Source organism: Lytechinus pictus, chromosome 13, assembly GCF_037042905.1.
Source record: "Lytechinus pictus isolate F3 Inbred chromosome 13, Lp3.0, whole genome shotgun sequence".
In the NCBI taxonomy this organism is placed as follows: Eukaryota; Metazoa; Echinodermata; class Echinoidea; order Temnopleuroida; family Toxopneustidae; genus Lytechinus; species Lytechinus pictus.
The window spans coordinates 27,620,406-27,748,959 of NC_087257.1; the positions used below are offsets into that span (position 1 = coordinate 27,620,406).

The following is a 128,554-nucleotide window of genomic DNA, read 5'->3' on the forward strand; positions in this document are numbered from 1 at the left end:
GCGTAAATTTTATGACGGTTCATAAAAACAAACGCAAACAGCAAGCAAGGTGAAAAGTGTTAATGCAAACGTTTCAGACCTTGTCCTCGCACTCGCTGATCAGTTTCATTCAACTCTGAATATTCATTTCTTCCATTTTCCTACAAAATAATCAAAACAAATAAAGAAGTAATGTGTGATGCAACATAAAAGATCAGACCAGAATGAACAGAATTTAAATTAAAGAAGACCAATTTGATTACTAGGCCTGTTACAATTAAAAACTAAGGTTTACTAGGTTGCGGAGCATTCTACGTCAATACGAATAATGACCCAATTCTCATTGTGCCTCGTTCTAGCTTTATTCAAAACAAACAATTACCGCAGTCAATATGAATGGGGTAAATTTTCACATTTAGCCAAACGGTAATGGAAAAGATGACTAATAGATTAGGTAGTATTTAGACCTACCGCCTATGTATGGACGTATGGATATAGATCATATTGGTCATTTCTTGAATCGTTGATAGACGATAGACCAAACAATGTTAAACGATGTAGGCAACATACTTGGGGCAGTGGACCAATCGGAAAATCAATCCAAAGGAGGTACACAGCAAAAACTGTGGTGTTAACCGGTGTACATAGAGGACCACACCAGTTATTTTACTCCGGTGTTAAATTGATGGTGTTAGTTTAACACCTATAGGTGTTATTACAACACCTTTGGTTGTTACATTTACACTATTTGGTGTTATGTTCAATCTCTAGGGTGTAATTTTAACACCTCGGGGTGTGGTCTTCTATTAACACCAACTGGTGTCAGTTTTAACACCACAGTTTTTACAGTGTAGCCTGTGTGATATTTGTAAGCATCTCTATATTGTTACACTGCAAAAACTCCGGTGTTGATTTAACACTAGCCCGGAATCTATATATGTCCACACCAGGGGACCGTTTCATCAACATTTTTGTCTGACAAGTTGTCAGATCTGACATCTTTCCTTGATTCTGATTGGCTGAGAGGCACTGTTACTATAGTAACTGTCGGATCAAATGGGACTTGTCAGATAAAATGCCAGACAAGTCCTTTCATGAAACGCTCCCCTGAAAAGTATTGAAACAACGCCAGTTTGGAATCAAACCCATGCTGTTTTAATACTAATTGGTGTTGTATAAACACCCATCTGGTGTTAGACCGAAACCAAACTGGTGTAGTTTAACACCTCTCTGGTGTTGACTTATATAGATTACGGGCTGGTGCTAATCAACACCGGTGTTTTTGCAGTGTACCATGGTTCCGATGATAAACTGTAAATATGAGTTAACGAGTTGCGAGGAGACTAAGATAGGAAGCAAACGAGCATTCACTACACTTTTGGGAAGTGTTTCATCAATATTTTTGTCCGACAAGTTGTCAGACCTGAAATCTCTCCTTGATTTTGATTGGCTAAGAAGCACTGTTACTATGGAAACTGTCGGATAAAGTGGGACAGTCAGATAAAACGTCTGACAACTTCTTACATGAACCGCTCCACAGATTTGCAAAATTCATTATTTTGTGGTTGGTGTTATGTCTGCAAGGAATGCAATGTTGTACGAGTGTCTGGAGGTTGCTTGTTACAATACTACTGGATACGCGGAGTTCCACAACGCTCTGTGCTATAGGGCCAACATTGTTCTTACCGATCGCATTGCAATGCTAGAGTCTGAGAAACAGTGAAAACTTATACGTTTTTTCTGCATCATATTTATTCCAAGGATATCATGGATATTGAGCTACTCATGTAATAATAGCGTCTTCAAAACAGATTGAAAATAGATGCATAGACGCATGAAATCTCACGGCATCATCGGAGATGTTGGGGATAGTTTTGCCGAAAAAGTGAGAATAATTATTTTAATTTTCAAGTTGTAATAAAAGTACATTAGAAGAATTTAAATGGAACTTTATACCCAGTGACTATCCTTCACCTCTCCACAGTGATGAGTTTTAATAAAATATTATGTATTTTATTCAGATGGGATATCATCTAGCGAATTAGAGAAAGAGGGAAACCATGGCAACGATCATTGTAAGGCAGTCCTTCGGGATGGGAAAGAAATCCCCCGAAAGACGACGTATCGTGTTGATGAGAAACGTTCTTACGGAAAACCCGGGAATAAGGCTATTTCTGTTAAGCAGAGAACTTGCGAAATCGGTCAGTTCGTAAAATGTTATCAACTCTTCATATTGCAACTATATGGAGTTTGTGAGATTAGTTAATCAAACACATGACTTTATTTCATTTAACTTTGACATGAAATTCAAAAATGAATTGAAGGATAATTCTAAACAAAACAATAAGTTAACTGTTTATCAATCTGAAATAGATGCCGAACTGATTTTTCTTTTGTATAAGCATCTGATCACAGCAGGGTATATTGTTGAGCAGTGAATTTGTAATTGTATCATCCTTATAAATGAGGTTAAATGTGCGTGTAGATTATAATGCGAATTACACTATGGCAGAAATTAATGAAGAGAACAATGATAGGCGTAGCTTTTATATATATATATATATATATATATATATATATATATATATATATATATATATATATATATATATATATATATATATATATACATACGCCCTAGACCTATAGTGGCTTGCAGCTGTCATTTGACATTATGATTCCTTTTATGTAATACATGAAGAAGTTCACTCTTTTGCGTACATCGAGAGTTCTAAATAGGTATATCAGTATGTATAAAGTTTAACAGATCAATTCAATTTGAAACCCTTTTTAAATATATAAATTCAGTTGCTTCAATTTTGACGGTGTATAACACCAACATCAAGTTTTAGGGTCAAATAGAAGGGTAATTTAATTACTTTAATTGCAGATGAAAGTTTATCACCTACCGCGGATCCTGGCCAACCAGTAGACTGTGCCGACATCCAGGTTCGTGGGTCGAACGTCAGTGGTGTCTACGCCATATACCCTGGGAAGCATACCAATGTTTATTGTGATATGGTGACCGATGGGGGCGGCTGGACCGTAAGTACTTCGAGCTTTTTCTTTTTTCATTCATTCATTCATTCATTTATTCATTCGATCGTTCGTTCGTTTGTTCATTCATTCATCCATTCATGCATGCATGCATGCATTCATTCATTCATTCATTCACTCATTCATTCACTCATTCATTCATTTATTCATTCAAATACGAGGACGCCAAAATAGACAAATTCGAGGGCATAATGGCGCTGCTTATATTTATTCTCGTGACAAGCCTCCCAATTAATATTGTATTCATATTTTTGGACTTCAGGAGTTAGTACAAGTGCATCATATTCTAATGAATATTACGAATACCTTGCACATTTAGCCACAGCAAAATAGGCTAATCTGTCATGTATTCGCATATGAGGACTTTTTTGCTTGCAAACATATTCCTGTACAAAAATGCCCCCCCCCCCTGGAAAATCCTGGATTCGCCCCTGCACAGTTTATGGCAAGGGAGGGTAAATAGCGCGTAGTTCGTGTATGAAAATGTAACAACCTGGTTTAGCGTATGTACGAATAATCAAAGATATCCCTGTTTAAGGTGTGAAATCTGGGACATCTGCACAAAATAGTGTTTAGGATGTCCTACCAGCCTGTCCCTGGATCGTCGTTGAGGGTGCCCCTTTTTTCTGACAATTCTCGCGGATACTGCCCACTCTTCAAATTGGTTGTAAAGAACCATGATATAAATGGTATAACCTACCTCGTCCCCACACAACAACATTCACTCAAGGGTGATACCTGGGTGCCCTGTACATATCTTTAGAAAAAAATCCTCTTATGTCACTGCCAGTGCCTCCATTTCTGCGACTAGATCACTGCTCACAGGGAAGTTCTGCATACACCGAAACCATGGGTGTGGCTTTTGTTCATCATCATCATCATATCAGCCATGTTCAGCCCACTGCAAGGCGAAGGCCTCCTCAAGTTGGTGCCAAAGGTGCTTGTCTTGTGCTGAAGCAATCCAATTTATGCCAATGAATTTTGTGAGCTCGTCACTCCATCTCAATTTTTGTCTACCCCGATTTCGTGATCCTAGCAATGGTCTCCATTCTGTGATGCGTTTGGTCCACCTATTATCATGTGATCTTGCAAGGTGGCCAGCCGATCTCCATTTCGTTGATTTAATTGCTTTGATTATGTCTATTACTCTAGTCTGGCTCCTAATCCATTGTATGGTTTTCCTGTCACGTTTTGATATCCGTAGCATTATACGTTCCATACTGTGTTGAGTGGTTTTTAATTTCTGTTCCATTTTCTTTGTTACAGACCAGGTTTCAGAACCATAGGTCATTGCCGGTATAACGCATTGATTGAATACTTTTCTCTTAAGGCAAATTGGCATATTGCTCTTCACAATGTCATTGAAATTCCCAAAAGCGATCCATCCAGCTCTTGTCCTCCTTTTAACTTCATCAAGTTGTTCATGATCCATTCTGACGTGTTGCCCAAGGTAGATATAATGATCTACTTTCTCGATTTCAGAATTATCCATTATGATTCTTTCCTCCTTAGCAAATTTGTTGAACATTTGTCTTTTTTCATGTTGATCTTCAGACCTACTTTGTTACTTTCAGTGTTGAGATCGTTGAGCATATTTTCTAGCTTGTGGCCATCATCAGTGATTAGAATGATATCATCGGCAAATATCAGGTGGTGGAGACACTCACCTTCAATGTTTAGCCCCGTACTTTCCCAGTCTAATTTACGTATTATTTCCTCCAGTGCAGCGTTGAACAGTTTGGGTGAAATGGTATCTCCCTGTCGCACTCCTCTGTTAATGGGGAATTCATCACTGTCTTTGTGCAGGTGAATGGTTGCAGTTGCTTGGCTATACATTTCCTGAATGAGTTTGATGTAATTATGGTGCACACCTTGTACCTGTAAGGCTGTCATTACTGCCTGAAATTATACACTGTCAAAAGCTTGTGCGAAGTCTACAAATGCCACGCACAGTGGTTGTCTATATTCGCAAGTCTTCTCTAATAGTTGGTTAAGTGTGTGAAGATGGTCTGTAGTAGAGAAACCACTTCTGAATCCGGCTTGTTCCCTCGGTTGGTTAAAATCTAGGGTTCCAGTGATTCTGTTTGTTAGGACTTTTGTAAATAATTTGTAGGTATTTGAAAGTAAGCTAATTGGCCTATAGTTTTTAATATCCTTTATGTCTCCTTTCTTGTGGATGAGGATTATGATTGCATTGTCCCAGCTGTCTGGTGTTTGTGTTTTTACTAAACAGAGTGTAAACAGCTTGGCCAGCTGTTCCAGGATGACATCACCTCCATCTTTAAGGACATCCACCAGCACCTCATCACTACCTGGTGCTTTACCACGCTTCATTGCTTGCATGTCTTTAGCAACCTCGTCTACTCCTACCGGTGGTATGTCCTTATCTGTATCTTGAGCAATGATTGGTGTGTCAAAATGGACCTTGCTGGAGTACAGGTGTTGATAGAAATCCTTCACATGATTAATTATCTGGTCTCTGTCATGAATAACACTTCCATCCTCCCCTTTAATAGCTATCAGTTGTGATTTCCCACTGGAGAGTTTACGTTTGGTGGCTTTGTAGCTGCTATTATTTGTTATGGTCTCTTGGACTTTTTTTATGTTGAAGCTGCGAATTTCACTTTTCATGCGTTTTGTAATGGTTTTGCACAATTCCGTATATTCTATGCTATCCTTCTGTGTTGATACTTTCATCTGTCTCCCTTTTCTCATCAGTTCAAGTGTCTCCTTTGTGATCTTGTCATTTGTTTGATTTTCCCTTTTCCCTGCCATCTCAAGAGCACAATTTTGGACAGTGTGAGAGAATTTATCATAGATATCATTTACATCTTCCTGGTTTACTTCATCTTGAAGCACTTGGAATATGTTCCTTAGCTGGGATTTTTGCTCTCACAAGCCTGTGGTCACTTCCAGTATTGAAGCGGTTTAGCACGGAAACGTCTTTTACGATGTCCGGTCTGTTTGTTAGAATGAAATCGATTTCGTTCCTAGTGGTGCCATTTGGGCTTTGCCATGTCCATTTTCGATGTTCCCTTTTCTTGAAGAAAGAGTTCATTACCTTAAGACCTCTGCTTAAAGCAAATTCCAGTAGACGATCTCCCCTATCATTCCTAGTGCCTATTCCAAATTTTCCTAGCATCATCTCGCTATTATCTTCCATTTTACCAACTTTAGCATTGCAATCTCCCATAACTATAGTAAAGTTTGCTTTGTCCTCATCAAGTAGTTTAACAATTTCCTCATAGACCATATCAACCTCTTCATCAGTATGGCTAGATGTTGGAAGGTATACTTGAAGGATTTTCATGGTTTGTTTCTTGGAGATTTTTAGGATGATCTGGGATACTCTGTCTGAAGTGCTCTTGTAGCTAATGACATTGGATGCTATCGCCTTGTGAATAAGGAAACCTACCCCTCCTATGCTACTTTCCTCCTTTCCCCTTGTGTACAGCAGATGTCCACTTTTTAGATGTTGTAGATGTTCCCCGCGGCGTCTAACCTCACACAATCCGACTATGTCCCATGTGATGTTGCCTAGTTCTTTTTCCAGCTCACATAGCATATCCTCTCCTAAAAGGGAACGTACATTATATGTACAGATGGTCACATCCTTTAAGGAGCCTGTCCTAGCCCAGAGATTATTAGCACCCTCTCCTCCTTCCTTGCCACAACCGCTCCCGTAGCTGGGCAATCCAGAGCTGCTGGGGACTGAGGGCCGTTTCTTTCTTTGTGCTGCCATAGTCTTGAGGGGGGTGTGGCCTTGACTCACCATGCTGGCCACAGTTGCATGTTGGTGAGTTGTGGATGTCGTTGATCAATTATGATTCCTCCGCCTTTAGATGGCATTTCCTCCATCAGGGTCCCACTACCCTTCTCAGGTTACCCGAGTTGGCTTTTTTTAATGTGCAATAAAGGTTGATTATTGTCTTAGATTCGGGATGAAAGAGAGGTTTATAATTTCTATCGGAGATTATACAAAAAATACATGATTTAGAAGGAACCTAACATGCCTAAGGAGAAATTATGGGCAGACCACTCCAAAATAGGCTTGTGAACCCAATCTGTTCTCCAATACACACAATTATAAACAAGTTGAGAAAATTCAAAGACTGAAGTACCTTTCTCCGGGAGTTTTTCTATTTCATTTTAAATGTGGGGGCGTCGTGGTCTAGTGGTAAAGACTCTCGTCTTTCAATCTGAAGGACATGGGTCGATTCCAAGCCTTGGCGTGCTTTCCTTCAGCAAGAAATTTACCCACATTGTGCTGCACTCAACCCAGGTGAGGTAAATGGCTACCGGCAGAAAGTAATTCCTCAAAAAGCTGTGCGCACCGGAATCGGTAGACTAGCTTAGCCGCGGTAAGTATAGGAGCGTCTTGAGCACCTAGCAAGGTGGATACGTGCGCTATACAAATCCTATATTATATTTACATTTATGTTTTAATAAACTTGATTCCATGGTTGTTGGTGCTGGAATCTAGTTTAAGTACTATTCGAAGAATTTGGGCGCCTTAAGCTTCATATAGCGTTCAATATTCACATCAAATATATTTTGTTATTGTCTTCGTAATGATATCAGTATATGAAGAAGGTTGGCCCTAGAACAGGACTTCGTAATATCTAATGTTTTTGGTTGCAAATTATTGAATATCTATGCTGTATTATTATTGTCTTCTAATATACTGCTGAATCATCATAATGTAACAAAAATATTATAATAAAATTGGGATTTATGAAATCATTTATTCTTACTTCTAACTTGGAATAAAAAGGTTTTCCAACGCAGGTGTGATGGGTCTGAGAATTTCAACCGAAACTGGTTTGACTACAAGATTGGTTTTGGAAGTATCTCTTCCGAGCACTGGCTAGGTAACGATATGATTCATCAACTATCGAATCAGAGGAACTACGAACTACGGGTTGATCTGGAAGACTTCGAAGGAATTACTGGATATGCAAATTATGGCCTCTTTCGAATTGAAGATGAGACACTGGATTACAAGCTGACAATTAGAAGCCATTCTGGCAATGCAAGTAAGCTTTTATGAATTCCTAGTTTTAGTACTGCCCCATCTCAATTGAAGCTCATTTTACGACAAGAAATAAACAAAAAAGGTGACACTTGAACTTAGTGTGCTGATTTCTTGAATTTAATTATGAAAAACCGCTCAAACACGGGATGAAATAACAGAATACAAGAAAATAAAAAGAAAAACAGGATATCATCCGATTACTATCGCCACTCAAATGCCTTCTTCGAAATTTGTTCGTTGTGTTACACGGTAGCTCCTCCCACACATCCAAATTCTCACTCTTACAATTAACCATTGATATTTAAAAAAAAATAGAGTTCGTCCGTTGTATGCTGCCACACACACCACCTTGAAGCTACAGGAAATGTACGCCTTGACACAACCGTACTTAAAGGACAAGTCCACCCCCAACAAAAAGTTGATTTGAATAAAGAGAGAAAAATCCAACAAGCATAACACTAAAAATTTCATCAAAATTGGATGTAAATTAGAAAGTTATGACATTTTAAAGTTTTGCTTAATTTCACAAAACAGTTATATGCACATCCTGGTGGGTATGCAAATGAGGAGACTGATGACGTCATCCACTCACTATTTCTTTTATATTTTATAATATGAAATATTACAATTTTCTCCTCAGTGTCCTGTGAAACAAAGTTTTATTTCTCCCAGAACATATGGAATTACCATTTTTTTACATTTTATGGTTCAGTCAATTTGGTCCTTATTGTCAAATCTGTAAAAATTAAAATACTGTATTAATATTATTTTTTTTGTCAATGCCCATATTGTATAAGTTGAGATATTTAGTTCATGTGTATGTGAAGCGCATAGAGACCTTGTGTATTATTGGCTATAGAAATGTAATTTTATTATTATTATTATTATTAAAACAATTAAAAAAAACAAAGAAATAGTGAGTGGGGTACATCATCGATTCTCTCATTTGCATGTGACTTAATTGTGCATTTAACTATTTTTTGAAAAATAAGCAAAACTTTAAAATGTCATAACTTTCTTTCTTATTCTTATTTTAAATCCGATTTTGATGATATTTTCAGCATAATGCTTGCCTGATTTTTTGCTATTGAGTCATATCAACATTTTTCTGAGGTGGACTTTACCTTTAAAAAATGTGTGGAACTTTGCATGCTTTAAGACCGTATGATCAGATGTACTTTTAAGTGTTTCCGGTGACCTCGAAATACCACCTTGTTGCTCTATCTATTTTTCTTTTATATCGATGCTTTTAAGTACTCCACACATCCCTTTCCATATTTGGCCCTATACTTGATGATATTCTATCTTTTTATCGTAGGTGATAGTCTTAGTTATCACAACGGGATGAAGTTCAGTACCTATGACCGTGACTACTTGAAGTGCGCCGGTTATTTTAGATCAGGATGGTGGTTTCGAAGTTGCCTTTTAAGTAACCTCAATGGCGTCTATTTCCATGATGAGGCCAATGGCAGAAATGGCATTAAATGGAAAATGTGGAAGCCTTACTCTTTAAAAATGAGTGAGATGAAGATTCGACCAGTAGGGCCCTAGGAAACCGACTCAGGGCGGGAATTAAGAATTCAAATGGAGAGTAGGCAAAGATAGGGAACGCAGAGCTCACTTATGGGGCATCAAAGGCAATTAAAAAGGACACCATTAGTAAAATGTACTTTTTAATGGAACACAGGGCACCAAGGCATCAGGCAAAAAGGGCGCTCATTTTTGGCCTTTGTGTCTTCAAATATTAGGAAAGGCATCAAGGCCAATCTGAGTGCTAGGCCATTGCTTTGTGTTAATCTGAGCCCTGATGTCTGATTCATGTCCATGTTGCGATGGAGAATTATCGGTTGGTCTATTACTACTTGGTCTAATTCTCAGTTCGTCCAACCTCACATCGTCTAAACATATTTCATCTACAACCAGTAAGACTATATCCATTTCGTCTAATTCCCACTTTGTCTAATATGCATACGTCTAGTGAACAGTTGGATTAAAACTATTTAGTCCAATTCCCAGTTTGTCTAACACTGGGTCTAATTTCGACTTCGTCTAATTTCCAGACAGTCTAACGTTCACTTCTTCTACATGCCACTTGGTCTAATATAAATTTGGGCTACACCCAATTTTTCTAATATCATATGGTCTACCTATACACTTAGTCTAATTGCCATTTTGGTCTAATAACCAGTTATGCTACTGACCATTTAGTCTAATTTTTATACGGTCTAATAATCTCTCTGTGTCGGCCTGCCGATAGCAAAATACATAATTAAGATTGAGAAGCCTTGGGGTATGATTGTTCTATAAAATGTTTTATGTAATGATTTTAATAATAATTAAACATTATATTTATCATTGTTATTAAAGGACAAGTCCACCGCAATAAAACGTTGATTTCAATAGAAATAGAAAAATCCAACAAGCATAACACTAAACATTTTATCAAAATCGGATGTAAAATAAGAAAGTTATGACATATTCAAGTTTCGCTTAATTCACAAAACAGACATATCCACATCCTGGTCGGTATGCAAATGAGGGGACCGATGACATCACTAACTCACTATTTCTATTGCATTTCATGATATAAAATATGCTGATTTTCTTCCCGGTTTCCATTGTACTAACATATTTTTATGGTTCAATCAAGTTGGTCCTTATTGACAAATCTGCAAAAATTGAAACATTGTATAATTCAAACAATAAAACACAAAAGCAATAGTGAGTGGCATCCTCGACTCTTTCATTTGCATGTCACTGAGTTGTGCATATATCTGTTTTGTGAAAAATAAGCGAAATTTTAAATTGTTGTAACTTTTTTATTTTGCATCCCATTTTAATGAAATTTTCAGCCTTATGCTTGTTTGAATTTTCTCTATAGATTAAAAATCAACATTTTTTCTGGGTGAACTTTAAATTAATGAAACAAAAATATTGTTATTTGGACAATTGCCATGGCTATCATCGCCATCATCTATTTTACACATCAATCTTTTGCGGTAAATTCTTATATATATATATATATAATATATATATATATATATATATATATATATATATATATATATATATATATATTTATATATATATATATAGTTATATATATATATATATATATATAACTATATATATATAGTTATATATATATAGTTTTTATACTTATATATAGTTTTTATACTTATATATAGTTATACTTATATATACTTATACTTATACTTATACTTATACTTATACTTATATATACTTAGTTATACTTATATAGTTATACTTATATACTTTTATACTTATATATAGTTTTTATACTTATATATAGTTTTTATATATATATAGTTTTTATACTTTTCTTTGTTTGAACCTATATATATATATATATATATATATGTGTGTGTGTGTGTGTGTGTGTAAAGTTATACATGTACAACAGCTTTGGCAACTCTTTTATTTAAATATTGTAAAGAAATGGATGAAGAGAACAATGGTAGGCGTAGCTTAAATCAAGGTTCCACAGAGCTATCTACCCTTTGGAAAAATTGGTGATGCCGAAAAAATGTCTCTGCAGGGAATCGAACCCGGGCCCCCAGCTTTGAACGCCGGGGGCCATATATACACCCACACATCGCCTAAGCAATGGTCGAGTATTTACTCTAAAATCTATGGTAAGAAATCTGCAATTTATTATATATTAAGCATTTAATCATAGCAAGACTACACATAGAGGTGGTGTGACTCAGTGGATATGTCTCCGGACTCTGAATCATAAGGTCCAGGGTTGGAATCCCACCGCAGCACTCGCGTCCGTTGGTAGGCGTTTATCTACATTTGCCACTCTCCACCCAGGTGTAGTAAATGGATACCCTGTAGGAAGGAATTCCTTGAATGCTCGAGCGTCCGATCAGGATAGCCGTGCTAAATCCGGGGTAATACATTGTATTATATGTATAAATATGTAAATATAAATGTTGCATGTTATTATTATTATTGTTATTTTCATTATTGTTATAACTTTCCGACATACTATAAGCTCTATGAAGTGTATCTAGGATTGATAATTTGTGTGTGTGTGTGTATGCATGAATGGGTGCATGAATGTGAGCGTGTGTGTGTGAGTGTGTGTGAGATCGCGAAAGTGTTTACGTGTATATAAAGTGTGCGTGCTTATATGTGAATCCTATTACATAACACAACCAATATCTTTACTAATTAACCTATTTTTTGTGTTGTATAGTATAACATACATATTTCATAAGAATTCGTCCGCATGATGTTTGTATATTTTCATAGGACGTCTTTTCATACCTTTTCATAAAACGCCTGCTAAAACGTAATTAACTTTGATTTAGTCGTAATCAAGAATCACAAAATAATGTAGTAGCCTATTTTTTGTATGTATATATTTTTGTAATATCATTACATGATGATTTTGTTATACGTTATAGCCATTTTTGCTCTTATATTATATTATATTATATTATATTATATTATATTATATTATATTATATTATATTATATTATATTATATTATATTATATTATATTATATTATATTATATTATATCTTCAGATACCTCAAGAAGGTATCATGGTCGAAAGCATGTAATAAAATCTGATGAAACCCAGGCCAGAACACGACTCCAGCTTTCTTGCTTTATTAGCATGCTCTTATGACATGTACAGGGTGTTTCTAAAAAAAGCTAACCGAAGTTCAAAGGTAAGCTATATCCGGAATACATAATGTATTCTTGTGATTTCTATTTGACATAACTGAGTAACTAATAGGAGAATGAAACCTTTGGAACAAGATAGCTTGTGTGAAAACTGAAAAATCAAAGAAACAGATCAACGAAAATTTGAGAAAAATCGGACAAATAATGAAAAAGTTATGAGCATTTGAATATTGCGATCACTAATGCTATGGATATCCTCGAATTGGCAATGTGACAAAGATGTGTGATGTCACTTGTGAACAACTCTCCCCATTACTTTAGTATAATTATATTTCACTTAAATTTCCTCTTTTATCACATCTATCAGTAGATCATGTGCTCTTTCTATAGGAGGGAATATAATACAGATTTTCAAAGAATACATCATGAATAAAGAGTTTGTATCACCATAAGAAAAAGCAAAAATAGACATTTTGAGGGTATTTTAAAGTCCATCAAAGGGAAAGTTGTTCACATGTGACATCACACATCATTGTCGCATTGCCAATGGGAGGATCTCCATAGCATTAGTGATTGCAATATTCAAATGCTCATAACTTTCTCATTATTTGTCCGACTTTTTCTCAAACTTTATTTGTTCTTATTCTTTGATTTTTCTGTTTCGACACAAGCCTACTTCTTCCAAAGGTTTCATTCCCCTTTAATTTAACACCTTGTCGACGTCACAATTGTCACAGAGTTATTGTCTTTCAGAGGCGAAGGGTACAAAACCTTTTTTTTTTCTTCAAAGTTTTGGGTTTTAATGAACATGTACGAAACTAACTTTTTTTTTGTAAAGTTTTCGTTTCATCAGAGTTTTTTCCCTTCAAGTTTCCATGAAATGCTATCCCCTCTTTTAACTCTTTTGAGTGACTAGCATTTGCATATCAACTGCCTAGCTTCACTTTATGTTAAACACGTTATTCGTCCCTTCCTTTTGAACCAACACATTCAAATCTTTCACAGTACCTCCAGTATCTCCCCTGACGCTGTCATGTCTTGCATCGCTCTACTAACCATTGTGGGATTGTGACGAAGAACGTATATCTCGTGCAAAATGTGCCTGCAAGTCAACAAGGATGTGCTCAACCAAAATTGCAGCTAGAAACCAGTTATGCTTCGTTCACTCGCAAACAAATTGGCAGAAGAGATAGCATTATACTGAAATTTGCAGAGAAAAACTCTTGATGAAACCAAAACCTTACAACAAAGTGGGTATCTTGCATGTAGTTAAAACCAAAAACTTGGGGGAAAAGTAGGTTTTGTACCCTTCGCCTTCGAAGCTCTGTGACCCGTAATAACTGTGACGCAAGCAAAGTGTCAAATTAAAGTTGATGAGTTACTTGGTACGGCAGAATAGAAATCACAAGAATAAATGATGTATTCTTTATATAGCAGACCTTTGAACTTAGGCTACTTTTTGTAGAAACACGCTGCATATATGTAGATTATTTTTTGAAATTGAATAAACATGATCAAAATATTATATTGTACCCTTATAACAAATTTCAATCACTGTTTAATTGAATATATCGGTAAATGTGCAATACTTTCTCAATGGTTTTCTATGAGGGCTCGCATGGCTTTGGGCAACAGTACTGAATTTTACCTTTGCGAGCGCTAACCAATGGAAAAACCATGTTTTTTACTCTCTTCTCCTTTTCTTTCAATTTACTTATTTATTGAATTTTTGCATTTACATTGTACGATTTGTATGTTTCTATGGCAAAATGAATAAATGAATATTAATAAAAATAAGCGAAAATTTAAAATTTTATATCCGATTTTGATGAAACTTTGAGCGTTAATGCCTGGTCCCCAGTGGCGTAGCTACGGGGGGGGGGGGGCACGTGCCCCCTGAGATTTGGTGTGCCCCCCAGGTGCCCCCCTGAAAAAAATTGGCAGAGCAAAAAAAAAAGGGAGAAAGAAGAAAAGAAAAAAGGAAAAGAAGGAGAAAGACAAGAAAAAAAGAAGAAGAGGAAAATAAGAGGAGGAAGACGAGTGAATGAAATGTGAGGGGAAGACTTGCAAAAAGAAAAACAACAACAAATCTTTCATGTTACTATATAAAATTTTTGCTTGCGCTTCGCGCCAGAATTGCCTGTTTGATGAGATTCATATCTTGCTCAATAGGCTGATATGGAGCAAGTTTTTATTATTTTTTTTCATTTACAAATTTAAGTGCTCTGTAAAATGTCTGTTTTATGGTCTACATATCAGCATTTTAAGCTCACGCTGCATGGTCACATTGTTTGATTTGCCAAGTTCCTATTGTCTTCGTGTATTCCATAAAGTTCCATTAAACAAATGTATTCAGAATGCCCAGATTCTAGGTCTTAATCTTAAACATGCGCGATAGCCTGCATGTTCTTTATTTAAAATGTACTTGAATTATCCAGTTTCACATCAGAATATCAATAATTGTCTGCTCACGCTTCACGATCGCATTATTAATGATACCCAATTAACTATATCCTATTTATGATTTACAAAATATGAATAGAGTGTCCCGCTTTTAGGTCTAAAATCAATTTTTTTCTTCCTATAGCGCTTAGTGCTCGCATCAATTGTTCAGTTACATACCTATCCCATTTATTAATACAAAAAGTGCTTAGAATGACCATATTTTAGGTCGGAATGTTAAAAAAAAAATAGCTCGCGCTCCCATTATTGAAATATATACCGTCTTCGTGGGTAACTGTAAGCAGTCCTTACCCTTTTCGATAATGCTAGAACAGTTAATATAAATTTCTGCTCGCGCTTGGCGTTCGCAGTATAGACGGGTCAATATATGGTTTGACCCGGAACAAATTGCAACAAATGATTTTTCAACGGTATTTTGTACTATTTGACTTTAGGAATAACATACTAAAAATCTATCAAAATCCGCATCCGGGAAAGTAGTTATTTTTCAAGATGGCGTCCAAGATGGCCGCCATTCACTAAAAATGGATATAACTCACTCATTATCCACCCTAGAATCCTATTTGGGTTCATATTCCATGGTCCAATGGGTAAAAGAATTTATTTATACAAATTAGAGTGAATATTAGCACTCCAGGGTACCAGGAAAATCCAAGATGGCGCCCAAAATGGCTGCCGTAGTCTAAAAAATCCACAATTCATCTATTACTTACTTAAGTGGCTTTAATTTGGTGTCCATCCGATTGTTTTAATGATGAAGTAGTACGTCGGGACAAGTTACAAGGACAGCCAGTGGTCTGGTGTGTCCAAAAATTCAAGATGGCTTCCAAAAATTGAGTTTAAAATGGCTGTTAATCCTTAAAATGGACATAGCTCCTATCACATCCACCTGAAAGATATGATTTTGGTGTCTAGACCATGGTTTCAATGGTCAAATAATACATTGGGACAAGTTACAAGGACAGTCAGTGGTCCGGTATGTTAAAAAATCCAAGATGGCTTCCAAAAATGGAGTAAAATATGCTGTTGTCACTTAAAAAAACCCAACATAGTTTGTTCAATATCCGGGAATATGATTTTTTGTGCCTATACCATGGTTAAATGGGTCAAATAATAAATTGGGATAAGTTACAAGGACGATTGGAGGTTAAGTATGTCCAAAAGTCTACGGTGGCCTAAAAAATAGTATCATTTAGCTGCGATGGTAGTTAAAAATGGACATAGTTCATGTTTTATTCGTCAAGGGCATATGATTTTGTTGCCTATATCATGGTTTCAAAAGGCAGAAAATTAGTTACAAGGACAGTCTGTGGTCCAGTATGTCGAAAATCTAAGAAAGCTTCCAAAAATTGGAGTCTAAAATGACTGCTGTTACTTTAAAAATGGACATAGTTCATTTAAAATCCACCTAGGAGATATGATTTCGGTGTCCATACTATGGTTTCATGGTTAAAATAATACGTTTGGACTATTTACATTGATATGCAGTTGTCCAGTTCGCCTAAAACACAAGAGGGTTTTTAAAAAAGGAATCTGAAACGACTTATATCATTCAATAGTGGTCAGAGTTCTACAATATTCATCTGCAAGAAATAATGTTGGTGTCCAAATTGTGGTATGAAGGGTCAAATAATACACTCAAACAAGTAACAAGGGTGGTTAGTACTCCATTTTGTCAAATAATCCATGATGGATTCTAAAATTTCATCAAAATGGGTGCTGTTACCAACTCATGAAGCAAATGATGCATTTAAGTGTAGGCACCAAGATTATTTCTAACAGGTAGATATTTTATGTAACAGTAGTCACTTTAGAACCCATTTTTAAGCCAACTTGGATTTTAAGGCAAAATGGATAGCTGCATATCATGGTAACCAGTCCCAAAGTATTGTTTGGCCCTTGAAACCCTAGTGTAGACACCAAAATAATATCCCCAAGGTGTATTCATAATGTTCTACATCCACTTTTAAGTAACAGCAGTCATTTAAGACCCCCATTTTTAAAGCCATCTTTGATTTTTGGACATACCTGACACCTGAATGTCCTTTCAATTTAACCGAATGTATCGCTTGACCCTGTAAACTCTAGTATAGACAGCAAAATCATACCGCCAAGGGGTATTTATAATAAACTATGCATACTTTTAAGTAGCAACAGTCAATTTACACCCCATTTTTTGAAGTAATCTTGGATTTTTTAACATACAGAAACTGACTGGTCTTGTAACTTACCCTAGTGTATTACTTGACCCTTTTAAACCATGCTTTTAACACCAAACTCATATTCCCCAGACAGATATTAAACAAATTATGTCCTTTTATAAGTAACATCAGACATATTTTTACTCCATTTTGGAAGCCATCTTGTAATTTTGGACATACTAGACCACTGACTGCCATTGTCTTGTCCTAATATATAATTTGACCCTTGAAACCATAGTTTAGACACCGAAATCATAACTCACAGCGGATTTAAAATGAGCTATGCCACTTTTAAGTATCAACAGCCATTTTAGAATCAAGTTTTGGAAGCCATATTGGATTTTTGGTCATACCAGACCACTGACTGGCCTTAAAACCTGTCCTAATGTATTATTTTGGCCCTTAAACCAGTGGTTTAGACACCAAAATCGCATCTCCCATACCGATATGAAATAAGCTATGTCCGCTTTAAGTAGCAGCAGTCAATTTAGAATCAATTTTTGGAAGCCAACTTAGATTTTTTGACCGACCAGGCCACTGACTGTCCTTGTAACTTGCCCTAATGTATTAATTGATCCTTGAAACTAGTGGTTTAGACACCAAAATCACATTTCCAGGCCGATATGAAAGGAGCTTTGTCCGCTTTAAGTATCAGCAGCATATTTTTAAAACCAATTTTTGGACGCCATCTTCGATTTTTGGACATACCAGACCATTGACTGTCCTTGTTACTTATCCTAATATATTATTTGACCCTTGAAACCAGTGGTTTAGACATCAAAATCACATATCCCAGGCCAAAATGAAATGAGCTTTGTCCGCTTTAAGTATTAGCAGCCATTTCAGAATCAATTTTTTCAATCCATCGAGGATTTTTGCACATACCAGACCACTGACTTTCCTTGTAACTTGTCCCAATGTATCATTTGACCCATTTAACCATGGTATAGACACACAAAAAAAAAAATCATATTTCTGGACATTGAGCAAACTGTGTCGGGTTTTTTAAGTAGCAACAGCAATTTTCGACTCCATTTTTGGAAGCCATCTTGGACTTTTGAACATACTGAACCACTGACTGTCCTTGTAACTTATCCCAATGTCTTATTTGACCATTGAAATCATGGTCTAGACACCAACATCATTATGTCCCAGGCGGATATGAAATGAACTATGTCAATTTTAATTATCAACAGCCATTTTAAACTCCATTTTTGGAAGCCATCTTGGATTTTTGGACACACCAGACCAGTGGCTATCCTTGTAAATTGTTTCAATGTATTATTTCACCCTTAAAACCATTGAATAAAAAACAAATTTAGATAAATTGTGGATTTTCAGCCTACGGCAGCCATTTTGGGCGCCATCTTGGATTTGCCTGGTACACTGGAGTGCTTATAAGGCATTCTAGCCTAAATCAATTTGTGTACCCCCAGACCATGGAATATGAACCGAAATAGTATTCTTGGGTGGATAATGTGTCAGTTGTATCCATTTTCAGTGAGTGGCGGCCATCTTGGACGCCATTTTGAAAATAACCACTTTCCCGGATGCGGATTTTGGTAGATTTTTAGTATGTTATTCCTAAGGTCAAATAGTACAAAATACCGTTGAAAAATCATTTGTTGCAATTTGTTCCGGGTAAGGCTATTTTTGGTCGTATATTGACCCGTCTATTCGGTATAGTCGTGATTGTGGACTCTTATTCGAATCAGGTTGGTGGTTTAAGAATTGCGCCATATCTAACCTCAACGGGATATATCGACATTATCGGGATCGACATACTCACGGTGTCAAATGGGGCACTTGGAAAAAATTGCCTTACTCTTACAAGATGAGCGAAATGAAGATTCGACCCAAATTTGAAGAGCAAGATCACTAAAACATCGATGAATTGCCACTTATCACTCTTATAGTAATAGTATTCACTTGTTCTCATTAATGTTGTCTAACGAAAATGTTCCCAACATAGACAACTTTCTCTATAGTATCTCCATGGATTTGGGCAAATCAATAATTTACCCAATTTGTAGTTGTGATTAATCAATGTCGTCTAATACCTTCTTGCCTTGTCCACTATTATTCAGATCGACAACCATGTTCAATGTCTAAAATTGGTTGGTTTTGTGTAGAAAATTACTGTTGAAATTTTATAAAATCTTTTTAAAGTTTTAATCGGTGTAGGATGAGAATGAAGCCGCTGGAAATATTAGTTTACTTGTAAGAAGACAGAAAAAATAAAGAAGAGGATCAATGAAAGTGTGGGATAGGACAAAGAACAAGAAAGTTACAGGACCATTGAATGTCGGGATACCTGAATATATCTGTGCTCTATTATAATAAAAAGTCTCTATCCGTGGTATATTTTCATGAAACCTCTACTATACATGCAATATTGTCCTCCCAAGAAAAGCATAATTTAAGGATATACTTGATAAAAGTGACAGTTTAAGTAAAAATCTACGAATAAGTCGGGGACCGGGGGTGTACAAGGGTGACAACATACATCTTGGTAAATCATATATTCAAATGATCATAACTTTCTGATCACTTATTCGATTTTTCTCATTCTTTGTTGATTTGTTTGTGTTATACCTGCAAACTGGCATGAAGGGTTTCATTTTCCATCAAAATCCGTAAATTTGTAAAGTAAAACCGCGGCATATCAAATATATTATTTCTCAAATTTTATTTTTCTGTGTATTATCAGACTGGGGTACCACTTTTTTCAAAATAACTACTTTGCATATACAGTGCATATCAAGAAAAAATCCACACTTTGATAAAGTCCAGGGAATTGAAAAAGATACAGGATGGAAGTATTTTTTCCACATCGTAAATAAATCTTCAAAAAGAGACAATAATACAATTAAACGAAGACCTTAAAGTGCTATCGAAAACAAGAGCAAACTGAAATTTTCAAAATCTTTGTTCAGTGGAGGGAAGTGAAATTACATGTAGATCAATTCCAGTAATTTATAATGGTACAATTGCCAGTATTTCACTATTTCTTTATCCTGTTAATCTCATACATATTTAACAATAATATTGAATTCGATCGTGAAATGAATAATTCATATTCCGATTGCTTCAAAAAGATTTCTTATGATCTTCATGATCTTCATTATCTAGACATAGGAGGGGGGGGGGGTGAACCCACACAAAATACCAGGTATCTTAGTGCAGTGGGTGGAAATAAAATAAGGTCAATCGCACTAATTGATGATGTGTGTTTTATATTGTTTGTCTATTCTATAAATCTCATACATTATTTTGAAACAGAGTAAGAGTAATTTAGTCTTAAATTAAATGTTTTTTTTTTTCAATCCAAGTGTTCCCCCCAAATTAAGACGCGACTCGAAGAATATCATCCAGAGCCCTTGAGAGACAGAATAACCGTGGTAAAAGGTCAAGTCCACCCCAGAAAAATGTTTATTTGAATCAATAGAGAAAAATCAAACAAGCATAACGCCCAAAATTTCATCAAATCGGATTAAAAATGAGAAAGTTATGACATTTTAAAGTTATGCTTATTTTTTTACACAGCAGTTACATGCACAACTCGGTAACATGCAAATGAGAGAGTCAGTGATGTCCTTCACTCACTATTTCTTTTGTTTTTTATTGTTGGAATTATACAATTTTTTAATTTTCACAAATTTGACAACACCCTTAAAAAGGTTTACCCAATATGGGGTAAAAATGGGAACATGCATGTTGGTTACGCAATTTTGCGTTGAAATTTACCCTTAAAACTTGCATATAGCCCAATATGGGGTAAAAAGAACCTAGCAAACATGCATGTTCCCTTTCTACCCAATATTGGGTAAATTTTACTCAGTGTTTTTAGAGTGAATACGGACCAACTTGACTGAAACATAAAATGTTAAAACAATGGTAAATCAACATATTCTGGAGGGAATATAACTTTTTTTTACATGACAATAAGGGGAATATTGAATATTTCCTATTTCATATTAAAAAAAACCCATAGAAAATAGTGAGTGGGTGACGTCAACCGTCCCCTCATTTGCATACAGACCAGGATGTGAACATTTGTTAAATGCTCGGTAATTATTTATTTATTTATTTATTCATAATTATATGCGTATTTATTAATGCATTTATTTATCTTTAATTGATAATATTGATTAACTTATATAACGAAATTTTAAACACAAGTAATAACGAAACTTAGATTTCAATTTTTTAATTTTTTTAAAGTTTGTTTTTCTTTTTTTTAATGTTTATTTTTAAGTGATTATGTAATCCGTTCTTTAATAAATGCAAACGTCACAAAATATATGAATTTCCTTTAAAAAGCACAGTCATGTTATCATAGGCTATGAAGAGTTTCCTTGTCATGAAATACAACAAACTAATTGTCGAGAATTGGATATCGTTCGTTTTCTCCTCTCTCATAATGTAGAATGGCTTGATTTTCATATGACTAAGTTAAATGTAAATGTAATATTTATTTATCACTTTCTTCTTTCTTTGTTTAAAGGTATTACATTAAATAATTAGGCCTCTATCATGATTAACATTTTCTGTGCAATATTTTACATTTATACAAGTAATAATTATATTCACTCATTTGATACGATTGTTCTGAAATATGAAAAATGTGTCACTTTCGATTGTGTTCATTGGTATGGAGGCTGAACCAGCCATACTCAATAAATGTGATCAGGACTTTGGTGTTGATTTCATTGCAAAAGGGTACAGGCATAGCCCAATGAGTTGTCTGTACAAACTTGTCATAAGTATACAAAAAAAACCCACGTTGTTGAAGCCTGTCACTCTAACAACAAGTTTTTTTAATACCTTTTTTGTAATTGTTTAAACTTTTTAAAGAACTTGTTAAAAAAATTTAAACAGGTGTCTAAAAAGTTTAAATATCAGATGTTAGAGTGACGGGCTAACACAACATGCTTAAAATTTTAAACGGCGTTTTACAGTTTACATGCATATTCATCGTATAGTTGGTCAGGTGAGGGTCTATTTCACAAAACTGTTTATAACGTGAACCTTGAATTTACGATCGATTGAGAAAGTTTCATGAAGGGCACAAATTTGTGTCCGATTATGGAAACAATAGGTCTTTAACGGTCTATGACATCTTGTGACCCTATATAAACTATAATAATATCATTTGCCTTTAAAATGTGATCATTTGTGGTCGATAATATTAATCAACATCCTTTCTTTTTATGAGGATGTTTTCGAAGGATAAATGGTCATGATTAGCTTGCCATGACAGCCAATCGAGTGTAACTTTTTTAAGAACAACTTTGTGGAACGCCCCTAACTGTAAACGAATGACATGCCCAGCTTCTAGACTGTCAGGCGGGGGAGGATCCAGGATTTACCAAAGGGGGGGGGGGGCATTGAAAAATTGAAATGTAACAAGTCTCTCGCTAAAATGTCTTCACTCCCAATTTATGGTGATTTACGTCAGGAAAATTTTGACAAGAAAAACAAAAGCACGACATATTCACCTAACAAATATTTGTTATAACTCTCAAGGGGGTGGGGGCACGGACCCCCTACCTTGATCAGCCATTGTGGTCGGGAGTATTGATCTAATATCGACAAACAAGAAAGACACTGAGAGAGGTGGGAAGGAAGCTCTTTGAACATAATTACCGGCTGTATTGATAACAAAGATACAAAACATGGCTATAATCACGACAATGATATTGAAAGTATCAAGACCTCGTATCGTGATCATTCCCGTATGATGGCACGCTACGGAGAATAAGAGAGTGTGTAATTAAGAGAGGGAAAGGGAGAGAAAGAGATAGGGAGAGGGAGATAGAGGGGGGGGTGGAGGGGGAGCTAGAGTTGGAGAAAAAAAAGCACAAGAAAAATGTAGCCCCCACAAAATATCACACGATCAACTTCATAACACTGTTTTGAAATGAAAGTAAAACAAACATCAGTTTAGCAAAAGAGACATGAGGGGGGGGGGGAGCCCGGGGGCCACTTGCATTGGCGAGTGGATACCATGCGCGACCAAAAAAAAACCACGTAAAAGGATGTCTTTTTCAAGATAGGGCACGTTACGTACGTAATGTAATAATGGTGTCAAAAACACTAAAATAATGAAAAAAGGGTATCTATTTCGCTCGGAAAGCGACGTGTTAAGGATCAAATTTGCGATGGTATACAAGACAAAAATGGTTAAAGGATGTACTTTTTGTCCCAAAAGTCAACGCTACGTGTTTAGAGTTCGATTTGCGCGAGGTGTTGGAGGTGCATGGGGCCGTACTAAACCCAGTGATGTAGGTAAAGGTAAAACCGACGTCCGTGACATAACACCATATCGCTGTACTTGTTTAGGGGTTCAATTCAGGGAATACTTGCCAAGGGTATTATGTTTTGTTTCCAATACTTGTTATAGTCCGGTCTGTTAGCGTCAAAAATGCCCTACTTGTGGACACGGTGGACAAAAGCATGATTTTTTCTCCAGACCTTTGTTTATGTATAAGAATTAAAAATGGGGTATGCTCCAAAAAATCTGGCTGCAGGAACATAGAAAAAATGGGTGAAAATGTCAGAATTTATGAGTTTAGATTGGTCTGATATATAGACTAGCGGTAGTGCAAAACTCAATAGCAGTGCATTATTTTGCATTGGATTAGTTCTTAAATTCAGACCTTTTTTGAACAGATCTTCTGTTTGTCCTCGCATCTCAATGCACCAAATATCTGAATGCAGATGCTAACCAAGCCCAAGGGTGGCGGTGGAGGGGGTTGAATGTTGGTGTGTATGTACATATTTTGGTCTTGGGGTAAAGATGTGCAATACATATTTTGTGCATGTGTTGGAAATTGTGTTACCATGGTAACAGTGTATTATGGCAAAAATAAGGTAAAAATCTTGCAGTTAGAACTACTTCTTCTGTTTTCATCCGATTCTCATGAAATTTGGCGCACACATTGGTCTTGAGGTGAAGATGTCTAAGACACATATTTGTGTGTCTTTCAGAAATCTTGTTGCCATGGTAACAACATATCATTTGGTGAAAATTGGGAAAAAATTTTACAAATCAAACTGCTTCATCAGTTTTCTATCAATTCTCATGAAATTTGGCACACACATTGGTATTGAAGTAAAGATGTACAAGGCACTTTTTGTGTGTGTTTCAGAAATTGTGTTGCCATGGGAACAACATATCATATGGCAAAATTTAGGTAAAAACCTTGCATTTGAACTACTTTATCAATTTTGTTTTTGTTTTGGACCAATTCTCATGAAATAATTATGGCTCACACATTGGCCTTGAGGTAAAGATGTGCAAGAACCTTTTTTTTTTTTTTGCATTTGTCAGAGAGTGCATTGCCTTGGTAACCACATATAGCCAGAAATATGGGGAAAACTCATTATGGATCAATTTACTTCTCAGTTTTCAGCCTGTGCTCATAAAAGTTGACACAAATATTCATTTTGTGTAAAGATTCATATTCAGTGGTAAAAGGGAATCCAGCCTTGGTCATAATGTTGTGTGCATGGAAAAGGAGAAAAATAAGAATGGTTAAAGTTTGAAAGAAATCGGACAAGCAAAATAAAGTTATGGCTGCTTTAAAATTAAGATTCCTAAGGCTACTAGTATGTAGAATTCAAATTGGTAACTGGGTAAGTAAATTATGTCAAGGGGTGAGGCCGCAAGGACAACTTTTCCAATGTTTACAACTTTTATATATTCACAACTTTCTTATGGTTTGTCCAATATTGTTCAAACTTTTACCTATAAACTTGTCTGATTTTTCATTTTCCTCTAAAACAAGTGTTTATTTGGGTTGGATTCCCCTTTATAACGTCATATAATAGCGCAGGGTATTAATTACCTTCAATAATATTTATAGGTTCTTTTGGGGGGGGCGGAGAAGGTCCTTAAAAACTGACAACATAAAAATATAGAATGTTAAAGGCCATGACCATTAGGAACTTAAACACTCTTAAAAAAACACCCCTTCCATTTTTTTTTTTTTTTTTTTTTTTTTTTTTTTGGGGGGGGGGGGGCTTTAGAAAATTGCCGCATAAAGAGTAAACGGAAATTATTACGACTAGGAACTTAACCCCCCCCCCAAAAAAAAGGGGGGGAATCCTTTACACTTGAGCGTATTAATTTAAAGCCTAAAACATTCTGCTTTTAAAAAAAATGTTTCTGGTGTCCAATTAATCAATGTTTTATTTATCTTTTTCTACTCAGTCTTTGTTCATTTCAGTTCCTACTCTGACTGTCTTTCATCACTCTTTGCACTTTTGAGCTTTACCATACCTTCTTGTTTTGTTTCCTCTCTTCCCCCCCTCTTTGTCTCCATTTCTAAGTACATTTTTCTTTGCTATTTTAATTCATTATTATCTAGCAACAATTATTCCATTTTGAATGCTTACACCTACACCGAAATAATGACATTTATTTTTTTTTCTTCATAATCTTTTAAACTCCATTTTGGCTACACTCTGTCGATACTATTAGCAATATTTAATTTCTAGTTTAAAGAATTGAAGAGATGACTGTCATGATATTATATTTTGGTAAAGGTACATCAAATTCATATTAACAAGGTTGCAGCATTCAGAATGGAATAACTGTTGCTTGACAAAAATGGATGTAGGGGAGACCGGGGTTAGTTGGAACATTTTTGACAAAAATGGCTGTAAAATCCAAATAGATTTTATTCGAGAAACAATCAATACATCAGCTTGAAGCATATATCTCAGGGCTTCAAATGTACCCAATAAAATTTTTAACTCTATTATGGTTACTGAAAAAATCCACCTTGAACAAGACCATCGCAAACGTTCCAACATACCCCCATATCGGGGTAAGTTGGAACATGGTATGGGGTAAGTTGGAACACTGCATGGTCAATTAAGAATTATACTAAAACTACTTAGAACTGTAATATTACATGGTTTTAGCCTATTTGCTTTATCTTATTCAAGTTCAAAATATTAAAGTGTGGATTCGTTGAACTTTATGTTTTCTATTATACAGCCACTCACGCAAGCAGACTGTGTAGTAGAATTCTGCATATTTGGGTGCGTTTGAGTTTACATGCAATTAAGTGTACTGTCAGCAATTTCATGTACTTCTGCATCAAATTTTTAAGACAAAAATTGATTGTTTATATTTTTTTATAATTAATTATGCAAATAAGCATATAAAATTATCCTGATTTTTTTTGGGTATGTTTTTGCCTTTAACTCTATTTATTAAGCTAGTAGAATGCTAATTTTTGGTGAGAGTATCAATTTTCACATTTATAACAAATATCCACCAAAAAATATAATTTCTTATGTATTTTTTGTTTTTTATTTGTATTTTTGTTTTTTCGAACTTTGTTTTTTCCGATGGACTTTGTCAGGAGTCTTTTGCGATCATAAATAGCATAAAATGAATCTAATTGAACCAGCAAAAGTAAAAAAAAATAATCATACATTTATGACTTTTGGTTGAAAAACACAATTTGCATTGACCTTGTACATGGAATCACGTTTTTGAACAATTTTGGGTCCGAACATGCACATACAATTTGTTGCGTAATTTTGAAACCGCGCACACAGGCATCGCAAATTTGGTCTCAAATGATGCGCAAGACTTGAAAGTTAAAAGTCAGCTAGCAGTGTAGTCAAAAAATTTCGTGCGACGGCGTAGTGACGAAATTTCTTGAGGGGGGCTCAAATTGACCCCCCCCCCCCATTTTGATAAGGGTTAACATTTGCATTAGGTGCCTACAATAGGCCTTAAATGCACACTCAGACCTACATGTAACTGATAAACAAAACAAGCATGGTATACAATGTTCAGAAAAGTGTGAAATACTTTTTTTTTTTTTTCTCATATCCAATGTTTTCATTCATAATTGTGTTTGGGGTAAGTTGGAACATGTTCCAACTAGCCCCTTCAATTTTGTTCCACCTAACCCCGGAGGCCCATTTGACGTTTATAAGCACAAAAAAGGGACTTCACCATGGCATAATAATAACCTCATTTTGTAGCTTGGTATAAGTGTCTATTATACCCCCAAACTGGCCAACTTGATCTATAAACTTCTCTGAGATAATCAAACATTTCTGAACGAGAAAAAATTTACTCAGAAGGTCAAAAAACAAAAATTTGTTTCTAACTTCACCAGGCTTGTTGCACATGTGTTGTCTGTAATATGGTGGATGGCTGTTGATAATGACAATAACTTGAGGGCAGTATTGCAGAAATTTATTTAAAGACGTTAAAGAAAATTACAATGTTTCAACTTACCCCATGTTCCAACTAACCCCGGTCTCCCCTACTTATTTTCCGAAAATCCTCTGTGAAAATGTTAGTTTTATATTATATCACTGAGTTTTCCTATTCCTGCAGTTACCACCATCTGAAAGGGATATGACTAGAATATAATTATATGTGGAGAAATAAAAGTTTCTCTACATAATTATATAATTATAATTATATAATATATATTCTATGATAATAATTATATTCTAGTCATATCCCTTATAAGTTTGTCTTTACTCCAATGGAAAATTATTTGCATTTGTTTTTATGACAGTCAGAGTTTGCATCCAACAATTTTGCTACTGAAACATAATATTCATTTTTTGACAATGGGAGATGTAGGATGTATAAAGCAGGGGCTATCACAGAAACATACTGAAAAATTTAAATGAAAGAACATATAAGGATAAAATATATTGTGCACATAAGTATATTTTTGATATGGTATGTTATTGAGTCATGGATTTGCAAGTGAATTTCTAAAACAAGTGCAGAGATTTTTGTATATATTTATATTTCTATAATTAGTTGCACGATTAAAGGTACACTTTAAAATATGTCAGAAAAAATATACTTGGAGAGAGAGAGGAAACAGAAGGAGATGGTATGGTGAAGCTCAAAATCAAGAGTGATGTGAAAGTTAAAAAGAAAGAGTAGAAATGGAATATGAATATGAATAAAAAACTGAGTAGGAGAATATAAATAAACAATGGTTAATTGGGTACCGTAAACATTTTTTTATCAAATGAGAATGCATTAAACTTCAAATGAATGGTCTGAAGTGCAAAGGACTCTTCTTACCTTTTAAGGGGGGGGGGCATTTTCTGCTCAAAAAATATATCAGCCCCCTATTTTTTCGGGGGGGGGGGGTGAAAAGTTCCTAGTCATAATCCTTTAACTTTAACTTTTAACTTTAATGAGGTCATTTTCTAAAGAGCCCCCCCCAAAAAAAAAAAAAAAAAAAGAGCAATGTCTAGCTTTAAAAATGCAAAGACACCTGAGGGGCAAAGGTGTAGGTAGACTGGTTTGAGCTTGGGGAGGTAGAACTAAAAGTGGTATGGGGAAGGGTGCACATCTTGGGGAGGTGGAACTAAGGTTTGGAAAATCAGCTGTTGAAAGTAGAAGGGGTACACATTTTGTTTTGCTTGCCAGTGTTGGAACTCCTCTGCCTCAGCGGAAGGTTTCACATTCACCCAGTGTACCTCCAGCCTATGCCCTTGAGGGGATGCATATTTTAAGAGTGTTTATCATGTGTATGTTTCTAATGGCCACCGCCTTTAACCTTCTTTATTTCGATGTCAGATTTTAAGGACCAATCCCGCCCCTCCCCCTAAAACCTAGAAATATTAATGAAGGTGATTAGTACCCCCACACTCTGGCGTGAACATTTTAATGCAGAGAAGACATTTAGAATTTAATATGAATCTTTACCCCAAGATGAATATTTCTTCCAACTTTTAGTTTTATGAGCACTGACTAAAAACAGGGGAAGTAGTTTGATCCACAATGAGTTTTCCTGCATTTCTGGCAATCATATATGCCTACCCTGGCAATGCACTCTCTGACAAATGCAAAAAAAAAAAAAACAGGTTCTTGCACATCTTTACCCCAAGGCCAATGTGTGAGCCAAATTTCACGAGAATTGGTTCAAAACTGATGAAGTAGTTCAAATTGCAAGTTTTTAACCTAAATTTTGCCATATGATATGTTGTTACCATGGCAACACAATTTCTGAAACACACACAAAAAGTGCCTTGTACATCTTTACTTCAATACCAATGTGTATGCCAAATTTCATGAGAATTGATTGAAAACTGATGAAGCAGTTTGAATTGTAAATTTTTTTTCCCAATTTTCACCGTATAATGTGTTGTTACCATGGCAACAAGATTTCAGAAAGACACACAAAAATGTGTCTTAGACATCTTCACCTCAAGACCAATGTGTGTGCCAAATTTCATGAGAATCGGTTAAAAACAGAGGAAGTAGTTCTAACTGCAAGATTTTTACCTTATTTTTGCCATAATACACTGTTACCATGGCAACACCATTTCCAACACATGCAAAAAATGTGTCTTGCACATCTTTACCCCAAGACCAAAATATGTACATACACACCAACATTCAACCCCCTCCACCGCCACCCTTGGGCTTGGTTAGCATCTGCATTCAGATATTTGGTGCATTGAGATGCGAGGACAAACAGAAGATCTGTTCAAAAAGGGTCTGAATTTAAGAACTAATCCAATGCAAAATAATGCACTGCTATTGAGTTTTGCACTAGCGCTAGTCTATATATCAGACCAATCTAAACTCATAAATTCTGACATTTTCACCCATTTTTTCTCTGTTCCTGCAGCCAGATTTTTTGGAGCATACCCCATTATCAATTCTTATACATAAACAAAGGTCTGGAGAAAAAATCACGCTTTTGTCCACCGTGTCCACATAATTTCGCTAACAGACCAGACTATTAAGGGTGGGGTTTCACACGCCAATACTTGTCAAGGGGTGCATTTTCAGAATATGGAAAATACGTGTTTAGGGTGCTTTTCGAGACCGGTCGGGCATGGTATCCACTCGTCAATAGAAGTGGCCCCCGGGGGCGAAATTATTTTTCCCACCGAGTTCTGGACCGACATATAAATATTCATGACTTGCGTCTTCGGGTAGAGAGTACGCATGCGCGTGGACTTGGTCTCGACCAGTGCCGATCGTAAGCAGTCACGTTAAGCCCCTTTCACAATTGACGTACGACAATTTGCGACCTTTTGGTCGTGCGATAGGCTGCAACAGGCATCAATCGCTAGTCATCTCATAAGATCGCACAGAGGCTTTCACAGTTGCAACAGCCGTCGTACAACAAAAACAACCAGTAAACCCCGTTGCACGAGTAAGTCGCATATGCTCTTATTGTGCTCGTGCGATCACATGCGAGTGTTGCACGAGGGATTGCGAGTGGAACGGTCGCATACATGCGAATGAAACGGTAGTGCAATGTTGTAAGCCGTTGCGATCGGTCTTGCAACAGTCTTATGGCCCATATTATTATCGCAACCAGTCGCAAGACAGGTCTATGTACATGTAGGTCGCTTGCACATGTGCAAGTGTTGTACGACCTCCAGTCAAGTAAATGATACTACTTAGTTGTGCCACCTCTCGCACCAAGTCGTACAACGTTGAACAACACTCGCACGATGATCGCCCGAGCGATGGTACGACCCCGGGTACGGCCTGATGCGAGTGAATCGATCGTATTTGATCGCGTTCGGATTTTGAACATGTTCAAAGTTCAGATGTGACCAGTCACGACCACCTCGAGTTCGTGCGACCGTCTACAACGACTGCGAGTGCTCGCAAGACACCAAGAGATCGATCGTGCAACAACAAGAAAAAACTGTTGCAGGCGGTCGTAAACTGGTCGGACGTCAATTGTGAAAGGGGCTGAACAGTCGCATACAAGCGAATGCAACGGTAGTGGAATGTTGTAAGCCATAATTTCGATCGATCTTGCAACAGTCTTATATTATCGCACCCAGTCGCAAGACTGGTCTCTGTAGGTCTCCAGCACATGTGCAAGTGTTGTACGACCTCCAGTCGACTAAATGCGACTATACTTAGTTGTGCCACCTCTCGCACCAAGTCGTACAACGTTGAACAACACTAACACGATGGTCGCCCGACCGATGGTACGACTTGTTGCGAGTGAATCAATCGTATTTGATCGCGTTTGGATTTTGAACATGTTCAAAGTTCAGATGCGACCACTCACGATCACCTCCGACCACCTCGAGTTTGTGCGATCGTCTACAACGACTGCGAGTGCTCGCAAGACACCAAGGGATCGATCGCGCAACAACAAGAAAAAACTGTTGCAGGTGGTCGTAAACAGGTCGTACGTCAATTGTGAAAGGGGCTTTACTCAGAATGAATTAGCATCGTCAAATTACCGGTACCCTTACATAGTTACATAGGCCTTATAGGCTTAGATCTATATATATATATATATATACATCCAATTCTTAAACACTTATCAAACTAGCTGCCATTAATGGCAAGACATGTGCTAGGGTAGGGCTAGCTTAGGCTAGCGCATTAACTTTACCTTAAATCTTGACCTGTCTAATGCCTAATACTATTAGGAATAGCCGAGTTAATGCCATGGTTAACTTCGAACTTGTTAATTCCGAACTTTACGTTTGATTAGGTTTGGACCAATATTAGCTTATTTACCATGGTTTAATATGTCTAGTCCGTATACAGAACCAGTCCTAGATCTAAAATAAATATCTTAGTTCTAGTCTAGTCTCTAGATCTAGACTCTGATCTACGCGCTATCAGCATGGAACCACTAGTGTACCAAAGGGGGGGGGGGGCAGACTGCCCCCCTGACGAGTCACAACTGATCCAGGGGACGTGCCCCCCCTTGAGAAGCCAAATTAATAATTTGTAATGTCAAAATGCAACGAAAAAAGACTATGTCCCCTTTTTTGAACGTGAAAATCCTTTTTTTTTCTTGTCAAATTTTTTTTCAGCTACGAAATCCTTAATTTTGGGTGAAGACGGGGATCAAGATCACTGACGTTAATTTGTGCCTGACGTTAGAATACGTTCCATGCACGCACTGGTGACTGGTGTACCTAGGATTTTCCAAAAGGGGGGCACATTTTTTAGAGGATATTTCGTCCGCGAAAAAATGTGGCAAGCCCCTCCCCCCCCAAAAAAAAGGGTCTTCACCCCAAATTATGGATTTCTTAGCTGAAAAAAAAATTGACAAGCAAAAAAAAAAGAAAAAAAGATCTTCACGTTCAAAAAAGGGGACATACGTCTATTTCATTGCATTTTTACATTACAAATTATTAATTTGGCTTCTCAAAGGGGGCACGTCCCCTGAATCAGTTGTGACTCGTCAGAGGGACAGTCCCCCCCCCCCCCTTGGTACACTAGTGGTTCCATGCTGATACAGCGTAGATCAGAGTCTAGATATAGAGACTAGACTAGAACTAAGATAATTTTTTTTAGATCTAGGTCTGGTTTTGTATACGGACTAGACATATTAAACCATGGCAAATAAGCTAATATTTGTATAAACCTAATTAAACGTGAAGTTCGGAATTAACCAGTTCGAAGTTAACCATGGCATTAGTCGGCTATTCAGTGTTGTAGTCAAGGCTCAAACCTCCAAGGCCAAGGCTTTAATACCCAAGGCCAAGGCTTCAATACCAAAGGCCAAGGCCAAGGCATGGAAACCCAAGGCCAAGGCCTGAAAACCTCAAGGCCAAGGCATTTCAAACTTACGATATACAGAACAATGAACTAACAATACTTAGGCGGCAGACATCACACATGGTAAAATGTATGTGAGCGAGGGGACGGAGCGAGAAAAAAAATTAACCTTTGTACATTTAAAACAAAAATAATTTCATGATAGAGACATATTAAAATAATGATATAGTTACCTGTGTACACATAATCCATAATTTTTCTATAAGCGATTTACATTGCAATAATTATTATTACCACGGTCATCTGATCCTGGCATTCTCAACGTATGTTTTTTTTTCCACTCCCTGGGACAGGGGCAGCAGAAAATTATTATGGGGGGGGGGTCAACGCCAAAAAGGCACCCATTTATCAAAATGAGTTTTTTTTGTGCAAACAGATACATGTATTTTCAAAATGAGATTATAATAATAATGGTCTTTATTGGTACTCAAGAAACATTCATTGCAGCCAAAGGCTGAATTACAAATGCTAGTACAAGGTAAAAAAAATATGACATATAAATTGACAAAAAACGCAAATATACAAACAAGGTATATATCATATATAGATAAAAATAAAGAAAACAGCCAGTCAATACAGAATACATAGTGACCTCCATTCGACCTTGCAAAAGTAGCAGGAAACATAAATGAGTGGCGATATGGAATTAGGTTGGTAAAAAAAATCAATAAATATTTAACACGTGTGAAACGGAAAAAGTAAGAACAGAGAAAAAGAAATGCGTAACAATTGGCAAAATCATTATGAATATTAATACACATGATTATTAATACTTATTGATAATATTAATAATTATTGATTATTAATTTTTTTTTGTTAATTATTATTTCTTGAAACCATATTGACACAAAAACAAATACGTTGTTTATTTCCTTGAAACTGTAGAGAAATGAGATTCAATGTTGAACGATATATGATTAAAAAGAAGTAAACATTTTTCCCCTTTGTTTTGTCATTCTGACCCAAAACAAATATAAAATTTAGAAGAGAGATAGAGAGAAGAAGAAGTCCCACCACCAAGAATAAACTTAGACAAGGGGGGAAAGGAAAAGGAAAAGATGGAGTAAATGTGATATTATTTTTTAAACAATCTATTGCAAAATTAGCTTTTCTTATAGAAAGAGGGGGACAAATTTTGTTCACTCGCTCGCTTCAATCGCTTTCTTCTTTTTTTTGACAGAAATTTTGCTCTATATATGCCATGCTTGGCCCCTCAAAGTTTCTGGCTCATCATGCCATTGACATAACCCATTTGGATATGACAAAATTGGAGACTGTGTTCAAGTTTACCAAATCTTTTCAGAATATCATTAAGACTTAAAACATTCTTGTTGGCCAAAGAAAATAATACAAGGAAAATCCTAATGGAATAGAAATCAACCTTGTTATCGTTCTTTAGAGTTAGCTATGTTTAAAGTATGAAAATTGTTGTCAAAATTGCAGTCAGATGTAAAAATTATTCTTGTCATCAAAGCACTATTATCTTGATCATGACCATTATTATTTACTGTCATTATCATCATATGATTACAACACATTACCAATACATAATGCTATTTTTCACAACTGATGTATTCTTTGTTTGAATTTCATGATAATGATGACAATTACAATTGATGACACTGCTAGTACACTTACTACTGCTGCTGCTACTGTTACTGGTGATTGGTAGTATTGACCATTAGTGTTATTAAATATATATAAAAAATAAAAAAAACAATTGAAACATAATTACTTATTTAAAACAAATGAAAGCACAAAATACAAAATGCCTTGAAAAAGCCTTGAAAATGCCTTAAAATTTCAAGGCTCAAAATCCTCACGGCCAAGGCCCTCTCAAGGCCAATGCTTTGAAAAAGTAGCTAGGCATTAAGGCACCTTAAGGCCAAGGCCGAGCATCAAGGCACTATACAACACTGATTAGTACTAGGCATTAATTAGACAGGTCCAGATTTGGGGTAAAGTTAATGCGCTAGCCTAAGCTAGCGCTACCCTAGCACATGTCTTGCCATTAATGGCAGCTAGTTTATTAAGTGTTTAAGAATTGGATATATATATATATATATAGATCTAAGCCTATAAGGCCTATGTAACTATGTAAGGGTACCGGTAATTTGACGATGCTAATTCATTCTGAGCAACGTGACTGCTTACGATCGGCACTGGTCGAGATTAAGTCCACGCGCATGCGTACTCTCTACCCGAAGACGCAAGTCATGAATATTTATATGTCGGTCCAGAACTCGGTGGGAAAAATAATTTCGCGCCCGGCCCCCGTCTTAGACTACGATATAACAGCATGGACCTATGATAATAGCAAACGCGAAAACTGTAATGAAGCAAAATGAATTGAATGGAAATTATAACTTGCAATGCAAAAGACCAAGTAACATTTATTATTCATATTTTCACATAATATTTATAGCAGCAGAACTTTGGAAACAACTTAAACTAATAATTATTCACAAAAGCGCCATTCATGTGATAATAAAATAATAAGCTCTCGAACCTAAATGACGTATAACCTTAATCATGTGAACTGAAATTTGTGCAAAATGATCCATGATACTTTAATACCCTTATATTCAAGTTTAATCATGAACTGGATCAATAAAATTCAAAAGTTATGATGACATTAAGAAAAAATACCCCCATATGGCCAAAGTTCAGTGACTCTAAATGACTTTTGACCCTTGTGCAAGACGATCAGTAATACCTGAATAATGTTATTAATTTTTTTCTATACGTTCAAAGTTATATCGAAATTTCGAAAACGTAACCTTGGTTAAGATTTCAAGGTTGATATGACGCTGTTATATCAAAACTACCGTCGCCTCCGCCGGAAAAGTGGCTCCTTTAGTCCTGCTCTGCTATGCATGCAGGCGAGACAAAAAATATAGGTATTGCCGTGGTAACGGCCATATTTTTTTAGACTTTGATAATCCAATAATTGAAGTAAAATGTAGATTGACAGAGTAGTTTAAAAATGCTAATTCGATCGTTTTATTCATACATGTATATTTTCTATGCACTAGCGTACCTACGGGGGAGCAGAGGGGGCAGTCTGCCCCCCCTGACGAGTCCCAACCCATGCAAAAGACATATCCATGCCCCCCCCCTCCCCGACGAGCTTGAAGACCTTTTTTGCCCCCCCCCGCCCCTGACGAGCTTGAAGACCTTTTTTTTTTGCTTGTCAAAATTTTTGGCCGACGGTTTTGCCCCCCCCCTGTGGAAAATCCTAGGTACGCTACTGTTTCTATGATTTTGGATATAGATATTCCTACAAAATTAATGTTACCATGGTAACGGCAAATTAAATATCAGACCTATTAATGAATATCGCCATAGGTAGATTTACGTTCAGCACCAATTAATTCGCGGAAATAGCAAGAAGATCGAACTCTACAAAAGTAAACATAATCCTATATAAGATCATGACGAGTATCGCACTGATTAATATTAGTATGTGCAATATAGATGTAATATTGTGCGCTGTTTGTATTTTATCAGAAATGCGCATCCGATAAATGTACATTGTTATCTTTCGCATATATAACATAAAATGATATATCTTGCATCTTATTTCAACATTTGTTTTCACTATATGTGCCATGACAACAATTATTATGTATTTATTCGGTTAGCGCTAAAATTGACGAAATTGAGATGCGGAACACAAACATTATACTATTGATAGTTTTCACAAACTATTATTTTTAGTAAATCACGATTTTATATTTCATATTGCCATATATGTGTGTGTAATATTCCAAATTGAAATGCATATTTACTAGACTTATAATTTAAAACTCTGAATAAAAATAATCCATATCAAAGATAACCAAAAATATGATGATAATCCGTCACAATATCAAAATGCGTGATTTTCAATAGTCTTTCAAATTTTACGCAAAAAATGATACTTTCACGCAAAAGTGCACTTGGTATACGCCCGTACGTTATTCCTCAGGATTTCCGCAAGACTTTTAGCTGGGATGCAAAGAATTGACAAATTGTGCTATCCAATTAAAAACTCGCTTTAGAATGCACTTATACATGTAATTAAAAACTCGCTTTAGTATGTACTTATACATGTAATTATGTACATAATGTACGGTATTTTCAATTTTTCTTTCAAAATGCGCACCTGGTAAAATGCACATTGTCTCCTTTCGGATAACATAAAATGAGATATCTTCCATCTTACTTGAAAATTCTTTTAATATTTGTGACATTAGGACATTTACTATACATTTGATGGATAAACGCAGTTAAATCGAAGAATTTAAGCTGCGTAAAAAAAACTTCAAACTATTGATAGTTTTCACAAACTTTTATTTTGAGGAAATCGCGGTTTTATGTTTCCCTGTGCCATATGTGTGTGTGTGTAATATTCAAATTTGAAATGCATATTTATGAGACTTATAATTTGAAACTCTGAATAAAAATAATTTCATATCAAAGATAATCAAAAATATGATGATAATCCGTCAAAATATCAAAATGCGTGATTGTCGACATTCTTTCAGTTTTTACGCTAAAAATGACACTTTCACGCAAAATTGCGCTTGGCATCCGGCCGTACGCTATTCCTGGGTATTTTTGCAAGACTTTTAGCTGGGATGCCAAGCATTAACAAATTTTGCCGTCGAATCCTTATCTAGAGCACTTTTTGACCTTTGGCCGGTCTACTATTACATTTTAGAGGAAGAAACTGGATCCCCTCCCCTTCTCCTTTAAATTGCGACCACTCATTTTATGACCAAACTTAATTTCATTTTCAACAAAGTTCATTTCTTCATTTAGTGCAGGAAGATTCTGAGGAGAAATATTGCACAAAAAGGTTACACTGTTTTGAGTAAGGGGAATTTTAGGGGGATGGCCGAGGGCATGTGATGACACTGCAGTCGTTGCGATGGAGAAAACACAGATGATAAATGTAGTACAATCCTTATTTTGTAAATCTGATATAAAAATTATTGATAACGAACCTCCTAGATATCATACTGCGAATTTGCTTTAATATGTCAAACTTTCGCATTTGGACTGCATTGATTTACTGGCTTGTATCGTAAATATTCGGGAGATGTATTTTAGCCTTATTTCTTTTGTTTGTTTAATATTGTTTATCTGTATGATTATTTCGTTACCGTTAGCCCGGGAACCCTCGTTGGCTAGATCCACATATCGAGCGAAGAGAGGTTTGTTCGGTAATCCTACCTCATCCCTGAAACCTTTCCATGCCCAGAGTCTCTCATCCCAATCTGTCGAGTCAGCCATGATATCTTTAAGACCTGAATGGAATATTCAAATTCAAATTTATTTATTTCACTTCCATCAAACAAAAACAAATTGTATACCATATATAAACAAAAATATTTGTATCCGTTGCAAAAAAAAATTAATAATACATATGTTGTGAAAAAAAAACACTTAGACAATTTGGGCAACACATTGTAGGTTTTAAATATGTATACTATTTTTCAATAGAAATTAAATTAAGATGGAAATGGAGGGACCCACTAAAAAGCAATGCTTGTACAATGTGGGCCCCTCTAAAAATAGATAACGCAACAAATAACAAAGTACAAATACAGATATATGTAATCAAATGAGAAAAAATAATAAATGAGAGAGAAATAATACTCACAAAATAAATACGAAGTTATCAAAACATATAGTTTGATATAGGACAAAATAACCCGTCCTAAAACATATTTGAAGACAAATTTATTATAAAGGTCGAATCCACATTAACGAAAATTTGATTTAAAACGTAGAAAAGATGAAACAAGCTTAATGCTCAGTTTTAGCGGTACATATATGTTCTTTCAAAATTCATGAAGGCAAACTTCACTTAGATTTTAGATTTAGATTTAGATTTATTCATTTTTCGTTCTCAAAGCACAACAAAATCAAACAATACATAGTCAAATTTAAAGTATAACATCAATCGAAATAAGGTATAAACAATGAGAACTAATGCGAACTAAAGTAACTTTGACTATAATGACTATAAAAATGACTATATACTTAAAATGACTATATACTTACAATATAGACCTATTTTTTTTCGTTTGGAATTCGTTTAGAAATGTTTTTAAGCAAATGTTTACGCTTGTCCGATTTTTTTTCCAAACTTTCCCCAGTGTGCTTCACCCCACCATTTGAAATGATATCGCCATGACAAGGGCGAAGGGAAAGGCTGTTGAACTGTAAGAGTGTCTATAAATTCCTTGAAGGAATTCCTTGAATGCTTGTTGCGCCCGATCAGGGTAGCCGTGCTTAAGCCGGGGTAATAGTATGCAGCGCTTAGAAACATTTGTATTAAGCGCTATATAAATGTTGCATATTATTATTATTATTATTAATAAGCAATCAGGGTGACCTGACAACACGAAAGGAAATAATGTCTACTCGGTAAAGGAAAAAATAATTTAGAAAAAGGCTCACAGCATTTTATCTGTATCCAAAGTTCGCTCAAGCGATCGGTGGTGTCAGATTTCATGTGATATGGTTTTGGCCCAAACATCATTTAACAATGATCTTGGAATGTAATCGCGTGGTTAATGTAGGGAACATTCCCAGATGTCGTGGGGGGGGGGGGGCTCAGAGACGGCGATCTTGACATGAATTTGGCGCCCCAAGACAAACCTCATATTGGCGCCCCTCATGGACCTATCCACAGAGGATTATTCTATTGTTACTGGGGGTGCTGAGCATTGTCACAGCACCCCCAGTAACAATAGATAATCCTCCGTGGATAGGTCCATGGCGCCCCTATGTCAAAAATAAATTCGGCGCCCCTATGTCGAATTTCAATTCAGCATCCCGCTATTTCGAACATCAATACGGCGCCCCTAGGTCGGACAGCAATTCGGCGCCCCTATGACGAACATCAATTCGGCGCCCTTGGGTCGAATATGAATTTGCGCCCTCCTCCCTAGGTTGAACATGAATTTGGCGCCCCAGGACAAACATCAAATTGGCACCCCTGTGTCGAACATAAATTCGGCGCCCCCAAGGTCGAACATAGATTCGGCACCCCCTCTATCGAACTTCAATTAGGCGCCCCTACATGCCCTAGGTCGAACATCAATTCGGCGCCCCCCTCAGTTGAGCACTAATTCGGCGCCTCCCTATGTCGAACCTCAATACGGCGCCCCTAGGTCGGACATCAATTCGGCGCCCCCCTCACCTATGTTAAACATCAATTCGGTCCCCTAGGTCCAACATCATTTTGGCGCCCCCTATTATGTCGAGCATCAATTCGGCGCCCCTAGGTCGGACATCAATTCGGCCCCCCCCCCTATGTCGAACATCAATTCGGCGCCCCTTCCTTTTTTTTCCTTCTCTCTTTCTCCCCTTTTTTTCTCTCACCCTTTTCTTTTCTTCCTCTTTTTGGCGCCCCTCTTTCTGCCTACCCAAATACGCGCATGCATTGATTAATCCTAACTTACATTCAGGGCTCTGGGAATGGAATTTTACTGGGGTGGTGATGTGAATTTGAAAAGAAAGTGGAAACAAACTTTTTAAATACAAAATGGAGGTCAAATTTAGCCTAGAGGACTCAGTGATGACATTTTTAATAATTTGTCAAATTGGTCCAGAGAAATTTGAAAAGCCAAAAAAAAAAGGGGGGGTCATTACAAAATGAAGGTCATTAGGTTACATTCTTCCATTTTACACATCTTCTGGGGATGCTGCCTCTGGAGAATATTACACGCAGCATGGTGCTTCAGCACCCCTGCTTACATTTAACTTACCCGGGTCAAATCGAAGGCAATCAGACAAGTTGTTTGGACGGCAAACCCTGGCGGAAGCATAGTTCCTTTGCATTTGACCTTGTACCTTGTAAAACTGCCGAAAACAAATCAAGAATTAACAGTTCCATTTCGTTAACATTTCTTGATGTTGAATTATCTTGTCTCAGCTTCTGCGTGGTCATATTGAAGTAGAAATCTATTGACCAGTTCGCAATTACCTCATGGGCAACTCGTGCAAAATGACATTTCCTTTCTTTTATTAGGATATTTCAAAGTAAGGTATTATGTGAGCATGCCTGACATAGTTGGATGGTGAAATTACTCAAACCAGGTGACTAGAATAGCACATGAATGAACACTTTATGAAGGTAATTTGTTGCATTTCAACTTTGAATGCATTAGCATGTTACCCATTATGTACTAGGCCAACTGTTAAATACCAGTCGCTAATGGACGCATTAAATTATTTCCAGTCGGTCAAACCATGAAAGCAAATTTCAAAAGAATATAGGCCTATGAATAACCGATGCATCGAATATAGTTCAAGTGACCTTATTCTGATATTGCGCAGAATGGAACTACGAACTATTGCATACCGACAGATTTCTAGAAATAAGACATAACTGAAAACTCCCCCCCCCCCCCTCCCCTTAAACACTGATATGGGCATTTTCACGGTAACTTACGTTACACGGCACAATTTTACACACTTTTCATTGTGTGTATGATTATCTCTAAAACAACAAATGATGGGAGTTTAAAACAACAAATGATGGGAGTTTGCTTGAAAGCAAACTCCCATCATTTGTTGTTTTAGAGATAATCATACACACAATGAAAAGTGTAAAATTGTGCCGTGTAACGTCAGTACTTATTTCATATTCCTTACCGATGTTTTTTTTTTACGGATAGAACTTTACTTAAGGGGGGGGGGGTTCTACGGATAGGACGCAGTCAATTCTGGATTCTGCGATTTCCGGAGTACATTTTTAATGACATCCTTTCTGAAGATATGATAAAAATATTTTGTTGAACTCACCTCTGCAACTGTATCATTATTTAATGCAGACACCCCGATGTTCCGTACGAATTTGAGCTCACGTCTAATATCAGATGGGAAGGTATCAACCACACTGTCAAATACTCGGACATATTTAGCAGATCTCTTTTCGAATGCGCTCGCCTTGAGGGTCTCTTGTGTCTTTATATATACAAAATAAACTGAGATTTTAAAAAAGTTAGACATAAATATCTCGATGTCTAAATCTTATGACACCAAAGGCATTAATCGTTTTCTGTCGTCGTATGCTGTCATTTTTGTCAGCCGATTAGGAGGCACGTGGACCTCTGCCCCCCCCCCCGCCCCAGACACACCCACCCGCCCACTCATACATAAACACCCGGTAAGCCATTGCTTGGAATTTAATTTATATTTTCAGTGCTCACTGCAAGAAAATGCTTTTGTCATAACTACAAATAGGCCTATACGGTTAATTAATTAAATCGGCTAATTGCTACATTGTAAATTTGTAGGCCTTAATGATGTGATGTGAATCTCATGAAAGTGTTTTTAAAATTATGCATCTTTGTGATTGTTACATGGCGCTGACCAAAATGAACAATGTTTTTTTTTTTTTTTTTTTTTTTTTTTGGGGGGGGGTCTTACTATACATACTTAAGCGTTGAATTGGTTACAAATTCCAAGATATAGTCTTCAATTATTCTTTTCTGATATACGTTAATTTGCAAAATAATTGTTACAAAATAATACTTTTTTATAAGAAAATTAAATTATTACCGATAGAAAGTTCTGAATATCCTAAAACTCATGCACAAACGAGAAGGGGAAAAAACATGAGTCAGACAAATGGACGAAAAGGATAATATCAACAAAAGCCCACTGCTATGGAAAAGCAAAAAAAGCTATACTCACGCTAATTTTCAGGTTTTCCGCAGTCATATTCCTCTGATAGTTCCAGCTGGCTGAGGCGGATGTTTCTTTCACTCGAGGATATGCATTGTTGTAATCCTGAAGAAATTGCCTTGCTGTCTCTAACGATGGAGGGAGATACTCTTGGACATCCTGGATATTTCCACTAGTCAGATGAAGTAGGCAAAGAAGAAGTAAACCAAATGTTGGGATACTCTCAACATTTGAGATCTTTCGAGCTGCCATCATTGAGCCTCTCAATAGCTGTGTTTAGTGGTCTTGAGTATTTAGCTACCAAGTTAGCGTGCATGGATATGACACCACTTTTGAAGTTCAAAGTAGGCCTACATAAACAAACTTTTTAATCCAGACCGCGGCGCACCTTCCTCTGTTCCTTCACTCTATTATCCCTTCTCACTCTCTCTCTCTCTTTTCTCTTTTTTCCACTGTCTTAATTCGTTCATCCCCCCTCTCTCTACCCCATCCCCTCCCCCTCCCCCCAGTGGCGTAACAGGCGGGGGGGGGGGGCAAGTTGCCCCCCCCCCTGGCGGACTTCACCGGGAAAATAAAAGAAAAACGGGAAAAAGAAATAAAGGAGGGAGAAAGAAAGGGAAAGGGGAAGGAAAGGAGTAAAGGAAAGGAGGAAAACGAAAGGAAAAGGAAAAGTGAAGAAAAACGAAAAAAGAAAACGAAAAAAAAAACTTCTTTTTTTTAATGGAAAAGGAAGGAAAGCGGCAAAATGTACGAAAGAAGAACATTTGAGAAAGAACAAATCATTCCGAAATAGGCCTATGTAATGAAATAGCACGGTGAGAAATAAATTAAAAGATGACAAAATGGCAAACAATAGCAGGAAACGATGGTAGAATGTAATTTATCAAAAGCTAAAATGGAAAACAAAGAAAAGGGACAAGAAAAAAAAATAACAGGACCGGGCTGCCGATGATTGAAATTAAAGAGCGGGAAGAAAGATGGACTGCATACAACATTGTGCTATAAGCTTGCTAAATTTTATGCAAATAAGCTGCCGGTGCTTTGCCCCCGGACCCCACGCAGTAGGGACTCTTCATTTATAACCTTCAAATGGCTCTATAACGCCCCCCGTTCAATCACTGGCATACAGGCGCGGTGGGGGGGGGGGGGGGTCTTGGTTCCACACCCAAGAGGAAATAAAAGAAATTATAGGAGACAACGTATAATGAAAAGAATGGAAACAATGAAATGTGTTATTTGCCGAATATAATGGAAAAATCTATCACATAATTAACATTTAATTTCAATAGGCAATTTTTTTTCCTCAGCTCGCTTTGCACGCTGGCGACTTTTTACAAAATTAATTTTCCCCACATTGATATGTTTTGCCCCCTCAAAATATTTGGTTCATTACGCAACTGGGTTGAATAAATGTGTTGTGTAAAAGCTATATTCTGTATATGCCCGCGATTTGATTAAAATAGTGGCAATCTGCGAGGTTTAAATGGCTTTGATATCAAGAAGTTCCGGGGGCTCCGCCCCGGACCCCAACCGCACAGCACTGCGTATGGAAGGGTTGGGCCATGGCCCCAAAAAGTTCTACAAACAAGAACAAAAAAAGGAGAAAAGAAAAGCAAATGAAAAGTTATTTATTTACTGAATATAATGTCAAAATATAGCTCAAAGTTAGATTCTCATGAAAAGGTGATATTTTTCTCGCTCGCTTCGCTCGCTCGGAAATTATATAATGCAGCTTTTTAGCACATGTACTATACTGCGCCCAGCGTTTTTAAAATTTCTTTACTCTTCACGCTACTGCCGCAAATAATCCTGTTTACAGTGGCGTATACAGACCACAAAAATGGAATCTAAAGAGAGAAGAGTGAAATATATTATTTTCTGGATATCATGTCAAAATATATCACAAAATTTGATTTTTGTATAAAAAAGGTCCAAATTTTTGCTCGCTCGCTTCGCTCGCTCGCAACTTTTTTTAAAAGATAAATTCTGTCTGATACTCAATATCTGGCCTTCTCAAAATAGTCGCCTCATTACACCATTACTCCCGTTCATACCATGATATGACCGGGAATTTTTTTGGCTCTTGCCCCCCCCCCCCCTGGCCACCGACCTCGGTTACACCGCTGCCTCCCCCCCCCCCCCCCCGCCGGGGGCGAAATTATTTTTCCCACCGAGTTCTGGACCAACATATGAATATTCATGACTTGCGTCTTCGGATTAAGAGTACGCATGCGCGTGGACTTTGCCACGACCAGTGCATTCACGTTGCTCAGAATGAATTAGCATCGTCAAATTACCGGTAACCCTTACATAGTTACGTAGACCTTATACTAGGCTTAGATCTATATCTATATCCAATTCTTAAACACTTATCAAACTAGCTGCCATTAATGGCAAGACGTGTGCTAGGGTAGAGCTCGCTTAAATTTTAGGCTAGCGCATTAACTCTACCTCAAATCTGGACCTGTCTAATGCCTAATAATAGGAATAGCCGACTAATGGCATGGTTAACTTCGAACTGGTTAATTCCGAACTCTACGTTTGATTATAGGTTTGGACCAATATCATATTATTTACCATGGTTTAATATGTCTAGTCCGTATACAGAACCAGTCGTAGATCTAAAAAAAATATCTTAGTTCTAGTCTAGTCTCTATAGATCTAGACTCTGATCTACGCTGTATCAGCATGGAACCACTAGGTATACCAAAGGGGGGGGGGGCAGACTGCCCCCATGACGAGTCAGTTATGGCTATTGGCTATTCAGTGTTGTAGTCAAGGCTCAAACCTCCAAGGCCAAGGCTTTAATACCCAAGGCCAAGGCTTCAATACCAAAGGCCAAGGCATGGAAACCCAAGGCCAAGGCCTGAAAACCTCAAGGCCAAGGCATTTCAAACTTATACGATATACAGAACTATGAACTAACAATTCTTAGGCGGCAGACATCATACACGGTAAAATGTATGTGAGCGAGGGGATTGAGCGAGAAAAAATTTAACCTTTGTACATTTAAAACAAAAATAATTTCATGATAGAGACATATTGAAATAATGATATAGTTACCTGTGTACACATAATCCATAATTTTTCTAGGCGATTTACATTGCAATAATTATTATTACCACAGTCATCTGATCCTGGCATTCTCAACGTATGTTTTTCTCCACTCCCTGGGACAGGGGCAGCAGAATACTAACAAAATATATATTCAAAAGGATATAAAATAAACAGGGCGCACCCCATACCCTTCGTTGAAGAGGGTAAATCTTGATTATTTCTTTAAACAGTTAATTAATCATTGATTATTAATACTTATTGATAATATAAATAATTATTGACACCATATTGACACAAAACAAATACGTTGTTTATTTCCTTGAAACTGTAGAGAAATGAAATTCACTGTTGAACGATATATGATTAAAAAGAAGTAAACATTTTTTCTCCTTTGTTTTGTCAATCTGGCCCAAAACAAATATACAATTTAGAAAAGAGATAGAGAGAAGAAGAAGTTCCACCACCAAGAATAAACTTAGACAAGGGCAAAGGGAAAGGAAAAGATGGAGTAAATGTGATATTATTTTTTAAACAATCTATCGCAAAATTAGCTTTTCCTCTAGAATGAGGGGGAAAAAATTGTTCACTCGCTCGCTTCAATCGCTTTCGTTCTTTATTTGACAGAAATTTTGCTCTATATGCCATGTTTGGCCCCTCAAAGTTTCTGGCTCATCATGCCATTGACATAACCCATTTGGATATAACAAAATTGAAGACTGTGTTCAAGTTTACCAAATCTTTTCAGAATATCATTAAGACTTAAAACATTCTTGTTGGCCAAAAAAAATAATACAAGGAAAATCCTAATGGAATAGAAATCAACCTTGTTATCGTTCTTTAGAGTTAGCTATGTTTAAAGTATGAAAATTGTTGCCAAAATTGCAGTCAGATGTCAAATTTATTCTTGTCATCAAAGCACTATTATCTTGATCATGATCATTATTATTTACTGTCATTATCATCATTAATCATGATTACGACACATTACCAATACATAATGCTATTTTTCATAACTGATGTATTCTTTGTTTGAAAATTCTTGATAATGGTGACAATAACAATTGATGACACTGCTAGTACACTTACTACTGCTGCTGTTAATGTAGGTGACTGGTAGTATTGACCTTTAGTGTCATTAAATATAAAAAACAATTTAAACATTTATAATTACTTATTTAAAACAAATGAAAGTACAAAATACACAATGCCTTGAAAAGGCATTGAAAATGCCTTGAAAATGCCTTGAAATTTCATTGCTCAAAATTCTCAAGGCCAAGGCCCTCTCAAGGCCAAGGCTTGAATGTTCAAGGCCAAGGCTTTATTTTTGAAAAGGTAGGCCTTAAGGCGCCTTAAGGCCAAGGCCGAGCATCAAGGCACTACAACACTGATTAGTACTAGGCATTAGTCTTAGACAGGTCCAGATTTGAGGTAAAGTTAATGCGCTAGCCTAAGCGAGCCCTAGCCTAGCACATGTCTTGCCATTAATGGCAGCTAGTTTGATAAGTGTTTAAGAATTGGATATATATATATATACATAAATCTAAGCCTATAAGGCCTATGTAACTATGTAAGGGTACCGGTAATATGACGATGCTAATTCATTCTGAGCAACGTGAATGCTTACGACCGGCGCACTGGTCGAGGCGAAGTCCACGCGCATGCGTACTCTTAATCTGAAGACGCAAGTCATGAATATTCATATGTTGGTCCAGAACTCGGTGGGAAAAATAATTTCGCGGGCCGGGCAGCCCGACCCTGGGCAGCCCTGGACATACATGTATGTATTGCCAATGCCAATTTGGGAAATGCAATCTATATATTAGAATATCTGCGCTGGACGCTGGTCATTAGCCTTTAGATTTGTTTGTCATAATGGTCGTGCGACTGCATTTCCCAACATGGCAATACATGTGATGAAATGAGCTTTAAGAATTAAAATGTGAACTTAAAGAACCTACTCTTTTAGTATTTCAAACATCATTCTCCACAGATGAAAACTCTTAGCTCATGCAAATGGTTATTGACCGATCTATTTTAATTTCTGGTCTAATGAACTGTTCAATTAACTGATCGAAGAGACCGCAGTTGCATGAAACAACGCCTTCTACATTCTAAAATTGGGAAAATGAGCTACGGACACTGACATAAGCCTTTTGAAAGAAGATGCATGGAAGTGAGGGGTAGGGGAAACTTGCCCCCCAAAAAAAAATCAAGAAAAGGCATAAAACAACAGAAGCAAAATAAAAGAAAGCTTGTTGGGGAGGGGATCATTTAGTTATTTATTTATTCTTTTATTTATATATTTATACATATTTATTTATTTATTATAACCTCAATTGAATGTAAATATTGTAATTTTAAACATTTTTTTTTTATTAATAAACACAAATTCTTCCCTAAATTAAGGCTTTTGCTTAAAAGACTTGGTCGGTCAGCTCACTCACCAGCAGCGTAGCTAGGATTCTGTCAGCAGAGGAGCACGGGGGCGGGGCTTGGTATTTTGCAGGGGGTACCAAAATAGATTGATTCATCAAGTATTTATTATTAAGTACATATTAGCTTTATTCTCACAAGCACGATTAAGTATCTGACAAGGCCCATTTGAATAATGCGAGCGCGAAGCGCAAGCATTTTTATAATATGCCATGAAATTTAGAGCTGAAAGTTAGAAAGTTACACAATTCGTAAGTGTAATCACGAACATTATTGTAATGTTAAAAATTTCAGAAATTTTTAATATTCTGACGTGAAAACGGAGCATTTAATACATATTAAAAAAAAAATGATATATAGGCTATTGATGCGAGCCCGAAACGCAATCTGATTTTTATATTCCAATCCGTAAACTGGACATTTTGATGACGTTTTGAAATAAAGAATATCTGTTTTTTTTTAAATCCAGCACAAGCCGAGCTGGCTTTTTTTTTTAATTAGAAACGAAACAATCTAAGGCGCGATAGCTCAATCGGTAGTGAGGGGGTTTCGGATTCCGGTGGCCTGGGTTCGATTCCCACTTGGCGCGCTAGTGCCAAGTAAGGCATTTAAATGGTAGTAAGGCATTTTAGTCCTATAGGTCCCTCGGAGAGTACCTTAAGCCACCGGTCATCTGGTTGCTTGCTTAGAAGCATTCACGCTTTCTTAGCAAATGAGGTAAAACAAAAATCGTCAAATCATGAACAATGATCAGTATTTGATTATAGCATTTGATGCGAGCGCGAAGCGTGAACTGAAAATGTCGAATTAAACGAAGGATTTTAAACATGTTTTTAATGTAGAAAAAGATAAATATCTTACTTAACAAAAACGTTAGCCCAAAAGCGCGAGCTAAAATTGGGAGAGACTAAGAGCTAAAGATTGGACATACAGTATTCACATTTATTTAATAATTGACTGGATGCGACTGGATTCTGAGAAGTTGACACTTCAAGCAAGGTTTTTTTTTAAACAGATAACAAGTTGTTTATCTCATATATTAATGCCAGCGCGAAGCTCGAGTCGAAAATTTATTTGCCATCTTTTTGTAATCTCGTGTAGGGTGCCTATCTCGCTAAACCACAATAAAATATACACTCGAATCGCGAGCAGAATACTTTGGGTATATTACAGCGGCGTACCCAGCTGAGGATTTTCCAAAGGGGGGGGGGGGGAGGATATTTCGTCCGCAAAAAAAAAATTACAAGCAAAAAAAAAGGTTTTCAACCACAAATAAAGGATTTTGTACCAGAAAAAAAAAAATCGTCAGGGGGGGGGGGGGGGCAGTCTGCCCCCCCCCCCTTACGCTAGTGGTATATTATCTTGAAAACGGGATACTTTCAGCTCTATGTAATCCTTTCGGACACTACACATGACCTTAGGCAGCGGGGGAGGGGGGGGGGGAAGAGGCAGTTGCGGCCAGAAATTTTGTAACTCGTTTAAGTATGTACTTATTCATGTAATTATGTTAATAATTTAATAATTTACAGTATCTTCAATTTTACATTCAAAATGCCCCCCCCCCCTCCCCGCTAAATTTTGCATACCCCTTTCGGAAAATATTTCTTCCATCTTACTTGAAAATTCTTTTAATATTTGTGACATTAGAAACGATCGATATTCAATAGATGAACCAATTTAAATCGAAGAAATTAAGTTGTAAAAAAACTTAGAACTATTGATAGTGTTCACAAACTTCTATTTTGAGTAAATCACGATTTTTTTTATGTCGTATTGCCATATATGTGTGTGTAATATTCCAAATTGAAATGCATATTTAGTAGACTTATAATTTGAAACTCTGAATAAAAATAATTCCATATCAAAGATAATCAAAAATATGATGATAATCCGTCAAAATATCAAAATGCGTGATTTTCGACAGTCTTTCAGATTTCACGCTAAAAATGATACTTTCACGGAAACGTGCACTTGGCATCCGCCCGTACGTTATTCCTCAGTATATCCGCAAGAATTTGAGCTGGGATGCAAAGAATTGACAAATTGTGCTATTCAATTAAAAACTCGCTTTAGTGTGTACATATACATGTAATTAAAAACTCGCTTTAGTATGTACTTATACATGTAATAATGTACATAATGTACGGGTTTTTCAATTTTTCTTTCAAAATGCGCACCTGGTAAAATGCACATTGTCTCCTTTCGGATAACATAAAATGAGATATATTCCATCTTACTTGAAAATTCTTTTAATATTTGTGGCATTAGGACATTTACTATATATTCGATTGAGAAACGCATTTAAATCGAAGAATTCAAGTTGCGTAAAAAACTTTAAACTATTGATAGTTTTCACAAACTTTTATTTTGAGGAAATCGCGGTTTTATGTTTCCCTGTGCCATATGTGTGTGTGTAATATTCAAATTTGAAATGCATATTTATGAAACTTATAATTTGAAACTCTGAATAAAAATAATTTCATATCAAAGATAATCAAAAATATGATGATAATCCGTCAAAATATCAAAATGCGTGATTATCGACATTCTTTCGGATTTTACGCTAAAATGACACGTTCACGCAAAATTGCGTTTGGCATCCGGCCGTACGCTATTCCTGGGTATTTTTGCAAGACTACTAGCTGGGATACCAAGCATTAGCAAGCATTAACAAATTTTGCCGTCCAAAGTATAAAAAATCGTTTTGGCCGGTCTACTATAATGAGAGCAGTGGCGTACCTGGCATATTTTGTCAGGGGGGGGGGCAAAGCGACAAGAATGAGCAGGGTGGGGGGATAGTAGGTATGGACGTATATAGGCACAATTTTTTCAAGGGGGGGGGGGCCTGATAACAATTGCCCCTAATATTAACTTCACAGTTTTTAATTTTCGAGCAAGCGAAGCGAGCGAACATTTTTTCATTAATTATTTAGCCTTTGTACATGATGTGAAACGTGCAGAAATTATACATTCGGTCATAAAATAACCAACACACGAGGATATTTGGGCACCTCGCAGTCCTCGTTGCACTGTATTTTGCAGCCCACCCCCCCCCCACGTTTGGATGTGTGGGTCTAGCAGTGGCACTGAAGGTGGGAAAGGTTACCCAGGGGGTGCCCAATAAGACAGTCTTGCTACTACTGATATTTGCTATCGGGCGATTGCACTTTATTTGTCGAAATTAATTTTTTTTTTGTATATCATTCCAGAAATGAAATGTATTGGATCGTGATCGATATATTTCTAATCAAGTGGTAATTGCAATCTTTATATTAACATCTTTAATTCCTCTTTGGAGGTCTTTACATTATGTTCCCAATTCTGCTCATTTGGAGACGTGATAAAAGAGGTATTGGACATTGAAATCAGTTAGAATAATAATATAAAAATAATAATTGCGAGCGCGAAGCGTGAGCTGATTTTTTCTAAAATTTAGACCTAAAACGAAACATTTTGTGCACTTAATTATGAATACGATGGGTATCTTCCTTAATAAATTATGCGAGCGCGAAGCGCGAGCTAAAAATGTTGATATTCCTAACTGGACACTAGACATTCTAAGCAGTTTTACAGGATGGATATCTAAACAGTCGTGTGGGCGCGAAGCGCGAGCTAAAACTTTTGATATTCCGACTTAAGAACTTGATATTCTAAGCACTTTTTGTAACCGAGAACAAATTGGTTTCTAACTAATCAATTGACGCGAGCGCGAAGTGCGAGCTAAATTTTTTTTGATATTTTAACCTGAAAACTAGACATTTATCTTAGGTATCCAACTAAATAATTGATGCGAGCGCTTAGCGCGAGCGAAATTTTTATTGTTATAATTACATTACCTAAAAGTTGCTCTCTACTTTTTTCCTGTCCCTGTCCAGCCCAGTCCGTCCTCATTATTAGTACAGAGAGCTCTAAAAGTCGCATTGCGTAAAAATCACAATTTAGCAATAAAAGTGTACAGTTTAATTGACATTTACCGACAAAGATAACTAAAAAACCGAATCAGTTGGAACAGCCCCGTGTGCCCGACAATTTATAATTTTTTCCGACAGTCTGCAGTCCAGTTTTTGTTTTACCCTTTCTCTTAAACTCTTTCTTCTTTTTCCCCTTCCCCTTTTAGCTCTCTTTCCTTTTTCCTCTTTTCTTTCCCTTTTTTCGCTTTTTTGTTGTTGCTTGTGACTCGTCGGGGGGGGGGGGGGGCAGTCTGCCCCCTGCCTCCCCCTTAGGTACGCTAGTGAATGAGAGTATACGACCCACGACACTTTTCCCAGAATTCTTTCTTCCTTTCCCATTTTAAAGGTAGGGTGTGTGTGCACAAGTTTTGTGTGTAGTGGATTTTTTTTTATACTTCGACGACGATTTGGTATGCCGTAACACAAACATACTTTTTTCTAGTACTTGGTGGGTGCTTCATAAAGCTGTTCGTATATTAAGTTAAGAGCGACTTTAAGAACGACTTGTAATCCTTTCTTGTGAAATGATATACATCGTAAGATGTTCACTGGTGATTATTTAGCGCGCTAAAAAAAGATCACCAGTCGTTCTAAAAGTAGTTTTTAACTTACGAACAGCTTTATGAAACACCCACCTGACCTAGCAGTTCTATCCAAAAATCATTACAGGTCACAAAGACCGGGGGCATACATGGAGAAAGGGCTATGGGGAAGACTTGGAGAGGAAAGCCTTTGAGTTATACGATGCCATTCTACCTCTGTACAAACAACTTCATGCTTACGTTCGTAGACGACTTCATCAGGTGTTCGGCGACCACGTTGATGTTAAGGGTTATCTTCCAGCTAATCTTCTGGGTATGTTTAGGTTCCAGGGGGCGGGGGAGGGGCAGATGGTGTCCTCTGGCTCCTCTCTGAGTCAATACTACTACTACTACTATTACTACTACCATTACTACTACTACTACTACTACTACAACTACTACTGCTACTACTATCCACTACTAACTAGTACTACTACTAGTACTACTACTACTATAAGGAAAAAAGAACTTGTGGTTGCTCGTCAAATTTTGTTGCCAATTAAACCAAATGAAAACATATATATTCACATAAAAGAACCAAATTGCCACCAGCAAATATTTTCCAAGAAACTTTGGAATGTTGATTTGAAGAGCTGCTCCATTCCAAAAAGGTACTATCTGCTGCTGATGTCAACAAAGCTAACTTCGAACATCAGTTTCAACCTAAATTAGGACTTGTTTAAGAGCAAAGCTCGACGATTTACTTCTTATATCATTTTGTCATACACGGAGCACGTTCGAAATTAAATGAAAAGGCGTTCTATTCTGAATTACGATAAATGTATATATTTAGCACCTTCGGGAATTCTGAAAACTCAAAATTCTCAACCACTCATGACATTGTACGCCAAAATGATGGCAATACTTGGCTCTTTTCCCCCTTATGATGTCATTTGTTTGTAGGTGATATGTGGGGTAGCTACTGGGTTAACCTGTATCCGATGATGGTACCCTATCCAGATAGACCAAGTATTGATATCACCCAGGCAATGGTTGAACAGGTAAGAAGAACGACAACCTGAACATTCTTATGTTAGATCTGATAATTTACAACTGCACTGCAAATCATCTTGATTTACATCCCTATATTTCTAACATTTGATATATTGTCACAAGCTATTTGCAGTGAAATTTAGTTTATATGACTTTTCATGTTCATATATTTTATTGTATAATAAATAAATGGAGAAAATTCTGTTCAAACCCAAAAGAAAATTGACAAATTTTGGGATTCCGATGAGCGATCTCTGTGACGTTTGTCACAGAGAAAAAAAATCACAATCTGAACAGGTTTATATGACAATAATATTTCTCACACACAGGGTATAAGCGGCACGCAGATTTTCCGGATAGCGAACGAATTCTTCATTTCTTTAGGAATGCTACCTGTGAATGACGGATTCTGGGAGAATTCTCAGTTCGTCTACCCTGATGATGGTCGTGAGGTCGGATGTCATCCGTCTGCTTGGGACTTTGGTAATGGAGTTGATTTCAGGTTGGTACACACAGGCGTGGATCCATCATTCCCCAAAATGACAAATGAAAATTGATTAGCTTTTCTTTCGTTAGAAAACCATCGTCACAAAAATTTTTCGCGCGAACATACATGAGTTATGAAAAAAAAGGACAACAAAATACTAATAAGGAAAAGATTTACGACACCCATAACGTTCATCATTTTCATGATTTTGCCCTCCAAAGATCTGACATGCCAAAAATGACCTTATACTAAAGGGCTCATTTTCTTTTGTAAACTTGACAATTGTGGGTGTGTGTGAGGGTGTGGGAGGATGTGTGTGTCGGTGTGAGTTAACATAAGGGGCACCACTCATCTCGGAGTAATTAATACGTACAATTTTGGGACCAAGAAAGGGCGTATGCTTTCTATGACTACCCGTAAGTATGCGACATTTCAATTTGAATTTGGAAATCATTATATAGGGCCTACCGTGCAAGTGATAACTTATTCGATTCAGATTCAGGTCGGTGACCATGGTTACTTTTCTATTTGGGTTAACCCCCCCCCCTGATACGCAGTATGAAAACATATGTATATCAAAAAAAAATTATCAGATTTATATGCAGGCCTACGGTACAGTATGCCAAAATCTGAAAACTTCGATCAGTGTCCGATTCTTATCCCGATTCGATCTATAAAAAAAATTGTTTACATTTTTTAATGTAAAATTGCTGAAAAATATTGTATTTTAAGTTAATAATAAGATGCATCTTTCGTTTACTCACAGGATTGCCATGTGCGCTAGAATCACTATGCTTGATTTCTTGATTGCACATCATGAGATGGGTCATATTCAGTATTACATGCAGTATAAAGATCAACCCGAGGTGTTTCGACAGGGTGCCAATGGAGCATTTCACGAGGCGATAGGCGAGGCAATCTTCCTCTCAGTGGCGACGCCAAAACATCTTCAAGAGATTGGTTTTCTACATGACGTGGACCAATCAGACACGAGTAAGTTTGATTGTGCGCTCAGCACGTGATCATGATGATTGGACCAATGGGATACTTTGTTAGCCCTCTGATCTGGAAATGAATCACCTACGCCTGTCTGTCTGTCAGGATTGACGCAAGATTCCCTTTTCTTTTTGCGTGGGCTAGAGGATGGGTGGCACTGATAAGTTTACAGTTCGGTGTGCGTTTGTGGGTGTGTGTGTGGTGTGGACTGTGATATATGTAAGGATATGTGTTAGTTTGTTTTGTATGTGTGTTTATGGTGTGTGGATTTTGAAGGGAGGAGGCCAAGTAGAGGAGGGGAGAAAATGGGGGTGTCTTATTCTTATGTAATGTTCGGCGAGCCCAGAGAAGCAAAATGTATTGAACGTAATATTTTATCACCTACTTCACAATTAAAATATCTAAGACATTGCAGAACTTGAAAACTTTAAATAATATGTTCATTACATGGTGGGTTCACTAACTTTTGAGCACCACTGTTCGTATCTTCCTTCCTCAATTTGCTTATGAAATGTTTTATTTACAAATCATCCTACAGAGTTTTCGCTTTTCATGGGCTATGTATGCATTATTCTGTGTAATTCGGTTGAACATGAACAGTATGATTTTATAAAAGAAAAACATTAAAAAATGGATGTGATATATATTGTGTGTGTTCCAAAAACATTAGTTTCCAAACATGTTGAGGGTATGACAGCCTGTTATTAAGGATGGGTCATACCCGTTACCACGACGAGGTTTTCTAGGTACGCCAATATTTGCAATTAATCGTCTTCACGCTCTTTTCTCCCTCGCATTTTATTTCTTTTTTGTATTCTTATTCTGTCCTTTTCGGTCTCATAAATGACATATTTTGGTCAAGACTTGTTCTACTTCCCCTTTCTCTATCACTCACAGAATCTGACATTAACTACTTATTTAGAAATGCTTTGATGACGATCGGTAGTCTCCCTTTCAGCCTTGCTTTATCCAAATGGAGATGGGATTTGATGAGAGGGGTCTATCACGTCAACGATTCCAACGACGTTTGGTGGGAGATCAAGTAGGATTCCTCTTAGTTTATCCTTTCTCAAAGTAACCAGAGTATATAGCTAGACACCAGCCTAGAATTCACACCATTCATATACATTCATGTATTCTTAAATATTATTTAAGGTTACACTCTAGAAAAATAAAGTGCTACTTTAGCACTAAATATCCTTGTATAGTGACTGCACTTTGAGTGCTGAATTAGTCATTCAAATTTGAACTAGAAAATCAGCATTCAAAGTGCAGTCAATATACAAGAATATTAAGTGCTAAATTAGCACTTCATTTTTGGAATGTATCTTTTTTTTTCAAAAAAGGAGGCTAGTGAGGGTGATATATACAGTATGTTTAACTAAGAATTCCCTGGTTGTTTTACATGCAGTTTGAAGACGCAAAGCCTTTTATTCTCTTTACATTATTATACACGCTTGTTTATATGATTTTCAAAATAAATATAATTAATTTTGATCTGTGTATATTTTTCATTTTGCCTATCAATTTGTAGGAATGATCTTCTTGGCGTGAAAGCCCCTATAGAAAGAAGCAATGATGATTTCGACCCCGGAGCCATGTACCATTTTGTTATTGATTATCCTTACATTGGGTAAATACAGTCCTCTTCTACATGTATATATGCAAGGTCTTTACGCTACAGGAGGGAATCGTTTTTATACTATAAGAAATGCATATAACATGTCGGGTATGCACAAAGGCCTACATAATAAACGTTTACTCGTTCCAGTCATAGAGCTAATGCTCATTTGTATTGATTACATCAGGAATATGGAGAAAATCATGAAAACGGAGAGAGAAGTATCGTTTTATGCGTTGACGAGTAGGCCTATTGACAGGTCTTGAGAATGTTCGCGTCCTGTAACGTCAAGTCTCAAGTAGATAAATAGCCGTCTGCGTGCATACACACAGGCTGTCCTATATTTTCTCAAAGGAGAAGTGGACTATGATAGCAAGATAGTTTTGATAAAATAAAAGTCAAACAAAAATATTAGCGATGATTTGACTAAAATCAATCAAAGATCAACATTTTTTTGTGATATCATATCCGAGCATAAATGATATGATTTCCATATATTCCCCCTTTTGATGAGAAATTGGAATATTAAATAATCAAAAGATCTCAATGACAGCAGTTTGTGTAACAGTTGTAGCCATCCTTATTTTATAACAATGAAAATAAAATAGAATACTGAAAATATTTTGTCCGTATCTTATACATGTATAATGGAGAGAGAACAAGACGGCGTCACTTTTATGCCTCCTTGCCCATTTCAGAATTGAAACTCCTGATAATTAAAATATTTGATAGCCCATCCTTACCAACGTACCAATTCATTTTTTGCAGATACTACATTCGAACAATAATCCAGTTTCAGTTCTACCAGGCATTGTGTAGAGCAGCCAATCACACCGGACCTCTTCATACATGTGACTTCTACAGATCAAAGGAAGCAGGAGAGAAATTAGCGTATGTGACTTGGACTTATCTTGACTTTCCCACAATTATACACCTTATGCATAATTATGACGTCAAATTTTATAGCGCCCTCCCTCAGAGGATATAGGGATAAACGTAAACGGAATTCAAGGCAATGACTTCAACCTCTAAGATGGCGGTGCGATGACATCAACGTATAAGGTCTCGTGAGTCAGGAAACCGAGGGGGACCACCACACCATTAGATTGTTTGTTCGTTTTTTTAATATAGTGACCCAAAATAAAATAAAAAACAAAGAGAAAAAATGAAGGGAAGAAGGAATGGTATATATCGGCCATGTAGCTACTCCTCCATTATATTTAGAAAAAGAAAATACGTACGTCACCTTGTCCTTAAGCGTATTAAGCAAGGTCGAATAGCCGTCCTCAGAATACCCTGCAGAATCTTATAGGAAAAAAGATGCTGATTGGGGCCTTTCTTTGTCCAGCATTTGGAAACTTTCATGTTCTTTATGAAGCAGAAAAAATGGAGACGGAATTATTCTATAAATGCTGTTTGGTTCTTCTTCAAAGACTAATGTGTTTAATGTTCTAACCTATAGTAGGATCCCTGGTGGTGTAAAGTACCCTACCATTTTTGTATAGGGTTCTGTATACCGTAAAAACCACATAGGTTTTTATAAAGAACCTTAAAGGTTTCCTTGTAGAATCCAATAATCTAAAAACCTATTTTACAACCCTTCAGCATGCTCAGTCTGCTTCTTTGAAGGACCTTAAAAGGTTCCAAGTGCAAGACGTAGAAAGAGAAAACTTTGAAGAGCTATATAAGGAATTGTAAGAGAATGCGATTAAAGTGTACCAAATTAGGAAAAGGTGGAGTTGAGTAGAGAAATGTTGCAATTCTGGGGAAAGATACATGATTGGACAGCAGTGTTTATCAGAAATCGGGCCCTGGTCCAAAAGTAGGCTATAGTTCCGACAAAAGAGATATGTGGATATCAAGATGTATTGCCTTTTTATTTAATTCTACACTTTATGCAGTAATATGTTATCGATGGGAGCTAGCATGCCTTGGCCAGAAGCAATGGAGGCTCTCACTGATCAGAGAGAGATGAAAGCAGACGCCATCTTGGAATACTTTCAACCTTTGATGGAATGGCTGGAGAAAACCAACGAAAAGAATGGAGAGTTCATTGGGTGGCCAAGTACGTCAGGTAAATATTTTTCGTTTTAAAATTATATTCCAACTATAGACCTAAAGAATATAACCTGGAACAAAAGGAGGCCCGTTTTTTCACTAGTTTGTTATTTCGGTTCATCGGCCGTTGTCAGGTTTCTTGATACAATTTAACCGTGAAGCTATTCCATGATTTAAGTATGCATCGGGCACCGGAAGTGAATAGTTATGACCACCTTGCTCTATCATCTAGGGTTTACTTGATAAGTTTTCTCTTTCAGAGAAGTGTATGGGCAGCTGATTTTTAGACTAATGGGCCTTATAGCTGATTGGTGAGCAAGGCTATCTGTCTTTGCATTTAATACATTTCAGAATGACATGAAATCATATTTGGAGACACACTAGGAAATATATAGGCTTAATTGATGTACACACTTTCCATGAACGAAACCTGACGGAACCCGGCGGATATGGGTTCCCACGTATCGTGTATATATACCTCTTTTACAACCTAACTCACACATCTACACACACGCACCCTAACATTTCACTCACCCACATCTCTCACTCTCATTGTTTTCTCTAGCCACTCCCACAGGTTCTACACGGAGTGCTACGTCAGGCAACACATCTTTCCTAATCTCACTACTGAGCGTGGTCTCGATAATCATTAGGGTTGCATGATGCCACCAGACAGTGAGGGTTGCCATTGCATATCCGGAGCGGGTGGGGCGGGAAGAACAAGTCTTTTACATTGTTTTAGGGTGGGGCTACATGTCTGTTGTGTTCATGTGTGGGTAAGTAAGATCAGAGATTATGAATGTAGCTGATTCCTCTTAGGGGGGGGGGGATCAGAACTTTAAACGCTTAATATGAACGCAGCAGAAGCAGGGGTTTATCATAAATATTTAGTAGGCCTCTGATTATCATCATCCACAAAAAAATGTGATCTAAGGTTTGATGATAAATTGCACTAATTAACTATATACAGCTTATTTTCCCTAGAATTTGCAAATGCATCAGTGCTGATAAGTGATATTGGAAGTGCGATTTATTTCTCCTTTGGTCTAAAATTTTTCTCTATATGATGTCTGAAACTGGTATACACCAATTTTGTTTATATGATACGTTGTTATGCTGCCAATTCGAAGTGAAAGTCACTATACATTCTTTCATGGCGCTCATGTTTGTCTGTTTATAATTATCTTTAAGTGGCCCGCATATTGCTCTGGGGGGCGTTTCATGAAAGGACTTGTCGGACGTTTTATCCGACAAGTCCCATTTTATCCGACAGTTACCATAGGAACAGTGCCTCTCTGCCAATCAAAATCATGGAAAGATGTCAGATCTGACAACTTGTCGGATGAAAATATTGATGAAACGCTCCCCAGATATCTGGGTTTACAAATGTGTCAATTTCTGAAAAGACGTTGGTTTTGTTTGCCTGTTTATTGTAACATATCATACTGAATATTTGTTTTGCAGGTGAACTTGTTTACTCTCGTTTGCATTTTGTTTACTATTTTGTACACTCTCAATGTAAAGAGCATAATATCTGATTATACAGAAAAAATTATAACTCATAAATGAAATTAACATATATTTTTCTAATTAGTATGTTATGAAACATAAATAGGCCTGATAAATCGGAGCAAATTTCGCGATTGGATACCTTATCTAGAATTGGATTATCTTGGTTTAGACTACGGAGATGAACATAATGAATGGCTGAGTGGATGAATAGAAAATCTGATAATAAAGCACATATCCAGGCCACGACTAATTTGAGTGAAAACGAAACAAAATTTCAATGTAAGAATTATCATCCGTACCATGACCTTAAAGGGGAATCCAACCTTGCGCGTAAAATGTTGTTGGAAAGGGGAAAAATGTATAAAAAAGAGAATGGTGAAAATTTGAAAGAAATCAGACAAGCAATAAGAAAGTTATAGCTGCTTTAAAATCAAGATCCCTAAGACTAGATTTCAAATTCGCAACTGGGTAATTAAATTATGACAAGGGGCAAGGACAATTTTCCCATAGGCCATGTACTTAATTATCAGGGATGAATGGTTTTATCCTTAAGTACACATTCCCCTGGGGCAGTAATATTACCCAGGTAGTATATTGTTTTATGTTCTCATGAAATAAAAATATAATTTGAAGTAAAACTTTTGGATTTCTGTTTTTAGCCATTTCATGTAATGGAGTACATGGAAGAGTAGTCATTGCCTAACATCACTATGACATCATATATGCGGCCAATTTGAAGTCTCTTTTGCGTATAATGATTACCAGTATTTCAACTTTTAAAAATTCATAATTTTCTTATTGTTTGTACCTGTCAACTTGTCTGATTTTTCTTTTTCGTCTAAAACAAGTGTTTAGTTGGGTTGGATTCCCCTTTAAGGGCTGTTTGGGCAATTTAGAATAAGAGATTATCATGACAATGGAGTAGGGATATTCTTAAATGTACAAATACACGCATAAAAATATCTTGGTCTTATCTACTTTTATTTAGTGTACGATTTTGATAAATGCACAATGCGTGTATGATAGTCTATAGGTATATATGCATGGAGCTGTAATAGCTTCATGGTATATGTATACTTTTCATCCAAACTTTCAGATCGATACCCCTCCCCCCCTTCGCTTTCTTTCTCTCTTCATTTCTCTATTTCATGGGAAATTAATTGTTGTATCAAATTGTCCAATATCCCTTTCTTTCTCACTTTTAAACTAAATATACCACATACCTTGTAAGAGAGAAAAAAATCAAAATGAATACCAAAAGCACTTCTCTGACATGTTCCAACTTTCAACAATGTGCGATGCAAATAAATGAGTAAACAAAATATGCCTAAAGACGGACGAAAATATGGATGTAGTAATTAGGATTTATTTCTATATTTTTTTGAAAAAAAGATACATGAGAAGTTGCTTCAGAATATATACATCCTATCAAACACAGTATGATACATAGTAGTAAATAATTACATGATTATAAAATTATATTATGGTACACTGTGTATAAAAACATATTGATGTATATCTCCAGACACAAATAACATCCAATAAACGTTAATCAAATATCAAATCCAATGCTGGCTACAGGCTTCTTGAAGAGTCGACCGAAGCCACTTAAAACTTGGGTTTCATGCTTTTACTGGGGCACTGTTTCATAAAACTTGTGATCTATGTCAAATCCTAGGATTCTATGACAAAATTGCTAATAGCCAATCTAATTGGCAGCATTTCAGTAACTTATTACAGTGGTTTGTAACTAATTACTACTGACAAACAAGGTCTTTGAAAGTGGATCCTGATTTTATATAGATTACTAAACCATTTCACAAAACAAGGTATACAAATTATCCATTGGGTTACATGTAAACATAACACTTTGTATAAAAAAAGAAATCTGGTTTTAAGCCTTTGTTCATAAAAAGATTATTCTCGTTGTACCTCATAAATGTCAGAATTATTTGACATCTAGAAGTCACTGACTCACAGTGATTACAAAGAACTAAAAAAAAGGAATTTTCAACGAATAAATCGTTATAAAGTTTAAAACTTTGCCTTTTCTCTTAGTCCATCATCTCTTAATTGTCCTACATATTTTCGTTTCCATGAATGCATCTCTTCATGGAAGCAAAATGCAACTCTCAACTAAAATGTGCTATAACACACACACATCAAAAGTACATTTCCATCCATCGACCAAATATATCCATGAGTTTTAATTTTTAAAATAAAATTCTATGTTGGTATATAGTAAGAAAATCATAAAAATAAGGCACATTTTATTCTTGATAAAATTCACACAAGACTAGTATTCCTGAATTTAATACATGCATATCTATCATTATTGTGTCCAAGAAAATTTACATTTCTCTCAAGTCTAGAAAGAGAACTATGACTGCCTTCATAATGAACAAATGGAAAAGGTAACATAAATGCCAATCTGAAATTTCAATTGGATTTCCTTTCTTTTTATAAATGAATGCAACAAATTTTAAACTGCAGTGTATTAAAGACAAAATTAACTTCTCTCGAAGCTAGCTGGCCTCATGTAAACAGGAAGATTGGTAAGTGTACTTCTAAAGCCAAACACACATTTTATTTTTCATTGTGACATACAGAATTAAACATACATATACAAATAATTCACGTTTCAATCTGTGTATCTTATTCATTATTTCATGAATTAATGTAGTCACGACTGATCACATTGTGTGAGAAAATTTCTTAGTCCACAATCTTTTTCATTCATCCTACAGCCGCAGGAACTAACCATATACTATACATTTTCATAAAAAATCACATGGAAAGCAGAAAACTTTGAGAGAATAACCACAATCATCACCTCAGATATCTTTCATGACTGGAAAAATAACACCACCTATCTTATGCTCTAACGTACAAGTTATAAAGTGAAAAAGCTATGGATTAGTTTATAGAACATTGTCCGTTCATATAATAATGATCAATGCAAATGAGTCGCAGAGTATACTAAGTTTAGTGCAACATGGTAATAAAAAAAACACTACTTCCCGTAGCTCATTTCAAGAAAAAGTATATATGTAATGTAGATTTCCAATTCCCAGGAAAATTACAAAGAATAGTACAATGACAGGTTTAGACTTGAAAATGTAAATCTGGCCTGTTTCACAAAGTAAATTTAGGTACGCTACTCAAGTTTAACTTCAAGCCTGTTTGCAGTACAATTATTGCAGTGTAGAATCTAGACACCTAAGCGAGGATTAAACACCTTTTTGTGAATTTTGGCCATCTTGTTAAGACTACAACATACATGTAGACACATTTTAAAAAAAGTACTCATAATATCAATATCATTTCTTTCCCTCGTTCTCTCTCCTCTCTCTCTCTTTCTATCTCTCCCTCTTTCACACACTCAACATATGGTATCTATATACATTATCTTTCAAAGTAAGAAAACATTCCCACATTTCAAGAACACAGATGTAACTTGAGTAAAATATCACATGAAGCAATCAAACATTAGTGTAGTATTTCAAATAAATGTTGAGTTAAAATTACCAAAAACAGGCAATACTAGCGGGATGCTTTCCTGATATTCTTCAAGTTACATATATCATAGACTAGTTTCAGATGACATCTCTGTGGAGGGCATAACAATAGGAGACCTGTGCATTAAACCAACTAAACAATGATTTATGGTGCGATATCAGTAGAGTGGGGATTTCAGATTCAGGTGACCCGGGTTCGATTCCCACTTGGTGTGCTAGTGCCCTTTGGTAAGGCATTTAAATTCTCATTACAAGGTCCCTTCTGAGAGGACTTCAAGATTCTCTGGTTGCTTTCTTAGCAATCGGGTAAGAAAATCACCATCAAATCATGAAATCGCGGTTTGATGCACCGTTTTTTAGTTTTTTCTCCAACATGTCTGCAAAGCTGATGACATGATGACACGGGTTGTGTGGTCCAGTGGTTAGAGCATTGGACTCATAATCGCAAGGTTGTGAGTTCGAATCCCTACTCTGCCATTGTCTCTACTTTGATAAAAAGGCCTGAGAGTTATATATGTCGTCTATAAGGTCAGCCACTATGACTGATTAATCTAGACGTAAAATGTTTCCTAGGTAATTGGTTATATACCAGCTTGGCGTTTACCAGCAAAAATGCTGTCCTGCCGAGTTCCTACGGGAGTTACCATAAACAGAAACAGAAATATAAAAGGGCTCATATAAATCTAAGACCATCAAAGGATACCATACAGACTGGCCCTGTCCCCCTCTCATTGGCCTTATAGATTATTCATGCCCATTTTTCATATATTTCCATTTGTACAACAATATAAAAATGTGCCATATAGAAAAGTGGCTATGCCCTCTGAATTTTAAAATTCAAGGCCTGGCTGATATCAAGCTTCAAAAAAAGTATTGCTCTTTCTAAGACACATAACTTTTACATTCAACTTCCACCTGTGTATATCTAGAAATATAAAAGCAGGTGAATTTCCAAATTCCCATGGCATTATATAGGGACTGACAAGATCCTGTAGGCTTTGGGTTAATATTCACAGAAAAGTCTGTGGCGGACCCAGGATCTCAAGTTAAAGGGGGCACAAAGTGAGAATTTGAAAACAGAGGGGTACTGATATTAATGTTCTTAGATTTGGCTATATTAACAATTAAATTCAATGGCCTAAATTGACAAAGGTGTTTTCAATTGTACCAAATTCTAATTTGTCATATTATCACACTCCATGCAATCATAATAGGCAATTTGCCAACTATAATTGGCCTTTTCTCAATGAGCGCAATGGTATAAGCATAATTGAAAACACAAAATCAGCACAGTCCGTGGTTATGTACCATGGTACAATTGAAACCATCTTTGAGAATACAGGAAAATAAGTCTCAAAACAGAAAGGTGGTGAGTACCCCTTCAACCCCCACCTAGAACCACTGCAGAAAGTCACTCCCAAAGCCATCCTAGTATACCAGATATTCGCTCTGCTTTTACTGCACCAAACACCACACTGTAGAGGCACCTAGTAAACTGAATCACACCCCACAAATAGTACAGAAATATGTTATGAAAAATCTGGCAAGGCTGGCGAGTCTTCATTGTCCGAGAACGTTGTACCAAACGCAGGGTTTTTGTGGACTGTGCTCGCTGGTTTATACAGTGGATTCTCGTTCTGCAAAGATTTGAAAGTAAAGAAAATCAAGATAATCAAAATATTTGGAGTTTTTGTAAATGCATATCGACTTCCCGTTTAAGATTGAAAGCTATGGAGATATGTTTGTTTCTATTGTACAACAAGCTCATCAATTCATACCATGCTCTTCACACTTAGATGTCATGGTAGTAAACTTGCATCAGTTGTTGGGTCGGTACACAAATGCCCTTAATTTCCCTAGTTATACAGTTATCAATACTTGTACATATCAGATAAAGAAGAAAAAAGCAAAATATTCACTCTCACACAACACACCCTACCAGACACATCATTGTTATCATCACACACAAAAGCTCACCCAAACATCCATTGTCTTAGTTACAATAATTATTAAAAAAAATACAAATATAAAATATAAGATGAGAATTAAAAATCTTTTTAAGTTTGTTTGAAAAAATGAAGTTGCTTTGTTTTACTGTTAGCTCTGAAATGAACTGTTGATTGACGTTTCAGTATACAGAATGCTATACTCTTGACCGAGGGTATACATAACTGAAAGAGAATGTAACCAGACTAATGAAACACCAGAGAAGCTTCAGCCAGGGAAACGGGGAGAAATCTGCAGGATATAGCCAAACGTGCCCACCAACTGCTACACAACAAAGAGGATGCCAAATTACTTCTATCGACCAAACATTGCCAAACGGAGGCCATAAAAATTCCCCAACATGACACAATGCACCAAGACATTGGCCTGCTCATACACAACATTTGGGACCCCCTACTAAACAAGACCAGTAAAAAAGTACAAACGGTTCACCAGTAATTAACTACACTACACCCAATCTCCCTACCCCACTACCACACTATAGACGTCTCATCTTGGAAATATAGCAATCAACCACCCACTCACCAACTAGCTGCCCTCCTATTGGTCCGCTAAAGTTATGAATCATGCTCACTCCAAGCATTCAAGTGTACCTTCATCCTTACGACCACCAGTATACTGGTTCAAACATCAATCAACAGTTCTTTTCTGAGCTAACAATCAAGAAATATGAAGCCTGACAGTCTTTATCAGGGCTTTTACCGTAAAACTGTATCTCCAACATGAAAAGATACACAGATATCATCTTACCTGATTGAATTGTGCATTGGCTTTTTCCCTCTCCCACTCCTTGTACTCTTTCCTATCTAACCAAGTGATGTAACACTTGTATATGATGATGAGGATTATACCAATAAGAACAATGGCAATGGCCAGACCAACTGCTACCCATCTCGCATCCACTCCGGGAGAATAGGGTCCTGGAGGACAAACTGGATATATATAAAAAAAATACAACATATTATCTTCAAATGCATCAGAACTGGAATAAGGTCATTTGTTAATTATACTATGGATTTAGAACGATGACAATCATCAGTTAGTTAATGAATTTACGAACATGTGACTGTATGTAAGATGCACATAATCAGGTGACTATCATTGCATCATGGCTCATCGTCTCTTTGTTGGACCATCATTATTCATAGATCAGTCCATGAAGCATGGCGATGATTGGCGCAACTAAAACTGAAAAAGACAATTTCATGTCATAACCTCCATATTGCGCTGTATTAAGATTCATATAATAGTGGAACAGTGATAGACACAGTTTAACGAATTTGCCAAAGCTGGAAGTGGCTTTTACCCTAATAGATTGAGCAATTTTGAGTCTGACAAGAGATGACGTTTGTTTCACAAGGATTGACTTACTCGTTTCTGCCAAGACGTAGATGACCGGGACTGAATCTTCTCCATTTACAAAGTGAGGTATAAAGACTATGGAACAGTTGTCAGTATGAGTCACTGAACAGTTGTACGGGTAATCCACTGCAACATAAATTGAAAACACAGAAAAATAGATAAACACTTCAAAATAAAATCAGTTCTAATCAATTAATACAAAAAATGGCGCATTTTTGTTAGACCTGGGAGCAGTTGTATATTTTTTCATTGTAACTTTGCTTATATGGAGCGTTGTGGCCCAGTGGATTAGTCTCCAGACTCTGAAACAGAGGGTAGTGGGTTCAAATCCCAGCCATGGCGTAATTTTCTTTGGCAAGAAATCTATCCACATTCTGCTGCACTTGACCCAGGTGAGGTGAATGGTTACCTGATAGGATTTATTCCTTGAACGCTTTAGCGCCTCTATGGTGGCTCAGCTACAGCTGGGGTAATAACATGATACCAAGTTTCAAAGCGCAGTTGAGTATATGCACATAGTAACTGCGCTATATAAATGGACATATTATTATCATTATTATGATTATATGGTAACTATCATGGAATGCTTGATTTTGATTTGCTGTAATTGTGCTGTTAGATAATTTTATGTCCTTTATTAACCCTGAAAGGACTGGGCTATTTGAGAGGAATTGAGGACTGAGGTGGGTGGGGCAAGTCTGCTGTTATGAGGTAATACATGTAGATATCCTTACTGCTGATTAGCCGAGAGCAAATTACTCTGCATGAAAAGTTCCCAACACCCCCCTCACCCGATCTGCAACATCCTCAATCAACTTACCATCAGGGAAACTATCAACTTTCCTGACTTCAACAGTACACATATTACACTCTTCTTCTGTCAGAGGGCCGCTGTCAAAAGCCTTGCACTGGACACATTCCTGATATACCTCACACTGTCCTGCACAGGTCTGCAAACATGGAGGAAATAAATCATTTCACGTTGGTGTTTCATAAAGCTGTTTGTAAGTTATGGACTGTGATCCTTTCTTAGGAACTAAATCAACACCAATGAAAATCTGGTGTGTCTTGTATACCACAAGAAAAGATTACAAAAATATAAAACACCCACCGGGACCCACTTTAAAATTTGGTGAATGGGGATGTACATTTGCCAAACAAGACGTACATGGCTTATAATTGAGAAAATATCAATATTCAAAGGTGGGTTTCTCGACGGGATGACGTGTCTGCATATGGGAAGGAAGAGTGTTGAAAAAATTCCTGTTTTACAAGAACAGTAAGAGTAAGATCAATCTAATTCATATTCTATATAGAGGAAAAGTCTTCTTCAGGAAACACTTTGGCAGTTCCTTGTTATCTAGAATGTAAATGTAAGCAATTACATATTAAAGTAATTAAACAATATCTGCAAACAGTATGTGGTGCATGCTATAAAAGAAGCCGTTAATTTTGAGCTAAATGTAACCATTACATACTTTTAATGGACAATGTGATGAAAAAATACAAATTCTGTTTATCATTAACGTTGATTTAATAATAATAATACTAATAATACTACTAATAATAATAATAGTAATAATAATATTAATAATAATAATAATGAAGATGATGATGATGATAATAATAATAATATAATACTGTATACAACATTATATAGCACTTAATAGAAATGTTTCCAATTGCTGCATACTATAATCCCGCTTTAACCATTTACAATTTTTTTAAGTATGAAAATGAATACAAAGTCAATGATTGATGCCAATTTGAAGATCAACAGAAGATTAATTAAGAACTTATGAAAACTGTCACCCTCATAATCTTAAAGTTTGAGACAGAGAAAGAGTAATTTGTTAATGGTGTTTGGGAAGACATACTTACAGCACAGTCAGAACATGTTGGTCCTTTAAAGGGTGAATTTATTTCACATCTACAAGCCCCACATGAACAGGTACCATGAGAATTACATATCAGCTGCAATAAAAACCAAAAAAAATTGTGATAACAACTATAATAACCAAATATGTCGATGATTGCAGAATCATGACATACAATTGTTAAATTTTATCATTAACTATTACAATAACTGGCATAAATGTGTTCCGATTCTGCTGGTCGTCGGTATCATGACAGTCACAATAAATGCCCCATAGGCGTAAATATAAAAGTGATGATGATTATGATTGAAGGTGTTGATATTGATAATAGATTCCCGCACGACATCCATTTTCCCCCTATGCACACGAATCCAATCATAAACATATAGCGAGGTCATAAAATCATGATCATATCAAATGAATTCAAATTTTAAAAGAGAAATTCCCTACTTGATTAGGAAATTGATAGTACAAAATTATTCATTGGACCACATACATGAGGGCTCGTCAGATGAGAATAAGAATAAAACAATTATAGCAAAAGATTGGGGCGTAAATGCTACCAATACCATAGAAAGAGTACTCTATTTTTTTATTCATCATTTGAACACCTCCTTCAATATCAAAAGAGTCTGTTTCAAATTTCTTGTTCAAGTGGGCCATCGAGCAGATTAGATCACAGCAAGACAGGAGTAGATCCCAAGGAATTGGTATATTATACTTACTCCGTTGGGGGCAATACATGCTTCTTGGGACTTGAGACAGTTACATGAATCTCCCTCATATTGGGCTTTGCAATGACATTTGCTTTGTTGGGTCTTACTATCACATTCACACCGTCCCCTTGTAGGTCCTATGTAGAAGTATTATTAAAACAAAATGAAAATCCATATTTTATTGTTTGAAATGAAATATGAAAATAGAAATGCTTCGAAAACTATTTTCCCAATTGATTTTGGGCCCGGCAGCCACTGTGCAGCCCCAGACGTGGCTCTATCCCTTGAATTGTTGAATAATTAACAGGATAGCAGCAACTCCCATCTTTTAACGTCTTTTAGTCGGATGCGGCCAGGGCTTGAACTCCCGACCTGCCGATTGTGATACAGATGCTCTACCAACTGAACAAACACATGTAATAAAAAAAAATACATTCTGACATTGCATTACATGTAAACGAATCTATACTATTTCAAATATCTTTTGCCCACAACAGACAAAACCCATCCTGTACCACATTGAGGTTTTGATAAGAAAAAATGAGACACTGATGAGTTTTGGCTAAAAACACAATTGGCATTGGTTTGTTAAATTAAGTCACATTTTTTAAAAGCAATTTTGGGTTTGACGTAGACAAAACGTTGGATAATTTTAGAATCATGTAACTGGTGGTCACAAATTTAGTTTAAAAAATAGAACAGACGCAGACGGCAGGCTGTGAAGAAAAAGTCATGGAACGACCTAGCGTCAGCTTTCTGTGGTACAGCTATATCATGAATTTTTTTTTTGGGGGGGGATTAATCTGCCCTTTAGGGGTTTTGAGGTGAAAAATGCTAAAACTCTATTATCTTCATTGCTACATTATTTTCTATTTCTTTTAATCATATTGTTTTCAGCCTGTAGCTGTTTTTCTCTTCTCCCCCTTTCTTAACTTGAGCTCGGAGCAGAATCTTAGCATACAAATGGTTATTTCCTTTAACGTACCCCCCTAATGTCTCTTTTTCTCTTCACCCCTTTCTTAACTTGAGCTCGGAGCTACATGTTAGCATACAAATGGCTATTTCCTTTAACATACCTCCACACAGTTGTCCTTCAAAGAGTGGACAAGTGAAATTGTCACATTGGCAAAACTCCCCAGACACAACATGAGTAGGGTCCTGAATCAAAATACATGAGAAAATTATCATTAGGAAAGAAAAAAGTAAATGTAAAAATCTTGTAATTTGTAAAGATATGCCTATTTTGGAATTTATGTCCCGAGATATATTCCATCCTTTTATTTCTATATATATATATATATATATATATGTGTGTGTTTACATACATGAATCTCAATAAGCTGGGATACCATTAGGCTTGAACAGTCATTGCTTAAATTGTGAAAAAAAGGAATTCCAGGTCACAGTGCAACCTTTTGTTTACATTGTGATATAGCAAACGCATCAACCACTGCAAAAAGGTATGGGACTTGGTGATACATTTTGAATATTATGTTATACCCAAACTAATATGTAACAATATTGTAATGCGCAAGATGTGATGTGGATTATTGTGACAGACAGGAGCAATAAATATGGCCACTTGTTAACATCCTCTTAAAGCTGACGTACTGAGATTCATTTATTAGACAGTCCTCTTAGTTTAAGACCAAGTCTGGATCATCAAAGTAATAGACATTATTACAACATATGGTGGCAGCAGTGGGATGTGATCTTATACTCCATACACAGGCATGTGGCTCAGTTCATGGGTATTTACATGAGCTGACAGGACTCTTTTACGATAGTGCACGTAAATGTATTAAGAAAACTGTCAGCAGTCAGTGCAGAAAAAAAGTATAAAAAAACAAGGAAATACATAAGAAATGTAGAAAACAATAAAATACTTCAAGGCAATAAATGTAAAAGTAAATTTGATCAGATCTATATGAAGAGTCTGTTTACCAGAAATTAGCATTCTAGGGGCATTACTTAGTTAATTAGAGTAAAACTTCTGATTTTACGCATAAATTAGTAAAATTAATCAGCAATGATATTTTTCGCAGAATTTGAACTTATCGTTTTGTAGATTATGCCATGGGTAATGCATGTGCCAATTTTCGTCACGACTGCCACCCCCCCATGTTCTTAGGCGTTGGAATAGCCCAGTCTATTTAGGGTTAAGATCAAATCCATCTTTTTTAGTAGTACAAACTAAAATTATCTCACCTTGAATTACAACCCATCACGGAAAATAATTAACCTTCAAGTTGCAATTTATTCTGAAAGAGGTTACAACATCTTTTACAGAATGACTACAATTTGAATAAACGAAGTGAACTTACATCCTGTTTGTTGCAAACACAATCCCCACAGATACATTCACCACGACCGGAGCAGACAGCCGAAGAACCAGGTCTGGAATCACAAAATTAAAGAAAAAAATAATGGAAATTATTATATATAAAAGAACTACAAAGTTCTGTAGATTTAATAGGGCCAATATTGCACTAGTCTGTGATTCATGCAACATTGGCCCTATCTTTTGGAATATCTCTGGTACTACTCTCACATTCTGATCCTGCCAGCAAGCAAACATTTGTATTTAATACAAATGTTTGCTTGCTGGCATGCAATATTGTTAGCATATTACCTGTCCTATGTATTTTACATTATATCTGTCAATGGAGAGAATTAGTGAGATCTTGTTACAATATTCAACTCCGAGAGTCCATTATCCAACTCAAATGTGCATATTAATAGACAATGTGCCTAATAAGCAATGCAATGCATCTCACATGATACTGTACATTGTCATAAAGTTACATGTATGAAGTCACATTTTAATGATCAAAATGACTTCATGAAGTGGGGCCACAGGAACCGATTATGATAAGTAACTTTGCTCAATCACTCTATTTAAAAAACAAAATTGGGGGAGGGGGTGGATAGATATACCGGTAATCATATTGAATGGCTTATTTCATGGAACACAATATATTTGACTCGGTGGGCCAATATTGCACTAGTTTGTGATTCATGCAACATAATTCCTCTTGGAATATCTGTGGTACGGCTTATACACATTCTGATCCTAGCGATGCAGTCCCCAAGAACATCTATGATAACAAAGCATTCAATCTATATACTTACGCTACACAGGCAAGCCGTTCATTTCCTGCAGTTGAGCTCTCGCCACTGCACTGGCATTCGTCACCATAGCGACCTGCATTACAAACGCATGTTCCACACTGATCCGTTCCATTGTTATTGCACTCAGGACTGTTGGGAATCTAGAAAATAAACAATAAATAAACATGCTGATTGCCTTGAGTGCAAGTACAAAGAGCTAGACTTAACGTAGCTGTTGGTATAAGACGGGAAGCTGTATTCAATACTGGTTAAACAATATCACATTGATCACCTTTAACGAGAGTCTAGAATAGAGTAGATACATGTTCATTCATTATAACACAAGAATGCTCAGAAAAACAAATCAATCACTGTCTCAACAATCTGTTGGACTCTAGTGTGACAGCCTTGAATTTTTATGGACCTTTGTCAAGAGAAAAACATGGATAGATGAAGCTCCTAACATAGCTTCATCTGCGAATTGTGTTTGATCATTCGGTTTGAAAATTAATATCCACAACTGAACATTCTTTAACATTTGTACTAAAAGGTTTGCTTTAGCCAACAAGCTCGGATGCAGTGTGCAGTTTATACCATTGTTTCGTTCTAGCGTTCTAATGTTTCATTCTAGTGTTCTGTTCATTCATGCAAGTTTACTCTGAGTGCATGTCGAAAAGCGTATATGTCCGTTTTTAAGGCAACTTTAGGATTATCATTTTGATGAAAAACAAACTTTAAGGAATTAGACTCACCCCCTGCTCCTGACAGGCACATTCACAGATGACCTCAACATTTATACGCAGCTCCTCATGGAAACCAACGGGACTGATGGATATACTGTTATTGAACAAATAGATGGAATCGCGATTATCATCCTCATTATCATATATCATCATCATCATCATGTAGATCACAAAAAGTCCTGAGACCCAAGTAGTAATTTTTGTGTGATACAGTACATTGTACATAAGTTCCAATCAACTTTATTATCAAACAATGAATAAAGTGGTCACATCACCCATTCTGGCATGTTTCTGAGGTTTTGATTGCTAAAAATATTTTAGAACATACACTTATAATATTCCGCATACATAGAAATGGTGCTGTCTGATTAGCACCTGCTGATGTGTGCATGTATCAGTGGCTCATGTAGCGGGGGGCAAGGGGGGCACGTGCCCCGGGCGCCACTTTCAGGGGGGTGCAAAGGGGAAGAGGGGGGCGCAAATAAAGAAAAGAAAAGCAAAAAATGAAGAGAAAAGGCAAAGGAATAAAGGCGTAGAAAATACCACTGAAGGTGATTAATACCAACGTCCTATGCTATTACCATGCCCAACACAATCATTTAGAAAGTGAATCTTGCATGTCTTTACCCAGGGATGAATATTTGTGCCAACTATTAATTAGTGATATATATATTCTCTTCAAGAATTCCAACAAAACTCCTTATAAAAGATTCCTTTCAAATATATATTTTTTCTGGTGTACTTGTCAAAGCTTTTCATCACGCGCTGATTTGATAAGGGAGATACAAATCCTCTTCATTAATTTTACAAACAATCATTGAAATGACCCTCTTTAGGTGAGGATATATAAAAAAAAAAAAATCAGCTAACGCTTCGCGCTCGCATTACGCAGAAGAGATACGTATGTTATTTATGAATTCCTACAAATAGTCCTTAAAATATCCCTATTCAGGTAAGTATATCAACAATTTCAGCTCACCCATCCTGCTTGCGTTAATTGCTTAGTTAGATATATGCTTCGTGAAATTACTTCTCCCTAAAATGTCCCACTCGCATTAATTGTTTAGATATGCATCATGTTAATGATTACACAAAGTGAACATATAAATTATATAATTTGGACCATAGGGGGAATATACGTCTGAAAAAGAGGTATCTTAAGGGGAATTTCTTCTAAAGGGGAATATTTCAGTTCCCCGTAAGAGTTTGACAGTGTTTTTCATTGCCTTGCCATTGTCCCACACGCTTCAGACGGTTCCAATGTGGACTACAGAGGGTACATGTAGACAGAGAGTACATGTAGACTGAGGACTGGTCCATTTGTCTTATTTCGGGGAGATTTACAGCGGTGCAAAATTTTGGTGTGTATATTCGGGTGTCTGGAAAAACAGGTCCTTGGGGGAATGTAGATTGTTCTCATTTTTCTTTAATAAAGTATATATATGTTTGTTGTTTGTATGCTTGTATGTTTTGTTGATGAAAGGCCTCCTCTAGTTGGTTTTAACAAATTATATATCAGAAAGGCCTTAAGTTGTACTGTACGATAGAATTATCATGCTTTTTATGAAATTGCCCATGACTACCATTTTTTCTGCATTTCTCCGTATGGCTGGAAATAGCATTATATCTATAAAATGCACTTTGAAAGGGGCGCCATTTGTCCTAGATACGCCACGTGTGGCATGTATAATACATACCTTGTGGAGCCCCCTTCAATGCAGCTTTCAGCTGTAACGTCAATATCAAAATACACTTCATCTCCAACTTGCAATGCAGAGCAGGTGCTTGGGCCAGTTTGTCTGCGGGGGCTGCAGTTTGCGGTGACATCAAGAACAATCTCCTCAGGGGCTTGGATAGATAGCGATACTTGGCTCCTGATAGACTAGAGAAATAAGAAACATGCAAAATTTGATTCGATTCATACACAACATTCTGAGCACTCATGTTGCCTTCCTTATTATTTCATGAAATAACATTGTACATATAAACCATACTTCTGCGTCTAAAGTATCTGCTGAACAATCACGTCGAGGCCGGATTACATGGCAATGCTAGGAATCAGCATGCACATTGCTTTTGATGTAATCTCCAATACTGAACTAGAGCTATAATTGTTTTTTTACAAAAAAAATTGTTTTTTTCCATTATGCTAAGATTAGTGTAGAGGTTTCACGGTACACCATGTATCTTTCTTGGGCAAGTGTTGGTCCTGAAAAGGACCACCCAATCTCGATGTTTCGACAAGTGTGTTCTTGTCGTCTTCAGGAAATGCTAAGATTGAATATTGATGCATGACATTTTTTGCTCTCATGCGGTTACTAGATTCCGATGGGCTATTTTGTAGTTTATTTGTTGTTGTAAAATAAAGACTTCTTCTTCTCGCAAAAAAAGATAGTCAATGTGTCAAGGAATCTAATGAACATCAAATATATCCAAGCCCCAGCAAGTGTCTGTTTGCATCTCAACAGCTTCTAAACAAAGTCATCCTAATAGATAATAAACAAGCTTAGAGATGACTTCTTTCTGGTAACTGTCAATACACCTTCCAATTTTGAATGAAAAAAATATTAAAAGGGGTTCCAAAAATCTTTTTATGAAATTCAAAGGAGTGTTTTTATTTGGCAGGAAAGCTTTATATGCATTATTATTTCAAATGCTAGGAATGAGACGACTCCAAGTGATAAGGATCTTACAAGTATCTCAGTAAAATGTAACAATATTCTGGTCCATTGGAACATCTTAACATTGAAGATATTCTTACGTTGTAAAACTCTTCTACTGCATTCACCAGCCGTTCAGAGTTTGCTGAAAGCTCTCTTACTTCTGATCCTGGAAAATATGGCAGAAGGTTCTGAAAATAAGAAAAATATTTGAGATACCATTATGTGTATGATCATTACCAATGCGACATTTGAACTTATGACCTTTGAACTCATGAGCTCAAAGGTGAGTTAGATCATCATAGATCATCACGATCTATTATGCTTACTTAAGTCACGCTTGAAGGTGAACCCGCAACAGTTCTTTTTTCATCACAAGAACAAAATATTTTCAGGAATCTAATGCCCCTGTTCCACTATGCCGATTTGGCTATGATTTGACAAACCTTCAGATCGGGCAGGATCAGGGAACAAGGGGAATGCCTCTGGCAGTCTCGCTTGCATTATGCGATTCAATATAACAGCAGTGCTGACTTTGAAAACGATTGAATAAATATTGAATAATCATTCACAAAAACACCATTCATAATGATAATATAACGCTATATTCATTTTCCCTAAATAACCTTAGACCTTGATTATGTGACAGCCTTGGGTAAAACATTTTATACAGACTTGTTATAATAAACAAGGTGGTTCACAAACCACAAGTCTCGGCTGATTTCGCAATAAAGAAAATATGTAATATGATCTTTTCACCATTAGATGACCTTTGACCTTTATCTTCAAGAACACACATGCGGTAATATCCAATGATTATTTGTACCATGGAGCTACTAACATTTGTACCAAGTATAAATACAATTGATGCAGATAATGGGAGAGTGTAGAGTATCACTTCCATCAACCAATATCCCAGAAGGAAAATCAACACTCAAGCTTCCAAACCAGACCAGCATTGACATAACCAGAACCCAATCCAATACCAAGCCTACGACAACCATTATACTCCCCTACATGGGCAAGACATCCCAACAACTACAACGCATCCTCCACTCAGCCAACATTCTCATCAGACACTAATCCACCCACAAGCTTCACTCCATCCTTCACTCTCACAATGACAAGCATGCACCCAACAAACGACCAGCTGTCTATCTAAAAGACCCCTGCGACTGCAGCAAAGTCTACATAGGTGAAACCGAACACGATTTTGACATCCGACTCAATGAACACAAGACCCACCACCAACGCAGCAACTAAGAAAAGCATAGACACCCGCCCCCGCTCCTCCACCGACACTAGTTCTCCATGTCCACGTACCCACTGCCCACGCGTTAACTCACACACAGAGCGTCGCCACCGGCCAAAGCCTGCCAAACTGCGGAGACCGCTGGCCCACTTTTTCCCCCAGATCCGCATATACACCACAAGTTCCGAAGCATGCTTAGCGATTACTCACTCCTGAAGACGGACAGTCATACTGGTACCTGCCGGAAACGTTGAATCTTCTCTCCTGGTCCTGCTACAACTCCATTCACCGACTCAAGCCAGCCTTATCTTATTTGCTCAAGCCTCTCGCCCTGCCTACTACTCAGCTTTCCATTCCTGGTTTACAGTCCTTTTAAGGACTACACTCATTCCAAAAAGAATACTATACTTCCTGGCCTCCACTTTCTCACCTCTCCATTTCACTTGTATTTCTATCGATTTTTTTTAAATCTCAGTCCTTCCAGAACTGTACACAGGGTGTACCATAACACACTTTTTCATCTACGGTCTGTACATAGCAACACGGGTATGTTGTTTTTTTAAGTAAAGATGAATGAATTTGTAACATTTTCTTACTCTGTATCTTTCAGAAAGAACTGCGATTGCAAACAAAACTGAGATATCCTTTTCCTTGATAAGACTTGATACTTGTCCTAGAGAAGGGTAATCCTATAAAAACAAGAAACAAATAACATACATTCATCAATTATAATTAAACATGAAAAAATGTAAAACCTCAATATCTTACTTCCCTTTTATCATAATTTCAAGCCCATCTCAAGCTTTGCTACGGGGCCAATAATGTGAAATATTCTTAAATATCATCTAACATTTTAAAGACCCAGACTGGAGTCAAAAGTGAAATATATAAGACAATAAAAGTAGGCCTACAACAGTGTCCAAACTATGCATATTCACCGCTTGAGAGCCCAGTATTTTGCTTAAGAAAAACTCAAACTAGAACTATCACTGAAGGTGATGAATACCCATGCCCTACACTGATACCATGTCAACATGCAGTTTCCAACACATGAAAAAAATACATCTTGCCCATCTTTACCCCAAAATCTATGCGTTAATATATATATAAGAAATGTAAGAGAAAGTGCATTCATTCATTTAGTTTTTTCTTTCTAAGGATAGTGTGATTAAAGAATATTCCAGAATGTCTCATTCAGGCTTTGGTATGCAGGCATGAGACAGAATAATGATTGGTATTTTTGTAATGTACAATGATCTTGGTAGACAATAGAGACTGCTGGCAGAGAAAAGGGACAATAAGATTAGCTATGTTGTTTACATTGTTGATTTCAAGGAGGTCAATCAAGAGTCTTCTAGAACATGTAGAATTGGACTGTTCAAGAAAGACAATACTAGAAGCTTCCAGTATATTGGAAAGTTATCAATAAAAAAGGCTGTCAATTTCTTCAATCAGATCAGAACTCAGTTTCAAGCCAGTCTTCATGTCAGTGCATAGTTTATCTCTTTGTGGAATACAACCTTAACTTCTGTGGAATTATTTGCACACCATCAATAAAATGTTTGCAATTATTTATTTTGAGAGAGGAATTCTTGATTCTCGTCAAGATCATCAACCTGTTCTAGAGAACATTCTTCAACTCATGGATTGCTAAATCGACTTGTTTATCATCATCAACTTTGTCTTCATAGACATTTGAACTCACGACAGTGACTGTAATTACCCATCGCCTTTCAACATCACTTTCGTCATCACCAGCATTGTGGACTTTAATCTAAGGAATCTTTGCCAGCCAATTTGGATATTATTTGGATTATCATATCATTGGATTAACTAGAACCTACTCTTCAAGATATGTTAAGATAATTTATAATTCTGTTTACTTTGTGCTCATATCTGGAAATAAAAATGAGCAAAAATACCTAAATTCTTTTTGTTATTTGTTTGATATTGTATTAAACATATCTGTCAGCAAAATATCATGAGAATTCGTTAAAAACTGAGGAAGTAGTTTGATGTGCAAGATTTGCAATTGACTGACCGCCTGACCGACCACCCAAAATAACGCTGATTCCTATATACCTCCTCAAACTTTGTTTGGTGGAGGTATAATTAACAGGTTTTGACAAAAGGCTTCATCGAGCTTCTTCACTGACTGAATTATGAGTCAGGAGGATTGTGATTCCATAGGATTGTACATAGATTTCTATTTTCAGATAATAAATTTGATGGAAACCTACAACTATTCAGTTTGTTCTTTGTGATTTCATTGTTTGGTTCTTATTGTGCCTAACTTTCTAGGTCAGGAAAACTTGTTACACATAATCTGAATGGAGGTGAAATTGGAAATCTGGCAAAATCTTGAATAAAGCCATAGACTTTATCAATTAAAGCTTGCAGGAAAGATTATTATGATATCTCTATGGGTAGCATGAAGAAGAATTAATCCCCTATGTATAAGCTAATATTCTTTTTTCTTTTTTTGAAGACCAAATTTCTTTTTGGGCTATTGATTGTGAACTTTCCCTGGCAACTTATTGTTGGTTTAGGGGCAGCTGGTCACAAATAACCCATGACCGCAAAATAGCTAGGATCAACTTACCTGGGATTCATCTATGGTGTATAAACCAGTACTTGGATCAACGTGACATAGACCATCATTGGGTTTGACAATACCACCCATCTAAAAAAAAGTAACAAACAAATAAACAAAATCAGCTTTCGCAATTAGTCTTTCGGAGGTGAAGGCATTTCTTTTGATAAAAAGAAAACGTCTTTTTAAAGTACAATCTAAGCATTATTTTCAGTCTCATTTCGAAGTCAATTTGTTGAGTGAGTGAGTGAATGAAGAGACTCTGCCTGGACGTGGTCGTGAACTTGATTTTAATTGATTTGGTGGTGCGATGCAGCTGCATGAGAGTTGGTAGCGACTTGGCAAGTTCTTCCGACTCACTATCGCCGACGAATTCCCCTAATTCACCTTGATCCATGTCGCTATGTCATTCACTAGAGCTAGAATCTTCATCATCAATCTCCTCTTTTTCAAAATAATCGATTTCGAAATCCAAATCTAGATAAACTTCTGGGTTTTCTTCCATTTCATGATCAAAGTATTCAGGCTTTGCATGCAAGCTTGATGTGGAACAGCCAATCACGTCTTTCGTACAAGCATACACGTCATCAAATTTGAGTCTTTTTCAAGATTTGAGGCACATATCGGAGTGGCATTTTAGCGCTTTTAAATGGACGATTTGCACCCCACATATGTTTTTTCAAATTTTTTAAAATGACATAATGATAATCCCCTTATCATAACCTTTCTATTGATATACAATAATACCATAGTCTATATATTTCTCCTTTAATGCAAGTCCTGTGTTTATAAAGGTGTTTGCAGACTTACAATGTATTCAGCCTGGACAATTACCAAGATGGTTATGATGATGATGGTGATGGACATGATCCTTTTTGTTTTTTATCAAGACAATATTGAAGTGATAAATTCTACAAATGAGGACACTAAAGCACAGGTATAAGTGTGTGATGCAGCTCAATTGAAGCAGTGCCTCACCCGTCCATCGCCCGCTGTATGGTACATAGCATCAGACATGTAAACCACCAGATTGTGAGCATTCTCCCTCCATCCGATTATATCCTGACAAGTAGCGACTTGGAGCAATCCATCGAACCCAGCCTCCGGTGAATCCTGACTGCCTGACAATATGGTACTGCCCAGAGCTCCCTGGTGGGGGACAATGAAAACAAAAACAACAAAATCACAGGACTCCTTCTCACAATCCCTTGTCATTGATTTGATCAACGTCAACTATGAAACTTTGTTAATGTCATAATAATAACTCATCATAGAGGTAGTGTATGGACTAGCCACAAAAAAAATACATGGGACAGCTAGACGCAATCTGCCTTCCAAATGGAAACATCCGAAAAAATATATTACAAGGGCTAGTTTGGGGAAATATTGACTATTACGACCCCCCGTCATATAACACCCCCAAAAAGCCCAGACCGGTTAGGGTTAAACAATCACAAGATTACAATTAGGGGAGTTCTGACGGCACTCAGTAGCAGCAAAGCTGTATTTCATGGGCTATTTGACAATGTTTGTGCTAATTAGCCAAATTGTGTGGCATGGGTATTATTTATACTTGTACTCTTTCATTCAAAGGCAGGGACCTTTAATTGGGTATCCAGCAAGAGGATACTCTGATGCCGGTATCTTGTTCGTTTGTGACCTAGCTGTCTGGGTATCCAGTTGATTGCCAAATAACTGTATGGGACTAATTGCCACTCCCTTGGCAATCACAGATTGTACTCTGCAGGGCACCAGAGCCTATCTTGTATAAGTATTACCTGCTCATCCAGCATATGCTCATTCTACTGAAGGCAGCAATAACACACTTACTGATAACGAAGCATACATAGCCACTGAAAATAAAAGCAATAGTGGGGTGGGGGGGGGGGTAGATGGAGTTCAATAAACCCTCGGATTCACCAGTTCATCCGTAATTGCGATGGAAAACTTCAGAAGTTAATTTATAGAATAATTAAACCATCTCACCTCAAATAATGTACTATCATCTGTCAGGGTCAGTCTATTTCTAAAGAGGTAAGGAGCATCACACGCTTCTGATTCGCATCGTTCATTCACATTGATGGTCCTGTTATAAAATCAGATGACACAATTCATTTCTTTGCTGTACAAGTAATGTACATGTGTGTTTCTTTCTCACATAATAAATGTGTCTTCGCTACATGTGTTAATTATAATAATAATACTAATACTGGTTAATATGTAAATTGTACGTACATGCATCTAAGTGTTTACAGATTCGGTCATTCCTGCAGATAACATACACCATCCTCCACTCCTAGGGGAGTATTCTAGCCAGTTGCCATGTGAGGCGCTAACAATGCTTGAAAAACTACATTGGTGTTCATCCCTTTCGATAAACGTCTGGTGGAGAATGGCAAAGTATGTATGACGCCTTGCCAAAGGATCCCAGGCCGTGATGGGACATGAACACACGACCCTCTGATTACAGGGCAAGAGTCAGAACCATTACACTGTGGCTTTTCCATAAGAGGCAGTTTAACAACATTTGATCCTACGATTTTGTCATATTTTGGATATCCTGATCAGCAATAGTTTTGTCTTTTGATAAATATTAGCATCGGCAGGGGAAAAACATGGATGTCACTAAATTAAACCATTGATTAGTCGGTATCAAAAATGTATTTATGAGTGAGCTATACTTTTTGGCATGAATGAAAATTGTTAAACTGATTAGTAAGTGAAAGGCCTTTGCATACCAATTAGTCAAGTCCCTTTTTTTACCATGTTTTTCATTGTAATCATAGGCATCATTCACTCAATCTAGTAAAGGTATGTTGACCGCTGCAGATTTTTTGAAAAGTAATTCTGCTTCTCTATTCCGCTTAATACATTGCAATAATTAATGTCTCTGTAATCAGTGTAATAAAACAGGTTCAAGGATGTAGCCAATATTGAGTGTGTACACAAGTCATGTGTTCATTCTTAACTTCTACCCAACCTCTCAGCCATGCAGCTAGCACTGTGCGCTTGGGGTGCATTATTTTACCCACAGCGCGCAAAAACTGAGACACCATCTGATATATGCATCTTTCAAAGTAAAGGCATATGCTGCCGGCGCTTACTGAAGCACGCATACAAGATATGCCTGTGATGTCATAATATAAAGCGTGTATGACCTCATCATCTGTGTGATCCTCGAAACTTTGGAGGGATTTCAACAACAAATTCATACCTCCGACTCCTTTCATAAAACAAATAATGCACATTTTAAAATTTGTGACGTTTCGTTATTTACAATTGATGCAGGCCTCTGGGGTATATGCAATAGCATTCAAAAGCATTATGTGCTGCATATTGCAAATACCCTTGAGCATGCTGCATCGCCATAACACACTCAATCAATCATAATAATAATAATAGACAGTTCTTGTATAGCACATAACACATTATAAATAACGTCTCCATGCGCTTCTAAAGGACTTGGATATTATTACCCCAGCTGTAGCTTGAGCAGCCTTCCAGCGCTCAGTGCATTTCAAGGAACAAATTCCTGCCATGCAGGTACCCATTCACCTCACCTGGGTTGAGTGCAGCACAATGTGGATAAATTCCTTGCTGAAGGAAACTAAGCCATGGCTGGGATTTGAACCGACAACCCTAGCTCTGTTTCAAAGTCCGGAGACTAATCCACTGGGCCACAACGCTCCACATACATGTGCATTAATTGTATATTATTATCCCAGTCAGTGGACCCTGATTTGTCTTCATGCAGGTGCATGTATCACTGGGATTGCTCTTCAGTTATCTTAATCAAAACTTACATATATGTCTTCTTCACAGATGTTCACCTGTGAAACTGTTAAATACCGGTAGTGACTTTCGACATCGCCTAATAAGTTGATTGTCAAGTTTTCTATCTGTTCCCTCCATTGATGCCATTTATTTATTCATGTTGCACCTGGGGCAACAAGGAAATGTAACTATTACATCAATGATGTGGAGCTCATCCGGCATCTCGCAACAAAGTTTAACACAATTTCTAATTTCAGTACAGTTGACACTGTAGTGAATTATATTGGTGACATATTGATGGACGACAGATGCCACGCCACGGCATAAGCTCATCGGGCCCTTCAGGCCGGATGAGCTAAAAATGAATATATGCTTACCCATTTGGGAACTGATTAGCGAATGGAATGACACCCTTGTCGATAAATGAGCCATATCCAACACGAAAATCACTTGTCAACTCATTCATTTTGGCCACTGGAATATAGAGAAGAAAAAAAATTAGCTTACTTTCTGCTTTGGGCCTGTTCCGTTTTGTCAGTCAGGTAAACCTATACAACTCAAACATGGTTTATTTGGTCTCCGACAATGGTTCATGCAGATTCCATACATTAATATTATTTGTGAATTAAGCGAGGATCAAAAAATAACTTTAAAAAAACCCTTTTCATCACAGGTATATGTGATCTGGCATTAAATTTTACTGTAAAGCATTGTATAAATATGGAATCACCAAAATGATAGCAATTTGTCTTAAGGCCACATGTGCTCCCACGAATGAGAATGTATGGGGCTACACTGAGTTGTTTACTTCATAATTTTATGCCCTCATTTTCTATACATGTATAACAAAAATGAAATTTGTGGACATTTGAAAAACAGTCTTTTGCAATTATCATATTTTTTAAAGAATATTTCTCCTAAATATGAAAAAAAGCGCTTCTCAATTATCTTTCCAACTACTTATATTTCCCTTTAATTATATCATTACAAATCAAGATTTCTAAATGGTGTGTTCAATGTCCATTTCCAAATTTAAACAGCAAAATGAATCATGATTGAAAATGTGATTACAAAATACAGATATAATGAAACAAAAGGTGTGTTCAATGTCCTCCACTCCTGGTAGTAAAGTAAACGTCTTTTAAATCACGATTGGGAGGAAAATTTAAATGTCGAAAAAGATGAATTTGTAAACGCAATCCACTGGCGGATCCAGGGGTGGGGGTGGGACAAAGCCGGGCTGTGCCCCCCCCCCTTTTGACAGGCACAATCAAAATTTGTAATGTATAGATGCCATTAAAACAAAAGTGTGCTCCCCCGTTGAAAGAGAAGACCTTTTTTTGCTTTTCAAATGTTCACGTTGCTGAAATACCCTTAATTTTTGGTTTAAAACTTTTTTCTTTTTGCTTGTCAAATTTTTCCTCGGGGAAAATGTGCCCCCTCTTTTGGAAAAGGGGATCCGCCCCTGACGCAATCACCTCAGATTTTACGACCTTCAGCATCGCGAATACCACATTGAATTTTAAAACGTCTTTAAATTTGCTCTCACAGTGGAAGCCTATACACAAGCAGGTGCCAAATTAACCTTACTTGTGATAGGTCAAACTGCGCAACAAAGCTGCACTAATGAAGGTGGGAAATGTTAAGACGATCATGACGAAAGAGCTCCGTTTGATAACACTATACCCCTCTTCTCCAAGTACGAAAACCCTACTGCCCCAGGCATGCAATGTAAGTATAAAAACACCTGTTTCTTGACCTCGGTCCGAAGATAACACAACAGCCCGAGTGCGGTCCGGGAAAACATGTCGCCATTTTTTATTCACTTACTTTCCTTATTTCCAGGTTGATTTTCTTTGTTTGAAATTAAAAATGGGCTAGCATTGAATTTCTGAATACAATATGCCTTTGAAAACGTGATTAAATATCGAATACAATAATTTAATTCCGAAGGTCCTTCTACAGGCAGAGAAGACTTACGTAATAGCACAGCTGTTGTTATCATTTCGTCCTTGGCTCAACGCTCATAATCTGGCCTGTGGGGATTACCTGGCCAAGCGGGGTTGATCAGGCGGGTGTTTCATAAAGCTGTTCGTAAGTTAAGAGCGACTGGTGATCATGTCTTGCGGTAAATGGTACAATTGGCGATGATCACCAGTCGTTGTTAAAGTCGCTCTTAACTTACGAACAGCTTTATGAAACGACCCCCAGGGCTTGGAAATGATGTTTTAGATTTTCAAACGCAAAATGGGGTGAAATACCGCAGTTTGCAATCCGAACTGCGGTCCGTTCCCAAACGGGGGTAAGACGTAATGATCAACATATAAACAGCTTTATATTTTTACACTGAACAGTGCATCGCTGATCGTGTTTGTGTTCTGTGTTTTGTAATTGAGTTTTCAATCATGATTCACGTTGCTGTTTAAATTCGAAACTCAACATGGCACCATAGTTTAGTTTTCTTCAACTGCACCAAATGTCATGTGTTTTTGTGATTGCGGCCTCAGTCAAGTACGACTATACTCTATGAAGAGGACTGTACTCAACGGAAGAAGAAGAAGAAGGAACACATATCCTCAGACTACTCAAAGCCTTCGACATCATTACCTATATTATTTGCTGCAGTTTGTAGACCACCGAGATAGGTCCCCATAGAACCAGTCAAATCAAGAAGAAAATATAAATCTACCGGATAGTCTTCTGCTTGCTTCACATGCATCCTGACTCTTTCAGTATCACCTGGAAATTAAGAAGGGAAAATAAAAATTTGAGGTCTAATATTCATAACAATGCGCATAAGGAAGAGAAGGGGATAAGAAAAATATCAATTGATTGATTGGTTGTTTGATCAATCTTTATTTGTTTACAAGAAAAACAACAGGAAAAGAATGGTAATAATAAAGATAATGATAAATAATAATAGCAACAACAAAACAAATGTCTAAAACAATACTACTATATACTACAACTATTATCACTAATTCTATAATTACTTCTACTATAGAAAGCACCTCTACTCTTAATAAAAAAATAATAATATAATTTGCCAAAATTGATTGAAGTCTGATAAGGTCACATTTTTACATAGAAATCAGAATTTAGGAATTGGAAAGGCTGATTTTGTTCGTCTTCCAAAGCGCTTGATGGAGTTATGTAACTGGGCCTTTTATCACAGGCCTGTCTGTTACGATGCTCAATAGAAAAACAGAGGGGCATGGTAAACCAGCTCATGGCTGTCCTCCCATCTTACCCTTGCGGATTTTCATATGTATCTCCTGTGGCTGAACCTGTACTGCTTGTCCCACGGCCACCTCCCCCGTATTGCTTAAGCTTTCGTTCTACAGGTCAAGATAAAAAGAGGATGAAATAGAGGATGAAGAAGAAAACCATTATTATATCAAATTATAGTGCATGTGGTAGAATATGAGGGGGGGGGTAGAATCAATACAAGAATTGTTAAAATCAATACAAGAATTGGTAGAATCATTACAAGAATTGGTAGAATCATTACAAGAATTGGAAGTAGTAGAAGTAGTAGTAGTAGTAGTAGTAGTAGTAGTAGTAGTAGAAGTAGTAGTAGTAGTAGTAGTAGTAGTAGTAGTAGTAGTAGTAGTAGTAGTAGTAGTAGTAGTAGTAGTAGTAAAAGTAGCAGTAGCAGAAGCAGCAGTAGCAGTAGCAGCAGTAGTAGCAGTAGTAGTAGTAGTAGTAGTAGAAGTAGCAGAAGCAGCAGTAGTAGTAGTAGTAGTAGTAGTAGTAGTAGTAGTAGTAGTAGTAGTAGTAGTAGTAGTAGTAGTAGTAGTAGTAGTAGTAGTAGTAGTAGTAGTAGTAGTAGTAGTAGTAGTAGTAGTAGTAGTAGTAGTAGTAGTAGTAGTAGTAGTAGTAGTAGTAGTAGTAGTAGTAGTAGTAGTAGTAGTAGTAGTAGTAGTAGTAGTAGTAGTAGTAGGAGTAGTAGTAGTAGTAGTCGTAGTAGTAGTAGCAGTAGTAGAAGTTGCAGTAGCAGAGCAGTAGCAGTAGCAGCAGCAGCAGCAGTAGTAGTAGTAGTAGTAGATAGTAGTAGTAGTAATAGTGGTAGTAGTAGTAATAGTGGTAGTAGTGGTAGTAGTAGTAGTAGTAATAGTGGTAGTAGAAGTACATGTAGAAGTAATAGGTGACCAAGCATGGCAAAAGCCACAATAAGTCTCACTTTGTGATTAAGGTTCAACTACATGTATAATCAATGGATAGAGCATAACATCAAACCAAGCCACAGACTTGGATCACATGGTTCATATGACATAAGATTTTATATGTGATCATATCCGCTGGCCTCAAACTAAATTCTATATTCCAGAAAGGATATTAAATGTTGTTTAGGTCAGAGAGGTCAAATTTCAGTGTTATTATTACTTCAAGAACTTGTTACTACTGACTATATCACACAATCATTAATGAATGATGAAGATGATGAGGAATACAGGTACTTTATACATTATCAAACAAATAAAGTACACAATTACCTTGGTAACGTTAAAATTGTTCTCTGGATTCTGTACATCTGTGCAGTTCAGTGATTCCAATGTGGAGGCCAGGTCACATGACGAACTGCTAAACTCCTAGACAAGGATATGTATCCATGAACAAAAAAAATGTATACTTCATGTTGAAAAATCCCCAGTTGTTAAGTAATCTACAAGGTGTCGATTTCTTGTGATGATTGGTGTTTTTAAGAAACTGACAAGCAAAAAAAAAATCACATTTTAGAGCATACTAAAATCACTTTCTAGGCCATAATATTGTAGTCCACTTTCACTATTAAATTACCAAACATTGTAACATTCAACAAGTTTCAAGTTTTCAAGTATTTTACTTCAGACAAAAAACCTTAGGATTAACTGATTTGGGGAACAAATTTTGTTTATCTTTCTTTTTCTTTAATTTCTCTGTAGTAAATTTGTATTGCTTTTATGTATTTTAATAAATTTATTGATTTTTTTCTGGAGATCTGAAAATTTTGGGGGATATATCCCCCCGCCACCCTACCTCCATTTACCCTATACCCTGCCTACCCCCTTTCCTACCCTACCCCTAACCTACCTACCCTATACCTACCAAATACCCACCCCCTATCCTAAACTATCCTACCTATATGTACAACTATACCCTACTCCGACAATACCCTACCTTCCCTATCTTTCACTACCCTACCTTACCCTACCTACATGTACATGTACCCCATACCTTGCCTTCCCCCTATCCTATCCTACCCCTACCCTAGCTTTCCCCATCATACCCAGCCCTACCTATAACCCTACCTTACCCTGCCTAACCCCTACCCCACCCTACTCTACCCTATCCCTACCCTACCTTACACCACCCTACCCTAACTCTTTCTGGAGTTAAAACTTACCCTGTCTGTACACCATGCACATGCTGGACCAACGGAGATGCACTCCATACAACTGGAAGCCATGTTGCATACAGTTGCATCTATTTGAAAAAAATATAAACAAATACATATGGACGAATATTCACTGTTGTACTTGTAAGTCTATAATACAATGTACATGTATTTCTAGTGATAACCTCAATTATGTCATCACTAGCAATATAAACTTGATCATAATACATTTGCATGTCTCAAAATGACTCAAATTAAAGCTCTCTAATGAGATTGATATTTATTGAGCAGTGTAAAGTTAGCATATCATAATCCTGTTGTGCTGATTCAGCTTTAATGAAAAATCTTTTAAGGCATGTAGCAATGCATGCATTTTCCTTCGGGCGACGCTCACTCAAGAAAATTATCGCATTCTGGCGTCACTTTGGGAACCATAGCTCCATCCACCTCCTTTAAAGGACAAGTCCACCCCCAACAAAAAGTTGATTTGAATAAAAAGCGAAAAATTCAACAAGCATAACACTGAAAATTTCATCAAAATCGGATGTGAAATAAACAAGTTATGACATTTTAAAGTTTTGCTTAATTTCACTAAACAGTAATATGCACATCCTGGTCGGTATGCAAATGAGGAGACTGATGACGTCATCCACTCACTATTTCTTTTGTATTTTATTATATGAAATCTTAAATATTCTAATTTTCTCCTCATTGCCAAGTGAAACAGCGGTTAATTTCTCCCTGAACATGTGGAATTAGCATTGTTTAATACTATATGATTTAGTCAACTTTGTCCTTATTGTAAAATCTGTAAAAAATGAAATATTGTATGATTCAAACAATAAAAAACAAAAGAAATAGTGAGTGAGGGACATCATCGATTCTCACATTTGCATGTGACTGATTTGTGCATGTAACCTTTTTGGTGAAAAATAACCGATGCTATAAAATGTCATAACTTTCTTATTTTACATCCGATTTTGATGAAATTTTCAATGTTATGCTTGCTTGATTTTTCTCTATTGATTCAAATTAAAAAAATTATGGGGTGGACTTGACCTTCAATATTGAAGAAAATGAAATATTCCCTGAACATGTGGAATTAGCATTGTTTAATACTAAATGATTTAGTCAACTTTGTCCTTATTGTAAAATCTGTAAAAAATGAAATATTGTATGATTCAAACAATAAAAAACTAAAGAAATAGTGAGTGATGGACATCATCAACTGACTCACTTGCATGACACCAGGTTGTGCATATCACTGTTTTGTGAAAATAATCGAAACTTTAAAATGCCATAACTTCTTATTTTACATCCGATTTGGATGAAATTTTCAGCATTATGCTAGTTTGATTTTTCTCTATTTATTCAAATCAACATTTTTCTGGGGTGGATTTAACCTTTAACAACCATACATATTTGTTCACTATAAAAAGAATAACTTTCAGTTATCATGATCCATTAAATTATCAAAAACTCATAACTCTTTTATTCTTTGATGGATATTTATTAATCTTCACCAATATTTCTAACATTGTAATTTCTATCCAATAAATGAAGAAATATGTTACAACAGTATGATTTGCCTGCTAGTATAAGCCATATTTTTTAATCTTTACGAAAACTAGAAACTTTATGACCTACTTTGAGCTGTACAGAGATCCAACACAACAAACAAGGCCATTGATATGCATATCCTCCACAGCACCCCCATCTTAATAAGAGACTTCTGAGTGTATATCTGGAAGAAAAAAAAAGAGAATTAATCATTCTTTCTCCTGTTTGAATGAATCCGTATAGGCTCACATGTGTAAAATTGACTGGCATTCAATATCACAAGATTTCTTGCACTACTTATGGTAGACCAAATGATAGTAGACGAGTTGGTAACTGGACGAAATGGCATTAGACCATTTGAAAATAAATCATAAACTAAATTCATTCTATTGGCATGTTAGGACTCAAGACCCAGAGGGAAAAAGGTGTAATAAAAAATAAGAGACAACGAACAAGGCAATAAAAAAATATAAAATAGTCTTTGACGATAGGAATCAAACATACTCAAACAGTCAAACACACCCCCACAGACATAAAAAAAACAAATACATGTACTATAGAATGAGAATACCAAACAGAATGGCTAAACTTTTACAGGTTACTGGGACATGTCCCTCCCGACCCCAATCCATTGATTCTAACCTAAAAAACCATGAGTCTAACATGTCTAAAGCCCAGAAAACAAACTCCTAATTTCAAAGATTTTGCAAATTGCGCTAACAAAAGTTTTCTTCTCTCAAATTACTTGTATGATAATGTTTGACATGAGACAAAAACAAGATGAATCTGAAACGACAAATGGGATCAATCAAGGCCATTTTTTAGGTAGAGTGGATAGGATTATTGTGTGTGTAGCTGTTCTACTTCAGCCCTTGGATAAATATGAATCCATCGTGTGATTGATAATAATGGGTGCTTGGAAAGTTCATCGTCATTTCAAGAATTGTTGTGACCTGGGACCCGTCTTACAAAGAGTTGCGATTGATGCAAGCAATCGCAACTATGGAAAGCCAGCAACGTCAACATCTAAAATGCATGTTTGTTTAAAATATTTTCTAGAAATGACGTATATTCATACATTCACTGTTTTCTTGGCAATTAATTCAGTATGCTTCTCTCTGTTTTCAAAGGACATTGAGCAAAATTCCTAAAGAAAAAAATATGACAGTGATGGATTTCCATATACTTGAGATTGATCGGATCAATTGTAACTCTTTGTAAGACGGGGCCCAGATTGCTGGGGGAATATTGCACGATGTTGTGGTGTTCATGTTTCGTGGAGATGACTACTCGCGCACATGGGGAGTAAAGTATGACAAAATGGGAAGAAGATGACGCGAGCGCGAGCTGACATTTTTTTCTTCGGTAATTTAAGCCTAAAACGAGACATTGGCATTTTGGTCATCATGAAGATGCGCTTCAAACCTTAAAATTGATGCGAATGCATTTTTTATTGTTTTTTCTATTTCCATTTTCCACCCCCCCCCCCTTCTGTATCCGCCTATGTTATCGACCCTATCGCTGTAAACCTGCTCGGCTGTCAAAATCCAACAAAAATAATATTAGGATTGGTCAATTTACTCTATTTCTTTATGCATGAATCATTTAAAAAAGGTGCGAAATTGAAATGTCAAACAGACAGAAGGCCTACAGAAATGCGATTGATGCGATTCATTACCGAAGAATGTCCGCGGAAGATCGCGGAGACGAGGGAGCGCGGTCTGCAAAAATATACAACCATTGTTTGAAGAATTGAAGAAAAAGAAGAAGTATCAAGTTCTACCACCACACCAAACGGAAACCGAACCGCCGGCGTTGTTTACGGAAATAAAATTGCATTTATCTTTCTGGTACATGAACTTCCACAAACAGTAACCATTTCCGTGTAGCTCGACACACCGACTGCAAATTACTGTCTATGTTTTTCCCCCTCTTTTTCATTTCCCATATTAAACCCAACAATAATGGTAATAATGACAGGAGTATAATCAAAGGGCATTAGCCCTAATCCGTCTCGCCCATTTGCCAAACATATTTTATAAGTATATCATGTCGTTATACAGTTATTTTATGCATGGATGGTACAAAATAAAGTTTTAGTGGATGTAACGCAGTTTGCGATTTTACATGTCAAGAGCCGTTTAATCACCGCAGCGGTGGTCCTGCTTTCAAGATTTCTTGCGCTAGACGCAAGTTAGTGGACCCAGGCGTCCACTAACTTGCGTCAAGAGCCGATTGTGCAACCCGTAATTTTTTTAGGAGACAAAATGCCCTTCATAATTATGTGAGTGATGACTATTTTCGACAAGTATGCATCCCGTAAATATCTGAATCCGCCGCCTGTTGAGCGTTGAATTGGCTGAAAATTTTCTGGACACTTTTTTTCTGTCTTTCTGAACCATTTTGGGAATATTGTATGCTCCAGCTGACGCAACGGCTTTCAAACCCTATAGTTAAGCAGTGGTCACACCGCCAGAACTTTGCTTCAGCGGTCCTTGAACGGTAGAGAGAGGGGGTCAAATTTCGACAACGCTCGTCACCGCGCGCAAAATGGGTGCACCGCTGAAGCCGGCGTTGCTTTAGTGTTGGTTTAACGATAGCGAGTGGTAGCGAGCGTTGGTTTAGCGGTGACACCTCCATACCAACGCCAAACCAAAGTTCATCACCGCAATGGATCGCTGCTTCAACGCCCGACATCAGTAATCCCGTGTACGCTCGTAAAATGCATAGAACCGCTCTACCAAAGTTTGTGAAACGTTTAATCACCGCAGCGGTGGTCTAGCTTTCAAGATTTATTGCACTAGACGCAAGTTAGTGGACCCACGCGTCCACTTATACTTGCGTCTAGCGGTGCCAATCTTTGACTGGGCGTTGTTGGAGCGTGGGATAACTTTGCGGGAGCGGGACATTGCCCGCTCCTCACCGCTCGCAATATTTTGTGCAGCTCAAAACTTTCGGAGCGGTAGGGGGGACCATCAGCGGTGGCCAAACGTACGGCGTTGCCTTAACCTAACGGTGGCCAACTTCTGTTAAACGGTGGTGAACGGTAACAAGCGGTCAAGATTTTTTGTTCACCGCTCCAGGACCGCTCCAGCAAAGTTCTGGCGGCGTGACCACTACTTTACCCATAACGTGACCATACTTTGTACATAACCTCCATTACATCATTTGCCACCACAATCTCGCAGGTGATCGAAAAATGCATGTCATGAAAAGGAAACGCGAATCACTGTACTATACCAACTATCAGTATACATGTATATTGCGAGTTTATTGTTTTAAATATGTATTCAATTTCCATTCTCTGCAAGATATGAAAAACTGAAAACCACGTAATGACCTCAATCGGATGGTCTTGCATCACTGACCATATTATACCCCCAAATAAACAGGAAATAACAGGCCTGCTATCAGGCAATAGTATGCAGCCCTCATTAGCCGTTCAGACAATATGCAGTATTCATGTTCCGTGCCTACCCGCGAAAAATATCCCCTTTTCTTCGGGTTTTTTTTTTTGCGGATGCTGTCCACTTTCCAATGGCATGACATTTCAACATGCTGCATGGGCCATTCCTATATGACATAAACTTCCAAAAGACATCCGCAATATTTCTTGTCTCATCACTTTCAAAAGTTCTCTGAAAACCTGGTTGTTTACACAGTCAAGCTTTTATCATCCCCCTTTCTATATAGGTTTCCATTTTCTTCTTCTTTTCTTTATTGCGCCATGTAATGAGCATCGTTTTATGATGGATACCGGTGCATTACAAAGGTTCATAATATGACCCCCCCTCCGATGAATTTAACATAGAAACCAACATGTGCGCCGAATTTCCTCAATTTAGGGGTCCTGCATGTACATAGGTGGCGCCGCATGGGAGGAAGTAGGAGGACAGCCTTGTGATGTTCAAGTGGTCTGAGGAAACGAGATGAAGAGGAAAATAGCGAAAATGAAAGGAGAACATGAAGGAGGAGGAGTAGGAAAAAGAAGAGGAAGAGAGTGAAGAAGGAGAAGAAGAGAGGGAAGGAGAAGAAGAAGAACAAGAAGAAGAAGAAGAAGAAGAGGAGGAGGAGGAAGAAGAAGAAGAAGAAGAAGAAGAAGAAAAAAAGGAGAAAACGAAGAAGAGAAGGAGGATGAAGAAACACCAGAATACGTAGCATTGCTTCTTAGAAAAATGATGTCAAGATTCTTCATGATACCTGGAATCGCAATAACCTTGGCGATATCATTGATGACTCACTGCAATAATTTTTTAGTCATGGTCGATAGTGAGTAAATTGATAAGGATATCAGAGGGCTTTCTACATGTACTACACAAAATGTACGATCGAAGTTGACGTGCAAAGCAAATTGGTTCCAAGCCAACGATTATCATTTCCTATATACATGCAGGTCCTATAGTCATGAACAAGAAGGTTAAAGGGGAGGGTAGCCTACTCCAGGCTGAAGATAAATAAAGTAATATTCAAGGAGCAAAAAGCTTATGCTGCACCTTATGCCACAGGCACAGGGAACATGAACATGATATTATTTCTTCGAAATCGAAGAAGAATAAGAAAATAGTTCCAAAAGAACAAAGGAAAGCAGAAAATAACTTTCCTTGAAAATGAAACAGTTTCGTTCTTAGAGAGAGTAACGACGCGTTTACATCTCAGTTTCAGGTAAAAAGAAAGAAAAAATACTTTGAAATCGGAAGAAAGTATAGGGCCTATAATGGAAATGAATTATCAGCCTCTCATTTGAAAATATACAATGAATGTACACCCGTTACTTACTTCAGCCATGCAGAGATGCATAACCAATATTTATTTCCCATGAACATACATGTAATTGCATGATGAATCAGACACCGTGAAGCAACTTTTTGTTGTTGTTTCTCACGGGGTATTTGAACGTATAAATCTATTGTATACAGATTGAAGTGAATCTGTGTGCGGACCCGAGGGAGAAGTGGGGGGGGGGGGGGTTGGCATGAGACCCGCGAAACCCATTACGGGATTTGAAGAAAAAATACATGAATTATGCCGTCGTTCATGATAAGTTTTCCTTTTCTAAAATGTGAATCAGCCCACTTTTTCAAGTGGTAAACTTTTATATAATATACAGAGTACAAATGTATGGAGAACTTGCTCGATATATTAAAAGCGTTGGCCTATTTTCTAAATAACTCATTCATGAACATATACGTACATAACGGCAGGCCAAGTCCTCATTTGTCTTTTCCAAGAATAATTCATCAAATGGTGTTAACCGGTGTACATAGAGGACCACACCAGTTATTTTAAAACGGTGTTAAATTTACAGTGTTAGTTAAACACCTATAGGTGTTATTACAACACCTTTGGTTGTTACATTTACACTCTTTGGTGTTACGTTCTAGGGTGTAATTCTAACACCTAAGGGTGTGGTCTTCTATTAACACCAACTTTTTTTAAAGTTTTAACACCACAGTTTTTACAGTGCGGTAGATGAAAAAAGGTTGGCTTTTTTTAATACCCAAGCATGCACATGTATCACCTTGATTTGACCAAAATTGGGGCATTTTTCATGAATGAACACATCTTGTAAACGTACTGTATACAAATGTAGGCCTATGCCAAAAGAGGGGGAAAAACACCAAATAGAGTTCAAGTAATAAATTCAGACCGACTGAAACTCAGAATAGTGTCCTTGGCGGGGATTTCCCTTTGCCCCTTTGAAATGCCTCGCATTCTCGATGTCGAGACTACTTTACCGTGTCTGCAGGGAGATATCGCGTTATCACCTATGACATTTCCCAAATGTTTTTGGATTCAACATCACATTACCTATACTTATGAAGGCAATTGACCCATAGAGACAGACATATGCGTGCCCCTCGAGCATCCACATAGATAAAGGTTCGACGATTACTGGGCCCCAAACCCAACCCGACCAATTTTCAAGAGTAATCTGGCAGTAATTTGGCAGTCACTTCAGCATAAAACAGTAGCATGTGATGAGAGAGAAAGAGGGGGGTCTTTTTCACAAGTACATGTAGGCGAAAATGAAGTTAATTTTCAAAGTAAGCTTTGAACTTAAAGTTTGAAAAATGTTTATAGACTTCTCATTCTAAACCATACCTAAATTACAAATTTTGCGCACAGACAACTATATAAGGGAATATTTTTTAAAGTTTATACTACGGAATATTACATGTATGCACTTAACAAAACAACCATATCATTATCATTATTAGGCCTACAGTCTACTGTGGATTTTTGCCAAAACGTCATCCAGCCATGGAACTACATGTACACCACCCATGATCCATGATATAAACATAGAGCTATTACAGTAATAGCTCCATGATATAAACGAACAAATAGTTAAAACACGGCCAATGCATGGAGGCATGGACGTACTCATGATGGAGGTAACCTCCCAACTCCTTCTACATGTACATGTACATGTAGGTAACCTCCTTACTCCCTGACAAACGTAAATTAAAGAGCCCCTAAATACGCGAGTCAATTCCACAAAATTCTACGAGATAAAATCGTGATGCGGAAAGTAATATCATCTTCGGCGTTCTGAAACACTTTATTTCCCAAAAAATTTCTCGGATTTTAAAACCTTAATAAAAAAAATAAAAATAATCAAACTGAAATGACACCCTAAAACGTTTCAATCTTGCCTGGGGGAGGGGGGGGGGGGTAAGCTTGTAATATGGAATACGAAGAAGGTAATTCCTGTTCACTGAAAGCAACTTATGATGTTGAATGCCGAATTCAATGGCGATATAATTGGATATTGAAATCGGACAAGGATGTTCCATTTGAAGTAAGCTTGGTTCAAGGGATCGGGTTACAATGGGGAGAGGCATTGATAGATGGTTTCATTTTTGTTGAGGGATTTCCACAAAGGGCACGAAACGTAGGTAAAATGCAATGTATATTTATAATTTCAAAATGCATATTTGAGTAATATGCATTCATAATGTGTCATGTACCGATGTTGTAATGGCGGCGGACTGACAAAATACTCTGGTACTTTTTACTTCTAATCCTTTTCATTGAACTTTCAAAGTATCGCCTTTTTCACAAAACAGTTACATACACTTGTACATGCACAAAATACATGTAGGAGGTATGAAAATTAGTAATACATGCATTCAGTATATATGCCTATCGATAACTTAACAAACTCACCATTTCTTTCATTTAATATTATTACATGAAACTCATGAACGGGAGATCGTGGGTTCGATCCTCGACCGAGTCATACCAAAGACTTATAAAAATGGGACCTTCTGCCTTCTTGCTAGGCGCTCAGCATTTAGATTGGAGAAGGGTAATATGTTATGCAGGGCCCGCTATAGTAGAGCAGTTTCCTAGCTAAAGTGGCTACCCTAAGTAAATAAAACGTTATGACTATTATAATATTCATCTTTCCCCTCTTGTTTGTGATATATAAAACATGGTTTATTTTGACTAAAACTGTAACTTGTGAGATAATTACTGGATATACATGTAATATATAATTTAGATCTCCTTACATGTACAGGTTCCTCTTAAAACATATCAATTTTTCATATAGGCCTAGGTCAAATAAAGCACAAAGGGAATGTATGTCTTTTCATGGATTTTCACAATACCTTATAAAGTCTGGTCTTTTTACAAACTCTTTTCATTTTACAATACAGGATATTTCAGAGAGTACAAGTTCATGGGAGAACAAAATACACTGCACTCCTCGTTACTTTCACATGTTCAAAGTAATGTATAAAGGCCCATGCACATGAGTACATCAAAACACAACAAGGATGTACCGGTATCTGCGTTTGAAATATCAGTATTTAGTCTCACTTTAAAGGCTTTCTCGGGAAGTAAAAGACTAACATGAGTTCAAGGAAATCATTCAAAGAAAAGGGCAGGATTTCTCTTTCAATCTTTGTTTCGAGTTCACACTACAAACCTTCGCAAATAGTTTTCTAATTTTCTTCTGCTTTTATTAAAGGGGAAGTTCATCCTGACAATGATTTTTTTTGTTTAAAATAGCAGAGAATGTAAAAACAAAAATTATCGGTGAAAGTTTGATGAAAAGCCATCAAAGATATACAAGTTATTAGAATCTAAATTTTTGGGAATTGTGACGACAGAGACGTCATATTGTGAACAGCAGACCCATTTATTATGTAATATAAAATACATGAATTTATATTTCTTAATGGTTAATGATGACTGAAATACTTATTTTTTCCTTCAGGAGCGGGTGTGATTATGATTTGTCTATTGATATACCGAAGTTACAATAAAAGCCATACATCATTTTTTTTTTAAAATGGCATTTCATTGATTTTTGTAATTAATGAGACGTTGAAATCTGCTCGCACATGTATCTCGTATAACAACAAAAAAATTACTATCTCAGTCTTTGATGGATTTTCCTCAAACCTTCTCCAATATTTTCTACAAGTGTTCTGCTATTTTTTGATATATTTTCTTTTTGTACCCATTGAAACCAACTTCATCGTGGTAAAAGCCTACGTATACAGTACGTTGACTGTGCAGGCCTAATATAATGTCAGTGAAAATTTGTTATTGTTGGAACCTATATAACATGGATTCTATTTTTAAACAGGTGGATGGAGGCCCTAATAATCTTCAATAGCAATCCGATTTTCTGCTTTAAAATGCAAAGGGTGTATATTCAACAAGACTGTATAAATTCATGAAAAAGAAAGTCTTCACAATCACAATAGTGTATCCTATCGGATTGTCCTCTCCTTATTCTGATGGTTCCATGACATTTGCTCTGAAGACAATTGCTCCGCCCTAAATTCCACGCATTAATCGAATGGCCAACTTCAACCCTGGGTTTAACAATATCCCTACCCTAAACCTAATCCTAAACCTAAAATAAAACATTATTGCAACCATAACCCTATACCATGTATATCTTAGACGAAAATATCATATATAAGCAGACCCGTCATCTACATGTACCCATACAAACATGATGTAATGCAACATTTTGATGATCTCATTCTTCCCCCCCCCCCCCCGAATGAATAATATCAATTAGGTTTTACGAAAATCAAGAAATCGGTAGGATGCAGATGCAACTTGAAATGGATGTGGCTTTTGAAATGGTGATTCCAGGCTTTTGATACAGAACGCTGCATGGATGTCTTACATGTACATGTAAGCAGTTACAGAGACAGAATTAATTATTTTCTCTATTAAATCAACCCATGGTATTCCCCAATACATGTAGACCATGTTGCATTACTGACCTATATTATACTCTGGTTTCAAACAATGCATGGGGAAAACCCTAAATTACTGGTAACTTGGCAACCCATACCCCTATAACTATACAAGAACAAAACATTCACGGTCTAAAACAGAAGAAGCAAACCTTTTAGGGGGTTTTATTGTTGCACTGACACTGTATTCGTCGCAAAAAAGCCAGCATTATGGCGGATACATGTACATACGAAAGATGGTGAATATGAAATCATGTAGCAGAAAGATGGAATTGGTTTATTAATGGGTCACATAGATGCTAAAGTCCGTTATGATGCGGCTCATGGTTCAAATCTAAGCGGGTAATAGAACCGAATTCAAACCGACATATACATGTACATCATTGCAAACAAACGTTATACCCACGGAGCTCTGTTTTTAGCTCCATGAGTAGTCTATATATAGGCAGTTGTAGTTTACATGTATGTCGGTTTTAATGCTGTTTGACTTGCCAATGTGACTGAGGCATATAGGGGAGCTTCGTCCTCAGATTTTTGTCAATCAATTTAATCCAGAAAATGGACCTCAAAGCAATAGTCTTTATACGTGGATTTGGCGGAAATCCATCAAAATACATGTAACACTTAAATTTTGTGACGTCACACGGGAACTGACAGCCTTCCACATCTGATGATATACGCTATAATGATAGAGTATTACATGTACAATAGTACCATTACAGTACAAAATAATATGTCCCGTGTAGCTCCATGGTCCCGTCATTTGCATACAGACCGAGAACAGCCTACATAATTACATGGGCCACGGGACGCCCCCATTTATTCAATAAAGGCGTGTACAAAAAGGTATAAAACAATTACCATCTGATTGCTTTTTTTTATCACACCCCCCCCCCCCCCACCTTTAAACAAAGTAACAAACACTTTCAAAACCGTTCCGACCCTGCTATTTATGGGAGCAGTTTGTAAAAAAAACGAAACTTAAATATATGTCACTCCTTTCTTATTTCACATCTGATATTGGTGAAACTTTCAATGATTATGCTTTGGGGCTTTGTCTAAGCCTCTGTCCATTCAACTTTTTTGTTAGGAGGGACTTGGCCTTAAATAAACTTTCATCCAATGATTGAGGTCATATTTCAGTTAATAATTAATAATACATGCATGTTTAATATTCAGCCTTAGTACAAGGTCGAGAAACATGCTGGCTAATAGTTCTGTGATTAAAACATATAGGCCTGCATGTACACCACCTGCCTTTGGCCTTGTTCCAGCTACATGTACATAGGTGTAGACAAGACATGGTTACCATGGTGACACAGACAGCCTGAATCATATAATAAAAGTAAATTTCCACTACAGGTCTATTCATTCAGAATATTGCATTCCATATAAACACTCTAAACATACCAGCAGGCTTTAATATATACATTGTACTGTACAGGGTGGTTTAATTATAGGAAATTAGACTTGTTTAAGCAGTTGCAATGCACAGTGTACAGTACATGTCCACCCCCCCCCCCCCCATCCGCTTTGGGGACCGGGAGTGGGTGAATAACATAGGGTACAGCAGGGATATATCGGTACCGACAGTTTGTAAGATATTGTTGGTTTACTGTACACATTGATTTGATATGGTGCAATTCGCATGCGCCGATCGATTATCTCGCTCGAGGTACCATCATCAATAGAATATCAATATGATATTTCTTCTCTTTTTGCACAGATGTGTACCAGGGATTTATACGTTGTCTCCGCACAGCATGAAACAGTCTGCAAACAGTGTGCTTGTTACAAAGGTCAACTACAGCACACAACGACAATTATCATTTGCACTGCTGATTGCATATATGTATTCTAACATATTCCAACTATAAATGTACATGTACATGTACATGTGGACGTGGGTTGGTCCCGACCCCCATGCTCCAAATCTACCAAAAATATGGAGAAACGAAACAGGAGCCTGGAGTAACAAACAACTCAAGTGGAATTTATAGAACCCCGAGATTACGAGGTACATACATCATGAGCACAACTATGTTACAAAACAATGAAATATTCAATTATAGCCGCACGATTCAAAATGCTCGAAGTAGGGGCGATAATGGCAAAGGTGAATTCAGAATTGAAAACAAAAACCTTCCTGAAGCTCCTGGTAATATGCTTCTGTACGTGCAAGATAATGTCGAATCTCGATCTTAAAGGAGAATGAAACTCTTGGAGCAAGTTAGCTTTTGTGAAAGCAGAAAAATCAAAGAATAAGATCAACAAAAGTTTGAGTAAAATAGGACTAGCAATAGAAGAGTTATGAGCATTTGAATGTCGAGATCACTAATGCTATGTAGATCCTCCAATTGGCAATGCGACCAAGATCTATGATGTCACAGATGAACAACTCTCCCCTTTTGGACACTGAAAATATACCCCAAAACATCTCTTTTTGCTCATTCTAATCATATGACAAACGATTCATCAATGATATAATGTTGTGAAACCTCTGTACTTGTCCTCTCATAAAGAGAACACCTCACCTTAATTGTGATAGACTCTATAAAAGTGAGAATATAAGTGAAATAAGTACTAAAGTAATGAGGGAGTTGTACGTGTGTGACACACTGAACTAGAGATACGTGGAATACGTGTCCCTATTCCCAACGTACACAAAGCCGTGCGGCAACGAAGAGCATCGGACTTCACGCTCGACTGAGCGCGCCGCCATTTTGCTAGGTCAATACTGGCTAGTCGACAAATGCTGCGTGAAGGCAGATGGGAGAAAGGAACGCAAAGAAAGTGTTTCTTGTGCTGTTTAAAGTTTTAGTTTGCTTTGTTACATCATGAACTATATGTTATTGAATACTTTCATAACTGAAAATGTTGATTTAGTCACATTTTTGTATTAAAGGGGAGTAAACATACAGACATGAAATCATAAAAACTCGACCTTTTTCACGCGCACACTATATGACAAAGAAAGGCCCAACAACAAATTTGCTTTCTGAGTAGGCCTACAATTTGTCTGAACAATAAAGGCCTACAAGCTGGTTGCATTAAAAAAAATCTTTTAACGATTAGAAATCATGTCCCTTTTCTCTAGCTTTGTTTTAAAACCTCCCTTCTCATTCAACTATTCATCTCATCTCATTTTCTCTGATTTTCCTCTTCTGTCCATCTCTCTTATCCTCCCTTTTCTCCATCCCCTTCTATTTCTTCCATTTCTACTTCCATGCCCCTCTCTCTCTTATTTCTCCCCTTTATATCATCTCGATCTCCCTCTTTATTATTTTTCCTTTCTCTTTGGCTTCTTTCTCTCTGATTTTCCTCTTCTTTCTCATCTCTCTCTCTCTTACCTTCCCTTTCTATATATCCCCCTTATATCTCTCTTTTATTTCCCCATCTCCCTTATATCAAGCCCTCTTATCTCCCTCTCGTCTCGTCTTTCTCTCCTCACCTTTTTCTCATTCCTCGTCTTTTCCCCCTTTCTCTCCCTCTCTCTCTCTCTCTCTTTGATCTTCCTCTTCTTTCCATCTCTTCTCATTGATCGTCTGTTTCTTTTTTTCTCTCCGGCTGCATCTTTACCATTTTGCCTTTCTCATTTCAACTTTCTCTATATAAATTTTGAGTAAATATTCCCTTCCCTCCCTCTCATACTGTTCAATCACACATTCAGGGTGAAAAAATTGGATAGAAGTTTGAGGACAAGAAGGTTGTTACTTTTAATGAGCCTTCAAAGTTGGACCTTCGTGCGCTCAGCCATGAAATATCTACTAAGTACAGTGTATATAAAAATGGGCACAATATAATTTGAATTCTTATGAAATTTTATTTGGAAGAGCATGGATGTTGCACGACATGTGCTTATACATCAATGCACCTTTACATAAAGGAAGGGGTGATGGATAAACAAATTCAACTCTAACAAGTTTACTGATTAGAGCACAGATCAGAAAAGCATAGCAATGGTAATTCCATTTAAAAAGTTGTGGCACTAAATTTCGCTTATTTTCACATACCAGATAATTATATGCATATCCTGGTCAGTATATATGAAATATTCCACATGTCAAAAATTGCACAAAAAGACCTCTACCTCTTGTCAAATATTTCCAGGGTGACCAGACGTCCCGTATTTCCCGGGATCGTCTCGTATTTTGCTCCTTTGTCCCGGCGTCCCGACAAACCCTTCCCGGGACACCTATCTGTCCCGTATTTTTAGAATATTGAACAAAATGTAGTTGATACATTTAAAAGTGACGAATTTTCATCAAATAACCTAACAGATGACGAAGCAGAGACAACGATAAATCGATAACTAAACTTTTGCAAAGTTTTGCGGGTGATTTTTATCCTAACCCAATAGGCCTACATTGCAAACGAGCTGGCTTCCTGCCTTTGTGTGGCAGGCTCTATGCATGTAGGATCGGAGCAGATTCTCAATGGTGCAAACAATCTCACATGATAAAAAGTTTTTCCACCAAAATAATCGCAAAATCGGCGGGAAATTTTTATGATCATATATTATAGATTCTCAGATTACTGATTTGATAGGAGGAACAAGTTTTTTTAGTTTTCATAACTGGATCTACATGTAGTTGTTTTAGCTTTCGTTTTGAGTCTTGTTGTGTTATGCCGGCGCTGTTTCCTCTAATTTGTAAGTTGACAATGTTTCACTTTGAAATTTTATTCATTTCTAAACCACTTAGTTTTTCAAAATTTTAAAGATATATATCTAAAAAACACCAAATATATCATTATCATTTCTGTTAGATGATTGGATTGCTTTTGTTTGAAGTTGGGACTTTTTCCTCTTTCATTTTTATTCTTCATCCTTCTATCCTTCCTGCTTGCTTTTTTTGTTCCATCTATCTTTTAATATTTCCTACCTTTCTTTCCTGATCCAGTCTGTGTGTTAATTTTCTTTCTTTCCTTCTTTCTCTTATCTGCCCTTTTTATTTACTTCCTTCTCCCTTCCTCACCTTTAATTTCTTTTCGTTTTTTCTCTCCTTCCATTATTTTTTTTTCATTCTCTCCTCCCTCCAATCTTTCCTCCCTCTCTTTCATTCTTTCTTTCATTCTTTATTCTATTTTTCCTTCTAATTCTTTCTTTCCCTCCCTCCCTTCCTTCCTTCCCCCTTCCTGTTTTCTTCTTTCTTCGTTTCTTTCTTTCAAAGAATGAAAACATTTTTCTTTCCTTCATTCTTTGTTTCCCTTCTTTTTCTTTCTCACTTTATTCTGTCTGTCACACATCTTCCCTTTCTTTCTTTTTCTTAATTTCTTTCTATATTCGATGAATTCAAAGAATGACGGAAACCTTTTTTCTCTTTTATTCTTTCTTTCATCGTCTTTTTAATTATTCTTACTTTCTTTCATTTTCCCCCCTTCATTTTCCCCGTTTTTTTCTTTCTTCTTTCTTATTTCATTTCTTTTCTTTCTCTCCTTCATTCTTTCGTTCACACTCCCTTCCAATTCTTTATATTTTTTCACAAGTATAATACTGCGTAGCCTTCTTTGATAATCTTTTTTTATCGATTGTCCCGTATTTCATTTTTTGAAATCTGGTCACCCTGATTTAAACCCTTTTTTTAAACTACATGAATTACCAGGTCCCAGTACATTGTGCATATAGAAATATGTTTGTACATGATTGGCTTACTGACATTAAAATACACTTTGCCACACTAAGTACATCAGTATTAATTTTATATTTATAGAGAAAACATATTGCATCTTGCACATACTTTCAATTGCCTTCTACTGCGCGTTCTCGAACAATTGACCTAGCAAAATGGCGGCGGTCACGTGACTTATTGAGTTCGCCGGCGATGTTTTGCTTGGGTGAACACGACTTCCACGTATTTCTAGTTCAGTGGTGTGACATCACAGATCTTGGTCGCATTGCCAATGGGAGGATCTTCATGGCACTAGTGATCTCAATATTCAAATGCTCATAACTTTCTTATTATTCATTCAATCTTCCTCAAACTTTCAACAATATGTTTCTTTTATTTTTCTCTTTGATATGGATTCAGCTGGTTTCAAGGGTTTCATTCTCCTTTAATAGTTGTATGTAGTACATGTACATAGATACGGACTTATTATTATGTAGACCCATTAAAAGCAATATTTTTGTTTGCATATCTTTTTATGTCTTACATCAATGATATGTGTACTTGTATTAACGAATCTAATTAATTTTATATGCTGATGATAGTGTCTTGCTATATTCAGATACAAATCCCAAGATAATTGATAAAAAACTTAGTGCAAATTTGGCAAATTGCATTGAATGGATGTCTGACAACAAGCTTAGTTTACACACTGGGAAAACAGAAAGCATTTTATTTTGTTCGAAACGAAAGTTAAGATATACACACGATTTCAAGGTTTCATATAATAATCAGGTATTCTTCAATTTTATTGTAATCTCCTGTGATATTCTTGACGAATAAAATCAATCAATCAATCATATCAGTAGATGTAAGTCTATAACCCTGAATTAAAGCATGGGTAGTAGGATCAATGATCAAAGTAAACTGCATGTATAGATGTACGACTGGGTCTTAGTGACCAAGTAAAAACTAAAAAGTAAAATTATGTGCATTGAAAGCAGAGCATGCTTTCGCCTAAGTTTCATCATCGTTAGAATAATAATTCAATATATTACTATACATTTTCAACAGAAGGCCTACATGTACATTTAGGCTAATACTTAGTAGCACCATGGAGCTATACATGTAGCTCCATAGTAGCACCAGCAGCAGTAGAAGTACATGTAGGTACTAGTACAGTAGTTTGTAGTAGTAGTAGTAGTAGTAGAAGTAATAGGAAATAGGAGTAGTAGAAGTAGTAATAATAGTAGTAGTAATAGTAGTAATAGAAGTAGTGCTGGTAGTAGTAATAGTAGCTATAGTTGTAGTAGTAGTAGTAGTAGTAGTAGTTGTTGTAGTAGTAGTAGTTGTCGTCGTTGTTGTAGTAGTAATAGTAGTAACGGTAGTAGTAGAAGTAGTAGCAGCAGCAGCAGTAGTATACTTACTATAACTTATCAATAATAACTACTACATATACACGTACATGTACTACTTCTGCTTCTGCTATACTACTATTACAACTATTACGACTACTGCTACTACTACTACTATTACTACTACATGTACTTCTACTAGTAATAGTACTACTACTTTTACTACTACTACTACTGCTGCTGCTGCTACTACTACTTCTACTACTGCTGCCACTAATGCTACTACTACTACTGCAATACTACTACTACTAATACTACTACTACTACTACTACTACTAGTCTACTACTATTGCTACTAGTCTACTACTACTATTACTACTACTACTACTACTACTACATATGTACTACTACTACTATTTTCTTGCTTTTATTTCTGACTACTAGCCATACTACAGTTATTTGAAGATGAAGAAAATGAAATGAGACATTAAAAATGATGACAATCATGACAAAAAAAATAATAATAATACAATCATCATCATAGTTACATGTACTAACATAATTACTGAAATGATTATAAGGATATTGTAATATCAATTTTTTGAAAATGGATCAGATTATGTCATGATCAACCACCATAAATCATCAAAGTACATCACCACCACCACCACAATAATCATCTTCATCATCATCATCATAATGATCGTCGATCACCATAATGATCGTCAATCGATCATCATCCATATCATAATAAACAATATATATATACATTATTTTTTTATTTCACTTGTCCTGATCCGCCAGCGCTTGGGGCGGGTATACAGGTCATCTACATGTGTGTACTGTACAGTACATGTAAAACCGATGCCGTCATTTTACATCGACTAGACTCCCCCCCCCCCCCCCCCCCGAGGCTCAACTAATTAACAACATAACCCGGTCAATTAATCTTTAATGATTTGTCAAGAGAGCCCTATTACCAACAAATGTTAGTATGACCTTTTAGCATGTACATGTATCATCATGTTTATACAGTGATCAATTATAATATTAATGCGTTTACTTACGTAATACTACTAGGCCGACCGATTTGCGTTGAAATGCCACCACCACCACCGATGGGCTTTGATTTGCTATGCGGAACCACTCCCGACGCTGCCCGGAGTAAATCGTCGAACGAGTCAGTCAAGGAGTAAATCCAAAAATACGAGAAGTCCCCACTTGGATTTTGGGTAGCAAATGCACTCTAAATATCCGGGTTGATTCTTCATGAATCAGTTACTGTCGAGAGGAGCAGAAAGTGTTAATCTCTGCAGTAGATGGAAAGCAATACAATGATGAAATATGAATTCAAGTACCAGGCAACACATAATTCTGAGGAGTTTGATCGACACACCTCTCTTCTCAATGATGTACATTGGTTGTGTGTGTACGCATATCGTTCAATCTGTAAACCGACGGAGTATAGGAAGTCACTCCACACAATGACCGCTGTATACGGATTATATAGCGGCTCGTCATAATACAAACAATACAACTACTAAACAATAATGGATTCGTTCAAGTGAGATCGCATAATTCGGCTTGTCTTTGAGTTAGAGCCGGACTTGGTGATTTTGGGATTTCAAGATTGCTCCCAATAGAATTGATCATGTTCGATATTAATATGAGTCAAAAAATAAAAATAAAATAAAAAACTCAGAAAAGAAAAACATTTTTGAGTCGGGGCTTATGGACTGTTTTGACGCGAATTCACCGATTTGAAGTTGAAAAAAAAATAACTTGAATGAATCAAGAAAAAAAGCAAGAGGGCTAAAGGGACTTTACGTCAAGTATTTATAACGTCCCGCAGTTTTTGGAAGGTGTTTTTTCTCCAAATTCTGGATCCATCGACGATTTATTACTATTGCCCATCTTCTCGATTACTTTTTGTTTAAACACATCCCTTTTCAAAAGAAAGACGGGTCATATCACCTATAGCATCACACATGCATCATTCCTGTCCACTATTTTGTGGAAGAACAGCACGCACAAGCCATTTCCCGATTAGCAAGAAATAAAACGACATTTTATGGAAGAAACTAGGGTGTATATTTACACCACACAGGATATACACTAAACGCTATACATACCTACCCATTTATATAGCAATATATACAATCGGTATCCCAAATTATGTAGATTTATTGCTTAGAAATCCGATTTTGTGTCCAACTCAGGGGTGGATCCAGGATTTTTCAAACGGGGGGCACATTCTCCCGAGGAAAATTTTGACAAGCAATAAATAAATTAATAAATAAATAACAAAGTTTTTGACCAAAAATTAAGAAAGTTTCGTCCACGAAAAAGTTAGACAAAATTTAAGGGGGGGGGCACGGGCCGGCTTTGCCCCCCCCCCCGGATCCGCCAGTAGTCCAACTGTTAACGTTGTGTGATTGTCTGAAGTTTGGGGATTTGTTGGACAACTTCTGTTAAGTTATCGAATTACTTATCAGATTACTGGATATGAAATGTAATCGATGAAACAGAGGAAAGACCCAAAAAAAAGCATGTGTAGATATTGTAAGAAATAATTTTACAAGGGCGTATATGCTGGTTTGAGCATGGGGATGTGGAACTAAGTGGTATGGAGGTGCACATATTGGGGAGGTGGAACTAAAGTGGTATGGGGATGCACATATTGGGGAGGTGGAACTAAAGTGGTATGGGGGTGCACATATTGGGGAGGTGGAACTAGAGTGGTATGGGGGTGCACATATTGGGGAGGTGGAACTAAAGTTTGGAAAATCAGCTGTTGAAAGCACAAGAAGGGGTACAAATTTCGTTTTGCCGTGTCAGTGTCGGAACTCCTCTGCCTCAGCGGAAGGGTGCATTCCCCCCTTCCCAGCCTACGCCCTTGGAGAATGACGTATGCTACAAGTTCCACTTCTCATTGAATTCATAATTTCCATCAAAATATAGGTTCATATACCATCTTTATCACCATCGGTTATTAATTGCAATGAAATTGCTTGATTTCCAATTTAGAATCGATACGTATTTGGCATGTATTATATTTACAATTAATAATGAATTAGAGATGAACTGAAACTGAAGTGAAGTGCTATTCGATCATTCGATAAAATGTGCTTAGCATATCGATAATAATCACACTGACTTGATAGCATTAGTGAGTAACAGCTACATAAAGAGACTACAGACATAATTGAGTGTGCTTGGTGAATATTTTAATTGATAATGAATGATCTGGCACTTCAACTGACTCTGAAGAATCACTTTCTATACTATGTATGCACTTTGATGACATGATCTTCGTTTTTAATACATTGTATCACTATCAAGCAGAAAGGGCCTTATTTTGTTGATATAAAAGCATTAATGTAATGTACATGTATGTGCTAATTATGGATATGTTCGTTTCAAACAAGAAACTACGATTATTTTTATTTCAAGAACGATAAGTTTTGACCACCATTGCCAATGGTATAGATTGGGTCCCAGTAGCGTACGCAGGATTTATGAAGGGGGGGGGGGGGGGGGGGTTCAAGCTCAATGGAATGGTGACAAGCCAAAAAAAATGTCTTCAACTTTTTTTAGGGGGGTTCGAATTATTAGGGGGTGGTACAATAAAAAGTAAGGGGGTTTGAACACATGTAACCACCCCCTGCGTACACTTCTGTTGGGTCCAATGTCTTAGGGAGATGTTGAATCATGGACCTACTACTGAGTATAGTAGGCACATGGTTGGATGTTTCAAGACCGATGTACCGGACACTCTGCGATCATAGCGGATTTTTTTTTCCAAGTTTGAAATAAATTCTTTAAAAGGTATGAATAAAGTTTTGCGAGAGGCTATAGTCAAGAGGTCATTTCCTTAAAGTAAAAGTAGAAGTTGATCCCCACTGAAAAGAAAACCCTGTCAAAGTTGGATTAAAATGAAATTCGACCCGTGTTCAAATGCGGTTACTACACAATATCAATCTCACAGACTGTGTACACAGGGAAATACACTATATAAACACGTACAGCATTCCATAAGTTTGCCCTGGATTTGAAAAAAAGGGAAAGGAGGACAAAAATTCATTCTGACTCCAAGTGATTAGCTCCTTACAATAATTTCTGAGAGAAAATACTGATGAATGGTTTGACGTGTAATTGAAACTTTGAATTAATAAAAAAAACACAATCGGTACACTTTCCTTGGGAAACTCGAAAGGACGATTGCACTTTTGGCAACTCTGAAAGCTACCAGAATAAAAAAAAATTGTCAAAACTCAATAATAATCAACATTCGCTCGGAAATAGGATAATCAGAATGATGTTGAATGAATAAAGATAAAAAATATATCACTGGGGAAATAATACATTGCACTATTTACGTGGCACGTACTTGGACCCAACACCATATTCCCCCTAAATGATAACTAATGTATTATTCTTTTTCGAGGGGAGGGGTGGGGTGTTAATCGTTGCAGAGAACGATCTACAATCTTCATCGAATTTTCCTGAATACCTTTTTAACCTTAAGAGCCCCCTTTTGTGCCTTAAACAGACCAAGAAAAGGGTTAAACTTTATTTTTGCAAACCCCAAATAAGAAAATCCTGGATCCGTTCCAGGGCTAGACCCATATTAGCAGCCACAAAAACCCATCACTAGTCAGGATAAGGCTGATAAACTGTTTCAATGGCAGCAAGGCAATGGCACTCAAAAAGAAGGTCATATGTATCATCTTCTTCTAAACACACCACGAATAGAATATACACAGGCTAACATAAACTAGTTGAAGGTGATATTGATTTGGATTCGCTATCTTCTAAGGGGTACCAGCTACTTTAATACATGAATGCATGGGGGGATCCCAGGTGGGACAGGGGGACGCGTCCCCCTATCCAAAATAGTAGGGGGACACAATATCAAATGTCCCTCTACTATTTTTGGTATTTTATGATGGAAAGAAATACATCATTCAAAATCCAAATAAAACATGTATGTTGGACGAGATGACCTTACTTTTTGGATGATGACCCCCTTTTTTTTGCTTGTCAAATTTATTTTCGTCGAAATGACCTTACTTACATTGTAGAGGTGCCGTGGCCGAGTGGTCGAAGGTGCCTGGCTGTACATGGAAAGTCTGGGGTTCAATCCCCGACCACGGCACCTATACTCTTTTATCATGCATTCAAATAAATGGAAATGCTTTACGCATTATTGGTAACTAGGTGTACACTTGTTTATAAATAAAAAAAAATAAAAAAATACATTTGGGGTGATATCCCCCTTTTTTTTGCTTGTCGAATTTGTTAGCCCCTGTTCCCCCTACCTTTGGGGAGAGATTTCCGCCCTTGCATGAATGAAACAAATATCTAATCAACCAGATTTTCAATGAAATTCGTCGTAAATTGTGTTGATCAAAATTCCTTACCCACCCCACCATCTTAAAGGGTACGTTCAAGCCTGAAGAAAAGCTTCTTGTAAAAATAGCAGAAAATAATAATAAAAAAATATTGGTGAAGGTTTGAAGAAAATACATTAAAAATTTGTGACGTCATAAACGAGTAGCTGCCCCATATGTTATGTTATATAAAATGCATAAATTTCAATTTCTAATGGTTGGTGATAACCTATTTTTGTTTTCTTTTTGGGAACGGATGTGAAATAATTTGTCTATTATATACTGAAGGTACAATATAAACCAATTTCAATTTTCTTAGGAAATAACATTTCATTGATTGTTACAATAATACATGCAGGAAAGCTGCTCGCATACGAAGTCACAAATCGAATAATTAAAATTCTAACAACTTGTTTATTCTTTGATGAATTTTTCTCAAACCTTCGGCAATATTTTTAAATCATTTTTCCCGCTATTTTTTACATAAACTTTTTGTCAGGGAGAACTTCCCCTTTAAAAATGGCGCCAGTAGGCCTATCCACCTTTCCTCAAAATCACATGGGAAGAAAATCAGTGGGGGGGGGGGGGGGAGGGGGTTTAAGAGAAAAACATTTTGTATTGAAGAATAGTTAATTGAAAGTGATATGGGAAGAGTGGACAGAATGAACTGCAAGGTAGGGGGGGGGGGGGCTTCAATAAAAAAATGCATATTGAGTTTGAGTCATCGTTAATAATGATCATCACCTTTCATACCTGACATTTTGGACTGTCATTGTGTTTATAGTTATAAAAACACGAGTGGCTTGTTAATGTCACGTGACTAGATTGAGAAAGTGGTGACGTAGAAATGCACGCATTCCAACGTCTTGACCCGGACCCAAAGGTCATGACAACACCCAAATTTAAAGACGGAGCTCAAAAAGGAGAAATTTTCATCAAATTTAGTGAAATGTCAGCTCGATTTGTCTTGTCGTATTTATTTCAGGTCTCACCCCACAATCTCCCCTCTCTCCCACTCACATTCTTTCCCCCCCCCTGTGAAAGGTGTGCCAATAGCACTGGTACAGGAGCGGATCCAGGATTTTCCAGGGGGCATTTTCGAACAGTAAAGAAATTTGGCAAGCCCCAAACAAATGGTGTTCATTCACAATTAATGTCAGGGGGTGACAAAAAAAAAGCACCACATTTTCCCCTATAATGGCTCTCAAGTCAAAAGGGAGACACATACGGGGCGGATGTGCCCCTACTTATATCTGCATCTGTCACTGCACTTGTATGATTCAAATCAGAATAAAAAATACCCTTATACCGTCGAGGGTGAACCAAGGGTGGACCCACTGGCGTACAGATTGGGGGGGGGGGGGGGGCTCTTCCCCCCTCAAATTTTTCACGACCAGAAAAAATAAAGAGGAAAGGAAAGAAAAGGAAAGAGAGAAGGGTGAAATATGATATAATTTTCTGAATATTATGGCAAAATCTATTTGATTGTTTTTTGTAATGTATATGCCGCAATTTTTGCCCACTTGCTTTGCTCGCAACTTGTTATAATATTCAGCGGCGTAACAGGGGTCGGTGGCCAGGGGGGCAAGAGCCAAAAATTTCCCGGTCATATCATGGAACAGGCAATGGCGTCATAAGGCAAAAATTTTGAGGGGGCGATATGGCGTATCGGGCAAATATATATATAAATATAAGCGAGCGAGCAACATTTTTTGACATTTTTATTGCAAAAATCCAATTTTGTGATAGATTTTGACATAATGTTAAAAAGATGATATCATATTTCACCCTCCTCTCCTTTTTTCTCTCTTTTTTGTACGCCACGGTGAACAGGATTTTTGTTATGATTGTGAGCATCAGGGCGAAGCTCTATATGCTCGAGGGGGCCGAGTATGGCGCTTCTGGCAAGAAGTAGCTTAATATAGGTCCCGAGAGAGCGAAGCGAGCGAGATAAAAAAATCATCTTTTCATGAGAATCTAACATGACGATAGATTTAAACGTGATATGCAGAAAAATATAATACACTTTCCTTTCTTTCCTCATTTTTTTGTTTGGTTGTAGAACTTTTGGGGGCCATGGTCCAAACTCATCCATATAACAGTGCTTTATGGGTGGGTTCCAGGGCAGAGCCCCGGAACCTCTTGATATCAAAGCCATTTTAAACCTTACAGATGGCCACTTATTTTAATCAAATTGCGTGTATATTTATATAGCTTTAACACAACACATAAATTCAATACAGTTGTGTATCGTAATCATCCAAATATTGTGAGGGGCACACCATAGCAAATGTGGGAAAATTTGTAAAAAGTCGCCAGCGAGCGAAGCGAGCCAGAAAAAAAATGGCCTGTTAAAATGACATTCTAATTATGTGATAGATTTTTACATCATTATAGCAAATATCATGTCATATATTTTTTGTCATTCATCTCATTTCGCTGCCTCCTTTATTTTCTTTTATTTCCCCTTGGCTGTGGAACCACCCCGCGGTACGCCAGTGCTACAACGTAAAGCTTAATGCAGGAAGGGTCCATATAGGCAGGGGCCGCGGAACGGTTTTCAAAGTGGGGGGGCTAAGCCAAAAGTGGGGGCCGGGGGGGGGGGCTGACCATGCTAAAAATCACAATCAAATGGTAATTTTTACGTTTTTGTACACGGTTTTGGAAAAAAGTGGGGGGGGGGGCTGAAGCCCCCCCCCCCCCCCAGCCCCCCCGGTTCCGCGGCTGACCATGCTAAAAATCACAATCAAATGGTAATTTTTACGTTTTTGTACACGGTTTTGGAAAAAAGTGGGGGGGCTGAAGCCCCCCCCCCCCCCCCCCCAGCCCCCCGGTTCCGCGGCCCCTGATAGGGGCCCGTTATAGAACCCATTAAAGGTTACAGATGAAGAGCCGCGGTCTTGACTCTTGGACAGAGCCTTTGGAGATTTAGCAAGTTTATGATAGACTTTAATACGACATTATGCTATATACCATCCATTTTTCTTCCCGCTCGTTATCTCAATCCTCGGCAGCCCGGTAGTGTACGTTATCTTGTCCCTATTCTTTATTTTCCAATTTAGATTTTGGCTAATTCCATTCTGCCTTTATTTCCCGCTTTTGTTTGCCTTTTTTTCATCTTTAATTTATTTCCCTGTCTTATTAATCATGCTAATGTATTTGTATATCGGGGCGAATTGTTCTTTCTCACTTGTTCTTTTTTCCTTCCTTTTCCGTTATCTTTCCGTTTTCCCTTTTTTATGTTTTTTCTTAGTTTTCTTTTCCCTTTTCCTTTCCCTTTCCCATTTTTTCTTTCCTTTCCCTTTCCCTTCCCTCCCCCTTTTTTTTCTTCTTTTTCCCGTTTTTTTTATTTTCCCGGTGAGCTCCGCCAGGGGGGGGGGGGCAGCTTGCCCCCCCTGCCCCCCCGCCTGTTACGCCACTGATAATATTTTATTATAGGCCCTACTCCAGTCTTTTAAGGTCGGACAAGGGAAACGGTGAAAAAGACAGGTGGCCTTTACATTCTTTTGAAATGGAAGACAAAGTTTGAATATGACTTTGAATTTATTTTACATATTTCACATGTGAAAATACAAAAACAATATAACGGGCTCTGTCATGCATCATTCATCTAAATCAAATAATGCAGCGATTTGAAATCAAAGACAATTTCAAATATGGTGAAATATGAGGGAATCTGCATGAAAATCAACGCTTGTTCAGTCTGCGGGATAAAAAAAACGAAGTCGTAATGAGTATGTAAGAGAAGACAATGAAATAAATCGATTACTTATCTTGGTGACCTCAAATTTTTTTTTTTTCACTAAATACAGGTGGGCACTACAGGTGGACAGGTGTGACTATATGGTGTAATGTATAAATGTGTTTGCCTACCTTGCCATTGACTGGCTATGAATAATCATTTCACCCGGTAAAAGAGATAAGGAGGGGGAACTAATATCACGACCAAAACAAGGTCATTTGAGGTCACGTACACACCTGTTGCTTGTCAACTACCGTTACCATGGTGACAGACACGCTCAACGTTTATCGTCAGACTCAGAGGAGCTCCACTTGAAGCCTTCCCTTTCGACTGTTTCATTGTCACTTTCATACTACTTTACTTTTTTTTTCATTTTTCCCCTTCATGAATGGGAACATTATATATCCGTAACATTTCTTGTCGTATTGATAATTGATATTACTACGTACATGTAGATAAAGTAGGCCCGGGCCTTGCCGCCTATTACAGTTGCAGAATAATGAGGCTGAGCTTTTGATATGCTGAAGCTTTTTCTGGGCTGAAAATATTTACATCTAAATGAATAAAGTAAAATTCAGAGAGCAGAATGCTGCATATTTCATCAAAATCTGATCATTTGAAAGTTTAGCAATATATTGTGAAAACAGTTATATGCATGCCGTCATGATATTTATTACATGGGCTGATGATGTCACATCCCCACTTTCCCTTTTCTTATGTCATTACATGAAATCATAATTGCTTCATTTTTTAAACATGTGTGAATGATATCGACATGTCTCCTTCAAGTTGCAGCAATGAATATCTAATGCACAAAATCAGTTGTTATTCCAATATTGTTGGTTCTTGAAGGAAAACACATGAATAAACCGAAATTCATATAGTAAAATACAAAAGAACAAGTGGAGATCTGACATCATCAGTTTGCTCATTGAATGAACTGTTTCACCGGAACAATGCAAATTTTTTATAATCCTTGTCCGATTTTGATCAAATTTTTAGTGTTGTGTTTTTCCGATTTTTCTTAATCTGTTCAAATCATATTATTTTCAGCCGGGAGTACCCCTTTAAGAAATGGCGATCGGGCAAACATAAGGGTAGTCTTTAAAGGGAACCAAAGCCTGTGGAGAAAGTCTTTCTTATTGGAAAGAATAACATGAGAGGAGCAAATTTCAAACAAGTTTTACCATAAAAGGTCATAAAATTAAAGAGTTATGAAGGTTTTAAAAGTTTCGGTGTACTTCTACAGAAAGTCAGGCAAACACTTCTTCTGAGTCCTACTTCTGAAACCATGGGTGTCGATCGGTATTCTTGGTTGGGGGGGATGATTGACCCAAATGTTCTTGTGGATGGGGATCTTTCAACATAACTCCCACTAAATCACAAGTTAGGACATTTGGGAGTGATTGATATGCATGGTGTTCTTGGAAACTCCTTCATTGTTGTAGTGTACTGTACTTATCTAATTTTTTTTTGAAAATTCAATTTGTGTTACAAGTAAGCCTATTCTAAACTCATACGAAAGAAAAAAATACAAATTGTCTGGACCATGTACATAGTGATCTGTTTATTGAGCATGATGTATACACAGGAGTATCGATCCATTTTTCAGATTGAGGGGGGGATCATGAATCAACATTCCAAAGGCGCTCGATCATACAAAACAAACAAACTCATCCACATACCCCTACACCCTCACACACATAGGCTTATATTTTATATATATATAACTCATGAGAAAGATACACATATTTCACCCTCACCAACAATGCGAGCGCGAAGCGCGAGCTGAATTTTTTTTAGTATGACACGAAAACAGGAAAAATGTACCTGTTTAGGTTTGTTTGTAGTAACTCATTAGGAGCATAGATAATGTATCTCACTAGAGAGCGAGCTAAAAAATCTTTATATTCTGACGTGAAAGCTTGATATTCTATGCATTTTTGGTACCAATGATTAAGATGGGTATCTAGAAGAACAATAGATGCGAGCGCAAAGCGCCAGCTGAAAATTTTGATATTTCGATCTGGAAAAACAGACAGTTTAATGGACGCTTTTAATAAAGAACAAGATATATATCCAACAAAAGATTATTGCAAATCAAAGCGGGAGTTCTTTTGAGGTATAGAACTGAAACGGGACATTCACCTATTTAATCTTGAAAAGTACGGCGTTTTGGTGAATGATGCGAGCGCGAAGTGCGAGCTGAAAATTTTTATATTCCAATCTGAAAAGCAGACATTTTGAGCACGATTTTAAATCAAAATCGAGTTGGTATCTCAATCTCGCTTGCTGGTTTCAGTGTAGCATTACAATCTTATCTTATTTTTTAGTTGCACATGCGGAATCATTGGTGGGGCGATCGCCCCCCCCCCCGGATCGACGCCTTTGTGTATACAACTTCTCTCTTAAATCTAACCCGACTGGCAATATCTTTTTTCTTTATGCATGATGATAACATGCAGATTCGGACCAATTAAGACTAGCACAAATTACAAACTGAGTGGCTTCTCGTGCGCCATCAGGCTTACCGTCATTCCATAGAGCTATTACTGTAATAGCTATATGGACATTCCTTAGACGATTTATCTTGCCACCCTTTTACTCCCGTTTATTTTTCCACCCTTTTGAATTAATTGATTTATTAAAATTAATTTATTCACCACTGGTGGGATGGAACACCCTATCTACAAAAGTTGTTTTTCGTTGGGGTCCTTTTATGTCATGTGTTAAAAATATCATATACATAAACATTTCATTCTTTTCCATCTTGAACTTCCACCCATCTGTTTAATAGTCCTGAAAAAGAATGTTTTTATTTAATAACAATATACACAAATTGCGAGGGAAACAAACTGATTGATGGCATACTATAATTATCATGATCAAACTTTTCATTTTTTCATCATCATTATTATTATTTTTCTACCCTAAATTATTGGGGGGGATGATAATACAGGCCATCCCCCCCACTCGAAATATTGGGGGGGGGGGGATATATCCCCCCCATCCCCCCCGTGATCGACACCCATGTCTGAAACACACATATAGTTAATCTAATGATTGTTCTGGTGAATTAGATTCAGCGTGCAATGGCACTAATTTTCAGGTTCAATCTAAGTTCGGAATTCCGGTCTTTGTGATTTATTTTTTAATATGAATATTGTTTTGAACGGGATGACTGCATAGTGTTTATGGTCCATTTAATCTGTCCGAACTATTAAAAAAACGAGGTTTGTGCGAATTTTGCAAACACATGTGTTTTAAGAAAAAGGGGTTTCCTTTTGATAAAGGTCCATACTTTTGCACAGCATTTTGTCATTCATAATTATGGTGTCTAATAGTGCAGTGCATCAACCCCTTATTCTCCTATTCTTTTTGATAAAAAAATAATCGTGTCATCATCATCATCACCATAATCATCGTCACCATCATCATCATAATCTTCTTTTTCATCATCATTATCATCATCATCATCATCATCATCATCATCATCACCATCACCACCACCATAATCATCATTATCATCATCACAATCATCATCATCTTCACCATCTTCATCAACATCATCATCATCACCATCATCACCACCACCATCATTATCATCATCATCATTATCTTCTCCATCATCAACATCGTCATCATGCTCACCATCGTCGTCATCATCATTATTATCATCATCATCGTCGTCGTCATCATCATCATCATCTTCACCATCATCAACATCGTCATCATGCTCACCATTGTCGTCATCACCATCATCATCTTCATCTTCATTATCATCATCATCATCGTCAGCAGCAGCAGCATCATCATCATCATCATCATTATCGTAATCATTTACCATCATCATTAATTATCGCCATCCTTAGTTTATCATCGTTATCATCACCTACTCCTGGATTGAAAAAAATAAACTAAACGGTAAATGATAGATAGAAACAAATTACGCAGTCGTATTCATAACTTATAGGCCGAACACACAAATGTTATTATCAAAAATAAATAATCGCTCGCGTTTTTCTCTCAGAGAGATTTCATGAAAACAAAAAATCAAACGAGAAGACTAAAGCGTTTATTCTGAGCTATTCTCATCTGGCACATCTCACTCCTACTGTCATGACTGCAGGGTATTCCCTGAAGCTTGTGGCCTCACCATAGTTTAGTATCGATTTCCCGTGCAGTCTTCACACCCCTAGATTACAAGGGACGTCTAGACGGACACAAATTATCTGTTCAGACCACACAATGGGTACAAAAAAATAGATTTACTTTCAAATATAGAATTCTTGAAATCTTATTCCTGCATGAACTAATAGTACTACTTTTAGTTTTACGATTGTGACGTTTTTTTTTCTGAAAACGTGTTTATTTCTTTATGGGACGCATTGTATACATCCACGGAGAAGCAACTCCCTGCTTTATACTTATAGATGTATTGCGTGGATGCGTGCATGCTGGTGCTTGATTGTGGTCGTTATATCAACATCTCCATGTTTAATTCGATTTGCTGTACGAAGTTCATACATTGTCTTAATCTTTTATATATATATATATAATAAACCACTGAATGAATATTTGCAAATGATATCTGTGCCCTGCAAGTACAACGGTATATGGTTTAATTATTTTGTTTCATTTTAGTGTTAATATGGATACAAACGTGATTTCGTTTTGACCGAAAGTAAATAACAAGTTTCATTTGTCTTTTGTCTATTTCCTATACATTGGGACATTTTGTAGTCACGATAACTGCTATTTCAGACATATGTTGCAACTACTTTATTGGCAATAAGCAGGCTATTTCCATGCGTTCTCGAAAAAAAGAAGAAGTTAATCCCTGATCGAACTTTGAGACAGACGACTGTTTCCATGGTAACAGATTGGATATTAAGCGATTCTCTCTGTTCCGGCACCACTGCACTGACCGCAGTGATTAAGTGAATTGCCCCCCCCCCTGGTAGCTTGAAAATGGTCATAAATGGTAAAAACGATCCCTATACTTTTGCGTATTGGCTGCTTTCTAGGGTGACGAAATGATGACAGCTCAATCCAAGATAATTTATCCGATAAAACCACATGTTACTGACATGACTGAAAAGAATGGGACATTGTCAGTGACTGACAGGGGCGGTGTGCGTGGGAGGTAGCAGAAAGGGGCGACACCCCCATGAATTTACAAGTGATCATGGTAAATATAGTATCCACAAGGCAGCGAAGACTTTGAGCCGAGGACAGGTATATAGCCATTGTGTGCATGGCTTTGTTAGTTTATATGGAACGTATACATTTTTAGATCGAATTATTCTCTACTCTCTGATCTCGGTTTTTATTGAGAGTTTATGGATGTTCCCCAATAATGAACTGACATGATATAAAAATACGAAAATATTAGCATTGGTATATAAACAAATAAAGAAAATTCTAAATCGGATGAATTGCCAGTAAGTTATCGTTCACGACCCCTTGATTTGAAGGCGGATGCCTCATCAAAAACCCATTGCTGGATTTAGATCGAGCAATTGAAATCACATAAGCATATGGAAACACCCTGATAGACATCTGTTGAATGTGAACTTTGGCTTGCTGAAGGTCAAAGGTCAAGTTGCAATGGATTTCCAAGATGGCGGAAGCAGCCTTGAATGTACGTACTTCCATTCAAAGATTTTAGGTTTTTTTTTTGTTCCGGTTCACAATTTATTGTTCAAGTTTATGAGTGTCGCCAATGCAAAACATGCATACACACGCAACTTTTGCTTTCAATTTTGCTCGAATTTTCAGTTTTCGAGTGTCGGTTTGAATATAATTATAATAACAATTAACAGCACGTTTTGTATTGTTGATTAAGATTAACCAATATAATGGGTTCATTTATCAATGATTATCCACTCATGTATAAACCAGTCCGATACATGAGCACTAATTAGTTGACAGAGTAGCATCAATTTTACTTCAACGTATGAATTATCGTTGCCACCTGAGGCGGCATAATAATGCTCCAGAGTTGGCAATATCATCATTCTATCATATTAATCATGCAAACAATAATCACTTACATGAGACGGTAGAGGAACGTTATGGTAGAAGAGCTGCGTACAGCTATTGCAAAAGAGTAATCCATTTAAAGAAACAAGAACAGATCGAAAACAGCACCACGATAGCACACCCAAGTTGGTAAGGCAATGACCCTAAATCCTCCTAAATCGCAATAACGATTCGAAAGTAGACTTTGCTTATATCTGTATATGGTCACTTCATTGTGACAGGGATGATGAGGACAAATCTTGATATATCTGTCGCAGGAGTAGGCCTGGGGTATATGACTCACGATGTGTGTTTCAGCATGGACGTAGGTCCATGGTTTCAGCACAAACATTCCTGCAGGCTTATCACATATTCATTGCAACCATTCTTCCAACTTAAAGTTGAAGTCCACCCCAGTAAATAGTTGATTTGAATAAATAGAGAAAAATCAAATAAGAATAATGCTGAAAACTTCATCAAAATCGGATGTCAAATAAGAATGTCATGACATTTTGAAGTTTCGCTTATTTTTCACAAAACAGTTATATGCACAATTCAGTGATATGCAATGAGAGAGTCGATGATGTCACTCACTCACTATTTATTTTGTTTTTTATTGTTTGAATCATACAATATTTCAACTTTTACGGATTTGACAAATAGGACCCTCTTGTTTGAACCACAAAATGTAAAAACAATGGAATTCCACATGTTCAGGGAGGAATGAAACTTTGTTCTACATGACAATGAGTAGAAAATTGAAATATTTCATATTTCATACAATAAAATACAAAAAGAAATAGTGAGTGAGTGATGTCATCAGTCCCCTCATTTGCATACCGACCAGGATGTGAATATAACTGTTTTGTGAAATTAAGCGAAACTTTAAAATGTCATAACTTTCTTATTTTAGATCCGATTTTGATGGAATTTTCAGCGTTATGCTTGTTCGATTTTTCTCTTTCTATTCAAATCAGTTTTTTGTTTGGTTCGACTTTTCCTTTAACACCCCTCTCCCTTTAAGCAATGGCTATTTAATTTCATTTCTCACTTCATATTTCTGGAGTTTAGGGTGATATACGGCAATGGATCAACACACAGGGTACATACGCGTCATAATGTTTCAATTTATCTTTTGTTCAAGTAATTATAACAAATATTAATTTTCGTGCAGGGGTTGGGGCCCTTGGCAATAGCAAGGTAAGATCAGAAGGTGCACCCTCACCTTCGAAAAAAAAACACTTAATAGATATTACTGAATGAACCAACGAGTAGTTCCTCCTTCAGTTCTTCATCAAAGAAAATACGACAGTCAGAATTATTAAAATAGGTCTCACATAGGACTACACCCGACATAACGAATGGTTCATCATATGTTCAAAAAATAACTTGACCCCATATATACCCTATATGACCGCAGAGCGAATAAGTTGTCGATTTGATTGAGCAAAATATAGGACCCCTTTCCAAAGAGAAAAAAATCCTGAATCCAATAAAATCAAATTCCATTTTTTTTGTAGAATTACGTATATCATTTCTATGTAGGTCAGATTTGCTGGTGACTGAGAAAATAAAGTCAAACGTCATCGACACAAGGGCCATCAAACTGTCATTTTATAATCAATTTGATGATGTATTTGATGGGAATTGTCCACTTTTTAGAGATTAATATAGAAGGCTGAAACACATGACGTGACACTGTACAAGGCACGACCTGTCAGTCATGTCATAATAGGTAAGCCCACGTCAGCAGCATACCTCCCAAGCCCTGATGGGGGAGGGGGTGGTGGTGCCCCAAACAGAGAAAATCCCAAAAGAAATGAAATTATGTCCCAAAAATATATTGAATTTTAAATTCAACCAACGTAATCTGGGGGGGGGGGGGGTCGTGCTCCAGTAGTCATGGCGCTCGTCTTTGAAATCTGAGAGGCGTGGGTTCGATTCCCAGCCCACGGCGTGTTTTCCTTCAGCAATACATTTTCCCACAATACGCTGCACTCAACCCAGGTGAGGTGAATGGGAACCCGGTAGGAAGAAATTCTTCGAATGCTTGAGCGCCTATATCCGTATATGGGCAGCGCTGCTGTAAATAAAGCCAAGACAATAACATGCCCTTTCTATCCTCAGGCAAAAAGCTCTACATAAATCCAGCTAGTATTATTATTATAAGTCAATGACTAATGACGTTTCAGCTCGGTCGCATATCGTACACTACAGAGTCTCTGAAACCCGTCCCTTTAATTTGTTTAGTCTCATAACGCCATTACCCGTCAACAATGACATTTACACCCCTCATAAGTGAGGTTTCGTTACCCTTAATAGCCTCTGGAAAGGGCAATTAGTAAGAGTTACTGCGTTACAACCCAGACCTCTCTGGTACATTCTCATTCTGTTATCCCTTTCCTTTCCATTGTCTTCTTCTCCACTCTTTGCACTCCTCGAAAACTCATGCCGAAGGGAGGGGGGGGGGGGGGGTTCTCATAGCCGTACGCATCAGTGGGCGGGGGGGATTGGCCCCTCAATATTTTAAAATTGACTTCTTTTACTGAAACTTTTCACACAATTCATCAAAAATGTGCATGAAATCCTTCAATGTCATCATGGAAATGCAAGAGCCCCCATGAGACCCTCGGTTGCTTCACTGCCTCGCTTTCGAGTTATTTATTTTTAAGCATGTTTCCCCGCACCCAGGAAAACAAAATCTGCGTATGGTCATGGGTTTGCCCGCTATCCCTGTAGCTCCGTCTGGTTGAGATGCTTATAGTTACATATACGAATTTGCATTTTCAGAGGCTTTATGAGCAAAAAAAAAAAATGAGGGGCCAGATTTGGCACATAGGGCAAAATTTACGAAAGATTGTGAGTGTGCAAAAAATTTCGTCATTTTTATAGCAAAAATCATTTTTGTGATAGATTTGGACGTAATATAAAAAAGTAATATAATTCACCCGTCTCTCTTTCCTTTCTCTGTTTTTTTCCTTGGTCGTGATTTTTCTTTTGTGGAGGGGGCACGCGCCCCTAAGCACCCCATCTGTACGCCACTGTACAGTTTCAGTCAGTTATTGGCACGAACCTCTCCGTTGTATGTATCAGTAGTGCTCCTCGTCGTATAAACATGGAGGTATAAACTAGACCATGGATGCCAAGACAACCACTAGAGACATCATAAAGGGGTACATATTTCCTGGTCTTTATGATTCATCACAGTTCCTGAAGGAATATTGTTTCCTTTCCGCGTTTAATATTCCATTGCCACTTATCAAGAGAGCATATAGGCCTACATGATCCCATCGCAGTGACTGACATACACTCATCTTTACTCATCCAGTATTATGATAACGACCCGTAAAAAAGGCGTTGTGTTATTTTATGACCTAATTCGGTAACGCAATCAAGTACACTTCGAAGAAATTGGTCTCACCTTCACTTGCTCATTTATGCACTCGCACTATTTTCACTTTTTCATTTTCTGGAATTTGATTTTCCTAACCATTTGTCACTGGATTCGACGCAGTTCACATTATTTTTTTTTCATACGTTTCAAAATGTGATAAAAAGTGTTCGGTGATAATTGGATATTTAATGGAAGATTTGGACAGAGCTTTCTGATTATCTTTACTGAAATATTGCAAAAAAATGAACTGCAGAGGACAATTGCAGCGCACATTCAATGATTTAATGAGGGGAGGGGGATGGTCATCCCGGGCCTTGGACCTGAAAGTTTTCAAAAAATGATCACATTAATATAATACCTGTAACCATGAACAAGCATGACTGTTCCCTTGAGTAGGCCTACCCATTTAGAATTTCCTTTAATTCAGTTGATAATAATAATAATGATAGTAAATTTAATAAAAATAATAAAACGATAATAATAGTAATATCAATAATAATAATAAAAATAATAAAACAATAATAACAATAATAGAGGTTTAGGAGGCAATTGTCCACTGCACCAAAATATAAGTAGAAATAAGTTTGACACAGAAGTATGTTTTCTTTCCTCTTTCCTGTCGAAATTGGATAATCTAGCAAGAGCCTATGTCTATTTACTCGAGGCAATCACATCGCGGAAGTGGTGGGCTGTTCAAATCAAAATGGAAGGCATATCCATTTCGCGGTATATACAGAGTATCAATTATGATGAATGAAAAGTGTTGTTTGTATGGAGATATGATAGAGAGGGTCGAGGAAGAGAAGTAGCAGAAGGAAAATGACAAAGTAAGTTCAAATTTAAATAGATAGATTGATAGATAGTACTGTTATATAGATAGATAGATAGTCAGTTAGATAGGTAGGTAGATAGATAGATAGATAGATAGATAGATAGATAGATAGATAGATAGATAGATAGATAGATAAATAGATGGATGGATGGATGGATAAATAAATAGATAAATAAATAAATAAGTACATAGGTGGGAGAGAGGGGGGAGAGAGAGATTGAAAGAGAGAGAGGGAGAGAGAAAAAGGGGAGGGGGAGGTTGACAGATGGGAGGAGAGAGGGTTTGATAATGGTTTTCTTTGTATAAGAAGGGAAAGTTATACTTTCATGTCATTAATATTTGTCCTGTATATGCATAAAGCATAAACAAGACAGAAAGAAATGACAAAACCCACTACAGACGATATATCAAGAGAAAATCAAGAAAATTTACAGTTTATACAATACATGGAATTTGTCAGCCTCATTATTGGAAGCGAGGTCAAAGCACTATGTTTTCATACATTAGTTGGAGCATGGCGGGGGGGGGGGGGGTAGGTCTTCCTTTCCCCATTTCGGATTTAAAAGACTGATCGATCTCTGGTGGTTAACCAAATGGAAAAAATGACAAGTTCACATGTAACTTTAGCTTTGGGAACATATATTTCTATATGTTGTATTCCTAAAGTAATTTTTCTTTAGTCTTCGGGTACAAAGACTGACATATAGGTCTATTTTAAACCTCCTGGTTTATTGAGTTTATAGGGCCTGTAGGAAAATGTATATCGTAAGAACATAAAGAGGGGATGTAGAAAAAACAAATAAGTTGTCAGAGTGAAATATACATACAGTATATATTTTTTAACCCGTAATCCCTCCTTATTTTTTTGGTTTGTAATAATATTTATTAATCATTCAGTTCAAATTCAAAGTAATGGTACAAATCAATATTAACAAAACACTGTTCACAAAAGACAAATGGATAGATCTATCCTACATGTATTTTGGATTAGACTTTGTATTTCTCAAAATATCACTGCACCCTATTTTTAGTTTCACACCTAGAGTAGACATAAAATCCAGATTGTTGCATCCCAACAATATCAATTAATGGCGCATATATATATATATATATATATATATATATATATATATATATATATATATATATATATGGTAGTCATGGAACCGCGCACAAAACAGCATCACCATCATAATAATAATTAAAAAAAAAAAAAAAAAAAATATATATATACATATATATATATATATACATATACATATATATATATATATATTTATATTTATTGACATTCTCTGGTTGAAACTTAACATTACAAAACCCCAAGCATGTGCATGAAAAAAAAAGAAATATCAGAGCCTGTTTTGAATTGCTTTCTTTTTTTCCGTTGTATTTCGTGGTCTGGGCTGCATGAAGATAATAATCAATCAGAACATAAATGCCATTCATAAAATTGATTAAAACTTTTAGTTTCGATCTCGATCTCATCTTTAGTCTATATACGACACAATCAGATCCCCGGGGGGAGGGGGGGGGCAGTCATGTAAATTGCTGTACACACGCGTGACCCAAAAAAATGCGTTTAAAGTTTTTTTTTTCAGTTTTGGACGAGGGCCGCGCGTGCACTCGTTAAGGGTATAAAAACAGCGATTAAAAAAAAAGGGTGGGTTTGAAAAACTTGTCAATGGCCAATCGCGGGGTCAAACGTATTTAGGCTTAGGGTATATTTTTTTTCCAAAGCTTTTTTTAAGACTAGCCAAACGTGTTTATGGTATGTTTTTACCACAAGCTTTTTCCCCGGGGTTTTTCCTCTTTGTTTCTAAAAAGTCTGCAAGGATCCTGCATGCGAACGGGCCTGGGAAACGGGAAAACGGTCGTGAAATTTGTCAAACTTGTTTAGGGGTCATATTCTGGCGACAACTTTTTTAGAGGGCCAAAATATGTAAATGAAGCCCACACACAGAGAAAAACCTCGTTTAGGGGGTGTTTGGAAATAATTTCGTCTCGCGTGTGTACAGCAATACATTTGACTGCCCCCCCCCCCCCCGGGACGAATCTCTTATTTCAATAATTATATC

At 36.9% G+C, this 128,554-nt stretch overlaps 4 protein-coding genes across 5 annotated transcripts in view; 2 read left to right on the top strand and 2 right to left on the bottom strand.

Annotated features, from left to right (window-relative positions):
* The window catches only part of LOC129274228 (fibrinogen C domain-containing protein 1-like), a 13,888-nt gene extending 4,266 nt beyond the window's left edge, over positions 1-9,622 (top strand). Inside the window, exons 2-5 of the mRNA XM_064108292.1 lie at positions 2,001-2,180; positions 2,870-3,024; positions 7,811-8,072; positions 9,390-9,622. Coding sequence (XP_063964362.1) covers positions 2,001-2,180; positions 2,870-3,024; positions 7,811-8,072; positions 9,390-9,622 — 830 coding nt within the window. The remainder of the gene's footprint in view (positions 1-2,000; positions 2,181-2,869; positions 3,025-7,810; positions 8,073-9,389) is intronic.
* A 28,369-nt stretch (positions 9,623-37,991) lies between these two features.
* On the bottom strand, positions 37,992-42,914 carry LOC135156319 (angiotensin-converting enzyme 2-like). Its single transcript, XM_064108293.1, has 4 exons — positions 42,672-42,914; positions 41,778-41,939; positions 40,739-40,832; positions 37,992-38,266 (listed from the first exon to the last, which is right to left on the bottom strand). The coding sequence occupies exons 1-4, from the start codon at positions 42,912-42,914 to the stop codon at positions 37,992-37,994; spliced, it is 774 nt and encodes a 257-aa protein (XP_063964363.1).
* A 9,862-nt stretch (positions 42,915-52,776) lies between these two features.
* On the top strand, positions 52,777-61,307 carry LOC129274227 (angiotensin-converting enzyme-like). Of its 2 annotated transcripts, none has more exons than XM_064108526.1 (9): positions 52,777-52,957; positions 53,587-53,684; positions 54,006-54,178; positions 54,930-55,156; positions 56,057-56,201; positions 56,694-56,792; positions 57,549-57,671; positions 58,682-58,854; positions 59,404-61,307. In XM_064108526.1, exons 2-9 carry the CDS (start codon positions 53,592-53,594, stop codon positions 59,499-59,501), a joined length of 1,131 nt encoding a protein of 376 aa, XP_063964596.1. In that variant the 5' UTR covers positions 52,777-52,957; positions 53,587-53,591; the 3' UTR covers positions 59,502-61,307. The 2 variants fall into 2 exon arrangements, with proteins under 2 accessions (XP_063964596.1, XP_063964597.1); XM_064108527.1 differs by having other exon boundaries at positions 59,416-61,305.
* Positions 61,308-61,696: 389 nt separating this feature from the next.
* Positions 61,697-108,577, bottom strand: LOC129275194 (integrin beta-1-like). The gene is made up of 23 exons (XM_064108525.1): positions 108,159-108,577; positions 90,988-91,084; positions 89,350-89,429; positions 88,460-88,555; positions 87,214-87,301; positions 86,571-86,702; positions 84,341-84,437; positions 82,176-82,275; positions 81,168-81,338; positions 80,199-80,279; positions 78,193-78,285; positions 76,446-76,535; positions 75,382-75,566; positions 73,694-73,778; positions 72,963-73,102; positions 72,155-72,227; positions 70,907-70,988; positions 69,840-69,967; positions 69,119-69,211; positions 68,058-68,187; positions 67,247-67,363; positions 66,626-66,807; positions 61,697-65,505 (listed from the first exon to the last, which is right to left on the bottom strand). The coding sequence occupies exons 2-23, from the start codon at positions 91,055-91,057 to the stop codon at positions 65,398-65,400; spliced, it is 2,421 nt and encodes an 806-aa protein (XP_063964595.1). The 5' UTR covers positions 91,058-91,084; positions 108,159-108,577; the 3' UTR covers positions 61,697-65,397.
* Between the last annotated feature and the right edge of the window lie 19,977 nt (positions 108,578-128,554).

Excerpts from the sequence above, each read along its gene's own strand:
- LOC135156319 (XM_064108293.1), bottom strand. The coding sequence starts at position 42,914 with ATGGCAGCTCGAAAGATCTCAAATGTTGAGAGTATCCCAACATTTGGT. Across the intron at positions 41,940-42,671 it reads CGGAAAACCTGAAAATTAGC|ACACAAGAGACCCTCAAGGC; the intron begins GTGAGTATAGCT and ends GTATATATAAAG. Across the intron at positions 38,267-40,738 it reads TTGCCTTCGATTTGACCCGG|GTCTTAAAGATATCATGGCT; the intron begins GTAAGTTAAATG and ends TATTCCATTCAG.
- LOC129274227 (XM_064108526.1), top strand. The coding sequence starts at position 53,592 with ATGTGGGGTAGCTACTGGGTTAACCTGTATCCGATGATGGTACCCTAT. Across the intron at positions 53,685-54,005 it reads CCCAGGCAATGGTTGAACAG|GGTATAAGCGGCACGCAGAT; the intron begins GTAAGAAGAACG and ends TCTCACACACAG. Across the intron at positions 57,672-58,681 it reads GAAGCAGGAGAGAAATTAGC|TAATATGTTATCGATGGGAG; the intron begins GTATGTGACTTG and ends CACTTTATGCAG.
- LOC129275194 (XM_064108525.1), bottom strand. The coding sequence starts at position 91,057 with ATGGGGGTGCTGTGGAGGATATGCATATCAATGGCCTTGTTTGTTGTG. Across the intron at positions 73,779-75,381 it reads ATTGAAGGGGGCTCCACAAG|TATATCCATCAGTCCCGTTG; the intron begins GTATGTATTATA and ends GTTCAATAACAG. Across the intron at positions 70,989-72,154 it reads GTGTTTGCAACAAACAGGAT|GACCCTACTCATGTTGTGTC; the intron begins GTAAGTTCACTT and ends ATTTTGATTCAG.